The following is a 132,424-nucleotide window of genomic DNA, read 5'->3' on the forward strand; positions in this document are numbered from 1 at the left end:
GGGCAGTTCTACTTGGAGCCGAGTTTTGTCAGTGCGCTTGAGAGGCCGGGTGTGAAGTAAAGGCTTAAAGCAGCGATCGAGAGAGAATCCTCCCGTATTTCTTTTTGTTTGGTTGGGGTTTTTTTAATTCCTTGCTCAGAGAGTTAGGGAAAAAAACCCACTTCCATAAGGTGTTTGCGGATGTCAGGGAAGTGTCCGTATTTTCTCAAAGGGCCCACGAACCTTGCTGCTCGCGTGTCTTCCAGAGCAGGGGAGCAGACGGTGTTCTCTGGGCGAGTGGAGACCAGGGCGCACCGCAGCGCACAGCTTGTGGTGTCACCCCCCGTGTCACGGTGTCTCTCCCCACCTTTTCATCCCAATTTTAGAAAAGCGACTGCACTGTATTTTTCTTTAAGGCTTAGTTTATTGCAAGTTTTAGTTATTTATTACAGGGGGCTCTAATGCTAGTCAAATCAAAACTTACAGACCGCATCTAGATAAAAAACGTCAGGTAAGCTGTTCTAAGCAGAGATTCTCAAGAGTCTCATGCGTTTACAACTTTACCTCTTACATCCAGGTATGAGCTTTCAAACTGGGACAAAGTACAAACTCGCAGCTTGGCTAAGTTAAGTCTGTTTCCTGACAGAAATTATGATTTGTACTGGAAATTTTTCAAATAGCCTTGAAGTTAATAATAAAAAAAAGAGGGAGCCTTTCTCTTAAATTAGTATTTTAGTAGGCCAGAATGACTCAGAATAGCAATGTCCTTCCCTTAAAAGTACTCTCTTTTTTCGTTAAAAAAGGGAAAAGATTATGAATTTTAACAGGGACCATCTGAAATCAAGCATCCTCCATTTTCAAGACCCTTCTCAGTTTAGGGATTTCAGTGGTGTGTTTTCACTTAGGTGTTCAAGGTTAACACTGCTTCAAAACTACTTCACATTACAGAATTACCTTATAATCTAGTTTCATCTACAGCTTCTTTTCACGCAGTAATACAAAAAATATTTTTGTGCCCAGTTTATCTTATGAGGTAAGCTATGTCTTCTAAATTGAGTTCATGTTGTAACAAGTTTATTTTTCCGCTGCGATTAAGAATTCTGCAGGACTATGCTGTCTTATTCAGGGCAGCAACAATTACACCTCCCCACCTATCAGTAATGTGGAAATAGTTGTCTGGCAGAGCCAAGATACACAGTCTTTAGGAGGTGCAGTGCTCCTCCACAACATCTAGCACATAATATATATAGACACTAGTCTACAGTTCTGTTTGTGTTTTCAATAAAATGTTTTAAACATAGTTGTTATTAGCTTTTAAGTGTCAGAAAGCCTGGTTTTGTTGATTTTTATCAACAAAATTTTAGAAATTATTAATTTGTATCGCCATCAGCAAGATATATTAATGCATCTAACTCAACTATTTCTGGAATTATTCACATGCTTATGGCTAGGAATGTTCTTATACAGCTGCTAGATTTGGTTCCTCAGATTTCCTATGATAGGAGGTTATTACTTTTATGAAAGGTGTGTAAATTATTTACTACTTTTTCAATTTGCTTTCATACATGAGGAAAAAGAACTGTTATCTGCAAATTAAGAACTTAGTGATTATTGCTCCCAGAAGTACATGTTTCAGCTGCTAAGACATCCTTTACCCCAATTTATTTCAGAAACTCATTTTCTCATTATCCATAAGCAAAGGGGATGTATCATTACCTACATTTGCGGATGTATAGTAAGAACATCTCAGTAAAGGAAGAAACCTCATAATGACGTGATTCTCAAGAAAATAGATGCTCGGGCTTGCTCACCTTTGCAACATTTCAAACTGCAGACACTCCACAAAGACAAAATAGACACATGCATAGGTGATGACTCATTTTAACTATGTTGAAACAAAAAATGTCAGTATGTGTGAACTATGGAGAAGAAACTGCCCACTTTGAAGCTGTTGGTTCTGTGCAAACTCGTAGGAGAACTGACTGGTGGTATCTCCCATTCTGGCTGTGGGAGCCCTTACTAAATGAGCTCTGCTGAACTGAACATGAGTGGTCTCATACCCCTTTCAGGGATTCTGTCATGATGTTTCTCTTCTCTGATCTGCTGTTCAAAATACTCAGCGACCGTTCTTTCACGTGACCTACTTAAAGCCTGACACAATGATGAAGTGTGCTCAAAGAGAGCAGTATGTTATTCCTGTTGGTGCTAACATATGTCAAAAGAGCAGTCTTGAGGGCTTGTGTTTAAAGATGTGGTGTCCCTTTCTTGAAAACAGGGCAGAGACCAAACATCTTGGTAAGTTTCCTATTTTGTCGCAGTTACAGAATACTCCTTTGACAATTGGAAATGTATTTACTGTCTTATATATTGTTAGGTAATGTCTGTAGCATATGTTTTTTGTCATTTAGGATAAAAGACTCTGTTTAAAGTAATCTATTGTAATGAGAAAAAATGATATATCAGCTGTCATAAAAAGTGAATCTTCCTGTCTGGTGCTTAAGCCTAGTATGACCATATAAATCAAATACATTTTCTTTATCTGACAAATAAGTTTGGTAAAGTTTCTTAGTAAAGACCAATGTGTTTTATTAAAAGTATCTAACAAATTTGTGTTTGTTAGTTTACTAACCATGTTTCTTCCCATTTATGATCTGTGCAATAAACCTCTAGAAATTCTTTTATGATTTACAGCTCCTTCAGATCTCCAGTCTTTCCCAGCAATAAAAGTATGTTAAGCAAAGGGAACTGGCAAACCTGAGCCTTACAGTGAAGCTATATCTGGGTAATGGTGTAATTAACCATCAAAACGGTTCCAGCAGAGTAAAAGTGATCTTGATTTTGTCTTAAAAGAATATTACATATTTGAATAAATCTTTAAACCAGGTGTTTGTGGAGAAGCAAATTAAAGCTGCTTCCTCCTGCCCTTTAAAGAATTAAATTCAGAGATTCATCAGTTGATAGTACTTATTGACATTCAGTGTTCCTAATGCAAACACAAGTGCTCTTCTCATTTTAATTTGCAATGTGCTGGGAAAATATAGCACACGACTTCTGAGAATTTAAGGTGCATTCCAGGTCAAGTTTATTCCAAATTTGCAAGTCAATTTGTAGGACAAAAGAGTGATTAATCTGCCAGATATGGTGCACCTCAAAAAAATTTCTTTGTTGCTTGTAACACACTCTGTAAATAAAGGCTATTAAGATGATTTATGAAGTCTAGCATCATTGCCTGATACTAGAAAAGCATAATTAAAAGTGACAAAATTTTATGGTTCAGACAGCTTATTCAAATACATTTTAAAGACTCTTTACCAACAGACTGTGTCTGGTCAGCTCAGCTTGAGGAACTCAACTAAGTAAATTGTTGAGATTAGCAGTTTGGTGGATGGAGTTTAGTGGCCTAAAATACTGTTGGAGTCCAACTAGATTATCTGAAGCTCTCATTCAGTTATGAAATTCTAAAGCTTCTTTTCACTCCAGCAAACAGTATGATGTGGAATGTATCTCCTGTCCCAACCAAGTTTAGACTTTTATGTGAACTAGAAGGTTGAAACATACTTTGAGGATGCATCTGCTGATACACATTAACTTCTTGACAACAATATGAGTAATTCTAAAAATCAATTTTACTTTTACTTTTTAACTGGAAAGGCATAAAACCCAGAAAAACCTCTAGTTTGTTCCCAATCACCAAGATCATATTTAATTATTTTAATAGTGTTAGGCTAATTAAAAGCAAAAGCAAGCTCTGGGAATAATATCACATTTTAGATGTTTATTTTGGCTAATCTGTGCAAATTCATGCAAACATTTTGTCAGCTCGCAACCTAAAGCATTGGCTCTGAATTCTCTTTGAAGAAGGAGCACACTTCTGGGCCTTGTTTACATTTTAACCATTAAAAATATCCAGCATTATTGTTTGAAACATCCCATCATAAATCCCTATTCTCAGTTGCTTTTCATTGTTTATAAGCCTTGCTAAACTCACCACTGGGTTGTATCTTAGCTTGCTGGGTACCTGCCAGAAGAAGTTTTTTTATAGTTGTGGCACAAATGGTTTAGCTAGTTTGAAGAGTGAGATTAGACATGCATTGTTTGCCATTGCTGCTGAAGGAAAACTCCTATAACCATTTCATGTGGGAGTTATAGTTAAGAACCTAAGGATCAAAATTTGGTGAGGAAACCCATGTCAAGGCTCTGCTTTGGGTTATATAAAACCACTCAAGACTGATCTTGGGGAAAAAAGGCATATGAATGTATTGTTTAGAGTCCTGTGGAAGCTTTTACTGGAGGTAAAACCTCCATCCCATCTGGGAGTAATGTATATATATGAATCGCTGAACAAATGAACTGGCTCCCTGTCTAGGCAACAGGGGTTTAGCAGGCTTTCTTTTTGCATTTTATCTGTTTGATCTGGGAGTTGGAGCTGAATGTAAGGAGCATGACTTTCTTGAATTCAAGAAGAAGGAAGATGCTTTATTCACAGAAGGAATCGAGAAATACTTGGGATAGACGAAGCAAATCAGAAGACCCAAGTTGGGTGACATAAAAGAGCCAGGCAGAAAAGTCTGTGATTGCTGCAGGAGCTCCTTCAGCATCAAGAATGGGATCTCAGATCCTTCAGTTTCTACTGTCAGCAAACACATGTGAAACCCTCCAGCGAAGCAGGTGAAGCTTTGCACATGCAGAGGAACACCACCCTATAGCTACCATATGCTTTGTTAGTGAAAGGGGCAGGGGCAGTGGACCTGAAGTGCAATCATGAGAGTATCTGTGTGGTAGCTGAGGTACTCCAGAAAAGAGTTGGCTCAGGTGCTGCAGAACAAAATTGATGCCAATATGGTATAAAGAGAAATTTCCAGGCTTTTTAAAAGATAAAGAAATTATGCACTAGACAAGCTTTGCAGAAATTAGTATCCAAATATTTAAAGGGGACACAAAATTGTTCTTGGCTGATCCAACCATAGAGATATGGTATTGACAGGAGTGGTGGTCTCACAATAGCCTGATTTCAAACCACTGATGGCTATGAACATCACTACTTTGCATCTCAGATTGCATCCAGAAATGACAAGAAATCCCACTGAGACAATCATTCTGCCATATACTTAGCTGGTGGTGAAACTAGCATTTCATAGGGAAGCAGAGATTAGATCCTTACCCAAAGTGCAAAATGGAAGTCAGCCTTAACTATGTATCATCAGTGTATTCGGAATGCAATGTTTTTGTTTGTCCCCATTTTAGAGTTGCTTTTTTATTTTTCTGTTTAGTTCAATTTTGTTTCTTCATTGCAAAAAATTAGGGGATACAAGTTACATTGTGAACTTTACAATCAACAATAGATCCAAAGATTGTGCATCCTTCAAAGTGTCAGTCACAGCTCCTCATTGATGTGATGTGTAGATCACCTTGCTTTATTAATCTAAGTGCTTTTATGTGCCAAAAACCACCACTCTAAAATAATCCAGGTGAGATTATAGCTAATTTGTCTTCCTTCAGACTCAGAGAAGGGAGAGAACAGAAAGTAGGTTACAGAATCACAGAATCATCTAGGTTGGAAAAGACCTTGAAGATCATCCAGTCCAACCATTAACCTAACACTGACAGTTCCCAACTACACCATATCCCTCAGCGCTATGTCGACTCTACTCTTAAACACCTCCAGGGATGGGGACTCCACCACCTCCCTGGGCAGCCCATTCCAACACCTAACAACCCGTTCTGGAAAGAAATGCTTCCTAATATCTAGTCTAAACCTTCCCTGGCGCAACTTGAGGCCATTCCCTCTTGTCCTATCGCTTGTTACTTGCTTAAAGAGACTCATCCCCAGCTCTCTGCAACCTCCTTTCAGGTAGTTGTAGAGGGCGATGAGGTCTCCCCTCAGCCTCCTCTTCTCCAGACTAAACACCCCCAGTTCCCTCAGCCGCTCCTCGTACGACATGTGCTCCAGACCCTTCACCAGCTTCGTTGCCCTTCTCTGGACACGCTTGAGTAATTCAATGTCCTTTTTGTAGTGAGGGGCCCAAAACTGAACACAGTAATCAAGGTGCGGCCTCTCCAGTGCTGAGTACAGGGGTAAGATCACTTCCCTGTCCCTGCTGGCCACGCTATTTCTGATGCAAGCCAGGATGCCATTGGCCTTCTTGGCCACCTGGGCACACTGCTGGCTCATGTTCAGCCGGCTGTCAATCAACACCCCCAGGTCCCTCTCTGACTGGCAGCTCTCCAGCCACTCCTCCCCAAGCCTCTAGCGCTGCTGGGGGTTGTTGTGGCCAAAGTGCAGCACCGGGCATTTGGCCTTATTGAAACTCCTACAGTTGGCCTTAGCCCATCGCTCCAGCCTGTCCAGGTCTCTCTGCAGAGCCTCCCTACCCTTGAGCAGATCAACACTCCCACCCAACTTGGTGTCGTCTGCAAACTTACTGAGGGTGCACTCGATCCCCTTGTCTAGATCATCAATAAAGATGTTAAACAGGAGTGGCCCAAAAAACGAGCCCTGGGGGATGCCACCGTTTAACTCCGTTCACCACAACTCTCTGGGCCCGGCCATCCAGACAGTTTTTTACCCAGCAAAGCGTGTGCCCATCTAAGCCACGAGCAGCCAGTTTCGCCAGGAGAATGCTGTGGGAAATGGTGTCAAAGGCCTTACTGAAGTCAAGGTAGAAAACATCCACAGCCTTTCCCTCATCCAATAAGCGGGTCACCCTGTCGTAGAAGAAGATCAGGTTTGTCAGGCAGGACCTGCCTTTCATAAACCCATGCTGACTAGGCCTGATCCCCTGGTTGTCCATTATATGACTTTTAATGGCACCTGAGATGACCTGCTCCATGACCTTCCCTGGCAACGAGGTCAGACTGACAGGTCTATAGTTTCCTGGATCGTCCTTTCTGCCTTTCTTGTAGATGGGTGTCACATTTCCCACCCTCCAGTCCAATGGGACCTCCCCAGTTAGCCATGATTTCAGGTAAATCATGGAAAGCGGCTTGGCAAGCACATCTGCCAACTCTTTCAGCACCCTTGGGTGTAACCCATCCAGTCCCACAGACTTGTGTGCTTCCAAGTGGTGTAGCAGGTCTCTGACCACCTCATCTTCAACTGTGCTGACCTCAATCTGCTTCCCCTCCCCATCTCTCATCTCATGAGGCTGGGTGTCCAGGGAATCTGCCAGTTCTACTGCTAAAGACTGAGGCAAAGCAGGCGTTGAGCACCTCAGCCTTTTCCTCATCCTTAGTTACCATGTTTCCCTCTGCATCCAGTAAAGGAGGGAGATTTTCCCTAATCCTCCTTTTGCTGGTAACGAATTTACAGAAACATTTTTTGTTATCCTTAACAGCTGTAGCCAAGTTGAGCTCTAGCTGTGCTTTGGCTCTCCTAATGCTCTCACTGCATAACGTCACTATATCTTTATAGTCTTCATGAGAGATTTGGCCCCTCTTCCAAAGGCAATAGATTCTCCTTTTGTTCTTGAGATCCAGCCAAAGGTCCCTGTTTAGCCAGGCCGGTCTCCTTCCCCGCCTGTTTGTTTTTCAGCACACGGGAACAGCCTGCTCCTGTGCCTTTAAGACTTCTCTCTTGAAGTATGTCCAGCCTTCTTGGACTCCCATATCCTTCAAGGCAGCCTCCCAAGGGATTTTGTTAATCAGTCTTTTGAACAGGTCAAAGTTAGCCCTCCGGAAGTCTAAGGTGGCAGTTTTACTAACCCCTCTCTTTGTTTCTCCAAGGATCGAAAACTCAATCATCTCATGATCACTGCACCCTAGATGGCCTCCAACCTTTACTTCCCCCACAAGCTCTTCCCTGTTCACAAGAAGCAGGTCCAGGAGGGCATGATGGATGATAAGGAAATGTCAAGCTATGTACTATGATCATATATCTATATGAGATGTATTATCTATCAAAATACATTAGTGTCATATATCTTGTGTACTTTAAAGCACATCACAGTATCTCCAGTGGTCTCATATAGCTGGCTGTAAGGGTGTCAGAAATTGTATGCAATTTCCCATATTGAGTGTGGAGGAACAAATCCCTGGGTCTTTTTTTTTGAGAGTTTGCCTTGAGATTGTGCAGGTGATTCAGCAACATCTTATTTTCAGTAATTCAAAAAACTTCCAATGGAGCTTATGGAGTCTTCTCTGACACTTTTGTCTCCACTGTGATTAAGTAGTTCATCAGGCACTTTCAAAAGAAAAGTCTAAATTCATGTGTTTTTCTGAATTTGAATTTACAGTATCAAAGGACTAAAAAATTCCTAAATGTAGGAGTTCAAACCCCATCTTTTCATATGTTTCTTCAAATTCTAAAGCTCAAAAGATTAGTATTTGGGAAGGTCTAGTTGATTTCTTAGGGAAGGACCTAAAAAGCTTGCTTGAGCAGAGCTAGCATCTTGCCTTCCTTCTTGTTTATTAACTCTTGGGGCTAACTGGCCAAGCTTGCCATGCTTCTATCAGCCAATGAAAATTGAAGACAGAACCAGTTTAAGATATATGGGGTTTGCCTCCCACTGATATTGTTCCAAAAAATTATACCTGGCTAGATCTTTTTGTCCAGTTCATGCATCAGAAAACATTGGGGTCTATGACTGTTGAAGGAAATGGTGTTTTTCATGAGCCAGCATGTGTGCCCAGAGAAGTGATTGTAAAATCCACGTCTATTTTTTGTCATTCTGTTTAGAAAGATGACCATACACAGCTTTTTTACTCAGCAAATTTGAAACATGCTTATACTCAAAATCATGTTTGAAATCTATTGGCAAAAATACATTTTATGAATTTCTATATAAACTCTGCAGAAATAATGCTGGAGTAGAGGAATCCAAACATTTTTCTAGTTCTTTTATCAACAGAATTATCTCAATTCTGACATTTATGCTTGGTGACAGCGCATGAGATATGCAGCACAGAGCTGACTTTCAGAGTTGGTTTGAAATTGCTAGGTTGAAAGCGGTTTTTCAAGTTATATGCTGAAGAAATTTCCCTGGCAATGGTAAACAAACCATTCACAGGGGTTGAGAGGGTGGGACAACTGTGCTTCAAAATCAACCTTTTCTATTAAGTTCCTGCTGACCTCACACAGACTCACCATCCTGACTTCTAATCTTTCCATAAATGGATGTGTGCCTTGCATGCAGAGAAGTTAAAGTCTTCATTAGCTGGAGAGCTGCCCTAAGTGAAGGGAGTGGTGTGTGTGTGTGTATGTGTGTGCATGCATGCACATGCATTTGTCATAGTGCAATTCATACCGTTTTCTCCGTCTCCTTAGAGTCATATTTTCATCAAGCTCGTTTACTGTGCTGTCGTAGGATACAGTAGAGAGGTTTCATCAGCTTTTCAAAAAGTTTAGTAAAAGTGGTTTTTTTTTTTTCAAATCTGGATGTTTGCCACATCTTACAACATGAAGTTACTATGTGGGAAAGCAGCAGTTCTTAGTGGTTATTCAGAAGCTTTGGTGCTAAAGTGCTGATTTAGCACACTAAGGAGTGGCTGAGTAAAGAAAAGAAAATCAGGTAAGGGATGAGACAGGTACTAATCACTTTCTGGCAACATCTAAGGAGCTTTTGTCATCCCAAGTAAACTTCTATCCATCCATATTTCATTTTATGTAGGTGGTCCATTTTCAGCTTTTATATAGCCCTACCCTGTCTATCCAACCCCATGGCTTTTCCTGACATATTTGTTGCTTTCCCAATGTCCAGCAGGCATCTCAAGCAGTTCAAAAAAAGCATAGCTACTAATATAACCTTTCTTGCCCCTTGCTTTAATTATATTTAATTCTCTCTTCCTTAAATACCTTCACAGCATTAAAGATCATTGGTTTTTCATTCCATGATTTGTATGACTTTGTCACTGTTGGTTTATCTGTCCTTGCCTCTGCTTATGGTTTTCCTGTCCTCATTGCTCTGGTAGTGATAATAGGATAGAGTTTTTCTCCCAGAGTTGACACGATGCTTTCTACTGCATCACTCCAGCTATCAAATCATCTGGAAGAATCACTTCTGTCATGAGGCCTACTAAAATGGTCAATAATATGGGCACAGACAAAAGAACAGTGGGAACAATTTATGAAACTCTTTATTTCTGATATCAAGAAGAAATGGCTCATCTTCAAAGATTTTAATCCTTTTGACTGTGGTACTTCTAAGTTCTTCTTCTTCAGTAGACATCAGCAACCTTGTTTTCCTAATTGTTTGGAGAACATTATAAAGCACAGCCAGAAATAAAGAGAAAAAATGGAATAGTAGGACTGAAATTGCCTTTGTGATTCCTATGCCTCTTAAATAATTTTATTCTGATTTGTCCATATGCACCTCTTTCAGAAACAATAGTATCATCATTCCTGGCAAAGACTGCTTCCTTCCTTGGTTACAGCTGTGAAGACAGGGTTTGTACTTAGATGGAAAAATAAGGAAATGGATTCCTCAGTTGGTATAGTCTCCATTTTTGGAATCACAAAAAAGCATTAGACTTGCTAGCAACTAAAAGGGAAGGAAACATAATAAGGTTTCAATAAGGTTTATGTCCTTTAAAATGGGAAACAGTACCCCTTGCAGTAGCTGGAATTTACATACCATAATGTGAGGAAAATTAGAAATTTCTACATGCCCCTTGTGCTGGCCAAGCATTTAACAGGCAGCACACACAGGTGATAGATCATTACCCTGATGTGGGATTAAAGGTTTACCTTGAAGAATATGTGGGGGTTAGGATAGAAGAGGGTTGAGAGCAGAGAGAGAGTAAGCTGAAGCACATGCTTCATTGGCCATTGCAACTTGGCAATGGCCTGTAAAAGGTTATTAAAGCCACTGTAGATTTGAAGCCTTATGTGGCCTTTAGTTCCTCTTATCCACCAGACCTATACCCAGTAATGTCTCAGCAGGATAGTTAGTCTGCATGGCCCTTGTGCTGTCACACTGAGATCACTGGAGGCATCTAAGTTAGCTACTGTTCACATACTTGATGTATATATATATGCATTCTCAAAATATGAAGTGTAGCACAGATGAGCACTGGTTTTGTAGCCTTTTCAGAAATTAAATTCTTACAGTGACAATTTCATTTGCATAAGGAATATCATGGGTTTTTTGCTTCTAGTACTGGTATCTTGTGTTGATATTAGCTCCCAAAGGGATGGAGTAGTGTCTTGATAAGGGAAAATTTATAATGTTTGGAAAAAACTTAAATGAAACTTCGATGGGAAATACTTTTACTCAACATAATCAATTAAATACTTTTAGAATAACTTGTAAAATAGTTTTATAGATAGACTTTAAAGTTCTTCAGAATATTTTCTAAAGTGAAGATGTATTTGAAATTAATTGCATTAATGTCATACTTCTAGTATGAGACATCAACAGTCTTTCTATGCTGCAGGCCCAGTTTACATTGTTCTTAACACTGGTCAGAGTTAGCAGCCTTGTAACAAATATCTGTATGGATATCAGGGTCCTTTTTCAAGTGTTTTCCCTGGAACAGACCCTTCTATGTTTCTGTTATAAAATTCCATCTTTGTTTACCTGTTAATTCTAAGTCTCATCATCTTCTTTTCACTTCCAAGTCAATAATACTGGTGTTTTCATTTTCAATTGTTTAATTCCTCCTATTTTCAGAGGTAGCAGCAGCAGCATTAACAATATACTGAAGTAATTTTAGTACATAAAATTTCCACTTCTATCGTTATGTGCATTTGTCATTATTAAAAAGTAAATATTTTGTATTTATTTACGTTGTAAATATACTATCAGTATTTTATGTGTGATATTCAAATTATATATATATTTCTCACTGTTGATAAAATTAAGTACTGATGATTGAGTATCCAGAGCAATATAATTCCCCAAAATAATTGAAAAATGGGAGAGGAAAGAATACTTCTTAAATCCCTTAACAATTTCTGGAAATCTTCCCTCTCTAACATTATTAGCATCTCATGGTTCACAGTGGCATAGGTGAGTACCAGACGTAGTATGCTTTGAAAAGAATTATGCATATATGTTTTGCATTTAATCTAGGATTTGCAAGGTTAATTGTATCAGCCTTTTATGTATGAATTGACTATCTGGAGCAGCTGTCCTACAATGATTACAGATACATCAGTCCTGCTTCCATTGCTGGAAGGTACAGCCTGGTCTACAGGAAGCAGCACTGATTTATATTGTTTTAGACATATAATATTTAGCAGAATAATTTAAGGGTTAACACACAACTTCATGTTATTTTAACAGAAAAAATGCATTAGATTCCTGTTGTATTCCCCATGGCTAGGTTTCCCTGGGAAAAGATAGACAACAATGGTACATTGTTATAAGAATCTCAAGTGTTTTAAGATGGAGGTTGATAAGTTTATGAATGGGGATCACAAAACAAAATGAGAATGACTCTGAAGTTAGAATTAAAGCTTGAGATAACTATTCTTTTGTATCCATATTAACAGGGCTGGTACCCAAATGCATGTTGGAGAGGAGATTCTGTGTGTCTGCAATGTTTTAGCCTCCCATTACAGGACTTCTGTTCCTTAGCTATGGGAGTTGGGTAGGGGGTGGTGGGCTTTGTTCTTGGTGAGATGCACTGCTGTTGCTTCCGGTGTTAGAAGCTCTTGGAACATTTTAGGATCTTTTGGTCAATTTAATTCCAATTCTTACTACTGTAAGGATGTTGGGAAATGATCACTCCTGTTTTCTTCTTATGGTACACCAGAGGTACAGCTTTTGTCCTTTTTCTCTGTGTCTCAAGGTCTACAGGCAATCAGGAACAGTGTGCACTCTGAGGTATGGGATTGTTTATGGAGTAGTTTTATGACTCTTTTAAGACTAAGTCTGTTGCAGTGGTTCTTGGATTGCCTGGGACGTCATTCAGTGACCTAAGTAGTCTTTTTCAGTCCTCTGTTGCTATGTTCTAGACTGTGCTAAGATCTGTATCCAGAGAAAGAGAAGCAGTGCTAGTAAACTTGGAGCTCTGGCCATTTGTAACTCTGATTCTTTCTCTTAGAACTCTTCTTTCTTGACCAAATAAAAGATTTCTTGAGAAATCCCAACTGAGAGCTTTGTGGATGTTGAATGTGTAACAAGAGCTGGTTTTTGCTCCAAGTATGAAGTACATTTTTGTTTTCTCCTATTTGCATGTAGACGTGGGAAGTGGCGCAGCTCTTTCCTGGGAGGCAGGCATTTCCTTTCTTTCTTGTACTTCACAGCTCAACAGCATGACTTGGTCTTTAAAAAGACAAGTACTAGCGTGCTGGTTGCATCACTTCAGAATTAACTAAAAAATCCAATGCTGTATAAATTTTTATTAAGATCACTGAAGGCTTTATGAGATATACAAGACTGTAAAGGAAAGCCTTTCAGAAAAAGTGTGTTGTGATGCATAGAAGTTTTTTACTTTAAAGAGCATTTCTGTTCTGAGAAAAAAATTATATGAACATGACAGATTTTTACTTACCAAATCCATTTTTTTGTAAGGATTTTATTTGCACACACAAGTGACAGAAGTAATTTTCCTTTGTTTTTTATTCCTCTTGACGTGGTAATTATGTATTAGGTAATAAGCTGAATTCTGTTCCTTTCTATACATGGTCAACAGAATTTACTGCATTGTTAGCAAGTATATTTATGTAACTTAATGAGAGCACTGAAAAGGGGTTTGCTTCAGACAGGCTTCCCATGAGATTACCGGTGTTCATGGCTTTGATCTCTCCTCAAGGTTCAGCACTAAAATAAACAAAATCATATAAACAAGACTTTAAAGTTGTGTCAACTGGTTAATTGATTATTAATTTTTGCAGATTACTTTGCTTCAACAAAGAAAAAACCAGCCAAAATAGTATTCTTTTATCTGTGGGAACACTGTTCTTCTGCTATTAATTTTTTTATGGAGAAATATCAAGAGAAAACAGTTTGTCTAAGAAAACATCTTATACCATAGTATATAGGGACCTTGGTATTCATGGTCTGTCATCTGGCAGGTGTCCAGGAGAGTCTCTTCAGCATTTTGACTGGGGAGAGCTGAAGTTCGGTCTGCCAGAGAGGTGTTATGTTATTTTATGACCTTGCCTGGGGCAGGAGGCTTCTTAGAGTGTTAAACAACCAGAACAGTTAAAACCTAGAGCAGATTTCACCTAACCTATCATAAGCATCTAGGATCTAGTCTAGCATCTAATCTAGTCTTCCTAGTCTCTTATAGTCTGTGGACAAATCTGAATACCCCAGAATGTGATTTATGTCATTGTAAGATAGGTCAGATAAATCATACTTTGGAAAGGCCCATGTACCTTCTGTTGACTCTCCAAAAGTAAACTGACTTAGCTTTTGACAGACAAATTCTAGATGCCTAAAGCTTAGGTAGGATGAATACTGAATTCGACTCCTAAGTAGGGGAATTTTAGTCAGATACTTAAATTTATTCATGGAGCTCTTAAATGTAAATTTGAATCCACCTCAAGATTTCCAGAAAACTGCCAACAGCAGCCATGCATCAGTCTCAGAACATCCTTTTTAATTACATGATAGTCTCAGATGAGCTGCACATATTTAGTACACTTTTTAGAACAGTTTTTCCAAAGCAGAGGCTGTATTTGGCACTCATTTGAAGGGAAGTGTTCAAATAACATAGAATCAGATTGGTTCTCTGTATTTTGCAAACATCAAATAGAATCCATTAAAATGTTATGGATTCAAACTTTGTGCTGAAGTACTTTCTATAAGAGCTCTGTCATTAGCCCTCTGAAAGGGCTGATTAGACTCTGACATGAGTTATGAGCATATAGAAGTTACCAAATTGTATTTGTGCACATGGTGAAAGGTGTAGGACATTAGCAGGAGGGTAGGACTAGATGACCTCCAGAGCTTGCTTCCAGCCTCAGCTATTCTGTGATCCATGATAACTGCACTTCTGACACACACATACATACATCCCCTCCCCTCCTCCCTCTGTGCCGCCCCTTCTCAATCGTTCTGTCTACCCTATTATTGCACTTTCTCTATTAAAAAAAACACAAACTGAAACTGGCTTTTTAAATGTTTTAAAGAAACATTTTACTTTTATGCCAAAGAGACAAATTTGACAAATGCCTGTGGTATATTTGAAAGAAGAGTAAGAAACAATCAGCTTTAAAATGGAATCCTTTACAGATTAACTAAACAGTCTGCCAGTAATGAACTACTATGCACTTTTCCCACCAGGTGGGAATAGAAAGATCATTATCAGTGAATGAATGTCAAATTGAATGAAAACAAGCTCACAACAAAGTACAGAATTGTGTAGTGACGTTATCTACCCACACAGGGTTAAAAAATTTGATCTAGTGGCGTATTATATGTATTTAACTGACACTTTTCAATGATCGAAATCAGATATTCCACTGGCAGTGCACAGCATAAAATTTTCCTTTTAATTTATATATTGTTTTATGTGGGTATCAGAGTGATTATCTGTTTTGGAAGGGACAATAAAGACAATAACATGAAAAATAAATTACCATATGTTATCTTGGGGGATATTTTTGCTATTTTCTTTTTGTTTCTAAATACACAGTTTGTTTTCATAAGCTCCAGCTTATGAAAGCTTATGAAACGGTCCTTATTATCATTTAATGTATCTCAATAATTTAGAATCAAATCATAAAACTCTCAGCATGCGCAACCAAAATTAAATTTAAATAGAAGAGCAGTATCAATATTTTGAAAATTTCTGCAATCTTTTCAAGTTCATTTTTCCACGTAAGAGAATGTTTTCACTGTTGCAATTGAGTTACAAGTGAAAATAATGAATTCCACATCATTCAAGATGTAGGATTTGAAGACAGGAAATGGTTTAGTATTCTGATACCAGACTCCTGAAGCAAGTGCCTACAGTCGATTCATCTATATGCAATAGTCCTCATTCAAACAATCTCTATACATTTTTTATCCAGTTTTAACCCTGCAGAAATGCTTATTATTTCCTAAAGAATCAGAGAAAGCTGATGAATAAGGCTGTGCAAGTTCTATTTGATGAAAACAAAATATGAAAGGATTATTTTGATGGAATGAATTTCCTTTTGACTTTTTTCTGCTTTGCCATATTGTGTTTTTAGATGAGTCAAATTGATGACTGAAGAATAAGTATAATCTCTTGACATTATATGCATATGATGACACACTGCCAAAATTCAAACTCTTTAACTGCATTACACTTGCTTATATTTTCAAATACTGTGAATGGAGCTTCAGGGCTGTCACAGAGCTAATCAATCAGGTGACGGACGATTTGACTTTCAACTGTGCAAATTAATGCAATGGATGTCTATCATAAATGTTTTGATATTTCTGAGGTTGCCATAACAAGATACCCTTTTCAACAGAATGCTTTATTATTTTGTCAGCGGAACAAATATTTCATTGACAAAACCTGAAACATTTGCCCTAGCAAGCTATATAATTTTAAATCACAAACATTATATCTATACAACTGAGTGTATAATATTGTTTTCAAAATACGCTGATTGCCTGCTGTCTGACAATCTACCATGAGCAATTCTGCACTAACTACTGTGAGTGTGTGCAGAAACTTTTTCATTCATTTTGGAAAGTACAAACTGTTTTTCTTTGGGTATGTATTTTTGTTTCTTAATGTGAAATTACCATTGTCATCTATGATCTTACAATTCACATTGGGAATGTAACCTGGTAAAATTGCAGAAAGAATATGTAGACTCAGCCAAACTCATAAACGTAATGTTTGCTCTGCATCCACTGTATTTTGTACGAACAGAAGTATTGGCTTTTTACAGCTAGCAGTTAGCTTGGGATGCATGTAAAAAACCCTTTCAATTACAAAATGTTAATTAATACGGTAATTATAGCTGCAGATCAGTCTGAACTATTTTGCAGATGCATTTTAATCTTACCTTGTATGTCTGTATAAAGTTTGTAAAGCAATATAGGGTCCGTCAGTGTTGAGACTGCTTGGGTATTCACTGAATCTTTGTTAAAAAAGCATTGCCAGTGACCATACAAGGCAAGAACTGCTATTTACTTAGGCATTAATGAGCCTTTCCAGCACTTTTCTCTCTTGCATGCCATTTCTCTGCCTGGGTTACAAGTGCAAAGACAAAGCTCCAATGGCACAACTAGTGAAGAATCAAACACAGAGCCATACCCCTGATCTCCAGTTCAAGACGCAGATCATCTTATTTTAATCCATTTATTGAAGTCTTGTGTTTTTATAAATGAAATAGTTCTTAATTTTTCCATTTCTTGGTGATTTTCTGCTCATATCCAAACTCATAAGCTTTTCAGAAAACAGTCGCAAACAATTCTGTTTTATTTGATCTGCAAATACAAGCCATTAGGCATAGAGTTGGTTGGGGTTTTTTTACATTTTGTTTTACTTTGTCTTTTCCGCCTTTTACTTTGGCAAGCAAAACATCTGTATTAGCTAAACAAGTGATGAATCAAAAGAACATCACACTGTCTGTATGTATTTAGAGGGCGTAGCAGGTTGGCTGCATGTGAAATACGCATGGAAGTTCTTTATTCTGATTTATTTATTTTAATTTACATTATTTCAAGTTTTTTATCAGAGGAAAGGTGTTGAACAGGAACCAGCTTTTGTTTTTTCATTGTAAGGCCAAGATTAGGCTCCATTTTCAGTAACTGGAACAAAAATAGGCAGAGGTTTGAGCAGTTTCCTTCCACACTTAAACAGTAAAAAGAAACCCTTCTAAATTCCTAAAATGTCCAAGTGCTTTGTAGTGGGAGGCATAACCTTACGCCTGTAACAAACTGGGTCAACTCTCCCATCAGTAGCAGCAGATTACTGCCAGGTATTTGCTTGGTCTTCTGCAAGGAGAAATAGGCCAGTTCCCAGCACAGAAGTGTCCTCAGCACCCAAACTACCGTTTTTGTCACACATGTAAGCAATCTGGGCAGCAGCGAGTGATGGATGAACAGAAGAGTGACATGTCTTTCTCGTCCTATTAGTGGTCTTTTCAAGTTAGGACTGAGATGCATTAGCAGTGGGAGAAAACTGCTGCTGCTGCTGCTCCCTTCAGTCACACAGTTGCAGCTATAATCACAGTGAGTGCAGAAGGCCCACACAGAATATTGTTAAATTTCCCTTAAGTCTTAGTTTGGGCATAGTGGGACTGAAAAGAATGTAATGTAACTTTATGCCTCAGAGCACAGTACAGTGTCAGTTTAAGAAACATTGCTTTGCAATTGTTCTCTGAAAACAATGTTCCCTTCCTGACCACAACCCATGGTAAAGTGCATTACCATTTTGGATGGGATTTTTCAGCTGAGAAGCAGAATGGAACACTAGAAATTCTCATCATATTTCTTTTTTTCCTGTCTTGTCTTCATCAAAATTACATCCGGAGATTTCACTAGCATAGACAAAAAAAGTTACTATCCTGCTCTCTGAAAAGAATTCGACACTTCTATTCTGAACTAGACCAAAGTAATTTGGGGAACAAGTCAAAGCTAGAACTAATATTTAATTGAAAGAAGCAAACAATTACTGCTTCCTTGGTGATAGGATTATTCCTCCCTCATAATGATGAAATGGATTTCGAGGAAAATGCATCTTCAGATTGACTATGGAAGCTGTAAAGATGTTTGACTTTGCTGACAGCAGAGCCACAAGAAAAAAGAAGTATAAATATCCTGAGCAGACTGTGTGGTAATTATAAACACACACCAAGTAGGCTTCTCATCGCTATCAGTCCTCCTCTTGCCAACTGACCCGTCTGTTCACCATGAAGGTCCTCTCATGTGATTTCTGTATGAAGTGTTGAGGTGTTTTCTGAATATTGACAATGGTCTCTTTGTATGCTGAGCAGAGCAGGGTATACTCTCAGTCAGTCAGCTGATAGGGGTAACCAAGAGAAATTATTTTAAAGTTTTTTCTGGGCTGAAAGTTGGAGGAAAAGTTATTGTTAGAATTTTATAATTTTTTTCCCCATTCAATATAAAAAGGGAAAAAAAAAGGAAAATTAATCGTAAAATCAGTAAGTGACATTTGAAGTCAATTAGACATATTCTAACCCCTGCAAAATTTCCTGAAGTATCACTTCATTCATGAAAAGAAAGATAATTCTTCCAGCAGTATCATGTACTTTTCCTCTTTCTGGAAACAAAAACTTCATTTGCTTTCTCTAGTGAACCCAATCTAATTTTTGTCTAGGAGTGCACAGGGACTATGAATTCAAACAGAGCAAGGAGGCCGGTGTTTTGGTATCCCTCACCTCTCATAGAGGTGAAGAAATGAGTGACACCGCCAAAAAGAAAAGGGTATAAGGACTCTCACTGACCTGTACAAGTGTCTTTTCACAGTGTCCAAAAGATCTTTAGTAATGAAGTCTGGGTACTGCAATAATCCTTCATCCCCCATCGCCGAGGAGAGAGTGCAGTCAGCAGGGTGAGGGTAGGGATACATGCCAAGCCCTCCTGCTGGACCTGCGTCTATCCTAAGACTACTTAGCAAACAGCCAAAGTTAGCTGGGGACAAATGCTGCTCTTGCCCACAGCATGTCCCTTATCCCCACCTGCTGAAAGGAATCCTGTGCTTGGCACCAGATTGCCAGGAGCATGGGATCGCTGCCCTCTGCTTGTTCCTCAGCCCATTGTAGTGCCAGCCAGAGCAGAAGTCAGCCTATGGAATTCAGATTTTGGAAACTGAGCATCAGTAATTCAGCATTTTGCCTCCACCCTCCAGCAAAGAGATCTTTCTAAAGCATGGGATTTTTTATTTTAAATTTTGCCTGATTGTCTGGTTAGCAGAAGATTTAATCTGTTCAAGATCTCAGGAACTCTTTTTGACCTCAATTAATGCTTTGAGGAACTAAGCTAATAAGTGTTTGAGACATTACTTTACCATCACAGGAATATATATATATATATTAGAAACATGTGCTTTGCTAAAATGGTCTTGGAACAGTTTCTGCATGCCTCTGTGTCCCCTTGGATCATTACTACCATTCTTTCTGTGCTGGCATTCCAGAGCTGCTGATTCACAGCCTACATCTGGTTCTGTAGCATTCTTGCCAACTCAAAGCCTAATGCATTATTTGGACACTTAACTTACTCAAGTCATTCTCCCTCTATCATTGACTTGTTTGTTTTAGCATCCTGTGTGTTATAAATACATTTCTGCCTTTCCTCACTATATTTGATTAGGCTATTTGATTTATCCGAAATAAAGTGTTTTCTTTCCTTCTTTCTTCCTTTGGGCTCAGCTTCGCAACTGAGGCTAAGAAGACGGTTGCTGATACACATATGGAGGCCTGCTGACTTCAGAGAGCCATGGGGTAAGTGAGGAAATCTGCTTAGAAAGAGTGACCAGGCCCAGGGTCGGGATCCAGCTCTGTAAGCTGTCACTGGTGAGAGCAAAAACTGAGCTTTCCAGACATGTTACTGTGGACAGTCAGTTGGCATTTTTGAAACTTAACATTAAAATGTTTGTAGACTGACATGTACCCCAATTGTTGCATTGTATCTGTGTTAATTCAGTTAGAATTGTTAATGAGTTTGAATCCTTCAGTCATGTAATGCAACTTGGGCATCAAAGACAACATGTGAGATCAGATAGCAGCTGAGATTTCTACTTAATTTCTACGCTATAAAAAGGATGGGAACAGTACAACAGTGACTACATGTCACTACACATGCCAGGAAGCATGCCCTTCTTCAAATTCTTGCACTAAACCATATGAAAAGTTAAATGACTTGCCATCCTGTGGAGTTCATCTCCTCTCCATCAAAAGTGGTCAAGATCCCATCCTATTGAAATCAATGAAAATTTGCAAGTAATTTTAGTGGATCTAGGATTACTTCCAATAAACATATATCCCTTGCCTTAACCAAGGCTGTTTTTTCCTCTTCATCAATTTTGGTGAGAGTTCCTCACTGAAAAAGCTACTTAGGGCAGAATTGAGTTTTATAGAGTGAGGAGGTTTCTTCCACTGACATGTTTAATATGGGTAGCAGCTGTGCAGCCCTCTTCATCAATGCACTTCACAACTCTTATTTCCAGCTTCACTAGGCAGAAATAATTTGGTGTCCATAGCCTTTCAGCCTTTTTCTGTTGAAACTCAGTTAAACTGCCACTGTGGTTGTGCATTTGGTGATAAGGGCAATGTGCACTGAGAACAGGGTGGGCAACATCCCAAGCCATTTCACTAAGAAACTGTTTGTACAGTGCTTTCAGTGAGTGGTGGCTGTTGTCCAAAAGCCAAAACCAGCTGTCTTTCAAGAGACTTATCTATAAACTGACACAGAAACCCACCATTACTGCCTTATAACAGCAGTCATGTTCTATTTTGAATGGGTGGAGATGGGCTAGACATTGGCTGTAGTGGTTGTTGTCTGTAGCCTGAATAAGCAAAACAATCCAGGCTGGACAGGATGCTGGGTTCCTGCAATTTGAACGTTATCAGCTGCCCTCAGTTTACAGCAAGCTTTGCAACATCACCTTTTTTTCTCCAACCCAAGATTCTTGGAGTCTGACAGTTACATGGGAATTTTCACTTTCAGGGATTTTCTTTCATACAAGCATGCCTTAAGTCTTTGAAAAACTGTTGAGTGTACACTTTACTGGCTCAGAGCCAAAGGGAACAATCTGTGGGGTTTTTATTTGTTTTCAGCTTGTCATGGTTTTTTTGATTGCTTGAGTTCAACCTAAGGGCTGAACCAATAGAAGCATCCAGTAAGATCTATTATTCAAATGCAAGGTGTTAATTGCAAGTTAACTAAAGCAGGAAGCAGATTTAAAGATCCCTAGTCTGGCTCCTGTAAACTTTGCATCTCTATGCTGTCCTGCCTCCTTTCTCTGCTTTTCTTTCCCCTGAACACATGCTCTCAGTAGCTTGAAACCTCTTTGTGTCTCACATCACAGCAGCAGAACGGCTGCTGTGACAGGACAAGCCTACCTACTGAGACCCATGCACCAAAACTTGATTTCTAGCGGGGGCCTAGCCAGCTGACCTGAAGTTAGCTCAGAAGCCTGTACTGCATTGTAGACAGTAGCTGAGTTTCTCAAGAAGCCGTGCACAACCTTTTCTTACATGCAGGAGGGAGAGCTGAGCTCAGGTTTTCATCTTCCTTCTAGACATTGTCCCAGCGCAGAGTGCTACAGAAAACATTATGATTTCCGTTGCAGGCATCTCTTTGTGAAATTCATCCTGAAGGTTTTCAGCCTAAATTATTTAAAGTAATAGTGACATTACAGCCAAAAATAATGTCTCTATCGGAAGATGGAGCTGAGCTGAGGTCACAACGACCCCATTTGCCATATCCTGAATAAAAGTCTTCATGCTGAAAAGAAAAAGAGGAGAGATACTTCACCAGTGCTGAAAACATGCTAGTTTAGTGCTGGCTATTACTATTAAGACAGTTGTGTTTTCTGAGTTACAGTGTTCAGTGCTGCTACCCCATGCAATAGCTTCTCTATTGAAGTGTCCTGATATCCATTGTGTCTACACAGGGAATGACAATCCACGAAGGCATGCTACACATCCCTGATAATGAGTCATTTCTTTTCATGGAGTGATAGCTGCTATCAAACAGTGGAGCTCCATTGCCGACCAGTTTAAAGTCAATCTTCTGGCAAAAGGTCAGAGTTCTGTTCTGAATATTTTTTCTCATAGTCTGTACTTTTCTGAATGAAATTCACTTTCCCATACTTTCACTGAAGTTTTCTCAAGCCTGAGAGCTGGCCAAACAGCCACATTCACAGTGAATTGATAGAAATTTTACCAGGAAATGGAGTGGGAAGGACAAAAACCAGCAACATTAATCCAAAGTAAATAGCAGAGATGCACAGAAGCCAAACTAAGTCAGAGAGATGAGGCTTCTGGGTGGCAAACCTGAAGACACTGGAGGAGAACAGTAAATAAATGGAGTTAGATGCCAAGTCACTGTAGGAATATATAGTAAGAGCCATATGAGAAAGGCCACTAAGTCCAGTGGCATGGATGTAATTCACTCCCAGGCACTGTGCCAACTCAATGTCTGATCTCTGTCGTATTATTTCTGGGCCTGGTCTCTGGGATTGCTGATGAATCTGTCATTTTCCATCTTACTGTAACAGGGTGTTCAGCCCCAGCAGACATGAAACTGAACAAGCAATTTATTTCAGGGAATGGGCTTAATGTTCCTGACAAGAGAGAATGTTCCCAGCTGGGTTATCTTCTGCATCTAATCCAAATCAAATATTTTCATCCTAATGTCTATTAGACCAAGCATAACTGAAAGGTAAATTTTCACAGTATCCACAAAACTCTGTAGCAGTTGAGAAAGAGGCCATATATTGTGTCATATTTTATACTGAAACAGTCTGTTTCTAATAAGGCACAAAACCTTGTCAGGTTTCTATACACTAATGAGTGCAATTTGAATGTAGTTTTTACAGCAATAATCTCATCATTGAAGGTTGGTTGCTCAGCTGATCTGGCACAGCTGGATATATTACAGAAAGATAGATTATGGGATGTCTCCCTGAAACTTCCAGGTTAAATGTAGAAGGCTTGTTATAAAAGGCAGGATCTGAGGACATTCAGCACCTCCAACCAAATTGTTCTTGCTGCTGAGACATGACTCTTGACACAGACATCCAAGTTCTTCCAGGATGGTCTACATGGAGATCATCATTGGTGCAGTGTAAGGTGCCCAAGTGTTCACAAGATTTCTCCCATTCTTGTTACAAATTCAGCATGGAGTGTCATATGCAAAGTGAGTCCTAATCCAAATTAGATTATTTTGTTTCCTGGTACTTCAATATTAGGTAGAGTTTTTGTGCATGTTATTTTCCTTACTGCTTAGACTTGTTGCTTGCCTCTTTCGGTGGATCTCTGTTGAGACCACAACTTCGTCTCCATGGAGAATTCCATGGACTTCTCTTATCACTCTAATTTACAAGGAATGAAAGATGATAAATCATCTTTGTCATCACTTGACTTACTCTGTGTGAGGTTTTTTTGAGGCTGTCAGCAAGGAGGTAATTACATAGCTGGATTCAGTGCACCGACTAACCCATCTTTTTAGTGCCTTTACTTACGTGAAACAATTTTTTTTCCCTATACCTGCTTGATGCAAAGGTGCAGGATCACTTTAGGTCCACTAAATCTGAGGTGGGAAATGAAAATGCGAATTCCATTGAAAGGGAGCTGTTACAACCTGTGTTGTCTCTGTCAAAAACCTGATCTTCAGTGCAGAGTAATGAAGCACATTTTTGTTAGTTTTTTTCAGGGCTGAGATTGTGTCATTTACCAAACCTCACATGTCTGCTTACTGATATCAACATTAATTGCAGTTGTGGTAATTGGTTTCATGATAATGATGATCCATGTCTGTCAGGACCTGGCTTGAGACCAACTGTGCACTTTTATGCTACTAGACAGCTAAAAGATGTCCTTTGTTAAGTTCTGGCCTGTGCTGCAAGCAGACAGATGTCCTCAAGGCAAGTCTCTGTACCCTATTACAATGCTTATGAGCCTTCAGAAACCACCTTAACTATAACAGTTTTGTCTATTTCAAGAGAAACAACAGGGTAAAGCAGAAAGACTATAGCAACCTGGAACACTGGACCAATGTAGAGTAACTTCAGGAAACAAGAGTCAGTGACTGATAAGCAGCATCGGAGGACAGGAATATGAACTCTACACTGGGAGAGAAACAAGGATGAAAGTTTGATATACTAAACATAAAAATGCCTGAAAGTGGGTTTGGCTGATGGCAGCTGATTGCTGTCACCAGCCACAGTCAGGCATTGCTCCAGCGCACCAAGACAAGCAGTCTGACAAAGTACTTATCCCAGCAGCTTGCCAAAGGCTGTGCTCCAGCAGGAAGACCATCGGCGCCAAGGAAACTGCAGCAGAGGCTGTTAATTTTCATTCTCAAGGTTTGCTCAGTGTTTACCCACATCCATCTCCTAATCCTGGGGCAATCTGCTCCTCCTACCCACCCCCACCCCATCCCACATAGAGTGACACAAGCCTTCTGCAGAAGGGACTCCACATTTCCTTTGCCAGCCATGACCCTGAGGGTCAGTGGTTATCGTGGCCATCAAGGATATGATAGTGCTTACCCACACAAACATGCAGAAGTATTTGCTGGTGCATTAGTCCCCTCCTGCCAGCTCATACAAATAAGGAGGCTGTTCGTGGAATTAAAGAGTGGAATATATGATTTCTTGAAGGGCACAACATTAATGCCCTTCCTGAGCCTTAGCATATGCTTTACTTTCAAAGATACAAATGATACTGATTATCTCTACAGCACAAGCAAAATGTTAAGTCAGACAAAACTCAGGAAGTTTTTCTTCTGAAATTCTGCCTTTGGACCATATTGCCAACTAAATATTAAAACATACCGGTGTTTCCAACTCTATGTGACAATCATCTCCTACACTAAAGCAACAACTATACCTATAGTAAAGATCCAAAAGTTTTAAGCTTTAAATCGGGCATTTTTTGGAACTGAAAGTTATGCCAGCTCTACTCATGACATCAATGCACCACAAACTAAATACTTTGAAGAATAAAACAAGCTTTGAACTCACAAGAGATGCCAAACTTCAGATTTAGCTATGCTGTATTATCTCTATTCTGATTTTTGATGTGGCTGGTTTACTTTACCTGTGTATATGTATACTTTAAGAGAGAGGATTATCACACCAAAATGCTCAATTATAAACAGAATGAAAACTTTCAAGCCTTATGAAATACACATCTCTAAAACTAATATTGCTCCTAAGATGATGCCATCTTTATGCTTAGAAAATATTATTGAACATGGAAGTGCATTTGTTTAGGTGATTTGATGCCATTTTACCCATAGTCTTAATTATACAAACACATTAAACCAATTGTTTCTTTTTTCAACTTAAAGACTTTGATGATAAAAACTGAGTTTATCCCATAAGCTTAATAAAACAGAAGGTGAATTTAGAAAGCATGATTTCTAACACACTCTCAAGAAACTGGACCATGGTATCTGATGCTGCAATGCTGGGATATAGTTGGCAGTATGGTTGTTGGTGTCTGCAGAGTGGAAATCTAGTGCACCAATTCGCTCTATTGCCATGAAAAAGCCATGATCCTGGTCTATTTGCATATATGACATAATCTCAGATTTGTATGGTGACTAACCACTTTCTCAGGCACCGTGTTTTGTTCTGATCCCTGGACCTTGTGCTCATGTCCTGTAGAGCATTAATTTTACCTAAGAAGGGTTGTTCTCTTTGACTGCATCCGTCAGGGCCAGACGGTTAAGATTGTAGATAATACATTCAGTGAAACTTGCTTTAAAGTCTTACCAAGATTATTTACAACCAGCATTTTCAAAGGTCTGCTTCTCAGATAGACAGGCACTAGCATTTACATCTGAAGTTCCAGTAAAAACCATATTGCTGTAAACAGTACGGGTAATTAACTTCAGTGACAGTGGCCAGAGTGGTTTTGATCCAGTGATTGAGAAATCCTCTCTTTTGCCTCCAAGAAACTTTTGACTGTTTTGCACCCACTGCAGCCTGAACCACCACTGTGGGGCCTTCCATGCCCCTAAATTAATCCTTCCTTTTCTGGTGGTACTAAGTTGTTCCCTTCACAGCTGTACTTATCTACTGAGACCTAGTGAATGTGTTATTTCCTAAGACAGTATGTTTCTCTTGTGAGGACTTAAAAGGAGAAAAGAAGGGAACCTGGGTTTTTGAGTGTGCTTTATGGTCTCCCACTGAAGAGACCTACTCAGCTTCCCCTAAATGAAAGTGAACCCTGCAGTCAGGTCAGCATTTCCTTTGTATGTTACACAGTCAGATGCACGTTACAGAGATAGTCTTCATCCAAGCAAAGCATACTTCTTAAAATAGCTGAGAAATTATATTATCATTCATATAATATTGTTAATATACAATATATAATTAGAGATTTTTATTTAATATATTAAGCATATACTTATTATATACATATTATATCCTTTATAGAAACATATAATATATTATATTATATTGTATAAATATTATATATATTATATTATAAATATAATAAACTTTTATAAAAAATATTTAAACTTGTATGGAAACTTCTAGTTTCTGAGCTGATTCAGCTTCACCAAATTAATTTAATAATTTTATAGATCTGTGTGAGAGCAATATCTGCCCCACTAAGCTTAAATACTAATGATTAGCTTCCTAATTTGACAATTAAAATATATCTTGTTTTCTGAATGCTTTTTCAGTTACCTTTCACTTTTGCAGTCAAAGGAATCAGTTTTGGAAATAATTTGTTCAAAGCTACAGATTCAGCTGAGTAAAAAGCCGAATTTATGCCCTCTTCTTTAATGAACCTTTATGTTGATGGTTAAGGTTAGCTACAAGGACATGAGCTTCTAGTCCATAATTTCATCAGCAGACTGTACCTGCAATAGCGGATGCATTAATTTGCTTTCCCTAAGATTCTGTTTTTCATGTTTGGTACTGAGACCAATTATTCAACTGTGATTTGAGCACAACACAGTAAGGGATGAGGCCAAATTAAAAGCAGTGATGGCGCACTTTCAGGACTAAGAACATTTGTAATTACAGGGCACTAGAAGACTATGACAGCTAAATGGGTAAAGTAGGTTAAGAAAGTTTTTTTTTCCAAAGTGGGCAGCAAGTATTACTAAGTATTATAAGAAGATATTAACTTGTGAATATAGGAACAAAGAATAACTCAAATTTAAACATGTTTATATTACTATTATTATATTTAATCATTTATATGTGTGTAGCTCTGAAATGTCTAAGTCATGCCTATTTTTTCCAACTACCCCGATTTTATTGTACAATGCAGTTCCTTTGCTAGAGAGTCATGGTGAGCCCTGTCACATCAGTTGTTTTTCAGATATAGAAATACAATCCTGTCTGCATCAGAAAAGGCAAAGGCCATTGCATATTTGGCCATGGAGGTGCAGCAGAAGCCAGGAGAGCTGTGTCAGGAAGCACCATCCCTTGTGCCATGTTAATTGTGGGCTGCTCCAGAGCAGGGAGAAGCTCCTCAGCACAACCCTGCACATCTGTGTGAGCTGGTGGTCTCATGGTGGTCCCAGAAATCAATGCTTATCCCCTGTGCTCAGCAAGAGGGGGATATGGATGCTAACCCCCTTTTTTGCTTCCCCTTTCCTTGCTGCCGAGGCTGGACTGGTGGAAGTGAATGCCTGTGTAACTCTCCTCAGCCTCTTGGGCTTGAAGTTTATTTTGCTTTCAGACTTTGCTCCTGCTCCCTACCTTGCTTTTTGTTGTTTGTTTTTCTCATTCTGCTTTTCTTTGGATTTTTTTTTTTTGGAAATACTGTTTTAAGTTATTACTGGGTCTGTGCCTGGAATGGGCTGATCTGCAGCTCTAAATAAGCAGAGAGCACGATGCTTCATCCAGTTCCTCTGCAAGAGGGAGTCAGCAAAAATCACATTCAAGTGTTGTACACTGAGCTTTGTTGCTTGAGAAAACACAGGGAATATTTCATTTGCACTGCTACAAACCCTAAGAGATGGAGGATTTAGTAGGGCCTGTTGTGATAGGACAAGGGGTAACGGTTTTAAACTAGAAGAGTGTAGATTTAGATTAGATACAAGGAAGAAATTTTTTATGATTAGGGTGGTGGAATCACTGGAACAGGTTGCCTGGATATGTGGTAGATGCCCCATCCCTGGGAACATTCAAGGCCAGGTTGGACGGGGCTCTGAGCAACCTGATCTAGTGGAAGTTGTTTCTGCTTATGGCCGGGGGGGTTGGACTAGATGACCTTTAAAAGTCCCTTTCAACCTAAACTAACTATTCTATGATTTGATTCTATTCTATTTTATGAATATTATCTGGGGGCAGAAGAGATAAATTCATGAAGAGATAATGAAGTGTCTGCTAATTTGGAGGGCACAATCTGAAAATCCATCTTCTCAGAGTTCTTGGCATCAAATATTGTTTTCTATGTGTAATATATATTATTTGTATTTATTTTTAAGATCTTTAGATTTCATTTGAAGCGCTGATCTTCTTAATTTAGTTGTGAATATTTAAAATTCTGTAGATGCAATGTCCTAAGTCAGACACTCAAACAGTAAGGTGTATACCATTACAAGGACTCACAACAGTTAATTTTATCCCAAGAGATGAGCTCCTATAAATAATGTTTCTCACTTAAAAAAAAAAAAAAAATTGGAGGCTCCCCCATTAACTTTTCAGGAATATCTGTGTTATGTAGTATTGACACTGGCTGTCACTTTCAGTTAATAAAACTGAGGTCAAACTCTCAATGTCTCTCCCCATTACTTGTTTGTGTGCATTTGAGGATATTTGTGAATTTAAAATTTATTTAATTTATTTTTCAGACCACATTTAGATATTCACAGTCCACACTAAGAAATACTGGTGGGACCAGTGTCTAACTTGAGATTTCAGATCACCTCTGGAGGAGTCTGTCCTTCTCTATGACCAAAGAGGCTGCTGGAAGAAACTCCCTAGATTCGAGTTGGCCTTTGAAATATTGCCCTGTCCACACATCTGAAACATCTGTTTTAAATGACTTGAATTGCAGCAAAAGGACGTATGTGGCAAATGTGATGACAGGATTCAGTTCTCCAGAGAGGTGTTCAATTGCCTTGATCACAAAAACATCTCACCTCATCCCTCAGCTGCCTTGTGCCCTGCACATCTGCTGATTTGGGCTGATCTGAGACAGCAGTCTCCTGTGCTTTCCAGTCTGGGGTGAGGACCACAGCAGCCGCTCTTCAGGCCCTGGCTGAGATGAACATGCTGAGCTGTACTAACGTGTTTGGAAACTCTGCTCCATGATCATCATCATCATTCCAAATGGTTGGAGTTGCAGGGACCTGAACAAAGATCATGTATTTGGAAGTGCTGGGTAAGGTTGAAGTAGAATTGGTTAATATCAAGCTGCAATATCACATCTGCTACAACTACCCTAGATGTGTTTAAATGACCAAAACAAAGGGTGAAATTTTCAACCAGAAACAAATTCAGTCTCCCATATATCATCAGAATGGGAAAGGAAATGCATTTGAGGCCATGAATATGTACATATTTGATTACATACACAAATTAGATGCTTAGACATATAAAGGCCTAATTTGCTTTGGTAGATAACCACGTATAAACTGGATCTAGAATTTGAAAATCTGGCCCTAATTTGATATAATTATTAATTGATGCATATCAAATTGATCAGGTACTCTGCATCTGAGGGATGTTCCCTAAATCTTACAGCCACATTGTATCCAGTGAACATTTCTGTGGGAAAATAGTCAAAGGAAGAAATACTGACCAGAAGGGTTACAGAGCTAATTGATTAGTTTCAGAGTAGGTAGGGTAAATGTCTAAAGGAACTTGAAGTTATATCAGAAACTCATGCAGAACACACTGTGAATTCAGTAGAAGTTATATAGCAACAGATGCTGATGCTCTGATTTTTTTTTATTGTATACCAACTGTTCTTGTCCTTTATCATGTTACTTTGCCTCATTAAGGTATATGAGGGGGAGAATTTTCACAGAGGTGAAGTATGTCTCTTATTCTTTTCTCTAGCAAGACTTATGTCCTATGAGATTGTGTTTGACATGATCATACTAGACTAAATTAGCTTTTATCTAGAGGTCACTAATTTATTCCTTACTGTTTGACATTTTGCTTACAGTTCTTCTCTGTAACCCAATCACAATTCAAGACAGTAATATACAGAGAGAAATCAGTACCATGCATAATACCTGCACTCTAAACCCAGTGTACTTCTACTCTTTACCCACTGTAGTATTTGATACTAAAATGCTAAAGGTATTCAGCTGCCCTGTAGAGTTATATTGAAAGGCTTTTGCTAAATATGGATTAAAAGGTGAATTACCTCTGCTACATGTACCTGAAGATTAGGGTAATTCCTCATGGCATGCAACTGAAATCCACTAAAGCCATAGACAGAGAGTCCTGGGCACTGCTGTGTAGAACACAACTTGCCTGCTCGTTACAGGAACCCTTGGGGTACCAGAGGGTGGAGCTTGTCTTCCTTCCCTTTCGTCTTAAATCCCCATGTGGAGAGTAGCTATCTACCAGGGAGGAAAGGAAGGAGTATAAAATGTGGAAGAATGGAAGCCAGCTGTCATGGTAGAACCAAGTACAGATGAAAAGATGAACGCAGAAAAGTTTAACAGTTGGAAATTTGTATTCTTTTCTAATCTCTTCCGATTACTCTGCATATGCAGGCTGTATCCCTTAGCAGTTTTGAGAGAATAATAGTAATTTCTCTCCAGAAAATGCTTGGAAACAAGATAAAAAATAATGGAAATCCATGAAACAAGACAATGAGGGTAGCAATGACAGATACCTCTGAGGCTGAAAAAATGAATCATAATCACCCTCTATGTCATTCTGCCGTTAGATGTACCAAAGAAGTGTTGTTAAAGTCAGTGCCTGGTATTTATGGCTGGGGATTGATTTGAACTCAAGTTCTTTCATTTTGTTTTTCTGCCAGTAGTTAAAAGTACACATTGTACTACCAGAACAGTGGCTACCCATGCCTCACTTCAGGCACTTTTCTTGTTGGCCTGTCTTGCCTTGAACAGTGTGAATTAGCTTGTGGCCAGAAGCTCTTATCCCATTTAGTTTATGCCATTATCGCATTTGCTATACAGCTGGGAAAGCAAGGGATTGATAACTGAGACAGTAGAATTAGCATGAGTAAAGCACAGGAATATTTACCAAAAGGAATTCTGCATCAACAAGGGTTAGTTTATGGGTAATATTTGTCGTTTTGATAGGTAAATATATAATTTCTGATTTTATGTGAGGAAATAAATATATGTGTCTTGTCATCTGACATTGCCAGAAACTTTACAGATTAAAAGAAGTTGACTTGGAATGGTGACCAAACTCTAAAATAGGTAATAGTCCCAATAGTTACAGTGAGCAACTAATGATGTAGTTATCCTGACTGTGCTTCTTATTTTGTTAAAATATCTCTTAAATCTTGTAGACCACAGAAATCTTGCTTTTGGTTGGTATTTGTGTTTCTTATATTTATAAGCAGGGAATTTATTTCCTGGCACTAATAGACTTGGATCTTTGAATGTTTGCCTAGCTCCTAGCTGGGAGCTACGTGTAAACATTTCTATACCACTAACACCTCCTACTTCCTGAGACATCACTAAATACTGGAATACCAAATTAGCAATTATAAACCTCCATCTGTAGTTAATCACTACAGTAGTATTCACAAAGACCTTTTCTAGACCAGCCATGTTAATCTCCCTGTGCTGCCTGTACAGTCAGGAGGAAATTTCTATAGCACAAATTCAGAGCAGAAACCTAAAATTTAAGTGCTCTAAATGCTTCTGTAGAGTAGACCTGGCTATAGGGGGTCTCAAGAGACAGATTTCCTAGGCTGCAGGAATACCTGCATTATACCCCATAATTTTTTTTCCATTTAAGAAAATAAATTCTAATAAATAAAACCAGATAGCAGTCATGAAAAGGACAAAGATTAACAAAAGGAGAAAGCTGCTGATCTCATGCTTCCCTGCAGAGAAAATGAGGAAAGGGTGGAGAATCACCCAGACACTTTCTGATTATCCTGTGAGATAGGATGGGAACAATGAGGTGGTTGGGGTGAGCCTGAACAGAGCACTTTCATTTTGGCACTTTAACAAATGTTGGCAACATTTTCTTTTTTAATGTCAACATTATGTGCACAACTTCAAGGTAAGCTTTTCAAGTCACTCAAGTTAATTGATACATCAGGGATGCGGAACTGGAACATTATGTCCTTGATGCTACTTAAAAATATTGCAAAACTATATGTTGCCTTTGGAGGAGGGACTAGAAAAATCCAAATGCATTACAGAAGTGTTGCCCAGAAATGGGAGGATTCACTGCAGCCTTTAATGTGTGCCTCAGACTGATTGAAGAACTATGAGGTTGTCTTCTGCTCTAGCTATGATGACTACTGTCCAGCCTCCCAAGTTGGATCTACTTTCCTCTTATCTGGAATCGTCCTTTTGCTGACTGTATGTATATTTTCAAGAGAAAAGAAGTGTTTTTTTGCTCTGAACTTACAGCTGTGGGCTGCAGCGTAGCCTCAAGGCTTCAAAACTGAGGGTTTTGAATTTGGTGCAAGAGCTTGTTAGCACAGAGACAGACTCCTCTGATCAGTGGAGCAAAGAAACATTACTTACTTACCAGTAGCTGTCGCTCATGAAGTGTATCACCCATATGTATATTCAGGCTGTAGATGAACATCCATCTGTGATGCAGATATCACAGACTCTCCGGCTGCATCCTCTTCTACCTTACCTCACACTTGCAGGCACACTCAGGCTCTGTCCTGCTCACGGCCATACAGCGTGGAGTGATGCCCGAGCCATCCACTGCCTCAGCCAGCACCCACAGGAGTGAGGGGAGAAGGGTGGTTAGTGGGTGTTCAGACAGGCACCGCATAATGTGTCAGGAGAAATGTCTTAGGGCAGCCAGCCTGGCCTCCAGCTGCCACTCCAGAACAGCACAGGTCTCCTACAGATTGTGTGTCACATCTGTCAGCCTGGTGTGGATAATCTTGGGAATATCTGAGAGTGTCACATGGGACAAGATGTGCTGTTCAATCAGGCAAACCAAGCCCTGTGTCTCAAAGAATGACAATTACTAACCAATAAAATCTTTTTTTTCATCCTATAAGACATTGTCTATCAAAACTATCTGGTGTAAAAACAGATGTTGCTTGTGTTTCAGTGGAAAGTGCCCTGACTGAGAGGGGAATTGTCCTCTGAGACTTCAGGTCCTGAAGGATCTAAAGAGGCTCATCAGAGCTCCCAAGACCCTGACTCTGCCCCCAGAAGTGACAGCTCTAGTCTGCACAAACTTTAAAAAGGTATGGTCTGCTCTGCATCACTGCAGGGGCATTGCTGCAGTTGATCTAATCCAATGAAGGCAAGATGTATCCTGCTACAGTCAGGTAGGGAAGACTTGTAAGACTTGTCCTAACTGTATTTTTATAATCATGCTCTTCCTGTACACAATGGGCACTGGGTGTAACTGTAAATAAGGATTGCTTTCATCTTGAAGTTCAAAATGCAAGGTTTCTCCATTGCTTATGTAGTGATTGTGCACTGAGACACAGAGGGATATCAGCTGCCAAGGCCAGCCAAGGGTTTAGTGTTCTTGGGAAGGTGACTCCAGTTAAAGTATTTTCTATCTATCTCACTGCTATGCTAATTTTATAGTATAATTCACTCTTGCAAATCAAAACTGACTTCACAGAATCACAGAATCCAGAATCACCTAGGTTGGAAAGGACCTTGAAGATCATCGAGTCCAACCATTAACCTAACACCGACAGTTCCCAACTACACCATATCCCTCAGCGCTATGTCGACCCTACTCTTAAACACCTCCAGGGATGGGGACTCCACCACCTCCCTGGGCAGCCCATTCCAACACCTAACAACCCGTTCTGGAAAGAAATACTTCCTGACATCTAGTCTAAACCTTCCCTGGCGCAGCTTGAGGCCATTCCCTCTTGTCCTATCGCTTATTACTTCATTAAAGAGACTCATCCCCAGCTCTCTGCAACCTCCTTTCAGGTAGTTGTAGAGGGCGATGAGGTCTCCCCTCAGCCTCCTCTTCTCCAGACTAAACACCCCCAGTTCCCTCAGCCGCTCCTCGTACGACATGTGCTCCAGACCCTTCACCAGCTTCGTTGCCCTTCTCTGGACACGCTCGAGTAATTCAATGTCCTTTTTGTAGTGAGGGGCCCAAAACTGAACACAGTAATCGAGGTGCGGCCTCACCAGTGCCGAGTACAGGGGTAAGATCACTTCCCTGTCCCTGCTGGCCACTCTATTTCTGATACAAGCCAGGATGCCATTGGCCTTCTTGGCCACCTGGGCACACTGCTGGCTCATGTTCAGCCGGCTGTCAATCAACACCCCCAGGTCCCTCTCTGACTGGCAGCTCTCCAGCCACTCCTCCCCAAGCCTGTAGCACTGCTGGGGGTTGTTGTGGCCCAAGTGCAGCACCCGGCATTTGGCCTTATTGAAACTCCAACAGTTGGCCTTAGCCCATCGCTCCAGCCTGTCCAGGTCTCTCTGCAGAGCCTCCCTACCCTCGAGCAGATCAACACTCCCACCCAGCTTGGTGTCATCTGCAAACTTACTGAGGGTGCACTCGATCCCCTTGTCTAGATCATCAATAAAGATGTTAAACAGGAGTGGCCCCAAAACCAAGCCCTGGAGGACACCACTCGTGACCGGCCACCAAGTGGATTTAACTCCATTCACCACAACTCTTTGGGCCCGGCCATCCAGACAGTTTTTTACCCAGCAAAGCGTGTGCTCATCTAAGCCACGAGCAGCCAGTTTCGCCAGGAGAATGCTGTGGGAAACGGTGTCAAAGGCCTTACTGAAGTCAAGGTAGAAAACATCCACAGCCTTTCCCTCATCCAATAAGCGGGTCACCCTGTCGTAGAAGAAGATCAGGTTTGTCAAGCAGGACCTGCCTTTCATAAACCCACGCTGCCTGGGCCTGATCATCTGGTTGTCCCGCATGTGTTGTATGATGGTACTCAGGATGAGCTGCTCCATCAGCTTCCTGGGCACCCAAGTTAAGCTGACAGGCCTGTAATTTCCCGGATCATCCTTCCGACCCTTCTTATATATGGGCGTCACATTGGCCAATTTCCAATCTGTCGGGACCTCCCCAGTCAGCCAGGACTGCTGGTAAATGATGGAAAGCGGCTTGGTGAGCACCCCAGCCAGCTCCTTCAGCACCCTCGGGTGTATCCCATCCGGTCCCATAGACTTGTGTGTGTCTATGTGATGCAGCAGGTCACTGACTATCTCCTCCTGGATTGTGGGGGGGTCGTTCTCCCAGTCTCTGTCTTCTGGCTGAGGAAGCTGGATTCCCTCAATACAACTAGTCTTGTTATGAAAGACTGAGGCAAAGAAGGCATTAAGCACCTCAGCCTTTTCCTCATCACTTGTTACCATGTTTCCTCCTGCATCTAACGGGATGGAGACTCTCCCTGGTCTTTCTTTTGCTGTTGACATACTTATAGAAACATTTCTTGTTAACCTTGATTGCTGAAGCCAGAATAATTTCTAGCTGGGCTTTAGACCTCCTGATTTCCACCCTGCATAGCCTCACAGCATCTTTGTAATCATTGTGAGTTGCTAGCCCATTGTTCTAAAGGCCATAAACTCTCCCTTTCTCCCTGAGTTGCAGCCAAAGCTCCCTGTTCAGCCAGGGTGGTCTTCTCTGTCGCTGGCTTCTCTTATAGCACCTGGGGACCGCCTGCTCCTGAGCCATTAAGACTTTCTTCTTAAAGAGTGTCCAGCCTTCCTGGACCCCTATACCCTTCAGGACCATCTCCCAAGGGATCCTGTCAAGGAGGTGCCTAAACAAGACAAAGTCAGCCCTTTGGAAGTCCAGGATGTCAGTTCTTCTGCCCCCTCTCCTGGCCTCTCTAAGAATAGAGAACTCTATTATTTCATGATCACTGTGCCCTAGTTGGCCTCTAACTGCCACATCATCCACCAGACCTTCTCTGTTCACAAAGAGGAGGTCTAGCAGGGCACCTTCTCTGGTCGGTTCACTCACTAGCTGTGTCAGGAATTTGTCTCCCACACATTCCAGGAATCTCTGGGACTGGTCCCGCTCTGCTGCGTTGTATTTCCATTAAAGTCTCCCACAGAACAAGGGCAAGCAATCGTGAGATTTCTCCTAAGTACCCGTAGAATATTTCATTCACCTCTCTGTCCTGGTTGGGTGGCCTATAGTAGACTCCTACTACAACATCTGCCCTGTTGGCCTTCCCTCTGATTCTAATGCAAAGACACTCCACCCTGTCTTCACTACACTTGTACTCAAAGCAATCATAACAGTCCTTAACATACAGCGCCACCCCACCACCTCTCCTTCCTTGTCTTTCCCTCCTAAAGACCAGCAAGAGCTCCCAGGCCTTCCACAGATCGGCTCTTGCTTCTGAAAGCTGCTCCTGGCTTCAGTTCTTAGTGAATTCAAATGCAGTAAAATCCCTTCCCCAGGGATGTGGGTTTCTTCTTTTGACAAATAGCTGCTCCTGTCCCTCTGCCTTCACATGACTCTGCTCCTGTTGACCTTAGACCAGGACCACCTTCCTCCTTCAGTGTTAAGCAAAATGGCACTTTAAACATGGGAAATCCTTAAGCTGTAAAGAACTTAATGAAATGAGACAAAGTTAGGATTGATATCAGCAAATGTGTATTTATATTCTGTGCTGGTCTCAAACCATATTTAACTTTTAACCAGGTTCGTCATGAGAGGGTTTGTAGCTAAGATCAACCTTACAAACACACCAGGAATGCATAAAAAGAACTTAAGTTCTGAGTAAATAAGTGCTAAAGAAGCTAGTTTTGATAGTGTTGTTTTCAGAGTAATTAATTTTTAACCTTAATCTTTACTCAGTGTAAGAAAGTTTATTTTGCAGATGTATACATTAATTTTCAAATAAGTTGGTCATATGTGGCAAGCAAAATCCATGTATGTCAACATAGGCAACACGCTAGTACAATTTCCTTCTGCTTTTCTAGTATAGCTTACACATAATTTTTTTGTGGCACAAAATAGTTTTACACTATATTAACTACATAGGAATGTTTACAGAAAATGAAACCATAGTGTTGATTGCTAAAGCTCAGTACCAGGTATGTGTGGGATAATTGTAATTAGATAATATTAACTTGTCCACAAAGTGCCCTGGATTCATCCACACTTATTTAGAACGTGTTCAAGCCTTAATCAATAACAGCATGTGCTTGGAATAGTGATTTTTGGAAGGTAATCAGCAGCTGGACCGGAACCTATTCAGAATGAAATCCTGCTCTCTGTTACGCATGTTAGTATGCTGGGAATCAGTATCGCTGCTGATTTCACAAAAATAAGAAATTAAAGAAACTGAGTATTGAATGATAACCTACTCTGAGTTCCGTCTGTAGAACCTAAAGCCAGGAAAGATCATAGAATGATTGAGGTTGGAAGGGACCTCTGGAGGTCATCTGGTGCAACCCCTAGAGTAGGTTGCCTAGGAGCACATAGGTCTCCAAGGATGGAGACTCCACAACCTCCCTGGGCAACCTGAGCCAGTGCTCGCTCACCCTCACAGTGAAAAAGTGTTTTCTGATATTCAGAAGGAACCTCCCATGTTTCGGTCTGTGCCCATTGCCTCTGGTCCTGTCACTGGGCACCAGATCGCTGCACTGTGCATGCTGCTGGCCTGCCCTTGAATCTTCTTTAATCTAATCCATGGTTCCCTTTGAAGAACATCCCATCCTGATTTAAACATTACTAGGAACCACAATCCACCAGACTTCTAAGCATAAATGATCATACCTGGTAAATTATATATTTTTCTGGTAGCTTGATAGGCCTTCTATTGTCCTGCCACTGCTTTCTTGGAGATTGTGCTTAGGTCTCTGTAGCACGTTGAATGAAACAGGCTGAGCTTTGTGGCGCTCTCACCATCAGGTGAGTTTCAGTCTTTTGGATACTCTCACAGCTCTTCTCTGAATCCTTCAGAATGCAGCACTGTTCCCTGTGAATGGTGGCTGCAGATGAACAGATGAAAGTGCCAAATACTGTCGCAGAGCCCTTACAGCTACCTGTGAAAGAAGCACATTAAAGCTTTTAGTCACATGAATAAACTCATAGAAAATGAGTGCAGATCTTCATTACAGCGCGTGTCCCATGGCTGCAAACGCAAGCCAGGCTGGCCATTTTGCACTGTCAGATATGCTGCTGCTGCTCCTGACACGTGTATCTGCCGCCGTGGTTTGGCAAGACCCCTTGATGGTGTGCTTGGACTGTATAGAGTGAAATCTTTCTGGAAATTGGTTTGTTGTGAACTGTGAGCTCACAACTCTCTTTCCTGACACCCATACAGAGGAATGATTTTAGCTTTCCCATTAGATCTTCTGACTCTTCTTGCCTCATTTATTTCAGCTAGCCAAGCTGCAGAGCTGTACACAAGCTGCTCCTAATTACAAACTAAGCTGAAGTCAAGAGCATGATCTCTTTAAGAAATAACATGCATTGATCAGAAAAGCAATAGGCAGGAGGGAAAACACCAAGTCCCCCATTTTAGTTGGTGATGTCTCAGCACAAGGGCAGGTAGGCAAGAAGGGAGGTGGCCTAGACTGTCCAGAGTGGCTGCTCCAAGGGACAGCAGTAATCAGGCTTAGAAGTTGGGCTAGGAGAGGTGCAAATTTAGGAAGATTTCAGGCCCTATCTGTACTAAAGATGGTTTCTGTGGGGCTGGCTCATGATGCAAAGACATAAGCAGACCCTGAGAAGCTGTAAATAGACTTCTAACAATGCACGCTGTTGCTTTCTTTTGTTATACCTTTGTTGCATTTTTCAAGCCTACACTTCTAAGCAACTATTGCTTTATCTTAAAGCTTGATCAAAGCTGATCATGAGTAATCCGACACACATTATGCATGTTATTCCTGAGGGGAACAAATGGATTATGCAAGGGCACACTAGGAAACCTTTGGAGAATCTCAGTACTGCATGTGCTGTGGGCTTTTCAGGAACCTGAAGGCAGTCTGCCTGCTGGCGTGGCATGCAAACTGGGCAGAGGAGCAACTCGCTGAAGGAGGATTAGTTTGTATCTTTCCGGGAAGCAGTAAGAAAATGGGAATATTATCCAAGACTTAAGTCACTGGAAGTTTCTTTTGTATTATTTGTACCTGTTGTTATCTGCTGCCCCTCCACCATTTCTCTGATACTGAAGGTGACTATTGTCTCAAGGAAGCTTTTCCAGGATGGTGATGGTTTGCTGAGAGGGTACCCACAAGCAGAAAGTACTCATGGAAACAGTGGTTGAGCATCAAGTTAGTGACAGGTTACTGCTGGAAGGGACACCAAATTCTTGGTACATTATTGTTTTTCTGTACAATGGTACCTGACCTGCAAAGAACCTGCAAAGTCTGCATTTTTGTTGTGTTAGCTAAAGGCTTTTAATCTACTGTTTTCCTTCCTGTGAGTTGCTGTAGGTAAAATCTGCTTTTTTAGTCTTGGGTCTTGCACTTCCAAAAGGATTTATGGGGTTTTGATACTTTAAAACAATTTTGCATTAATATGGGTTTGCTTTTCACAAGCATCTTTACAACAATCACACTACATAGAAAATTAAACCTTATTAAATCAAGTATCTCAAGAATAAAAACTTTATTGGGACATCCCTGGAAGCACTATCTCCCAGTAGCAAGAGAAGTCAACAGCAGCTCTGTGCCAGAGCATTAGCAGATGGATGATGTTTGCTCCTATTAACTAGTTTGGCTGCCTCACTACAGTTTCTGCTTCATAAAATGATCTTTCAAGAATGTAAAGTATCATGAGAAAGTGTTACTGACAGCTACAGACTGATTTACACTGGCAATATACTGAAAAACCACAAATGAAAGGATAGGAAGTCTACAGACTTCAGTGAAAAGGATTTTATCTGTATCAGTGCCACTGGTTTATAACTCCTGAAGACCTGAGATAGTGTTGATGAAAAGAGGATTATTGTAAATGCCTCACATCTTTCATCAAACCTGTCTTCTATTGAATCCAAAAAATGCTGGTCATGGCACTGACAACTCTCCCATATAAAACCAGCCAACCATAGCTGCTTTTACAGGAGGGACCTAACAAAATGAGATGGGGATTTAAAATGAACTCTTAACACACTAAGCATCATCTCTGGCTGAATGGTACTGAAACACTTTATTCATGTTTATTGTCCAGTACTGTGATCAGTGGAGGCCTGTTAGCACTGAATAGGACTGAATACATAGGACTGAATTGCTTAAACACTTAAAATAGACACTAGGAAAATGGAAATCACAGTGAAACCTAGAGGGAAATAATGTCCTTTTATCACTGTTATATTATTGCATCCCATTAGTGGAAAATCAGGAAACAGCATGTAAGCTCTGCAGCATTAACAGTACTACTTAGCTATTGACAGCACAGGGTCAACCATGGAAAGGTAGGCAATTACAACCGGCAAACACCTATGCAATCACATCTCCAAAAAGGGAAGGTAAACATTTGCACTTATGCTAGATTTGAGAAGGACATGCCTTTTTAAAAAATTTGTATCGTCAACCTTCAGCAAGATTGGAGACTGCTTGCCTGTCACTACGAGCAGAAAGTCACAGGCTCAGTGGTAGACGGCCAGGATGGATGACTTCTGTATGCAAACATTTAAAAACGCTTTTACTATGAAACAGAAAAAAATTGTAAAACTAGTTTTAAACAAGCAGTATAGGGCTTTGACAGTTTCAACAAAGCCCCCACTTTTACAATTTTTAGCTTCTTCCCAACTTGCCTATTACTACCATTTCCTAAATGGCAGTTGTGGCCAATACCTAGATTCAGGTCAACACACAATTTATAAACTGGAATGGAAATTGTTCCCTGTATTCCTGACCACGGCAATAATTCCAGCTCTGACTGAGGAGCTCTCCACACTGGGAAAGCACATACCTCTTTCTTCCAGTGTCTTCAGGGTGTGATTCCTTCAGCAGATGTGTTAAAAGAGGAGAAAAGAGACTATAGCAGTTTTAAACGGAATTTAGAATGTGGGTGGGTTTGCTGTTGCATGTGTAAGCACGTGATGTACAAGAGGATGTGGCACATCCCACTAACCCAATGTGGGGAAGGAAGAACAGTTAACGCTAAAACAGATCCTTTAGTAATTTCAAAAGATAGCCCATTACACTGAAGAGTTGCAGCTAAGTTTCTAGCACTGCTCCAAAAATCTCAACCAGGAAATAGCATTTACCTTTTGTTGTTTTAGACAGCCACCTAACGGTGAGGAACAAGCTTGTAAGTCAGCCCGACTGCTGCCCTCCCTTTATAGCTGCTGCATACTCAGTAACTCAACAGTCACAGAGTTCGAATTACCCGGGACTAGCATCAGGTAACGCAGGTTTCTGCAAGAAGCAAACCTTCCCAGTGAGCCTTCTGAACAGCTCTTGTTCCAGCTCCACCGCACTAACAGGCTAACATGTTGAGCTGCTCTACTTTTGCATCTCTGGTGTACTTCTAGCATTGGGACTATTTAATTATTTTTTTACAGAATTGAACCGCATGACCTGGATCAGCACTAACAGGCCTAGCTCACCAACTGCTTAGGACATTTTTATCCTAGAGCCTCATTCTTGTAGATTACTGAAGCTTACTACTTACTTTAGAATAACTTCTCGCTTTATCTACCGCAGTTCATAGAGCAATCTAAACAGAACAAACAAATGCAGGTTTGTTGCTGATTCTTCCCTCTTCCTTCTGATACAGATCAACACAGTCAGTGCTCCTTCACTCAGTCCTGGCTTTCCCCCATTACCGGTTAAGAAACTATTTCCTGTAAATTACTTCCCTAATAGACATTCTAATTCTCTCTTTCTTCCCCCTGGGGATTTTTTAATTTACTTCTTGTGAACCTTTGAAAAAAACAAAAAGAATAAAAAGCAGTGCTCTTGATTTAACTATCTTCTCTCATAAAACAAGCAACAGATTTGTTAATCTTATTGAAATACCATTAAGCCTACCACACTCGCTCCCCAGGACACACTCATGGAAAACAAAGTTAAACTTCTGACCATCCTCCATAGTGAGCTATCATAGGCAAACAAGTAGAAAACGTTAATATAAAATGCTCAGTGAAAATGCAACCAGTAGTATCGCAAAGTACACAATTTTAATCTGCAAGATTTTCATCAGTTTGGACTCACTTGTCTCTTAAGCAGAGGACAAGGGTATTTGCAGTTTTAGTTATCCAAGTGCTTACACAGCCTGCTTCCAGAACTACTTTTCCTGGCAGCAATCTTTCATTGTCTGTTGATAGTGTTTTGTGGTTTTTCTGTATGAACTAATCTACCTGTATTAAGCCATACCCTGTGGACAACCTGTATTTCTGGAATCCACTTCTCCAGTTGTTCATTCTGCCATTTGTTTATCTGCATCTGGTGGTACCTCACAGATCATGTCTTCAGAAAACTCTCCCTGAATTTAGGATAGTCCATTTATGAGTCATTACATTTTCATGCAAATTCCACATTTCAGACAGCATTATTTATTAGCTCATTTTTTCATGGATGTAGAATTTTTCCTATGTAGCAATCCAATTTTCCTGTGTTTAGAAACTTGACATGTATGGTTTTTATTTTCTTCTCAGCAATGCAATAAAGAGCCCCCAGATGGCAGCCACATCCTTAACCTTAATTTTCCAAAGAAAATGGCAACTAGTCACTAGGTAAGACTGATGATCTGGAACTCAGTGGCACTGTCCTGCACCTTGTACTTCCTTCCAGAAAAGGTCCTCTCCAATGTAACTTTCCTTTCTTCAGCTGTGTGGTCACACTATGAACAGCAGCAACTGTTCCTTCTGTTTTCAAGGGAGAAGGTAAGAGGAAGAGATGCATCTCATTTTCCAGTGCAACAGAAGGGCTGTAAGGAAATGAAAGGAACTACAAGTCATCCATTTTTAAACAGATATCACAAGGCTTCAGTGTTAGCTCTTAATCTGGGCCTTTAACCACTGAGAAAGGCAAGTAGTAGTGATGGCCTAGAACCAATGACCTCTTCCCACACCTCTTTGATCAAGCATTAGCATGATCTACTTTATCAGCAAGGAACAGGTTTTTTGCCTGAAACCAAGATGACACAATTACCCATCACTCTCTTCTCCCGTATGTTCAAGTCTTCTGTAGAAGATGAGGCACTTATTTGGGCTGTTCCCTATCAATTAAAGAGGCAGTGGTCTAGCAGCCGTCTCTTACAAAAGGTCACAGCAAACGTGTACTCTTACCCTGACTGGATGCCGTGTGAAAAAAATACTTCAGTCTTTCTGGTCTAAGTTTTTTGAGATAAGGCAGGCCAATGATGTAAACAATTAAATATTGTCCCCTACCGCTTAACAGTCGATACCAAACTCATAAAACAGCTCTTATGAAATAATAGCTCTATGAAAGAGAAATCTCATTTTTATCAGGACATGCAAGCTGAATCAGAAGGATGCGATGCTCTTTATCAGAAAATTTCAACTTTTCTGTGGTAGGCAGGACACGCATATATAAGAAAATCACATTTCCATTTGTGATTCTGGACAGGGAACTTTGAACAAATCTTACCAGTAACTGTCTTCCTACTTGTGTATTAGCCTTCTAGCAAACTGGACAATTTCTACAAAAGTATCAAGAAAGATATGTATTTTTCTACTATTTTAGTGTCATTATGGGTGGAAGTCTTGGCAGCTGCCACCATATAACCATTACTTCCTCTCTAAATTTTAAGGATAGCTACCACCAAAAGATCAAATCCTTTCCATAAAAGCAAGAATGACTACAGAACTTTTAATTAAAAAAAACACCACCACACTTTTTTGTCAACATGTAATGCCCTGGGTTTATTTTGTGAGAGTTCTGTCACAATTTTTCCAGGTGGGATTAAAAACCTTAAGGATAATGTATGCCATTGGAGTGGGCATTCAGACTTCGGTACTGACAAAGCACTAATAGTAGTCTGTTAAGTACCATTCTCTTCACAGAAGAGAGGTCAATTATTTCCAAAGGAAGGCACCCGATAGTTGTGGTTCTGGCCTTGCAGCCTTCTGGAGAATCTTAAAAGGAAAAAAGCTGGCTGTTTTAGAAACTGGAATGATGATACACGTACAGCAATTACTGCATTCTTCTCCCTTATATCCTTTTTCTTAAGAACAAGTAAAGAATGAAGTCTTAAAAACACTTATACAATAAAAAAATACAATGTCTTCAAAAAGGGCAAGACAACATAAAAACTCCAGTTGTAAGGACTCCATTTGCATACTAACACTTTTTGGTGTGCAAGGAAATGGGACTAACGAGGGGAGCAGCAACATAACCTTAGTGCTTTAAGTACCAGAAACTGCCCACATGCCTGCGGACAAGCTAGGATGAGAGAATTCAGACTTCATTATTAGCTTGTTACTTGTCTTACAATACTCAAACAGGAAGATCCCCATTAAACAGTACATTCCCCATTTTTAAACTGATGCCTTTTTAAAAAATTCTGTATGTATGTCACCATTTTTCACATGATACACAGAAAACTCAGGGACCCAGAGGGGAACCAAGTTATGTTATACCATTTACAAAATACCAAGGAGTCCACAGCTACCTAACACATTTACTACAGCACAGGAACCAATGAAGGTACAGTGTACAAAAAACTGTAAACACGGCACAATAAATAGATAAAACAGCAGGTTCCGCACCATGCACAGGATGTGATGACACTTTTTCATCTCTATACAATCTCACATCTCACACTCTTACTTTGTTGCAGTTTGTTTCCCTCCCTCCCCCCACCCCAAGTGCAAAGCATCACAAATGAACAGTTCTGTATTCAAGTAACATATATACAAGGGTATTACAAATATGCAGTACTGTACAGATAATTGCTGTATTGTTAATTTACAGATGTTGATTCTCTCCTATTAACAGTAAGAAAAGAAAAACCAAAGCATGAGAGATGTGCATTGCTGTCAAGTCCCCACAGCTGCCATGGAAACGCAATGTGCGGCATTCCATCATCCCTTGCATTCAAAATGCTACTGATGCATAGCACCTAAACAAGTTCCCAAGGCTGCAGTTTCACTCCTACAGAAACTACGTCACCTCCATTGCTACTGTATTGTCCGCTATATTGTTCAGTGCTGGCTTCTCCGTTTCATGGTTTTCCCTGTTGAAATAATAATAAGAGAATTAACAAAACTGGAAAAGAGAGCAAAAACTATCCCACAGACAACTGTTCCTCAGTACTGGAGAGCTGTTAAAATGTAGCAAAGGCATTAAATTGAAAAGCAAAAAGACCTAGACGTGAAAGACACCCATCTTACACTTCCATATTTATTGTGTGCTTAACTCCCAGCAACGACTACTTTGAATGCTTGCCATGCTGCAAAACCTCCCCATAAACCACCATGTCATATATAGGAAGCAAAAAGAGGTGTTCTAAGCATCAAAATTTGTGATGATTTGTGAAAAATGTGCACTAAAAGAAGTTGGTGATTAACTCACTAGTTACAAAATCTGGAGTTACCTAAGGAAACACTGAACTGACTTCCTCTTTTAATTCATCTTCTAGCCAAGTATCTTAAATTCTGTTGTCTTTATTAGTTTAAGAATAGTAATTTAGAAATTAAAATGGTTATTCTAGCTAAAGAATGTGACAAATACTCTTCTCAGATTTTGAGATACACAAAATATAATCGATCCTCTGAAGTCTGCAGTGTTCAAATCCCAGAAACATCTCTGAACTCAGCTGGACCAGCTCTACCCTACGTTCATTCATTCCTGGCAGACTTACTTTTAAGGACAAACACACATTTACTTTTGGAATAGTCCAGCCTTCACATAGAATGTAAGAGCCAAAAAACGTACTCAACAGTGGAGAATTTTTATATGGCATAGTACTAAGAGATCATAAATTTCACTTTTGAGCTAACATTTACCTTTGATCTGGTGGCTAGTAGAACATCCTGGAAAACTATCAGTGTAAAAGTCTGTCTGTTATATTCCTTCCCAAGTATTCCTTTTTGACCACCATTACACACAATGTTAATTTAAGCCAGCCTGCTCTGATACAACTGTTCTTATTTGCCATAAATCTATTTATCAAGCAAAATAAAGACTGGAAAAGAAGAAGATACAAAAAAACCCACCTTGGTACTGCATCCACAGAGGATGAAGCTGGAACCTTGGGCACCTGACAATTGGTTGCTGCAGCCAGCTTTAAGGCAGATGATGGAACAGCACTTAAAGTCCTAGGTATATGTCGTGCATTGAGTGTGGTAATAGAGTTTACAGTGGCAACTGATGAGGGTACAGTTAATCGAATGTTGTTCCCAATCAGAACCTGAGTTGTTGCAGAATTGGCAGCAGTTACTTGGTGACTCAGTGCACTGTGGGAACTTGAAGTCTGCGTTATATTTGAAGGCTGTAACAAGGCTGAACCTGCTGTTGATGATGAACTTGTATGGACAAGTGCTGTAGGTGTAGTACTACTGAGGTGTAAGCCCTTGTACACTCCTGCAAAAGAAAAACAAAACAGTAAACTCATTTTCCAGAAAATACTCAACTCCAGACAGACATATCTCCACTGTAAAAATCAAGATGTGATCAAATTCTGTCAAACAGCTGCGTACCTGAGGCTTGAAGAATGCCATTCACCCCAATTCCAAGCACCACATCATCCTTCATTTTGAATCCCATCAGTTGTTCTGATGTAACCAAAGCTGAAGCAGCAAATTGAGCACTAACAGAATCCAGTGTCTTGGAAACAAAACCCTACAAAGAACAATGGTGGCAAATATATGTGATTGAAGCTTCCAGAAGTCAGTACTCTCCCCATTTTAAAGCTATACACAAACTAGTACAATGTAAATGTAAATCAGAACGTACATATAAATCAGAATGGTGGCCCAGTCATTCTCTCAGACCAAATTGTCAGCATTTGGTACAACTAGTTAAAATCTGAACTGTGGTGGTTTTTTTTTTTTCCATGCACTTTTAGCTTCATTATAACAATGGAGAAGAAAATCCCCACAGTTATTTAAAATACAAAGAAACTTATTTCCAAAGTTCTACGGAATAACGTTGTTTCACAGGTCAACTTGTTTTCATGAAAGTCCAAACCCAATTCAGAGACTCAGAGGTTCAGATTGCAAACAACTTTTGAGCCTTTTTTATATGTCCGTCACCACTGTAATCACTACATTTATGAATATTAGACACTTCCACAGCTGTATGGGAAGACATATTTAGGATTTAGTTTTAGTTATTAGCTAAAAATCCTGCTCTAAAAATCCCCCACTATCAAGAGGATAATGACATCGCTGGAGATTTCTGCAATTCGTATTTCTAAGGCTTTGAAAATTTCATTAATTGACTGACCCATCTTTTTTTGTTAAGAGGGAGCAGAGGCAATGCCTGCCACACTCACCTGCAGTGTCCCTTCTAAACACTTTACAGAATGGCTATGATGTAGATTCAGGCGAAAGCCACTTTCCTGTTGGTTAGTTTCAAGGTTCTATGGCAACAGTTGACAATTAGAGATGAACCCTGGTGGGAAACAATGAGGGATAAATCATAGCACAGACAAATCCCTCACCTGTGATGTGTTGGCAGAGGAATTACTATTTGCTTGCTGTTGATGAATTTGTGCAAGCTGCTGTTTCTGCATTAGTGCCAGTTGCTGTTGATGTTGCTGGTATTGTTCGGCTGTAAATGCTGAACAAAATATAAAACGAGAAAATACTATATCAAAATATGTAGGTGCTGTGTATATAAACACATCTATTTTATAATCCTACAAAAAAACCCCAAAAAAACAAAAACACCACAGCAAATTCCTAAGAGCCTTAGTGCACCTTTATGGCAAAAAGGCTATCATCCTCCTAGAAATTTTTGTTCAAATTAAGCCATCCCTTTTTAAGCTGTTTTTTAGTATATAGGTTCTATTGCTCTACTGCATTTAGCTCAAGATACCAAAAAGGGAGACAAAACCACCAAAAACTTTCTCAATAACAGATTAAAAAGAAATCGCAGGTAGAGATGGCATCACTGTTTCCACTTTGTGAAACTACAGTATCTGCATTATTAGTAAAGGAGGTTTATATGCAAAACTTGGTAATTGAATGCTGTCAGCCCTCACAGTGTTTTGAAGGTAGTGAGTACCTACAATTAAGGTTTGTTAATTTTAGTTGAAAACGTTAAATCTGGCATGCTTACAACTGTGCAGGCTATCCTAACACAGTATTCTTGCGGGCTTTAATCACACATGTACAAGCAACTACATCAATACAGAATTTGTTAGAACTACATCCTTCTCTAAAATCTTTGAAAGGTGACCCAGTAGTCAGTGCATCACAAGTCAACCAGAATTTTCTCCAGCTAGTCCACAAGTATAAAACTGATAAAAACCAGCATTATTAGTACAGATTCACAATGGGATGCCCCATGGTTCAGGGGTGGGGAGTCATCAGCTCACTGATTAATGTCATAAAACTTTTAAGATTTTTATATTTTTTTTTTAAATTTACATTTTGAAAATGAATGGAATGTGAATCCCCTTGAAAATTCAGTCTAGGATACACCTTTCAGACTTCTCCTTCACTTTTATCTTCAGATTGTACAGATGCTTCCAAACAAGTGCTGTAAACAGTATTCATACTTCTAGAATGCAGTGGAAGTCACACTTTTGGGGAAGTTCACTACTGTTTGGCAACAAATCACCACCACACTTGAATCCTGTTCACAAATTGCAATTCTTAATTTTTTTTTTTTTTTGTTAATCTACTCCTTCAGGCTTGCTTGCCTGGAGGAAATCTTTCTATCAAAACTGTAATCATCTCCTACTTCTGAATAAAACAGGATTCTGCCGAGCAATTGTACCTTATGTATAAATTTGAATAACAAGTCAATACAAATGGCTAACCAAAATAAGACTTAATATTTAGAAACAAACACAGCAAACACTGCTGAGCATGCATTTTTCCAGTGTATTTGTGGTATATGTATTTTTTTTAAAAAACATTGTTCCAAATCCTTCTATTACGTACTTGAAATAGCACTAAGTTATTAGCAGCACTTTGCTACCTGAGCAATTGAGGTTATAAATTTTTATTCAGCTGTTATATTCAGGTTACTTTTTTTTATTTAAGTAAGATTCTTCATCAAGTAGGGATGTAGCACTTGTTTATATTACCGTGACAAATTACTTCCCAATACTCTCACAGTTAAATCTCATTTCAACTTGCTTCATTTATTCAAGGTTTTAAACTTATTTCTAAGGAAACAGCTTAGCAATAACACCATTCACAAATGCCTTTACTAAAAAAAAACCCCAAACAACTAGAATTCATAGACCAAATATTCAGGACTTAGCTGTTTAAATTTAAATTCTACTTTATATAAAAGCCCTTTAGATTTTTTTTAAACTGTCACCAAACACAGAAGTTAGAGCAAGAAAGTTTTAACACACAAAGATTAGCATGTAGAAAGCTGAGCAGCAGTAGTAGAGGGAAGAAATGAGGTATTGTTCTGGTACTGATAGATATTTTGTTTATATTGATCAGTTAGTAATGACTTACTAATTAAATGTTTTTTAAAAGCCCTAGAATGTAGAATTGGTATGGTTTAGCCAACATAGCATCAATAATACTGAAAGTTCTGTGTATTAGTAAGGTATTTTATTCTACAATATGACACTAAATATATTACTTAGGAACAGGTTGCATAAGTGATGTAAATAAAGACAACTTGCAGACTGAGGAAAATGGACAAAAAAGGGTATGTTATACCACCCTCTGACTCAATTAAGGTTAAAACTTCCACCATCATAACCATCTCACTTTTGTCCATTTGAGTTAAGTAAATTAATAGTTAGTTTCAGTTTTCAAGTGTTAAGTATATTTTAGATTTTAACTATGAAATAGTTGTAGTAAGCACAGCCACCTACATTGGTTTAACCAACTCCAAAACATTGTTTTCTTCTGGAAAAATGGTAAATAAAGTTTACTGAAACAAGCTGTGTTTGTTTAGGATAGCTATTATTTAGGATAGTCTTTAAGTGCTCCCCCTTTCTGGAAGCAACATTTAGAAGAACTACATTTTTCAAACTGTGCATTTTTTCTAAGCAGGCTGTGACCCTTACAGCTGTAAGCTTTCCACCACTATGAAGTTACACAGCTGTCAAAGTAAACAAGTGACAGAAACCCCACTATGACCAGCACCCTCATCTATATTCAAACTGCTTCTCTTACTTCTGCTCAATTATCTAAACACACTTACAGACACCACCTCGAAAATGCAGTGGAAATGGCTATTTACCTACCATATCTGAAATACACTCAAGAACAATTTATTTCAGGTTTTTCAATTTAGGTTAAAACATTCAGCAACATTTTTGCTGTTTCCCTTAAAGGTAAAAGCCTACTAGACATTTCAAAATACTATTTACAACACTATCAAGAGATTTACCATGAGATTGTGAATTAGTGAGTTGCATCCAGTTTAGAAACACAACACTGCCCATAAAGGACTGCTGCAAGCCACAGCCTCCTAAAATAATCTTACTGATATTCCTTTTCCACTCCCAGCATATCCAGATAGGCTCATGTACCAGAAGAGGTTATAGATCGTAATTACATAATCTAGCTCTTCCCCCTCCACACTGAAGCAGCACTACATTGAAGGTTTTATTGAAAGCATTACTACTACTGCGATCTATCCAAATCAGAATTAATCGTTATTTCTTTTGAAGATCGGCAAACTAGAACAGCATACTTTATTCCTCTTCTGTTAAAAGCCACCAGGTATTTTGCTCGCTAACACTGTCACTAGGTTTCTTCCCCTCCTGCTCTCAAGAGTACAGTCTATCTTACACTTCAATTGAAAAAATAAGCCTATTGATTGTGAAAACTATCAACTGTCACTTCTGAAAACTATTATTCCCATGCACAAAAAAATGTTTAAAAGTACTTCCACCTATTTAACCTTACATGCTCATTTTCTGTGGCACACAGCTGTGACTGGAATCAGGGAAGGCTTTTGGGGGAAATCACACATATGCTCAGCACAGTGGAATCACAGCTGTGCTGCCTGTGCCTCTACATCTGCAGGCACACTCCTTCTCAAAGAGCTAGTCTAAGGTCAACCACCTTTTTTTAAAAAGCAATTCAACCACATGGCAGACTGTAAAAATGTAGCCACTATTAATGCGTTAATTATATGGCTTGCAGAGCATTTTTTTTTTTGCCTGCAGAGCTAGCATAATGGATGCAATTGCACAGGTGTCAAACTTAGTATCCTGTTAACATCACTTTCTCTATAAAAAGTTACACTGTCCCTAAGAAATATCTTCCAGAAACTTTATTACCTCCTCCCATTTTTATTCTGAAAGGGCACAGCTGAAAATCTTTCACCTGTGTCTGAGAAAAACAGTAAATGTAGAAGTTGCCTCATACGCTGGTCTTCATCTGTCTGGAAAAAAACAGCAGGCAAGAGGCAAGCCCAGATCTTTTCTGTACACTTAATTCAGCAACCATGTCTCTGGTAACTCAGAAGAGCATAGCTACACATATTCCTGATACTACCAGAAACCTTCAAGGCTTTAAATAAGTTAGTAAAGCATCAGAAAACTGAACAACAGCTTCAAGTTAAAAAAAGGGACAAAACATAACATTCAATGGTTAAAGACAACAGGTGAGATTTTAAACCAGATTCTTGCTTCAGCAGCCCTAGACCGGAGTGCAGTGTTTATAGACTCTTCTCAAACAGTGTGCTAGGGCCACACTGGTCATGGTTTCATCATACCATAATGACTATTTAATACTATAGAATTTACTGAATTGGACAGTGACAAAACATCCAGTTTCATTCACTACACAGAATCCAGTGAGGGGTGGAGGTGAGAATCTCTCAACCACTGCTACTGATACACTATAAATAAGAACATTATAATTTCAGAATATCTCAACTGTTTTTCATAGCTATCAACTCTACCTTTCTCCAAGACTTCCACATACTTTCCAAGACACTTTCAGTAATTTATGCAAGTCACCTGACTCCTTCAGTTAGCCTACCCTTAAATGTCAGGAACCTTTAAGGCACAACCCTACCTGGAGTTATCCACAGTTCAAGATGGTTGTCTGAAGATGGGTAGCTCAAGTTCTACTGAGAGACTAGGCTACATGAATGCGTCATGTTTGTTTGCAGCATACTACTTTGAATTGGAACAATTAAAACTCAGTATGCTTCCAAATCGTTTCTGGTAGATTTCCAAATCAAGTTACAACATTTCAGTTGAGACAACCTTCAGGATTTTAAGTCAGTATATTGTGTTATGCTGTTATCCTCTTCATTTAACAGCTTGGGACAATGCACACACCGATTCAGCAACTGTGTTAGAGCTATACTTTGGCAGCAAGTATATGTTTTCTGGCTTACAGACTACAGAAAGGAATGGAAGGTAGAAGAAAAAGCTTCAAGGAGTTTGTAGCTATGAATACAAGGAAAGAACACTGAACATTACTGAGACTGACAGGATGAATGCTTAGCATCTCCTTAGTGACAGCCACAAATCTTGTGCAATAACCCAACTTCTTAACACCAGACTACACTATGAATGTTTCCCTACAATCATTTACATGACTAAGATGATATGTAATTATTCCAAAGATTGCAAACAATTTTTTCTCAAATTCAGCCACTGAATAATATCTTTCAATTGGATGATTCTGTTTACATATCTACTAAATTCTGTGGGATGCTGATACTCAACAGTGGTGTTTTCTGGAGCATAGAGTAACAGTGATGCTGTCAATGGACTTCTCAATGATCCATACTTCCAGCAGTTTTATACTGCAATATAAAACTATTTTTACAGTTCTAACTAGTTTTACCACAGCACTTAACGTGTCATAGCCTTACAGTGCTGTAGCTTACATTTAGCTTCTCTGAAAATGCAAGTCCTTCCCAGAAGTGGCTGAACCAGTGAGGAGGGAGGGAGCTGTGGAATCTGTATGAACAGATTGGTCTTTGTACGGTAAACAGCCACAGCCTCCCCTCCTGACTACTGCTCTAAGTTTTACTGTGAGGTGACTCACTAGCTGTTACTCTGCTCCCCTGAAGTAGGAGAATACAGACTTACAAAAAAATTGACCACAAGAACCAGTTTCCTAAAAACCAGGAAGCATACCCTGGAAAGCAGAATATGCATGTGAAAACTCTTGGTCCCTCTACTAGCATTCCTTTTGATTTCCTGAATGGAAGATGCTCACTAGATTTGCCTGGGAAACTGAGCAAGCTTTGTAGAGTAAACACAATGACCTATCCAGGTAAGCATATTTTTGCTTAAATAAAGTTTAAAAAATTTAATACTGAGACACTCAAACAGCTTAATTAAGCCTTTCAGCAAATGCTTCAAGTCCTGTTAAACATAAAAGAATTAGATATTTAAATTAGAGCAACTTAAAAAACCAGTTGCTTCATAACATCAAGTTAAGTATCTGTTCTCATGAGCAGAAATGTTATTTCAGTAGGAAAACTGAAGCATTAGGATTACACTGGATTCAAAGAACCTCTCTAAAAATACATTGAAAGTACTGGATTCCCTGATCCTTCCAGTTGAGGTGATCGCCATTAAAAATGCAGTTTTGATCAGGTAGCGAAGGAAGATCACATAACTAAAGCTTCCAACTGAGAAACCCCATAAGCTACAGAATTCCTAAAGAGTGTGGAAAGATGATATGTTAGAATGTTTTCTTAAGGGAAATTACATGAGAGCATCACATCCCTGCTGTATAAGAGAATAATTACTGGTTACTAATGCCAAAGTGCATGCAAAAGCAAACATCATTCACAGTACTAAGAAATCCAGAACATCACATTTTTTATCTCTATTTTATGAGAGATGTTATCTGGCTTACATTGCCTGGTTAAAGATTTTCTACTGTATAGCAAGTTCTCACCAGTGAATTCAGAAGATTGGAGAGACTTAGAGCCATCAGTGTGATTTAGTATTTGATGCACCAGGCCCAAAGATGTTTCACTTTCTGAAAAGAAGTTCAAGATTGATTTTACTTAAACATGTCATTATTAGACACTATGAGAACATGAATCATTATGCCCTTGATTATTATTACAACAGCCTTATATTTCAGCCCAACAGAACTTAAGTGTGAAATTCCTAACACCAGATTTCTAGACTTAGATATTATAAACTAGATATAAGATCTATATATGCACTCCCTACTTGGTAGCAGAAGAAAAACAGAAAATAATTAATAAGGATTTTTACTAGCCATTGAATGAAAGCTAGAAATGCTTGCTACGCATTCATATTTTTCTGCCCATCATTTTTAATATGAGTTTCCAGTGAAATGTCACAGGCCAGTTGGGGTACACACAGTTTACTCTGCAGTTATAAACATGACCATCCTTGCAGGGGATGCAAAATGTAACAGTTCACACAAGCCCAAAGATTCAGCACTTTGAAGCAAAGTATTACTCTAACTGGGTTGAAGCTGAATGAGAAAATCCAGTGTAACTTCAAAGCTCCAGAAGTGCTCAGAAGTTTTAGTGTTGACTCCTTCCCCCATCCCAAGTCACATTTCCCAGACTAAAGAGACTTTTCCTTTTAAGATTTCCTCTTTCAACTAAGCCTAGGGTGGGCTATAAACATCTGGTACTCCCAAGTCCATTGCTTCTTTGACTAGGATCTCAACATCTCAGCTGCAGACAGGCCAAGACTGTTAAGTTCCAATGACAACTGAAAATGGCCATTACAAATGTCAGTATTTTTCATGACCAAGTTTATCCTGCAATGTGAAAATAAGCATTTGGAAAAGGGAAAACGGTAAAACAGACAGCAGTATTCAGACTATTACAGATACAAGGGTTAAATAAAAAGATCTAAACACAGCCAGTGAGGGCATGAAAGCAACGAAAAAGTAGGACAAGTCCTTCCACTCTGATGCAAGGAACTGCCACAAGGATAGAGGAGCTTCCTCCTGCTTCTTTCCAGGAAAGGGATGCTTGTAGATGTGTGTCAGGTATCCTTAACAAGAACATGAAAAAATAGTATAGATCCATCAACCAACATTACAAACTTGGAGATGGAAACACACATCTGGGAAATGGAAGCTTAGTTCACCATGCTGCTAGACCCCCAAGTGTGCAAACCTGCTTTTAAAAAGCAGATTAAGAGATGCAAAAAAATTGCATCTAAGTTTACTGGGGAAAAAGTTATTTCTACAGAATTCCCACAGAAAAGGTTACTGAATAGCAAAGTGCAACTTGCAGCACATCATCTTAATCTCCAGTTTACAAGAAAATGCAAGGTGAGCTACTCTGGAAACTTTAACTATATTCTGGATGCCTGCAGTCTTCCATATACAGTAAGGCCTACAATCAAAAACATCGTAACTCTCTAAGAATTTTCAGTAAGGCTTCTGCTAGAATACTTAAGCCTCTTCTCAAAGAAAGAATTACAAATTTAGTGAGTAGACTCTAGTTAACTGCTAGCCTCTTTAGTCTTGATAGCCTGCAGAGAATTTCTTTTCAAAGTGACCCAGCTCCTGGATGAAGGCAGAAAAGACCAGAATACAAGACGGTTGCCTGGTCTTATTGTGAAGCCTGGGAACCAGCGTTCAAATCTTTCATTAGTGACTGGTATTCTCTGGTCTGCCTCCTAAACACGAGGCTGCAACAGAATTACATGTTGTGCAGTTTTAAATGTCTCAAACTTTTGATTGCTAGATGCAAGCATCCAAAAATACGAATGTGACATTTAACAGCAAGTCTCCAGCAGAAACCACAGTCTCTCTATAATGTGATGCAGTTCAAAGACTACCATTTGCCTGGCAGAACTAGATCAATCAATTAGTCTAACAAGGAAGACTAAATTCCTGGGACACAAATACTTCAGATGAATATTCATGCCTACACTCCAGACTTAAGACACAAGCTCCATCTCAGAAGATTATGATTCAGAAACTTGATGAGATTGTCAGCAATAAAGGGTCCTTTTCTGAAGTAATTTTACTGTATTTTGTCCAGTCAATAGCTTCCCCACTGAAGAAGTTATTCCTCTGTAAGAATCATGATTTTACACTCCTGCCTGCTTTTTAGTGATGTCTTGCATAACATATGCCTGAAGATCCTTGAATCAGTTCTTTTTGCAAGAGGGCGAAGGATGCTTTTCATAATTCTTCAGTGAGATGAAAAGGAATCATCCTATTCAAAAAGTGATGCTACTTTTCTTGGCCACTTGATCCTGCTGCCGAAGTCCATCCTTCAGCACGTGACAAGTCCACTACAAGCCTCATTTTCAAGTAACTTTTAAGGGATTTTTTTTTTCCAAGACATCCTTTCTTAGTTTACACACAAAATCTCAATGTGATAACTTAATCTTCCACAGATCTTTTATGCTGAACACTCTGAAAGGCAGACCAGAAAAACCTGCATTTCTTCAGGGTCAAAGGCACTTCAAAATCACCACCTCTGCTGGCCACAACAGAATTTCATGATGAACTTCATCTTAAAGGTAAGCAATATGGTTTGACCACAACTCATAGTGGCAGCAAAAGGATAAAAGGATTTTTAAAAGTAGAGAGGCACTGAGAAATGTTTTCTGGTAAAAAGACCTACTGCCACTTCAAAAACCTAAAAGACAAAGAGAAACAAACCTAAAAAATCCACACCCACAACAAACTCCCAGCTTTAAAGACAGCTAAGAAAAATGAACATGAACACTCTACAGGGTTGTGATCTGCAGCAGTAACAGAAAAACTTTAGTACAGATGTTAGATACCTGGTTTTTTACAGTATTTGCTACAGAAAGTAAGAGGACATCACTCAGCAGCTGCAGTCCCAACTGACAAGCACCTTTGAAGAAGTTATACGTAGGAGACATACAAACACACCTGTAATCTGTGTAGACAATGTATCTAAAGAATCCTTTAGGAAATTGAAAAAAGAACACTAGAAAACAGAATGGTACCAAAGTGAACTAGACCACATGCTCCTTTAAACACCTACCCCTAAACAGATGACCATCGTTACACCACATATACACAAACTCATATATGCCTCCAATGCTACAAGAATCCCAATTAAGATTATAAATAATTATATGGGTACAGTCTACCTGGTTATATTAGTAACAAGTAACTACCCAAAGATTGTGCTAACCAATTTAAAGTATATTTTTTTATTTCATTCCTGTATCAAACCCTAACAAAAATATGAATCTAAACTCTACAACATTTAAACTTGGAAAAGCTCAGAATACTAACTTAAATATTTTACAGAGATGAGATAAACTATCTGCCTAGAATTCCAAGCACAAATGAATGTCATATGCTAGGCACTTATACATATGTATTACTCACAGGCTTCAAAATACAACCACACAATTAAAACCTTGTACAGAACTCATCGCTATAAGTAATAATTGCATTTCATTCCCAAATGGATGTAGATAAATATCTTAATCTATTTAAGGAAAAAAGATTCTACAGGATTGTTTTTGTGTATTTATATACACACATATCAAGAGATATGCTATAAACTCAATTTAAACAACCAATTTGTCAAGTCTGTGATTTTCAGATACACTGTATTGCCCATTACTACTTTAAAGTATATTTATATTCTATTCATCACACATTAGTTTTGTTTTCACACTAGCAAGCTGACTACTATTTTATCACACTTCAGACTCTGGCCGCTAGACAGATCATGCTCTCCTCTGAACCTGGTTTACTGATTTGAAACACTGGAGGGGCAGAATTTAAACTCCAAAAGCTGTACTTAGATCACAAACCAGAAGAACCATCAGTTTTGTCCCTAATACATTTCCAGCAAGAACAGTCATAAAAGAGAAAAGAATGGAGGATGGGGAGAAGGACCTACTCTAGGACATCATGGAGAGGAAGCATGAAATAAAGCAGGAGAACAAAGCTGCCCACAAAGTCTAAAAATGCAAGGAATATTTTTCAGAAAAAACAAATCAGAACAAACAAAACAGGTGGTGCAGGGAAAAGTACAAAATATATTGGAAAATAGGAGGATTAAAGTAATTTGATACCAGGATAACATTCTTTGAGGAAATCTCCAAAACATCCCAGAGTCTGGGGAATTTATTAGGTATATGCATCTCTCCCTAGCCGACTCCTACATTAGCCAGGTTTTATAATTTATTTCCAAAGCCATAATTCAAAATGGCAAGGAAAACATGGTTCTAGAGACTCCTTACAAAATGGTGAACTTTTGAAGTTTTTTATAAAGAAATAACTACATCACTTTACTTTCTATAAAAAGATGACATTTAATGTACTGACTGATCAAAATTCAAGAGTTATTTAAATTACATTGTAACTACATAAATACCAGTCTTCCAGTGTGAAGAACCCAATATAAAGAGAGATGTTATCCAAGAGTATTCCAATTAAAAAAAACAATTAACACCACATTAAGTTTTCTTACGAGTCAGGTCCTCAATTCTGTAACTCAGGTTCTATGAGATATGATTTGCTGACAAGATGTAGAGGTGATTAGTCCGAGAGTTTTACCAAGCATAAGCAGATGCATCAGTGGGGGTGGGCTGGGTATTTTTTGGATAGCAAATGGCATTTAATTTCATGTGAATTCAAATAAGAATTCATAACATGCTGGGATTTTAAATGCAAACATTTAAACTAACCATTCCCCATCAACACACCTTGTGGCAGAAAAAAATCTGGAATGTAATACTTATGTCAACATCTTTAATTTTAAAAATCCAGATCTTCTGAGTCAACTTAAAACCTACACAATACCTGCTTCTAAACCTTCATATTTCTAAAATCATACCAAGGTAGTATTTGCATAAGTTTGAGATGCAGTATATTACCACTAGCAATAAATACAAATAAACATTCTATGTAGCAAATAAAGAGATAAAAGTGAAGATGGGCTGTTGCCATCAAAACAGACCATGATGTAAAGTATGGATGACCTGAAGATATTCTGGATTTTCTGAGACAAGTTTAAGATGTCTAGAAGCAAGTTTGTCAAAATAAACGTACCAAAATGTGCTGAACCACTGCTACTTTTACTTTGTATAGAGGTACTGCATGTCTGGGTCCCGGGTTGTGCTGTGCCTGTTCGATTTATACCCCTGTATAATTTCCTACAGGAGAGTTCGTCATTGTCACTGTCATGTAGGGATGGTGTCCGAGGCCTAAAATGCCGCCATCTACATGATTTGATATTGACTAGTATCTGACTGAGGTCTTTCGAGAACGATTTGTCCGAGGTATTTGTTTCTGAGGTATTGGCAAATTGACTGATTGAAGAGTGTTGTGATGAGGAAAACATTTCCAAATCCAGCTGATGAAATGTGTTATCGTAGTCCGAATGTGCTCTGTCTAGTAGCACCCTAAAACCAGGAAAAAAATGCAGAATTATACAGTGGCAAGAAAATACCAAAAAAGTCATCAGTTTGCCATGTGTGCTTGGGGACAACAAAGGGATATAAGTAAAAGAAACTACACAAGACCATTCTAGAACAAGTAACCTCCTCCCCTCTCAGAACAGACAGAGAATGCATGACTATATTATTCTAAGTAGTACGTTTAGGTTTCTCTTCAACTGTTTGAACAGCTGATGTACATCATCATGTATATATATCAAGGCACTGTAACAACATATATAACTTATTATTTTTTTTAATCAGGCTGGAACAACGCTGCTCCACAACGCAAAGAAGAAAAGCTTGAGAATAAAATTGCTTCAGTAACTAAGAAGTTATTCAAACGCCCTCCTAAAGTAACTTCAGTTCAAAAGCCTTACTTCCATATATACGGAATATACCCACAACCATCCCAATGCACTGGCGATGTCACACTAACTTCCAAATCCCCTTGCAAAATCCCAGTAAGAGCCTTCAGCTCCCATTCTGATTTTGCTGATAAGCCAATCTGATTTGCTAATATGTGAAGAGGTTGTAAGCATTAATCTGAAAGCCAAATCATGTTCTTACATTTTTTTCAATTAAAATTTAATACCAATGAACCATTTTCTTAAAGACATCACACAATATTTAAGAAATAGCACTTACACACTACAATTTATAAATTGTTTTTGATAAAGATATACCTCAGGCATTTTTTTTCTAAGCAAGTCCTTAATTCTTTGATATTTCTGACAATGTTTGAAGCTTTACAGTTATTGTCACTTGTAAGTATTCCTCCCAAAATTCTCCTCTACAACTGGCAAATCACCAAGTACAGTCCAAACTCAGAAAAGCTTTTTCTCAAAAATGTGATTTTTTGCTATTTTTAAATAGTACTATTTGAAGACAACTATGCAAGTCATTTAAATAACAAACCATCAATCACAACTAAAAACATACATGTATTTTCACTTCAGAACTTATGAGTACCACCAATAAAAAAAAAAAAAAATCTAGAAACATTTAAGAAAACAGTATTAAAAGTGGCTTCCACTACTGCAAAATAAAAATGGAGACATTAATCAGCTAAGGAAATTTCTATCAAATTGAAGTATTTAAAAACTCAACCCCCCGATGTCTCAATTTTTGAGGGTGGGTTTTGTTTTTTTTTTTTTGTTTTGTTTTGGGTTTTTTTAACTTTGCTCTTTAAAAAGATGTCTTACTGATTGTTGTTTGGTTGGTTTTAATTTTGTTTTTAAAACCAACAATTATGTAACACTTACCTTCCACCACGGCCGACCCGTCTTCGTGCAAGCCCAATACACCTCTGGGGTACAGTGAGGGTGGTTAAGCAGTATCTGTAACGCACATCTCCTAATCTTCCCTCTTTAGGGCTACTCCATGGCCAGTTGCCAGGTTGGTCTAAATGAGGCTTAAAATAATTTTAAAAAATTAAACACAAGATGTTTTCCCACAACAATGCTCTGTTTTATGATACTTAAGGAAATCTACTTACAGCATAGTACTGACAGCCTGCTTTCCTACGGAAGGCAAAAGGACCATCAGGATCATTTTCTTCCTCAGCCTCCGAAGAACCAGACAAAACCTTTAAAGAGAGGATGGGGGGTATATGAGGAGAGATATTAGTAAATTCATGAGTTTTACTTCTATTCTTTCCCCAAGAGCAGCATAGAACTCTAGAGGTCCTACCTGGGAGAGAGGTTCTTCATCTGAGCTAGGAAAATCATACTGATTCAAATCTTTAGCATTAAAGACTGGCAGTGCAGCAGGACTTGTCTGTTGAGGAGTAGCAGCAGCAGACGAAGGTAAGACTTTTGGCTTCTTCTCATACTTTCTTTTGGGTCTAATAACATCAGGTTTATCTTGCTGCAAGAAAAGGCAGCATAGAATTACACACATAAGGAAATTAGATTAAAACAGGAGTCTTACAGAACTCCTGTGTAAGCAAGCTAAAAAGTGAACTCATCTCTCCACCATCTTGACAGCAATACAAGTAGTCATTTAATGAATATCTGTATTTCATTTCCAGTAATTGAAACACTTAACAGGCAAGGTGGAATCAAGCACTGTTTGCTCAATCTGTGCTAGATAAAACACTAGTAGTTAAGATACAGTACCACTTTGGAGAAGCAGACTAAAATATATACAGTGATCTCCATGAGGTACTCTTTTTATTTTCTAATGTTTTAAATGAATAGGCGTTTATGTAGTGTTAGGGGATTACTAAGTACCAAACAATGCTTTAAAGGCAAAAATAGAAGTGAGACTTCTCAAAGATACCTAGACTCTCAAAATCTTCTAAAATTTAAACATATTTCCCCATACTATGCAAATTCAAGTTTAAGCGCATTGCCCAGGTTTCCAAGAAACAGATTTCTTTCATGCTGTGAGACACTGCATTGGCCCAGCATCACTAATAGCTAAGTACACTCCAGCAGTCTCAGCAACAATGCTCTACTATCAGTGCAAATATTCAGTGATTCAAGCCACCTTGTCAGATTCAGAACAGCCTTTGGACATTCTTCAGTTAAGAAGTCTTTGTTTAAAACTCAAATTATACCTCAGCATTTCTCCTGTGTTACCTGACCTATTTATTATGCTCAGTTGTTGGCACTGTGGCTAAGATTTTATGACACAAAATTAAAGCCTGCAGGAAAAAAAAGTGCTGGTCAGCTTTCAAAATTAAGTAAGATTATTTGATACTTTACTTAAATACAAAACCAAAGATATACATTATGCTGGGAATATCAGTGGATCATATTTAAAAAACAAAACAAAAAACAACCTTCCAGATTAAAACAATTACTTGAGTTTAGAACAAGATATGGGTTTTACCTCATTAATCCTGTCTTTGTCCAATATCTGGGTAATAAATACAGGTTTTTTCAGGATATCCTCCTTTAAGGACAGTATTAGAGAAAATTGCTCATATCCCCCAGAATAAGAATATAATTGCTTGTGTCCTTTTACCTGTACTTCATCTAGACTTCCTTTATTTCTGCCTTGAGGAAAGCCAGTAGTCTATATGTTATCATAACTCCTAACAAAGCATTTTAGTTTAATTGTAGCTTTGTTAGTCTATTTCCAGTTTCAAAAAGCTTTCCCCCTCCTCGCCTAAAATGCTGTATCTTGCATACATAACAGCATGAACTAGTAACTTGGTTACCAACGTTACTCACTTTAACTTTAAATTCTTTCAGTTCCATAGCTTCTTGGTGTTTAAAAGGACTGCTGTTAGTCACAGGAATGATGGGAATAGCATAGGTAGGTTTAATTGGCTGCCGTTGTGCCATGACCTCAGACATGATCTCTCCACTGTAGTCACCCAAATTATACCTGAAATCAGAATTTTTTTTTTTAATTTGTTGGAACGTTTACAATGTATGTCTGGTAAAAAACCGTGCAACACAGAGAAACACAGTCTAATACTTGCAACTTGGGGTAAAGAGACGTCCAGGATGACAGCAAGAAGTACAGAAAGTATTGCTCCAGAAAAGGGGACTAATAACATGGAAACTTCATTGTGATGACTAATTCTGACAAATAAAAGGATAACTACCCTGTAAAGCACCTCCAAAAGATAGTAATTTAAAGGAAAGAAGCAGAACTAGAAGAAAAGGCTTCCTTACCCCCTTACTTGGGGGAAAGGTACCATTTAAAAATATACATCTATCACCCAAATGGTTTTAAACAGTGCAGCAGAGTGCCTTATTCAACAATCCTGCCTCTTTTGTGTTATGGAATAGTTTCACAACAAGCAGATCCATGAAACACCTTGCATTTCAAGTCTTGTGAAAAGTGCTGAGTTGAAGTGCAGTTTTTCATCCCGAGGGGGGCATTAGAGTCTTTCCTCTATTTAGCACCTTATTTTCTTGAGAAAACTACTGGACAATCTTTGAGATTTTTCCCTTCTCTATTTTTACTGAAAACGGTCAGTGCTTGAAACAAATGCCCCCGGCAGAGACACTCAACTTGTCTCCCTAAGAAGACAAGACTAAAAAGTCAGTTTGAGAGCTTTAAAATACTGACTCAGGACATTTGTTTTCAAACATGGATGCTTAAGCTACAGAAGTCTATTCAGATGGATGTCAAAAGAAGCATTAGTTGGAACTGATTCACAGAACAATATTTTATACTGTACAAAATGCTTATTTTCCTCAAGAGAGTATTAGATCAAGCTTTACTAAAAAAGAACTGCGATAATGAAGAAAAAGAAAAATGGTAATGACTGGCCTTAAAGTTAGCTGTGATTTCCTTAGGCTACATATTTAACACAAATTTCCAAATGAATTTACCCAAAACTACAATCTCTCTTCATATATAATATGTAGGATATATACATACATTTGAATACATATACAGACGTAATAAAACAATGTAGATTAGCATGATAGGTCGCTTTCCCATAATAAGCAAGTTCCTAATGTTTTATTTTGCTCTCCATAGCCACATATGAAAATATGCTAGCCTGTAAATGTGAGAGTCTAAATACTTATTTTAAAAACTTCTCACTGTTTTAACTATCTGTGGGAATCAGAATACAAAGTAGTTTCCAAAGCTTTCTGCAGTGGACTTTTAATAAACATTACCTCTTTTCCATAATTTCCAGTGTTAAATGCAGCAACTCTCTCTTGCTTTTTTCCCTCCTCTTTATCATCTCCAGGATGGTTACTGCACGACTCAGATCTCGACGCAGCTTAAGCATCTTCTCATATGATGCTTCATCATTCTTTCGATTCTGTAGATACACAGTGTATATGTCTCCCCACATCATTTAAATTAAACAATCTGAATTAAAGTTCTAAGTATTTATGTGTATATATATATATATATATAAAAAATAATCACATACTAAAACAAAGAGAAGCATGTGCATGTTATCAAAGAGCTACAGCTTACCAACACCCTAGGAGGTTTGACAGTAGATTTAGTGAAAAATTAATACATTCATTCAATAGCTGTCCTAAAGTAGTTTCTTTTATGTTTTTACCCTTGCAAATTAGAACAACAGAAGACCCCAACTTTTACTGTTTTATACTACATAGCAGAATTGTTTCTTTGTATAAGATACTTTTTGAGAGAGGGAGAAGGAAACAAAAGAAAGCAGAGGGAGATATTGATCTACTTACTTTTCTTGTCTGCATCTTTTCTGTTCGTCTTCTAAAAGCAACATAAGGGTCATTTGTGCTGGAACCATCTCGCTTCTCTTGTTTCACTGCTGGGATAAGAGAGGGACCTCGACAGTTTTTCCTCTTTTTAATCCAGTACTCATACACTTCTCTGATCAATTCATCATCTTCCTTCAGCAACAGCTTGGCCTCTTGCAGGCTGACTGGCTAAATGTAAAACCCAGCACGTCACTTTCACATAGCAAATACAGAGTGTGTAATTCAAATTCTTTATTCAAAGTACCATTGTACCTGCTGACCGCTGCCCTTTTCTAGTCTGTCTATCATCTCCTCAAATTGCAAAGGAGAGATGTCCATTCTTTTCTTCAACTTATTCACAAAGATCTCATCTTCCGAATCCAAGTCATAATCCGGCTGCTCAGCATCCAAACTAAAGGCTAAATCATACAGTGAAAGTTAAAGTTAGTTTTACTACAGAAATGTTTTGTTCTAATAGCAGTGTCTGGAGTACACATCAGATTCTTCTACAGAGAAAACCAAAATTATTTCTTAGAATGTTGTGGTAACACCACTTCGAAGTTATATCTAGTATTTTAATAAAAAAAAAGTTACACCATTAAAAATAAATCAGGATTAAAAGTTGATTATCTATTTGACTATGCTTTTGTTAACCAATGAAAGCTTACTAGTGGTCAAACCAGCTAGCAGCTTTCTACCTCACTGCTTTCAGTAAGAAATTTTTAGACTAGTCAGAATTTTCAACACTGTCTAGTATTCTGCAGTTTTATGTATTGTATTATCAACAGTTAAGACTTCAGCCCAAACACATTTCAAAGCACTTCTACAAAAGTACGTGCAGACCGTATTACAATGAACTTACACATATTCTAATCAATGATCTCTGTGATGTTGACAAGTTAGACTAAACTGGCCCAGCATGGTTTACCCTATGTAGCAAGGCATCTTCACATACAAGTTATGTTTTGCAGAACACAAACAACTGTTCTGTTTTCCACAACATCCTATGAAAACGAAGCATTCTGCATTCAAAACAAAATGTCCCTAGTTCTCATGCCTCATTCAAGTTGGTTTAGTTCATAAGAGACACAAATTTCTTCCCATGTACCCATCTGGAAACACATTGTGAAAAGTGTCACTTGCTTTTAGTAAATAAATAGGTAGAATACAATGCAGCTGAAAAATCACCATTTCAGCTGTTAGACCACTAGATAAGGGAAAGAAGAATGAAAAAGTATAACCTTAGTATCATCATGGAAGGCTGCCAGTATTAGTCTTTTCATTTGCTCAGGAGCAGAGCAACATTTTCTGATCTACCTCATCTTCCACTGGCTCACTGCAGGGGAGTTGAACTAGATAACCTTTAAAGGTCCCTTCCAACCCAAACTATTCTATGATTCTAATACTTTAAGCCATTACTGAAGCTCGGACTGATATAGAAGTCTAACATTTAACTGAATTAGGCATGAGATCCATTTACATAGCACCAATACTATTTTTTAAATTCTATTAATTACACCATACAACAGAATTCTGCAACAGATTATATTTTTTATGTTTTCAAAAGTTATCTGAAGTAATGTGGTACTCTCATCAAGGGTCATGTCCATACAGAATAGCTGCTATCTTCCGAAAAAAACAAAATCCCAACACATTTGCAAGTCATCAAAAAATACCTACTTTTAGATATAGAATACTTCCAGCTGGCATAGGCAAATACTACTGCTACTACTACTACTACTGCCATTTCTGTTTGGCTTCCCAATCCATTTTACTGTCCTATTATCCTGGTCAAGCTTCAGGGGACAGGTTTCTTAACTATGTATTATATATGCTCCTCTGAGTAGATTTGTCTGGCCTTGCTAACAAACCTAAATTTCCCTGCAAGCTCTAACTACTGAGTGTTAAAGAGGACAGAAACAGGCCTTTGAGACTACTAAATTTAAAGTATTAACACACAGACATAGACTCAAGAAGGACATCTATTTACTTCTCGATCAAGAACTAAATAATACCTCTTCAGTAAGAAATATGTACTCCTTTACATGATGGAAAAAATTAATTCGCAGAAGTCAGTCTTGATGCAAGCTCAACAGACATTTAAGAGTAATCTCTTGAAATCATAGCAAAATAAAAGTTCTCTATGTAGATTTCAATGAATGAGTTACTTTACTTACGCTGTATATGAATCAGCTGCTTTGGCATTTTAAATTCTCCAGGATATATAGATTCATAGTATGCAATGTTACTTTCTGCTTCTGGAACCGGTATAACCATGTTATCCCTCTTCTCTCCATATACTTGTTGTGCTGAGATAGCCCGCTGGAGATGATGTTCCTAGGGAAAAAAAAAAAAAAAAAAAAAAAAGAGTAAAGATGAAAATCTGAGAAAATATTTTCACAGCTGATTTTTTGAGCTGATTTTTTAAAGTTGAAGGAAGTCTATTTCTTTGCCAATGCTCTCATTCCAAATCCCTGAGACCAGACATAAGAAATCAATATCACACCCTTGACTCAAAATGCACTCCACAAACCATGCGGCTTTTCCAGTAGGTGGAGCTCTCCCTCTTACACAAACACACACCACTTCACATACTAAACTTAGTCAAGTTGTATGTTCTTGGCACATCAAACTACATAAATCCATCTTTACGTATTTCTGGACAGACACTTAAGATTGATTAGACATACAGATTACAGCAAGGAGCTGCAGACAGCTATTCACTCTGGTATTATTCCATATTTGCTACGGCCATTTATTGCCAGTGATGTCAGAAAACCAGAAAGAAGGCCTGCCATCATCTCCTATTAAGAAGAGAAGCAACTATTTTTACCCAGACAGAAAATGATTCCTAAAGACATTCTCATTTATTGCAATGCCTTCCATTATCCTCCTTTTTCACCTCCTATTCCGTCAAGTAAAGTTTATTATTAAACTATAAACCGTGAGGGTGAGAATAATAACTTTTAGAAATCTGCAACTGTTTTTCAAGCTTAAAAGTAAATTACACATCTTGCTACAGCCCAGCAAATTAGTAACATTAGAAATTCTAGTAATTTTCTAACACTGCTATTCAAATGCATTCCATTCTTGCTGTGATGCTGTCGAGACAGTAAGTAGTATCAGCAGAGTTCATATAGAGTTATCAACAAAACCCCACACAGTAAGATATGTACATGTATATAAATGGGTATTTTTACCCTAGTACCAAAGCTGGTTTCTCAAATTTTAAACTGTTCCTTCCTAGGTGCTCAGTAAACCAGTGCTGCATCCGTTGTGCTGATACAGCTGTCAGTGAAGTGCTATAAACCAATAAACCAGATTACTGAAATACTCCAAACAGGAACTGCAGCAAAAGGGTGGCAGGGATAATCAGTTTTAATATTGAAGTACAAACATTTCAGTGTTCTTGCGTATGATCTTATTAAATCTTTGTCTGACTTGAATTTACCCCCTCTTCGGCACAATAAAAGCAATTAACACCTAACTTTTAAAAAAATCAAGAAAATTATAAAATAGGCTTTATTGTAAACTGCAGTTAGCGCAGCCTCAAACTAAAACCTGTTTCAAACTATAATTCTGCTACAAGGAGTGACAGGATTTTAGCCTATCTTTACCTTCAAACAAGCTTCATACATTTTTTTTCACATCTGTCCCATTAAAAAGTTTCTTCATGAAAAGAGACTAATCTTGAGAACAGGACATATCATACAGTTGTGAGTAAAACTCACTGGACCAATTCTGATCCTCTAGCATTTGCTAAGTGCAGACATGTATGTCACCTAGGAGGTGTGGCACCTAAATTTGTTCTTGGTATGGTACAAAATAATTTCTTTTCTACCTTTTAGTGAAGACACCTCAAATTTATGTAAACAGTAATAATTCTTCAGGATTTTGTCCCAACAGCTACAACTTTTGCAAACCAGGGAATTAAGCTTTATTTCCATATAGCACAGTAGGATTCTATATCAAACACATAACAACAGCCAATGTTTTTTGAATAACAGCAAAGGCTTACTGTTTTTATAATCATACAAAGAATTCCTGGTGCATTTATTGCAACTAGTGTTTTCAAACACAAAAAAAATTGCTTTATTTCAGGGAAAAAAAAGGGGGCTAGAAACTAAATTAAGATTTCAATTTCTCTGATCCATATCTGATATGGAAATGGTCACTGCTTGTTAGTACCAGTAGTCCATACTTACTTCCCAATAGGCTTCAGTAACAAGTACTTGAAGAAATCTTAATACTCTTGAATCAGAAGCACAAATCATAGTTTTGTCCAACTTTCATCCCAATTACAAAAATACTCAGTACTTAAGCAAGGGTGTTAGTAGACCCACATATTACAAAAGCAACTGGATAAAAGTTCCTCCACTGAAACAGGTAAACTGATCAGCTCTTCGTATCTGTTTCATCACAAAAGACACTCCACTAAATAAAAGAAAATAAGCAGACAAGGCAACTTCCCCTTTATGGGAGGTTACATGCACCAAGTTCTCACTTATTTGGACAGAAATCTGCAACAGCAACTTTGCCCCAACTTCAACATCCCAGCTGGCAGCTCAGCACATCTCTCTCTCTCCTGACTACATATAATCATGTGTAATTGGTAACTCTGGAAGCACTCATTTTTAACATGAAAGCACATTAAATATCTACAGTTAACTAACCTACTACAGCTTGCAGTTTCTATTCTGCAGTCATTCTCCAATGCGATTGCACAGCTGATTACTCCCACCCAAATGCAACACCTCATTCATCAGAAACCATTAGCTTTCCATCTAAAAGTGCAGTGGTTTTCTCAGCTCTTCAGATGATTTTGAATTCCAAATCCTAATCAAAAATGCTGGCTGCCCTTCTTGATTTAGTATGTAAATGCTGTAGTAAGTCACTCCCAAAGACACCAACAGACATTTAAAGACAGATGTCTTCAGAAATTTAACAAATTGACTGTTCATCCATTCCCAGATACAGTTTTCCAATCATATATTTTCACTATACAACAGTTTCTATAGTAGTTTATGCTCACTGCATTACAGAGCAGTATCAAAAAGCCTTTTTTAAAAGCCAAGATGCAACTATCTACTAGGTCCCTTGCCCTGTCACAGAAAGAAATTAGACTGGATTAACTGGGGTTTGTTCTTGAAAAACTCATATTAGTTGTTCACAGAGAGAGTAGTATCTTCCGGGTGATTACTGGGGACAAGTAACTTACATTATCCATATTCCTCCAGGAACTGCAGTTAAGCTTGCTTATTTGTAACCTTCTAGCTCCCACCTTTTACAGGGTTTTGGTTTGGGATTTTTTGTTTGAGGTTTTTTTTGTGGATTTTATGTTGGTGAGGGTTTTTTTGTTTGTTTGGGTTTTTTTAAAGAAGCACTGTTGCAGTCCCTTTTTCCCTTCTCCTCTGGGTCACCATCTGTCCCTCAGAAGTTCTCAAATAGCTGTGAAATTATTTCGGACTGTTTCTTTAAATTCCTATCATGAATTTTAAGTGAGTTAGTCAAGCTCAAAGGCTGTAATTTGTCATGTTAGAAGGAAACTCATTTAACAGTTAGCTCCCACCACAAGGTGCAGTCTTGTGCCCCGTGCTGTCATCCTCTATATCACCACTGCCTTATGCCAGACTGAACCTATGACGACAGTTTAGGGAACCAAATCCACAGAAAGCCATCTCCCTCCCGTTACTTCCCCTGAGAACACTTAGAAACAATTATTCTTCTGACAAATTAGCTCCTTGAACTTCCAGGGCAGGTGGAGGAGGCAGTGGGGAAAGGGAGGAAGAGAGAAACATGATTTCCTTTGGTAGCAGCTAGCCATTAACCTGGCTTAGCTGCATCACTAAACTAAAAACCACCTTTTAAAAATGAATACCAAGGGCAAAAGAAGATTAAGACTCATGAAAAGCTATGGCAGATAAAACATTTCAACCATCTCAGTATCAAATACCATCAAGGTTTCATCTTACTACAAATATTTACAAACTATTCTTTTCGTATTCTTGCACATTGGTTGCTACATGGGTCTCACCTCGTTCCTCTTTTCAGACCAACCTTTCATGTAAATATTAATTGTTCACATATTATTTGTTCCCATTCATCAGTTTCCACTTCCAGTGCATTCAGACCGCTGTGTTAAGTTATCCTTCTTATTGAAACTACATTGGAATAGCCGTAGTTCTCTTACAAAAAAACCTCAGTTCGAACTACTGAATGACACAGGAGACTTTGCAGTTTCTTCCCTCTCTCTCTCAACCAGATTCCCTTAGATCTTTCATACCTACCCTGTTTCACAACACATACTTATTGCAGGTAGTTTATTATCACTGAAACTGCCTTCCACTTTTACATTTAACTACTTTCAACCTATTAGTCAGGCTTATATCCAGAAAAGCTTCCCTCTTCAGTTGATTTCTCTGCCTGGACATAAAAAAACTATCAGAAATTCAACTTTGGGAGTTGGTTGTGCTATGATACTAATTTGATCCAGTACTTCTAGTATGATGGTACTGTTCATACCCTCTACCTTGTACTACTAATGCTCATCCAAATTTGTGTTTAAAGCTATTCAAAGAAAGAGTTAATCTAAAACCTAAAAATCTGCTTGCGTGTGCCGACCGTCCGTGTTGTGTCGTGTTCCCCCACCCCCCCCATTTTCCATCAGTTTAGCTTCCTACACTGGCTCATCGAGTGGTCAGACAATCCCAGAGTCAAAGGGATGCAGCTGGAGAACTCAGCCCAGAGACAGAGGGGGCCTGAGGAAAAGAGCAGCTTCATCACTTTTTGCAACACCCAACCAGTAACACGAAACTGCAACCTTATTCATCCCACTATATTCCTGTCCAGGAAAGTATGTGGACAGTTAAAATTCCAACACATCTCAGACTACGCTGCTAGTTGTTTAAACAAACAAAACCACTTTCCTCCTTTAGAATTTTTCCTCCAATTAGTCTACAGGACAAGCCCACCAAAAACATCAACCCTTCTTCTGACTACTCAGGAATGTAGCAAGGCCTGATGTACTTAAGAAACTTCCTAAGAAAATTATATATCAACACCATTCTTTGTTCTGTAGTCTTTCTTTCTATTAATTTTAAGATATCAAGTTTGTCCCTTGTATCCACTCTTACTGTATCAGTATGGCCATGCATGTTCCAAAACATCCAAGAGTCAGAAGATAATCTAAAGCAAGTTGGCAGCAACAGAAGCACTAGGGAAAACAGGAACACAGCTGCGCAGCTCTCACTGCAGCCTGAAGGGACTGGAACTTTTGTTCAGTTCTACTTTGGGGGGTAACAGGACCTCTCTCAAATGATAATGCAAGGACACTGGTGTAATTCTTCAAAACAAGTTTAGTACTTGCATACTTCTTGCATTTTTAGCACACTACATTAAAAAAAGCTGTATTACACAATAATTAAAACATAAAAGAAAGGATGCTGTAATTGTGGTTGAACCTGACTACAAGTAGGCACTCATGCCTGCAAGCAAAACCAAGCAGAAGTGCAGCAACTGAAAGCAAGCAGTATTTGCCTTCTTCCACATTTTGGTAATACTTGGTAAGTTTTTGGCAACATGACTGTCGGATTCCAGTTAGTTTCTCAAAGAAAACTGGCACTGGAGGAGCACAAAGATTTCTTTGACAAGATACTTACTCTGCAGCACACCTTGGAGTCTACATTCAAAGTAAGATAACCACAACATAAGACATTACAAGACTAAGTGACATAATCCTGTCATTAACAGTTGAACAAACCAAAAGGGTCAGAATGCACATTATCGTTTTAGAAAGTCAATCGAAAAAAATGTTACTACAGTGGCAGTAAGTGTAGCTTCTTAAGAATGAAAGAAACAATCCACTGTTTTGTAATTTGATGGTATACTTCTTCAAATAATTTCTCCAAATTATTCCAGATCTCTTAAAATAGATTATCATTTAAGGCACATCTGCTTACGGAAATGACCAGAACTGCCAACTCTTAAGTCCAGTGTGTACAGCGGAGCAGAAAGTCTCCAAATTCTCAAAGCCTACCCTAAGGAAGGGAGTGCTCTCTGTTGGAGGAAGCAAAAGATGGGGTGGCAGAAGCAGCCACACCGAGAAAGTGAAAAGAGTTTTTTAAAATATTGGTACATATAAAAAGGGCACAGGAGTGAGTTCAAGTCTGTGCACATCATAATCACATCTCTGCCTCTGAAACAAAAAATACAGAAAAGGACACTACAACTGATTCTGTTGTTACTGGGAATCACGTCAAACCACTGTCCATCTACTGGTCTTCATGGACCTGCTGATTTACATCAGTATGACTGGGGAGAATACTCTCATTCATCCCCTGTCCAACAGACATGCTTTCCAAAGTTACCATCTCACAGCTCATACTATAATGTTCAAGGTATCAGAACTAAAAAGGATACCATTTTCAACAGGTAGTTGTCAAGAAGCATTAGGTTCACAACAGTTACACTAAAATAGATCACAGTTAAGACAGAATCAAGGACATACAAGTATACAAACTCAGAGACCTGTCTTTTTTATATACATTTTTACCTTCTACCAACTTGTGATTCAAAACTTTTACAAAAAACCTAAACACACAAGAATAATCCAACAAAATTGCAGCTTATCTTAAACACAAACACATTACTGTGATATTAAGATGAAATAAGAAAACATTAGGAACTAGAAAAATCAGTAGCTGTTAATTACGTCACCCAGAGGTGATGAACTGGTGCAAGAGCAACCTGATTCTATGCTATAAGGTAAAGCTTTTTGGCTGCTAAATTCACAGGGACAGTATTGTTCCTACACCTAGGTTATCTCACATCAGCAACATTTATTGGTGGAAGGATAGTGAAGGACAACACAGCAAAGTTGCTAGGAGAGCCAGCTGCACGCCAAGACCATTCAGACTAACTCATGCCATAACATATGGTAGGGACTACTGAAGCACTTCAGTGACCTACTGCATGCAAATGACTCCCCAACCTCCCCCTTTCCCTGACTCAGTGAGCTATGGGACACGTATCCTGTCTCTCAGCCATATGAGGATCTCAGTAATCTGCATGATCAGGGAAGGTGGCCTCTTCAAAAAGTGATGGCCAATCTACTCTAAAGGAAATTTCTCCACAGATCCAATCCAATAAATTTGTGCACAAAGACAACAAAGGAAAAACAACCAAACTGGTTCATTCTCTTCACCTTCTCCTCCTGTTACCAGATCTTAGTTGTCCTGCAACTTACTAATCAGACATAATTTATATCCAAGATAAGGAAGGTCATGGAGAGTGGTCTCAGACAATTATTTTTTTTATGCCACCCCTTATTCCTCACTCACACTATTTCTTCCTCTTTCCTAGAACCAGTTCAGGCATCAGAAATAGTTTCTGTGGGACTCGGGGGGAAGGGATAGTTACCTGCCACTGCAACAGAAAGGGCTCACCCAGGGACAGGCAAGCACCAGTAATGCTGCAAGCAAAGGTATAGAATGCACAACCAAAACACAGTAGCCATCTTAGATCAACATAAACTGTTCAGATGCTCCAGATTTCCTTTGCATTTTTCTTATCTTTAGGGCAGCAAGCGGCTCTAGTGGCTTCTAGTATGACTGAAAGCAAAAATGCTCAGTTCTTCCTGAACAACAGGCTTCACAGCTTATTACAGAAGCACACCATGCACTTTTTCTTTTCCTCACATGCATATCCAGTCAAACCGACTGCATGCAAAACAGCAAAGACATTGACAGGCTTGTTACAGCATCTGTTTCCAAACAACCACTAGTGAAGGGCTCCAAACCTGACTGAAGTCATACTGATGAGGACAATCTGATCCTGCCTTGCAGAGCACAGAAGTCTTCAACAGGTATTCTGGCACAAGATCAGTGCCATACACTGACCCTTGACTCTGAGGCAGCACAGCCAAACTCCTGAATACCAGCATATAGATTTGACCTTTGATAACAGCAAAGCAACGGTTATGTTGGTAAGCATAAATGCAGCTTCTACCCTTTTGACCTCAAGTACATGAATATCCTATGTGTTAGCAATAGTTTAAGTTTGGTCACAACAAGCACACACGATCAAAACAAAAGTGGTGGGTCAAAGCAGCGTTATGTCATTCCTTGCTCTCCCCCTGTGATGGGTCCGGAGGAAGATAGTAGATCACTTCACCCCACCACCCCCCTCCCCAGTCTGGCCCACAAGCAATTGTAAGGCATCTTTCTATCATGACTACTAGTATATATGGACACAGGGTAAACATCTTCTCACATCAATTTAAGCTACCTGAAGATTCACCCAAACCATGTGGCTGTAGATCTTCCCTTCTGAGCTCAAAGATACCTCAATGCCCCGAATCATTCTGTGTAGTAAACTGTTTTCTTGTTATTACAGCAGAGCTTAAAACTGTCCCTTCATATTCCAAACATGGAGAAAAACTATGGAGATCACTTCTGTTAATCAACTGATGTCAGTCTCACGAGTAGTCAATTAAGAAGGATTCCACTGTAATTAGTATAATAATTAGGTCTCTGCTACAAATGCCAACTTAAAATAGCTGCATAAGATTAAACAACAATTGCTTGGTGAAAATGTGATCTAATTTACTTTTAAAAATACGTGGGTTTGTAATTAACAGACTATCAAGAAACCTTGCTAATTATTAGACTTTTTATCTGGAACACTGGTTAGAAATGAGGTCAGCCACACCATCCTAAGCATTGTAGTCGACTGCTTTCCCCATGTTCAAATCAGACACTTCTAAGAGTATGTAAGGAATCTGTCCTTTTCTTGGAAAAGTCTTGCTTCTATATTCATGGACTTCCAGCACCAAATTACTTGCAATTCCTGGAAAATTTTCACCTGCTATGCTTGTTCAGTGAACAGTGGTAGGGAGGTGGAGGACACATAGGGCATTTGACCCAGAAGTCTAACACTATTAGTACTAGAGATCACGACAACACTAGAGGAAATGGAGAATGATTTACTGTCCTATTACCAGAAGACTGAAAAGAAATTAGGTTTGTATTTTAAATCACTGTGGAAAACAGACAGACAGAGATGAAGAAGTTAATGAGACTGGCTCAAGACATGCTGGGGAGAGTAACGTACACAACCTAGGAACCCCGGGAATCAGGGAAACTCTAGTATTTAACACAAACTACATAGTATAGTTCACAAACAGAATTAACACCTCAATCTTCCCAGGCACAAGCCCTGTTTGGACTGTCATGCTTTAACCCCAGCCAGCAACTAAGCACCACACAGCCACTTGGTCACTCCCCCCACCTCCCAGTGGGCTGCGGAGGAGAATCAGGAAAAAAACCCCCACAACTTGTGGGTTGAGATAAGAACAGTTTAATAACTAAAACATAGTAATAACAATAATAAAATAGAATAATTGTAATAAAAGGAATGCAATAAAAATAGCAAGAGAAATAAAACCCAAGAAAGGACAAGTGATGCACAATGGAACTGCTCACCACCTGCTGACCCATGCTGAGCAGTGATCCAGCCCCCCCAGCCAACTCCCCCCCCCGTTTATATACTGGGCATTCATGTTCTATGGTATGGAATACCCCCTTGGGCTAGTTTGGGTCAGCTGTCCTGGCCATGCTCCCTCCCAGCTTCTTGTGCACCTGGCAGAGCATGGGAAACTGAAAAAATCCTTAATTAGATAAGCACTACCTAGCAACGGCTAAACATCAGTGCATTATCAACATTATTCTCACACTAAATCCAAAACACAGCACTGTACCAGCTACTAGGATGAAAATTAACTCTATCCCAGCCAAACCCAGGACACTACCTAAAAAACACTGAAGTGACTTTGCTGCTTTCCAAATCGCCACTACACTCATCCATTCAGAACAGGACTCAGTATCGGTTTGAAATATTTTGTTTAGGAATTGCTAACAGCTCAGTACTAGCAGAAGGAGCTATTCCACCTCCTCAGTATTGGTAACAGCCATAAAAATTTCCCATCTTTTCCTCTGTAATCACTTCGGCTCTCATGGAACTCCTCAGCCTATGCAGCCCTGTAACCAGAGGGGAGTTACTCTTAGGCAAGTCTTCTGCAGTGAGCTACATCAGCTCACAGACATGTAAAGACCATAGCAAGTTCTAGGAAAACAGTGGAACTGCCTCTTTTCAATACTACCACAGTTAAACCAGCTCAGCCCATCTCATGTGACTGCCACACAGCCACATTTCACAAGATTCCAGACTTAACTGCAAACCTGCCAAAGTCCCCCTTCCTTACCACAGCCCACTGTTCCAGCTGCATCATTATAATTTGTGAGACTGCAATGCATCAAAACGATTTCAGTGATCTGTAGTAGACAGAACATAGTTTAATAACTAAATAAATTCCCCCTAAAAAAAGGATTCTAATGAACACATTAAGATGCTTTTAATGTATTACTTAAGCAGTCCAGGGCATGACCTCCACCCTGAAATCAGACTGCTAACACAAAATGAACTAAGATTTGATACAGTTTACAAGAATACAGCTTTCAGGATACAGTCTCAGAGGAAAGAGAAGAACCTTTAGAATAGCCTTTCATTATCAGAGGTTTCAGCTATAAAGCCATTTAGGAGAGCCCAAATAAATCTTTATAGAAAAATTATTTTCCCCTTGTATGGGGAAAATGGAAGTGAAACTTCAAGATCATTTCATCAGTTGACTAGTAATAAAATTGTATCAAGTTCCCATGTTAAAAAAACAGACGCAGTAGCTTGCTTAAACATTACTGTGCACCAGCAATACTGCATAACAACTCAAATAATTTTGGTTGGCAGAAGCTGTACAACTGGATTCCAGCATTTTTTATTAGTTACAGGGACTTGATACTACTGTTAACAGTACTGAGCACTGATTAAAAAAAGCAGCATCATTTGAATAACAAGTAACATGGTAGTCCCACTTCACAGCAACCGAATTTCTATTCTGTTTCACTACTCTTCTGAACAATAGTAATACGCAGATGCACAAAGGGTTGCGTGTTCCAACACAGACAGGTTGCCTCAACTATTCCAGTTATATACAGTAGAATATCATAAACAGCACTGGGTGAAGTTAACAGGTAAGTTATATTTAGATAGAAAATTCTGAGAGAAATGTAGTTATGTCAACTTCGGAAAAAAATTTAATCTACCACTTCTTCCATAGGAGTTGTTCCTCAGACCAGGTTTTCAAATGATCCTCATTAAACCATTCCTTTTCCTTTACAGTTAAAGCATATCTCAATTTGGATCCATTAATCAACTCAGCAGTAGTACAGAATCAAGACAGGTAAGGCAGAGAAAAACACCAGGCAAGGGAATAAAGCTGTAACAAAGTCTGAGAAGCATCTCTCTCTCTCTCTCTCCAGTATTAAGTCTACTGAAGGCTTCAAAACATCCCCTTCCACAGGCCAGACTGCACAAACTGCAGAGATCAACAGCCTCCCAGATCTACATATGCTCAAAGATTCTGAAGAAGAAACAAGTCTAAGAACAGGATTTGGCTTCTTTTGTTAAAAAGCATTAGGAACAGATCTCGAAAACAGTATCTAGAGCTACTATTTCTCCTCTCAGAACTTGCAGTAAGACCCTAAAACTTAACATTACCTGGAGCTTGAAGGTCAGATCTCTAAACACCAAATTGTGCAACTACTCAAGTCCAAACTGGTTGACTGGACTAATCCAAATGCTAGACATTACTAGTAACCAAACTCTTCACAGAATACAGAAACATTTTTGGAAACTAACTGCAAGACAAGTGTGGATTTTATCACAGTGTCACTTTGTCTAACACCATCTCAAGAGGAAGCCCACGAGCATCCCTACTGAAGACAGTAAGAACAGCACAAAAACCACAGCCATACTTCCACAGCTGTTCTCTCCCTGAGTCACAGGATAGCAGAGACTGGGAGTGCAAGCCACCTTTTTAGTCTTTGTGTTTGTTTAGTAGTCTGGTAATTTTTTCTATGAACTTTTTAGTCCAGTGTGCACTATGCAACTCAATGTTAATAAAGAAGTTTGAGAGATAGCCAACACATACGCAACTTTATTTTTGGTTGGGGAAAAATGAAAGTTAACAAAAATTAATAATAGTAAAAAAGATAAATCAGTGAGTGAATGATAGGGTTTACATGGGGTCTGTAACACACAAAACTACAACTGTACCTTCCCAGAAGATTACTTCATTTACAGCATTGTCAGGTTTAACTACCTCTTCTGTACAGTTTCATTATCTCAAGCATTCACATTTAAATAGTAATAGAACTTGATTGATATTTATACTGAACATTATACAGTATTCAAGTTATGTGGGGACAGCAAAACATCAAAACCATTACTAAGAAAACCAAGTATCAACATTTGCAAATGTGTTCATTCATGAGTTAAGGCTCAGCAGATCATGTCAGACAACAAAAAAGAAGTTTGCCATAACAACCTAAACAATCTAAGCACCTTTAAGTCACATGTGCATTCCATATGAAAAGCTCATGTATGACAATTAAGTTTAAAAATTCAAACTAAAGGAGCTTCCAGAGCATCACCTTAAACTATCAAGCTTATTTCTGATTTCAAAAAATAAACAAACAAAAAAACCCCTTTGAGCATTATCCACTTCAGTGCTACAGGGAAGAGTCTGTAGAAAAAGCACAGAGTGAATCATAGTAACAACTAAAAGCTAGTCTGCTGAACAAGCACACTTTTGTAGACACCACAATATCTGCATTTTAAGTACTTTATTCCTCTGTATAACACACAATGGAAATAAACTGTATAGTGATGAGCAGAAACGTGCACTGCACAAAGATGTACAGGCTGGCAAAGAGTATACCCAACCTTGCCTCTGAATAACTGTCACATTGTCAATGGTAGCAAAGTTCCCATCTCATATTCCTCCAAATTACAACTCCTGTCATAAGAAAAAAAACAACCAACAAATTGCTCTTTGTAACTCTTAGTAAGAGAAGAGGCTTTGCCATGTACCAAGACAGCAAGGTATCAAGAGAGTTGCTAAGACATTTCAGAAAACTAAAGTACCCCCCCTCAAAAGTACAAACGCTTGAAAAGACACTCAAGAATTATCCTGCATAAGGCATCTAGTAAAGAAGAAATCTACTTAGCAATTAGTATAGAACTAAGTTTTGTCAAAATATGTTCATGAGAACACAAGTAAAACCTACCAATACATTTCAACTAAACTGGCTTAGCTTCTGTATTCACAACACACAACAGATCAGAATTTCAGGTCTGATGTTACAAAGGTGGAAAAGTGCTGCTTCAGCAGTGACAGGTGCAATACTGAATAACTTAAAATAGATTTTCCAAAGATTACACCACTGCGATGAGCTTATGTATGTATTTCCTGCTGCAGGTGTCAGTCTTCAGTTTGTAAATCTACAGATTTAGACATTTTTCTTGGCTTAGAATAAACATTGCTACATTTGAATGCACAAGGATGCTACCCTAGAGCAGAGACCTATATTAGGCTGAAAGGCTCAGACTAAATACCAACTTAAAAGTTTCCTGATCAGTAAAAACGTGTTTTGAATGACAAAGTGCTATATACACTATGAGTCAGGCGCCAAAACATTATTCTTTATAGGTCAGCTATTCTTGGTGTCTTGTAATCTCAGTGCTTATTTAGCTTGCCTTTAAAAACACAAGACTGACTAGCATTTCAAATTTACGACCTTTTATGTGCAATTAAGGCTGGTATAAACACTGAACAACTAAGGTAAAAGACAATAAAGCCATATGGAGGAGAGAAGGAAAGGAGTAACAGAGGTGAATGGGAAAGGTTTACTATAAGGACAAGCATTTCCTTAATGCTTCCAAGGTCAATGCATTTTAAGTGTCATTCTTACTCCCTCTGTTCACACAGTGAGAGTTAAGTGTCTGACTGAGACAAAACCAGGACTACTGGCTACTGAATGTGATTTACAAGGAGACAGCGTCAGTTAGTTCAGGCCACACAGTCAATTTTAGCCCAGCCAAGTTTTTTTGTTTTGGTCCACACCTCCCCCCGCCATGAAGCGGTATTTTAATACCTTTCACTCACACAGCATTCAGGTCAGTTTATGATTTTTTTTTTTTTTAAAAAAAACACAACCAAACAAAACCAAAACCCAACCCCAACACAAAACCCTCTCACATTTCCATCATTCCTTAGGATTCTACTCTTCATGTCTACTGCATCAGTAAAAGCCTCTACCTGCAACATAAATTAAGTACACCTGATCTCTCAAGGAACAGATACATGTTAGTTCCTCCACCTGTCATAAGCAGAACAGTTGAACCCCATCATGACAGTCAAAACAGAGCTGCCTGCTTCTCCATTACATGCGCAACTGCAGACTGTTACTGATTATTAATGGGCAATTTCTGGCTGCATAGGAATAAAGTTACAGCAGTATTAATATCCATGATTTAATTGCCTATATATCTATTAATATATTGAAGTGCAACAGACATTTTAGAGACTGCTTTGTGCCCTTCCCAAACACTGAGTCCAAGAATATAGCCCACATATCAGCAGAGAAACCCATTTATAGGACTTCAGAAAATACCCTATTATGCTAGACATCCTACCTCTTCCTCTCAACCACCTAGTGCCATGTAAAATACCAGAGGTTGCAAGTGAGATTTTGTACTTTGCATGAATTCATCATGTCCCTTCTGTGCAAGGACTGTTTTAGCTATAGAGCCATTATAAAAGACATCATATCTTGAAAAACATCAACTTGACAATGCATACATTCTTAGAACAAAATTCAGAGTTGTTAATCTTTTAAATCACCAATCAGTGTCTCAGTTTCATACCACTTACCACATTAAATGGTTTGATCATTCTATACAACTTCTGAGTTTTTCCCCTATGCTGAAAACAAAGGACCAAACAGTAACCGATGAACAGAAAGCAAAATCAACATTATAATGCAAAGTGAGAAAAACCAGGGATAAACATAAAATGTGTTGTTAACAAGAAATTCTAGCAGAGATTACAAAGTACTTGCCACAGTTTGCTATCACAAAGGTCTCTATGGTACTTAGGATCACACTTAAGCCCCAATGTTGAGGGGGTAGGCTGCTTCTCTTAGGTTTATCAACACATCGCTGAAATATGGCAAGAAAGGTCTTCAAGACTAACACTTCAGAGCTTTTTCTAGTAATAGGTTGAAGACACCTAAAAGGTTTTTCAAATCTTTCTCTTTTACATCTTTGGGTATTTCTGACAGCACACTTTTTCTGATAACTACTTGAAGTTCTCAAATACACGGTATTGTATGGCTTTTTCCTTAACTAGGTTTTATTCCTTTCCCAACTGCTAAGTTAAGGGGAACTACCCAATGAAGCACTGTTAGCTATCCACAAGACAATATATTCCTACTTCCTCCACCTATTCAGTATTATGACAAAGATTTGATCAGGTAGAGTCAGTTCAGGAACTGTAAGCCAAAGATGATGTTCTCTTCCTCCCTGGAAATGATACCGCTGCCAAAAGCTAGCTTAGGACCTCAAATTCCAATTCCACCTGTGCATACAGTGCGCCATCTGCTCAAGTGGTGGTCTGATTTCCTTCAAATCCTCAGCAATACATACTGTCTACCGTTCTCAGCTAATGTAATTCATATTTAACACACGTGAAAGAATGAAGTAAACAATTCAGAGTACACATCTTAGCTACAATTTAGCTCTACAACCATCTGAAGAGAAATGACACCGCAGCCTAACACATACATGCATACTCACTCTCCCTGTTAATGGTGAGAATAAATCACAAAAACAAGACAAACATCCAGTATAAACATAGAAGTGAACTGTACATACACTCCTCACCAGAGTGCAAGACAGTCTGGGATAAGAGAATCTCTCCAGCAAATTCATTGCTAGGTCTTCCCCTTTCCTACTAACTAAAAAAAAGTGCTTCTTATCCAGCGTCCTCTTGAGGTCAAGTCAAGTAAGAGGTCAAACTTACATTGCTGGGAGACAGGACAATGATATTCATATGAAAAGACTAATATTGGAAAACATTCAAATTATTTTTTTCTAGAAAATTTTATCAGGGAAATTACAATTTAATACAATCCAAAGATGTCAAGTAACTCTGTAATTTGAAAAATTAAAAGAAGTGAGGTCAGTCAACCACTGGATACAACATTCAAAAATAATCAGGTTACTAAATCATGAACCTTCTTTACCTGCTGAAATGAATCTATAATGAACAAATCTAGGGTTTTGTTTTACAGGTTTGATTTTTTGATAGGCTCTCATTTAGCAACAGGAATATCCATTAATGTTTTTCCTATCGCTTCCAGATGGCTTTGGAACTTCATACTATCCTGCCATACAACAACAAAACTGTTCTCCTCTTACTGGACTGGTCATGCAACATACCCGTGACATTAACACAAAATTATAGCTAACAGACAGTTTGCGGTACACCTTCCTCAGTTACATAAACTTCTTAGGAATATCTCAGAGCTTCTCTTCATTCACCAGCTTCTCCCAGATTTTATTCACCCTAAGGTTTTGTCTTTAGGACATTCTGTAGCCCACACTCCAACTACCTAAAAGCCAGCTAAAGTTTCCAAAGACAACATTTAACATCTACCAGCTCAAGGTCTTTCTACAGTAAAAATATAAATGCTATGGAAAACGAGGCAAGACCTAAGGGTTAATGCATTACTTGCAACAACTTCCTCCAATAAAGCTCTGACGATCATCAAAAAAAACTCACCACTTTCTGTTCCAGCCCAAGACATGCCTACTTTGTTTTCAATATTTAGCTACCATTAAGCAAATTTCTAAACATGTTCTCAAGACAAGACACCTCAGAGGAAATACCTCTCCTTCAGAGGAAGGCTGAGAGAATGAACATGCAACAGAAAGTTCTGTTAGTCATCCTACAGCTCTGGTGAAGATTCTTTTCAGACAGAGGTACTTTGTAAACACACGTGTTTCACTGATTTCCCACACATACTTTTTTCACACTGAACAAACCTTACATTACTGACAAAATAAGGGAAGCTGGCTTACTTCAATTTTGGTAGCTCAAGTTCTTTCCCCCCATACAAACTTCAAGAAAATAAAGTCCTGCCTATTGACTTGAAGTTTGTGGAAATTCTAACTCAATGAAATACATCAGTTGCCCAAGATGGACTATGAATATTAAACTACCTTTATTTCTAACATTTAAACAGTCTCATATAGTACTTGGCCTACTTTAAGACACAGCATCTTCATCAGAAAGCAGAGCTAGTGCACTAATATTAATCATAACTTTCTTCTAATAAAACAGAAGATAAATAGCAAGAGAAGGGCAAACAAGGTCATCATGTTTGACAAAGAATACAAGAGTAAAAAAAAAAAAGAATTGTTGAGAAACAGAAGAGAGTACATAAATTTATCCATAAGCATCTGAAGGATGCAACAGCTTTGCAGAAGTAACCCACTTAAAGGATTCCAGTAACTATACAAAACACAAAAAATGTGCAGCGCTCAAACTCAAGCTGTCTCTCACCTGTAGCCTTGGTCCTGAACTTTGCATTAAAGGCACTCTGGTTTAATATCAGCTCTTTTCTGAGATATATCTAGGTTATTGAATTGTAAATACTATAAATCAGATCACAATACTGTAAAAATATTCTTCCTGAAGTCAGTTCCTATTTTCTGCCACCCTTTTCAGAGTTCTTTTTCCTGTACTTTAAGTAGTGAAACAAATCAAGTATCAAAAAACCACACAGGACATATCCTGCTGAAATACTAATACGGGATTGGAGGCGAGGTGTAAATTTACCACAGTTAAAAGCGACATTTCTCAAACAAAAACATAAAGGCACAGGGGAAAACAGGAATACCATTTTAGCACCACTGCTTGAAAGAAACTTAAGAAGGAATGTAAAGTCTTTCCATACCTATGTCGAGAAAGGCATTTTGGGTGAGACTCATTACAGATCAACAGAGTCTGGCAAAGCAACCTGCATCCTTCTGCCCTTTCTAAAACAAGTTCTGCATCTTTAACCCACAATCATTACACTATCATAGGAACACAGCCTTGCACAAAATCCTCAAGTTTTGAAAAGGAAAATCTGGAAACTGAAGACTATGCAGAATTCAACTTTCCATGCTAATACCTTCCTAGCAGCCATGCTTCAAGTTGGACATCTGATCAATGAAGAATCTGAAGACTCACCTTTCTTTACTGAGAGGGTGGTCAAACACTGGAATTGGCTCCCTAGAGAGGTGGTCAATGCCCCAAACCTGTCAGTGTTTAGGAGGCATTTGGACAATGCCCTTAACATGCTTTAATTTGGTCAGCCCTGAACTGGTCGGGCAGTTGGACCAGACGATCATTGTAGGTCCCTTCCAACTGAAATAGTCTATTCTGTTCTATTCTACTATAGCCCTCCAAATTATAACAGAAAAGGGACAGTAAAATGAAATTTATATATAGGGGAGCCTTTGCTACAAATCTCTCTCCTCAAATGTAAGCTTGTTAAGTCTTCCAGGCAGGCTACAAGATCTGTAATTAATTTCTTTTTACAAGTAGGAAGGAACAACCTTGAAGTCAAGAAATTGGTACAACAGTATGAATGTGAACGGATGTTGGAAAGCAATCCTTTCCAACAACACCCTCTTGAAAGCTTCCAATTCAAAAAGCATAAAAAATTCTTAACTCCTGATTAAATATAAAGGAAACAAATCTTTAAGAGTGGTACTTAAACCTTAAGAGGATAGTTTCCTCTCTCTCTCAAACTACCTGTGCTTGAAGAGATTGACAGACCAGTAAGTTTTCAAACTTTGATTCCATTCTCAATTCATGAAATTTACCTTCATCTATTTGTTTAACCAGAAAGATCCCCCCAGAACAGGGTCAGTCCTTGAATGTACTTACAGCTGAATACACAGAAATACACATATGCTGGTGAAGAGCGAGCAGAGTGTATGTAAAGGCTCATTAAACCGAAAGAGGATATATACGGATACAAAAGCAGCAGCCTGCATTTTTATTCTGATGCATTAGTCATTTGATGCATTCCTTGATATTAAAGCCAGTTTTTCCTCTTACAAGTAGGAAGTGGAAACGAAGTGGAAAAAGACCAAGCAATTTATTACATATACCTAAAGCCAGTGAATTACACTATTCTGTTCTAGGAGAGCAGACTCCCACACAAATACACACACACATTCCTTTAAAACAAAGACTTGAAAAAGTAATGTATTAACTTACATGTATTCAAAACTCACATTGAATACTCTTTACGAATCTATATTGAAATAATTGCATATACATTTCTGAGGAATATGATCATATAATTATGGTACAATTATTGAGACAGTGACAAGCAAAGTGGTCTACTCAAAGAAAACATTAGCAGATTTAAGGGCTTGCCACACTGCACTTTTTTTTCTACCTGAAACCAATTACTATTAGGCAGGTTCCTGTGAACAACTTAAGTTTTACTGGAATAAAATACAGGATGTTAGCTATTAAAACGAGAAAGAAAAAAGCCACATCACCCTGATCCTCAAAACATTAAGGTTACTGAATTATTGCCCCTTCCCATTACTAATGTTATTAATGTTTTACTGCATACAATTAATCCTTTGCTGAAATCCATTATATGATAGATCAAATCTGAAAAACAGTCAGGAAGATAACCTTATGGGGCTCCTCAAGACAAGCTGTGAAAACTCCCAGCAGGTAAAGTCTTTCCATACAAGCCTGGCCTTAAAATGACTTACAGTTTACCCTGACATAAGCTCCTCTCCTTTAACTCCAAAACCTTGCCAGTTGTATTCCTTCTTGTGCTATTATACTGCTAACAAAGTTATCTTTGTGGGTTTTTTCCCCCCAGTCTTAATGTAAACAATAAGAAAGATTTTTAATCTCTTCCAATGGTTAACCATCCTCATTGTAAGTAAGTGAGCGCTAAGGAAGTCTAACCTTTTTAATTGGTCTCACTGTAGTTAACTCTGCTATGCATAAAGCCACCAAGGTTACACGCCTTCTCTTTGTGCAATTACTGGGAAGTCAAGAAAGGGTTAAAAATAATTTGACTATGCATACAAACTAATTCCTTAAGACTGGTCTAAACTTAGCTTTTCTGGAACAACTTTTTTAGGAGGAATTAAATTGCTTTTATATACAACTCATATAGATGATAAACAGAAAAATAACATCCTCCACCACCTGAACACAGATGTCTTGACTTGAAATTCGTCCAAAATGAGTTTGCTAATTCATACCCTCCATCATTTCAAAACAGAATTTAGACCTCCTGGAGAAGCCTCTGACCTGCACAAGGTACTGAGGGTCAACCAACTCTTCTCACTATTTTCCAGAACCTTAAACATTTTCAACATTAAGAGTATGACACGTACACCTTCACCATTGTTACATGTTTAACTGACACCATATACAGAACTAACATCACATTATCAAACCACTTCCATGGTAGTCCCATGCTCACAACTTCAAGTTAGTACCCAACTTCTCCATGGTGAAAAAACAGGCCATCTACCATGATTCCTAAATTTTCACACACAACTGCTAGCCTCCAGGAAGTTGACAAATCTCACAGGTGTAATCTATACTTCTATTTTCTAAATTAACGTGGTTAGTTTTGCCTCTTCTGATTTCAAATTGGGATGGGCAATCTCATTCCAGCCTCAAACAAATTCCACCGATCTGTAATATAAGTCTACGCCACCACTATCCCTCTGACTTCAAAAGGAAAACAGTGTTGGTGCAGGTGGGTTTCATACCACTGAATTAACCAGTTTCTTTAGGTAGTTGGAGGCAGCACATAAATTGCTCACTATAGAAGCTACTTCTCACCATCAGCCAGACGTCCTAACTTGCATGCACATTTAGGTGCACAGAGTAACTTCCAACATTAAACACAACAGAACTCAAAGCTTTGGTGTAACTGAAGGTAAAATATCCAGTAAGCTGCTGCTATTACTAAATAGTTGGGAGCTGGGCATAAAGGGGGGACAGGAAAAGAAATCAAATACCTTTCATCACCTGAATATTTTGATATGGTATGGGAGTGTTCTTATACTTGGAAGTTGGCCATTTGTGGTGAACTGTCACTTTTTTTTTCTTTCAAAATTCTCTACGATCTCGGATCATTTTCACACAGGTGTATCTGAAGTAAGTTACTAAGCTCAATACCAAACTAAAAGGTAAAATTAAGGCCATTATACAAACTCACAGAAAAATTTCTTCCAGCTCTGAGGTGTTTGATGCTTTAGACAAAATTACAACAAACCCTGGTTTCTCTCCTATCATATTACCAAACACATATGCTCTTAGGAATCTAATCTAAGAGTTAAATGTCTTTAAAACTAAGCACAAAAAAGGTTAGACTGGTATATAGAATTAATGTCTCCTACTATAAGCGAGCACAAAAGCTTGACAGAGGGGAACATGACAAACAGGAAGCAACACTTCTAGTTTGCAGGTCTTCTGAATCAAAGAGCATATATAAAAAGCCCTGTTTCTACTCTCTCCATTTACTTCAAGATCCTTTAACGTTTCAGCTCTCCTGCACTAAGACACCACTAAACGAGTTCAGCTCATCTGTTTTAAGACTATATTTGACTTCTACAACTGTGGGGGGAGGGGGCAGCACATAACACACACACAGATTCTCTTGTTAGTAAGCTAAAAACTTTATAGGGACTTCCCCAACTCTACATAAAAAAAAAAAATCCTGACTTGAAACTGGTGATTCAGCTACAGTATCTGCTGTAACTTTAACATTCACATAATTCCGATTATTCTGATTGTCCCTACAAGATCCTAAAACACATAGTATCAGTGAATCGTGCATCAGCAAGGTAGTGGTTATTTTATGAGTACTTAGACACCATGTACACAGTTGTTTAATTAGCAGAAAATACATACTTTTATGGAAGCACATACAGAATGCAGTTTCTTAAGCTGGCAAGAAGGTAATGAACAAAAAGACTACAGGACCTTTAGTGAAATTTACATAGGTAATTCAAGACCATTCATACACTGACTCAGTGCACCTCAGCTATACATTTACTTCACACATTTTCAAATTCATCATGGCTTAGACTGTGACATATGGGTCCCTTCTTACATATTCCTTACCAGCTTTTTCCCTCGATACAGTAAAAACAGCTGTTTCAGCAGCAAGAGAATCTGGATACGGTAGCTTCCCAATGCCTCCAACAGGGATTTGGGAAGAGAAAAGCATATTTTCTGTGCAGGTACTTCTTGGAAGAGATCTACGGTAGCTGTGCTCAAGGCAGTTTTATAGAGAGGATGTGATCCATGAGCGTACCCAAACTGGGTAACTGAGAAATTAACCAAGTAATGCTTTGCTAAATTAAGACACATCCTATTAGAGAATATGTTTAAAGTGTTCCAAAGCATGTCAATGAACATTAGGTTATCTTCAGCAGGTCTTCCATAGCATTTAGCAAATACTGACAGGTCATGCTAATATTAGGAGAAAAAAACCCTATGTTTAATAATGAAATTTTACCAAACAAGCTTTTCTTAAACATCCCCAAAACCAGGGCAGGAAAGATTAACTACAACCAGGGATTTAAAGAGATCAAAAGCACAATTTAAACTATTCCAGCAGTTTGCTTAAACACCAGGTAACAGAGCATGACAGTATCTTCAGATGACAACTGTACATACAGACTTGATTCCACCTTCTGTGCAACCTGTGAGTTACATCGTAACAGGTGCACAAAGGAAAAGGTAAGAACCGAATGAACAGCACATCTTATAATTTCAGACTCTGGGTGTTTAATTCTTCTATCTGCTATTAGCAACACTAACTAAAATTAGAAAGCAAGCTCGAATTTTAAACTCTGAACTTTAAGAACAGAACTTCACATAGCGCACCAGTCTGGCAGAAATCTAGTAGGACAAGAAAATTCCAGAGTCAAGATGAAGGCAAAGATTAACCATGGGACCATGATCTCAGTCAGAAGAAGGAGTTAAGAGTAACACAATAAAGCAACAGGACTTCTCACTACTTGATACTCTCTCTCCCATCTCAACACCAAGGACAGAGACACCGGGATTTAGAAAAGTTTACCTGATGGAAAATGTGCATCTAACCTATACAAACTTGAACATGCACAAGATTAAATGGAAATATAACATCCACAACCTTACTATGTCCATAGTAATATTGGTATTTACATCAGGATAACAAACTCAAGAAAAAAGCTGAACAAAAAACCCTCAAACCCATGATAATTCCCATACCCATAAGACTGTTACTAACTCTGGAACTGTCATCAACATAGTCATACTTTCTTATTTAGAGAATTAATTTCTCTGTTGTATACTAGGGCACTTAACTATAAGTATGTCTGCTCACACACTAATCTTTGTTGAGGCACTACTTCAGCTAAGAAGTTCACACTTCCTGATATTTTTAATATTTCTTATAGATGTTGATATGAGGTGCTTCAAACATATCGTTTTGTTCTTTTTTTGACCCTGTTGTGAGTTTTTTAACAAAAAGAATTTTCCACTAGGATTATAAATAATTTTTTAAAAGTATCAAGAAACACTAAGTTTCTATTTTTTAATCTAAGAGAATTTAGAGGCTGAGGATGTGGCCTGTGTCCTATCTCCTTTCCTTTCAGAGAAATGCAGGGAACACAAGTGTAGTTTTCCTTAGTTTGGTTGAAGGCCAGCAAATATAGGATGCCTGTAAAGCTATGCATGCTTTTTCTCTGAAACATAAATTACTGAACATGTTCAAAAAGCTTCATTCTGTCTTATCTGTCTTATTTTTTCAGTAAAGCATTTTATCTCAAATAACTGAAGTTAACTCTGCTCTGCTTTTCCAGCTGTCTCCTTTCAGTCTAGAATCTGAATTTCCAGTTAAAGAAAAGCAATACCCCCCCCAACCCACAAAACAGGCCACACGAAGTAACACCTTTGAAAGAAATCCTTCATAAAGGAGAAACAAATCCAATCCATCTACTTTATTCAGGCAGTTATGAATTAAAATGGACCTGTTAGCCAAATCTGCATCACTATATTATTTAAACAGTGGTCTGCTGCCTGGTTCTTAAAATTACAGCACTGAGGATGCATTTTGCTAAAAACCAGGATTTTGAGATAATACAGGGGTTGTTTAGTATTGCGTAAGAAGTGTCATTACATTTTGAAGGTTTTTTTTTTCTTTTTTAGAGATGCGTATGTCTCCTGACAGTTTTTAGTTTCTTAGATTTAGCAACAGACTTGGCAACAGCCACAATGTGTTTACCCTAGAAACTTGGGAGCTAAACCAACTGTCAGAACACAGTATCAGTTGATAACTTCAAGTACCTCTGTTTGTGTGCCAAAGAGCTTTTCACTATAGTCTTCTAGCTCCAAACAAAACCACTAACTGAAGTTATGACTAAACTAAGCAGAAAATTAATGTTGTTAACAGAATTAACATTACTTTAAGGCCCTTAGTTACCACTTCTTTTTAAAAGAGTTACTATATCCCTCTTATCAACTGCGTATTTTAGAACTCAGACCAACTTAGCAAGTTTGTTTCTCCTTCAGAAGGCTCTTACAGTACATCACTGCTCAACTGAAGTTTCCAGTTGTAATAATGAAGATGTACTATTTTCCATATTTATTCTTTGTAGAAACAGGATGGGAGAAAGATAAGATGAAAGGGAAGCAAAATAGATTCCTTTTTGTGCATCAAAACACTAATTAGCCATTTAAATATCTTGTGACTTGATGCTTGAATATTAAATCTCTTTGATTGCATTTTTCCCTAGGGAAAGTTATTTAGTCAAGAGGAGAGCTCTTAACACCAAATATGTGTTCATTTAAAATTACATTTATGCAAAACTCAAGGCAATGTTAAAATTCTATTTATAAAATAGTTACAAATGCCTGTTCACAGCAGTTGAAGCCGCCCCCTCCCCTCAGATTCCTATGGACACTTTACCATCTGTTTGTAAAGAAATATATAATCCAAAAAATATATTATTTTCATAAGTATTAGGAAAATATCCTCTAACTCAAATCTTAAACTGCTACATAACACAAACAGCTCCTAACTGTCCCAAACCGTTCGTGGAAACAGAATGTAGTAGGGTATTAAACCCGTCAGGTTTGCCATAACTTTAGTCAACTACCATGTTTCTTTCTTGTCAACACCAATAAAAAACTGAAGAGAAGGCTTTTTGGGGCAACAAGAGGGAAGGAAGGAAATTTAGCAAGTCTGCAGAAACAAAAAGGGGTAAGAGTTTAACATCAACTATTTTATGTAAGAAGCTCCGAAAAGGATTTAGGAAGACACCTGTGTTTACTGATGGCAAACAAATTTCTCTTGGGCGTGTGTGTTTGTACACATACATTTAAAACAAAGGCATGAGCAAACTTTAACTGTGGAAAGCGTCTACTTGCAACTACAGCTCTGAATTTTAACCCTCAAAGCTAGATTTAGTAAAAAAAGCATCACATTAACCACAGAAACAAGTCTTATAATTAACGTCTAAAAATCTTCCCTTGCCCACGACTATGTTTCCTTAGCTAGGACATGTATCTCTGGGTTTATGGAGACTATATAGTTACCCCATGTCATTTCCTAGACTGAAAATGTGTAACTGCCAGGCAAACAGTAAAAGCACAAGACAGCAACCTCACATTTCTACATAAATGCATGCATGCACACTTGCTCACTTTAACTGAGAAATAAACTCAGCAAGCAAGCATCGTAACAAACATAAAATTTAAAATTCTGGTACAAGTGGAAATTAAGGATGATCTCTCATATTCAGAATCTACAGGTATCAATTCAGAATACATCTCTTGTGTTAGAAGAAACACAAGTATCTAAGCATAGCTATCTACTGCTTAAATACTACTACTAAACGAATACCGTGCCAAAGTTTTGAGCATCTTCACAAAAATAACCTCCAACAAAAACAAAACCATAAAAAACAAACAAAACAAAAACCCAAAACCCCGCCACCACTTCACAGTATCAATTTTAGTGGATGTTTAAAGCAACTTATGACTTGCACAGGACTTGGAAACACTGAATTATGTTAAGATGGTAAGCAGTTACACTAGAAAAGCCTCAGAGACAAGTTACTGAATGGAGACAAGAACATGCAAAGAGTACTACTCTTTAGAAATCATACAGCCTGAAGACATTTCATAAAAATTCAGAGTCGGTTAACTTAAAGCAATAGTGCCACAAAGAGAAGACTACATTTAAAGAAAACACATGTATTTTAAGTTCTAGAGAAGTAACTCGAACTACATCTAGAAATAAAAACAGGAACTTTACAGCCTGTCACCTTCGAAGGACAATGGAAGCCTGACAGCTAGCAAAACTAGAGACTAAGAAACTGTCATGCTTGTTCTTATCACGAAATTTCATGTTTACATTACTGTATTTCTACAGTTCTCTCGTATTTGCTGGGCTTAACGCACAAATGGGGAAAACTGATTATACTGAGGAAATAATTAAAGATCTGCAAACAGTGAAAATGACACCCCACTTCAGCAGGGGTCTTCAGCAATAACAGGTATTCAATGTCATACCTATCTTGAAACGTGCTGAGTGAATGATTAAGTGATACTGAAGTTCGAAAAGGTTTGAGTTTCATTCTCCACCGAGACAGCAAAACTGAGATAAGACTTTCGGCCTCCAAACTCGGATTTTCTTGCTCTGAGTAGTATTTCAGTACTGGCTTTTATATTTCCACGTAGCGAACATTACAATTTTACTTACACGCCTGTCTCTGTAGGCACTTCTAGGATTTTCAAATAAACCTAAATAGAAACCCCTCCCCTTACTATCGCTGGCAACAAAAAAGCCCCAGACGACACTGGCGACATAGAGCCAAGTTCATGCCGGAGCGAGCGGCTCCGCGGCAGCCCCGCGCTCCCACCGGGCTGGGGCGCGCAAGGTGCAGGCCAAGACCACGACGCTTCAGCCCCGCTCAGCGCCCCGGTTCCCACTTCCCGCCGAACCCGCGGCCCGCCCCGCCGTTGCTCCCCACTCCCCCACGAGGGTGGCCCGGGCCGGCGCGCGCTCCCGCGGCAGCAGCCACAACTTCCGAGCGCCCCCCGCGACGGCGGCCGGCTCGGCAGCGCCACCCGGTGGGGCAGGGCGGGCACGGCGCCGCCGAGGCCCGTCTCCCCGCCGCTGCCGCACAAGGCCCGGCCCAAGAACCAAGAGACAAAATGGCGGCCGCCCGCGGTATCACGTGACCCCCTTTGTGCCTTTCGGGGCCTGGCGAAAGGGCCGCCAGCTGCCACGGGCAGCGGGCTGGGAGGAGAGGGGGCCGTAGGAAGGCGCCAGGGAAAGGTGCGGTAAGGGGCCGCCGGGATCGGCACCTGCTCTCTCAGGTTCCCCCCCCCCCCCCCCCGGCGGGCGGGGAGAGCGGGGAGAAGATGGCGGCCATTTTGTGCTTGCGCAGAGGCGAAGGTGGGGGCCCCGGGTGCGGGGGGGATGGAGGGACCCGGCCGAGGGGGGGGGGGGGGGGGGGTCTCACGTACCGACTCCTCTTCCTTCTCCATGCCCGTGGGCATCTGCGGCACGGCCCGGTTAATGGAGGCATATTCGGCCAAGTCGGGCAGGTCCTCGCAGCGGAAGACGGGCAGCGGCTTGGACGCGTCCAGCGCCCGGGCCCGGAACGACAGTTTGCTCATGTTAGGCGGCGATGGCGGCTCCGGCTGGGGAGGGGGGGGCGACAGCAAGAGCGCTCCGAGCTGAGAGCCGGACCCCGCCGAGCGCTCTCATGGAGGGACCGGGGCTCCCCCGGCAGGGCGGGGCGCACTCCGACACGGGGCCCGGCGGCGCCGGCTGGCGCGGCTGGGCTGGGCGCTGGCTTCTCTCCTCCGCCGCTCCGGCTCCGCTCAATACGCCACGGCCAACATGGCGGACATTAAACCTCGACTGGCCGCCTCTTTCAGCCAACCCCAGCGCCACAGCCATTCCCACACTGCATCGCGCAGGGGCGCGGGCACAGCGCCGCCCGGGGGAGAGCGCGCGCAGCGCGGGCACGGGAGCGCGGGCTCGGGAGCGCGGGAGAGCTCGGAGCGGCCGGGCAGCGGGCACGGGGCACTGCCGGGGGGGGGGGCGCAGCTGCTCCCCGCGGGCCCCCGTCTCGCGTGGAGGAGGGGAAGAACCTTTTCCTCAGCGTGCGGGCGGGACCGCTCCGCTCGCCTGCCTCTGAGCTGCGCCGAGGAAGGAGCGCTCCACTCCCGTGGGGGTAAGGAGGTTCAGCCGGCCCCGAGCCCCCCCACCCCCGGAGGGGACGCGGTCCCGAGGTAGAGGGAGGAGCGCCCTTCCTTGACAGCCTCCCGGCTACGGGAAACCTGGGGAAGAGAAGCGGGGAAGTGCCGCCCCGACCTTCCCGGTCACTCGGGGGCCGGCCGGGCGCCGGACCGGAGGGGCAGCCTGCCCCGAGCGCTGAACTCACCCCGACCCGGACGGGCGGGTGGCGGCGCGGCCGCCCGGTTCCCTTCCAGCGCGGCCCCACCCCGAGCAACGGCCGGTGCGGCGCCCGGCGGGGGGCCCCGACCGCGGGGCGGCTGAGGGGCCGCGCGGGGCGAGGGGAGCTCTCCGCGCCTCAGGGCCCGGCCCGAGCCCCGGCAGCGGGCCCCGTCCCGGGCGTCCCGCGGCGCCTTCGGGGGCGAGGCAGCACCCCCTGCCCCCTCCGCAGCACCGGCCTGCCGGCTGCCTGCCTGCCTGCCTCCCTCCCTGCCGGCGCCGCGGAACCAAGTTCGCATTCGCGCTAAATGACGGAGAAACGCAGGCACCTCCCTGAAAAGGTGAAGAACCGTAAGAACCGGTCACTCCCCACAACAGCATTTCCAGACTGTTTCTCGGAGGCTTTCAGAAACTTGGTCCAGAAGTGCAGACACGTGAATTAGTTTAACCCTTGCTTGGATTTAAGTTATCGGTTACCGGTTCAAGGGAGTTCACTACAGGCAAAGGTCAGAACTAATTTGAGCATGTCTCATTAGGTGAGCTCGTTTACATCTCCATGATTTGATTAAATTGATGCAGTATTATGCTATAAGCAAGGGATAGGGAATTTAGAGTCTCGCTTGGCTCAGTAATGTCTCCACATGCCGTCCCAGGTCATCACAGCACAGCCATAAAAGTGTCAAAAAACTGCTTCTCCCAGGCCCTCGCTAGAGCTGTCTAGTTAAGGAACGTTTCATGTGCTTATGTATGTTACATTCTTGCATTGGTCATAATGTAATTTTAGTTCTATAGTTAAACCATAAATCACCTTCTTGAAGTTATGTTTACTTTCATTAAAAACTGAGAAAATTGTGTTTTGTTTGAATTTAAGTATCCCTCCACTTTTAAAGCAAAATATTGTCATTTTTTGCTGTTATATGTGAATCAGTAGACAGAACTTGTTCTTTATCACATATTACTCCTGGGAAATAGAACTTTCAGAAACAGGACATAAATGTAACAAAACCATTAGAAAAACCTTGGTTTGCTCAGTAATTTTAAAAATCTGATACCTCTAATAGTAGAAAGCAAAAGCCATTTCTTTAATTGCATCACCTCTTTAATAGTAATAGTACCATCCTTGACCTTAAACGACTCCTAGCCACTGGATGGAATATTGCTAGATGCAGTTGTTAACAGCAGTTTCAAGCCAACTATTTGCATGTCTGACTTCCCCATAGGTCTCCCAAACTGTTTCACCTGCAAGTCATTTAGCTTCACAACCTCTCTGGGACTGGAAATTCTATCAGTATGGCAAACTGGCAATGCAGTGGAAGAGAGCTGCTAGGGAGAATGAGACTTTTTTTTTTTTTTAGGTGAGCGTGTTTGGTTTTGGTTTTTGTTTCTTTAAAGGAGAGTGGCATGAACTAAGGAATATTATTGTATTAATTTGTATTTCAGTAGTTACATCAGAACCAAATGCTAAAAAATGCATATTGCTTTTTACACTAATTTTAAAGCTTAAAGCACACACTGGCTAGAAATAGTAATCCTAAAATAAATTGCACATAAAACATCTACAGAGTTTCCCACAAATACTGAATAATTTAGTTTGTCCAACTAGCAGACAGATAAGGTGATGACAAAAAAAGCACGATACGCTATCATAGATTGGCTTTGACCTAAAACACTAAATACCTGGCAGCTAAGCAAAAATTATGGCCGTTAAATATAACTCTTCACTTCCACTGATGAAAGAAAAACAATACATAATGAAAAGCAAAGTACAGAAAATATCCTGAACTATGAAAGAAAGGATATTCAAGTTTAAACTTATCCTTAATTGACCTTTGCATTTCTAACCCTACCACAGGCTTGAGAAAAGTGCAAAACAAGCAGAAAGAACAATAATATTTGGATACAAACAGGACGGTATGCATTAAGAGTTTTGGCTTGAACCTCTTGGACTCATCAGCTTTTAATGTTTTGCCAATAAAATAGATGGCATTTAACTATTTTGTAGCAGAAGTTGATTAGTCCTCCAAATTACCTAAATTAATTTGTAGTAAGATGAAAAGTGTGGTATTTGAGAACAATGTGACATCAGCCCTAATTTCCATTCTGTAAAGGTGATAACAGGAAGTATAGAGCATAGACTGATGTTTCTATTTTACCTTCATTCAAGTTAGGATATGCAGATATATTTTAAGTTTTGCCATTTTGTAGCATTTACCAAAATACTCACATTACATTTGTAGACATCAGTGCTGCGCTGTGACAGTAGTTAATGTAAAATTGGTATGTTTTGCGTAATGACCAAAATACTCTTTGCCAGCTCTCAGTAAGAGATCACTAAGTGTAAAATAATTTGCTGTACCAAAGTGCTGTGTGTCCATTTTTAAAAACTGAAATTGAATGAACTGTAAGGTAACTGAAATATAATGAATATGGCATTTTGAACTGCTGTTCTTTTTTTGGACAAACTGCTGAAATTAGATCTTTAATATCAGAGGCATTTCTTTAAGGCTCCACCTTTTTACGATCTCAAAATCCTGAATTAAAGAACAAGTCTTACTAAAATGAATTAACTGTACATCAACCATGTAGGTGGTAAATATAACCATTCCAATATACATTCAGAAGTACTAAATTCAGATTGAGCATTAAGGGCAAAGATCCAACAACTTGATCTATACACTACAGAAAGGGGTCCCTTGTGATACCTAACTCAGGTTTGTGAAGTCCAAAAACTTAAATTGCTGGTTTGGTTTGAAAGTTCTATGTACTGTTTGACAAGTTTTTACTAATTTTAGTATTTATTTAGTTTTGTGGCTTAAAACCTCTCTGAGTTAAAGACTTTCAGAAGTTTCTTTAAGCATGAGTTGTACTCTTCTGGACATGGGCTTAATATTTTCTCCCATGCTAACAACAATCATTGGTTCTAGTCACAAAATAGTTGTGCATAAAGGGCATATAGGTTAAACTGTTTGTCATTTTTGGTGCTTTCTGGAATCACGCAACTCCATATTTTAAGGATATAAAATTCTAGGAGACAGTTGTTCAACTTCTAAAAAACCTTTTTTTAAAATATTCTTGTTCTCATTTTTTATGTTAGTTATCTCCAGTGAAGTACATTATATAAAGCCAAGTATAAAATAAAGGCCCAAATAAAGTACAATATAAAGGTTGGTATTGCATATATGGGTTTTCTACTGTTCTACTTTTAAGGAAAGCCTGTTTATTTGAGAAAATAAATATCCAAAGCAATACACAGTATTAACAGTGAACATTTGATGTCATTCTACTCTCCAGCCTCATCAGAAGAGGGGGTTTTGTTTGGTTTTGGTTTTTTTGAGCTTGCTTCTTCCTTTCCTTCCCCTCCAAAATAATGATCCAGTGAAATCCAGACTCAAACTGGGATTAGAAACCAAGTACATCTGACTCCTCACATATGTTCATTTTCTCTAGCCATACTTTCCTTGTACCTACTTAAAACTGTAGCAGACAACAATTAAAAGTAGAACATGTTAAAGGTAAAACATGTTTCTCATTTCCCAACCATTTAAAAATAGTTCTTACATACAGAAGATAACACAGTATTTTCATAAACTGAGGCATATGCTGAGTACACTAACTATACACTAACTTACATATCTATAAATATTTGCACTCAGGGACTACTTTACACCCTGCTTCTACTATTATAGAGCTCACTAACTCATCATTTATTTATATAGCAATATTGTTGACCTGGTTTTTTGCCTTTTATCTCCATAAATGCTGACTACTCTGAACTGATAAAAAGTATCACCAGACTTCCCCCCCCCGCCCCCTTCAATAATCAGGTATTAAAAAATGACACATTATGAAGTTACCATATTTGGGTTTCCTTCCAGAATGACTTACTCTTAGGGGTACCTGGAAAGACATAGGAGGCTCTTTTGTTCTGTAGTAAGCTATTATGGATTCCGTATGTATATTCCTGTTCTACATTTGCTAATGATGCTTCTGTGCAAATTCTCAGCTATTTTTTTTTTTGTTTATCTTTTATAACATTACAGATAGCTATATTCTTTTAGATCATCTCAGTGAGCTACCTGGAGTTTGGATTAAAATGAGATAAATGTAGACAAATATGACACTAGAGGTTCTTCATTATTTTATAAAATGTCACATTACAGTAGTAAGTAGATGCAGATAGAAATTAACAGCATGATGATTTCAACCATAAACGAACTGATGTAATTCGTAGTGAATTTCACCTTATTTACTGATGTCAACTGTCTGTTTTAAAAGAGGTAATGGACCTGTCAAACATATTTAAGACAGTTCAGACACCATACTACAAAACCAGTGTAGAACGCCTTTGTGATAACTTCTGCCATTTTTTTGAAAGATAATTTAGTGTTTCACAGCTTTGTCATCTCAAAGAATGGTATGACATATTCACTTCGTTATTTTAGGTGTTCATGGTTGAGATGCCATAGGTACAAAGCTTGTTCGAAATTCTTTCTGAATCATAATTTGAGGTAGTGACCAAGCAAATCTCTTCCTCAATTCTTGTCTCAATGAAAGTGATTTGTCTTTTTTTTATATATATATTTATATTCATATATGTGAATTTTTGTTTCTGTAGTGAACAGGTAGGTACATGTACTCCATGGCCAAATCTTTTAGTTACCTTTTATTTTTTATAAGCACTTCCAATTTACACTGCAGAATACCAAATAGAGATGAAAAGGAATAATACTGCATTTAATCTCCAATTCCTGTTACCACTCACCAGAATGTAAGTAAACATAATCCTTTAGATTCCAAAACTGCCTAAAAAAAATTTTAAATTTGGAGATATAACAACAAGATATAACAAGACGAGAAGCTCAGAAGTGTTAAACAGGAGCATGTGATTCTTCAACTATAAAACTAATGATTGCTATTCTCATGAGCAATGTCTTACTAGAAATGACCAGTAAAGCAGCATTACAAAACTAGTTTTGTCCTTAACATTCAGAACAGAAACACAGAAGTTGGCTTTCTTGCAACAAAATCTGAAGTTTTAACACTTTGTTGCAAGTGGCCATACTTAAAACTGGATAAGGAATTACCATGTGATCAATGGGTTTCACTTTTTAAAACTACCTGCAGGAAATCACAAGACAATGTTATTTTGCATTAGGTAATACTCACAAAAACAACATAGGCTGAAATGAACAACAGTTCTGTCATTTCTTAGGCTCTCCACATGAGACTATCACTGTGTAAGGTGTTGCCTTTGTTAACAATATTGGTTTAAGAAACTGCAGTCCCATTTTCTGCTCTGCCATTCATTCTTTCTCCTCTGTAGCTGCACTGCCCCTTCAATTGTATCAGCACCATTTCTTATGAAGTCTTACTGAGTACCAAGTGGGAATCTGATCAGATACTTTAACAACTCTGCAAAAAAACCCAACTACATAGATCAGAAGAAAAGCCACTTGAAAAGATCCATGTTAGAAGTTATACAGCTACAGTTTGCTGCCACTGCCCTCTTCCTTTCCATGATCCAGTTTGTGAAGGCTACAGAATACGGTAGTCTGGAATGATAAAACCTGTGCAAAAAGGATTCGCAAATGATAGAACTGTATATAGAATTTAATATGCACTCAAAACAGTAATGCACATACGCTGTATTTGAAAACCTTTGCCTACAAGACCAGTGTTGGAACTAGTCTATAAATGAAGGATTTCTTATTTTCTTTCAGACTGATTACATATCACTGTGTACGGGTGGGGTTTTATAGTTTCAAGTACATATATAACAGGCAACATTTTTCCACGAGTGAAAAGAGTTAGATGCCAATTTAATGGTGTAATCTTATTTGCAGAATGTGTTGTCAGCCATACGTTTTTAAAAGAGTCCAGCGTCCTCAGGGAAACTAAACCGAACCTGGAAGGTGTTATGCCCCTGAGCAATATCCAAAAGACGAGGAAGCACCACTAGCCAGCAGTTCTCTTACTGATAAGAAACAAAGCTAAGAAAGGAGCAGCAAAAGCTATCACCACATTTCTACTTTTGCAACTAGCAACACAGCTAAGTTCTTGAAGATGGTAGAGGCAGTTGCCTCCATAGGAGGAACAGAAAGACTGCAAGAAGAACTAATGATTTAGGATTATTACTTTACAGACTCAACATTTGTCCCAGCATCACCAATACAGATAGAGCCCATTATACCATTCTCTTGTTTAAAATGTATCTGAATACACAAAGGGTTTGTGGGAGATTTTTAGTACTATCAGAAAGGAATTAGCTTCCTTTATATGGCTTGTTCAGGAGACTTAAATTTTTATGTGTGTAGCGAAAACACGTAATAGTGGAAGCAGTTATTATGTTACATATAGCAGTGGTAAAAGACAAAAATTATGCTGAGACTCTTCATATTGAAAGATATCTTTCTCTGTTTAAGTTTTAGTGAATTCAGAATAGTTATCCTAAGAATTGTAAGGAATGTAAAAGATAAGTGATTTATGAGTTTCTCCTTTACTGTTTAGTTCCCTAATAGGTATGCCCTTCAAAATATTATGCTAGATGCACCTTGAATTCTTGCTTTAGTCATCTTCTCCAGCAACTCAATCCTAAAAGATTATTTTGTGAAACAAGTAGTAAGATAGACAAACTTTTAAAATGTAACCCTCTTGCAAAGTTTAAAAAAAAAAAGAAAAAGGGGGACAAAAAAATCCCAAAGTGTCTGACTTCATGCTCCAGGTTTTTTAAAAAACTTTTATCTAAACAACTTTGTATTCTGAAATACAAAACAATTATAATATTAAAAGCAAATTTTATTCTTTTTTCATGTTAATTACTCTAAACCGTTATGGTAAATAAAACCTGAGCTGGGCAGACAGGCTAGCCACCTCTTACTTAGACATGGACTTCTGCAAACATTGGTTTATATACATGAATAATTTCTGAGTCAAGTGAAGTTAATCACATGATTATATATTGCCAGTAGAAGAGCCAGCAGAAGGGCAAAAATCTTATCCTTTTTTTGCTGGAAATGCAAAGGATTGGGCTTGCAGAAAAAAAACCCCAAACCACAAAAAAACCCCAAAGAAAACAAAAAAGCAAACAAAAACCCAACCAACCAACAAACCCCAAACCAAATAAAAAAGCCCCACATTTCTCTTGCCAACACAATTGCTAATTCATTAATTGAAGAGCTAAGTATAGATTACTTTGATATTCTGCATAGAATAATGTGAAAGGCTAAAAATCTAAGTAGATAAATTATGGTTGTACATAGGTTTGATGGTAGGCACAGTGGTGCACACTGTCCCGAATCCTTCAATTAACCATTAAGTTAAAAACAAGCAAACAAAAACACCCATCACAAACACACACACCGCTACATAAACCTTACGCTGCCAGTGTTCATACACTAACCCGGGATAAAGAAGTATACAGGGGACAAGCTACATTCCTTTGCATAACTTTAGAAAGTTTACTACTACACTGTTAATTGCACGGCTCTATGTATCTGCACATATATAGCAAATTCAATCCAGGTAAACCCATATGCTCTAATGTTTAAAATTTTGTTTATAAAATAAATCATTTACTTTAATAGCTTACACTCCCCAGGATAGGATTTCTACCTTGCAAGTCAATATACGAAAACTGTTTCAAGTGCTTCAGAGCTTCTGGATAGTATGGTCAAGTATTCGTACAACTTCAGAATTACAGTGCTGATGTTAAATAACGTGGAGTTGTAGTCTGACATCTGCTCCATGATGTCAAATGCTTTAAACTGCAGTTCCTGAATCAGAATGAAAGTAGTGTATCTGCTTGCCTCAGACAATTTGGGAAAACACTGATTTATACCTAGATAGGAATTAGCCAGGCTTCAGAAGTCTTTTGGTGCAGCAAAGTATACTTGCATCTTGGAATGAAGAGGCATTTCCTAATGTATATGTTTAGACTGGAGTGGAGGTGAGGGGTGGTCAAGCTTTTTAATTTTTTTTTTTTAAATGTTAGTGGGATCTACCTACATATCTACAGTATGACTAAACCCTCACAAGTTCCAGATCAAATTAACAGGATTGTGTTATTAAGTACTTAGTACAGGCTATACCATCTTTACTTAAAATAAATAAATTTCTCTAAAGAAACAAAAAAAAATCACAGATAACAGCTTCTGGATTTCAAAAGTCTGATGTTATTAATTTGCAAGAACACAAAAATTCTTTCAACCTCAGATGTGGATTCCTTTATACTACACACTGTAGTTTGGTTTATACTTCTAAATTAAGCATGAGAGAATGTTATAAAGATACTGTTTGTCTTCTGGGGTACAAACTAATCATGATCATATTTATAGACAAACATTTACATACACGCTTCAGAAAGCTCAAATTAATAACACTGTATTAGCAAAAAAAGCTAATGAACTAAGCCTGAATACATATATCCAGCAGAGGAGGCTAGATCTGAATACAAAACTGATCTGATAAGACTATTTTGATATATATATTTTTTTAAATGATAGCATCAGAGACATAAAAAAGGAAAACTCAGATAGGGTTAACCAGAAGAAAATACATTTTCAGAGGTTTTTCAACATTTAGAGAATGAAAAAACACTCGTGGGAGTTGGGCAGATGTTGAGAGGGAAAGTGCTTTGGTTTAGATGAAAATACGAAGTTGCCCTGAGAAGAAAGGCTAAGAAATCATATTAGATTATTTTCTCTATGTCACTAATGTGGGTGGGCTCAGAAAACCCCAGCTGATGTGATATCATTGGCATTTTCTTCTCACCCAGCCCCCTTGGTGAAATCCCCAAATCTGCTGTAAGGGCAACCTGAGAAACACAACCAAGTGGAAAGTAGTTTTCTCAAATAATTTAAAGTACAAGCAGTTACGGCTCTCACCCCCTCACCCCTCTACAATACTGACACTCCATTCTCATTCTCTTATTAAATAACATGTTAGTTATACAGTTGTTTGACACCGTTGATCTGTCCAAGAGAAGATGACAGACCACTGTCATAACACAGGAGCCTGTCTAAAGGTATTCAGATATTTTGTCCTGTATGGATACCTTTAAGACCATCAGAAATAACATGACTGCTCTGCATTATAACATTTGAAATTAAACTTTTAATTTTCCTAAAAAAAACCTCTCTGAACCAATTCATTCAGGCAACATGCCCTGTCTCTGCCTGGCATTACAGGTGAAAAGCGGTCAGGTGAAAGGACCCTTTGAAGAAATTATCCTTTTAGTCATCAGATTTATGGCAAACTCACTCTTATTGGTGTTAATCAATATTCAAGATCCACATATCTGTGAGGCCAGGGAGGTCTTGCTTCCATTTAGCAAGCTTCTTAAAGCTCTGAAAAGGAGAGGGGATTAAGAGCTAACTTTTCATTACCTAAATCATCCACAAGGCAGTATAAGCAAACACTGTGGCATGGGATTTATCTGATTGAGTGAGGACATTCACATCTGAGCTAGTCATACTAGGCAGACGAAGATCTGATCGGGACACTCAGTGAAGTTTAAAATATGGTTCATATAGCAGCAGAAATCCAAAATTTGTGCTTTTTTTTTTTTTGTTGGGGTCTTTTTGACGTCTATTTTTTAAAGATGTGATTTACTTGACCTGTTTCTTTTTAATGGTTAGGATTACGGATTTAAAAACGCACATCTGAAGTCAGGTGAAGCAAGTTCTACATTAAGTGTTTATGATACAGTGATTCTAATTTATTCAGAAGCATATCTTACTGTTAATCCATTGAAGCATGAGTTAATACCACCTTACAGGCTTGTTGCCTAGGTATCTAACCATACACCTGTAAACACAGGTCCCAGAGAAAAAACAAAATGGAAGCTGACAAAAAGAGGACTGTTCTGGGAGGAACAAGTCCTTGGTTCTGCTCATTGTTCCTGGGGCTTCCTACATTCTACATTAAGACATTATTGAGCAATATTGATGAAGCAGCCCTGGGAGCAGGGATGAGACAGCCCACCTTTTTCCCTCTTCCTCTGGGAATTCCAGTGCTCAACACATTGTGAAATCTAACTCCTTTTCCCATTCCCTAGCAAAAGTGATCCAGATGGTCTTCAGCAACAAAAGATGAAGAGTCAGCATCCCACCATTTCAAACCATTTGCTCCAGGTTTGAATTCCCACAGGCTGCAGAAGTCCTAGCATTTAGAGCTCTTGCTATTTTTACTGGTGCTCAAACCAATAGACATTGGCATTCATAACTACTGTATTCCTTTATATGATATTGTGTGCCTCTGAGCAACTTTCCATTTCCCATCCAGGACCTCCATAAGAGCATCTTAACTCCCTGCACAACTAGTGAAGACTGGTACTCCCATGTTATTTGACAGTTTCCATCTGTCTCTGCTGTTCATTCAGGGAGATAAGCAAGGCAATATCTACTTTAAGGTCCAAATTCTGACCACCAATTTTAGGCTCTAGCTATTATCAGTAGGGAATTTATGAACAAAACTTCCTATTCAGGAAATTTGTAGTATTGGTATTATCTTGCTCCTGGGGCCAAAGGACCGTCCAGTGGTAACACAATATACTGGAAACATGACTTAGGTAAGAGTCTAAATAGGAGCTGAAGCCACTGGTATGTGGTCATATGTGTACAAGGCATACTTTGTTGCTCACAACACCAAGCCAGTGAATTCTGTTTCAAAGGACTGATATTTCCCTCCCCACCCAGTGTACTTACTAAAGCATTTAAAATCTAGGATTGTCTCAAGGATTTGGACCTCTTTACCACAACATGAATTAACTTCCCGAGCTCTCTGATAAAAGAAAATATGAAGAATGCTAAAAGATGGAAGGATGCTATAGCCATAGCAGTTTCCTCTGGCATATAGAAGGTAGAGCAGATTATTTCATAACACTGAAAAGCCACGCAAATACCAGTCTGGAAGAGGTGCGGAGAGACCTAATTTTCTAGAAGATGAGAATCTGAAGCAAGCAAGAAATATATCATCTTTTTTTCACAGCTGGGAAACAGGGGATCCTCAAAGAAAATTTTTTAAAAAATTATTCATTGCTATAACTTGATGCGGACATGTATGATGTGGAGTACTACAGATAGCAAAATCATGAAATAAGAAAGGTGAGAAATAAGACTATGTCACAAGGTTTAGAACATAAAGATACTTTTACCCCCCTCCTGAAACATTGCTGAATGTTGAATCAAGGAAACAAAGAATAGTTGAGAACCCTCAAAAAGAAACAGCCAAGAGTCCCAGCTGTCGAGGTATGTCATCATCATAGGAAAACAGAGAACACAGTGATATACATGAGTGAACAAAGCAGGAGTTATGGGTTTTATATGAACTGAGTCCCAAACAATGTTCTTTTATACCACTACTACACATATGGGGAACTGTCTTCACATTATTATTGGCTAACTTTGGAAGCTGTTTAAATCTGCCTGGGATCTACACACCTGTACTTCTACGACGATTTTAGACAGACAGCCATCTTTACCTTGTGCCTCTTACTTGAGTATATAACACTAGTAATATTGGTAGGAGGAATGTCATGAAGGCACACAGAACATTTGGGTCAGTCAGAACGAGTTAAGATCTTGGAAAAGATTATCTGGTTTACAGTAGGATGCTGTACTTCAAATAGTTTTAAGCCAGGAGAGCCAAATATATTTGAAAGGTGCATGGAGTTTATATAGAGTTTCTAGGTAAGAGGGAAACTGTATTAGGACAAAAATGTATTAGTTTTGCTATCTCAGAAAGGGAGGGATATATAGGGGACAAAATTAAGAAATCCACCAAGAAAGAAAAAAAAAAAAAAAAAGAAAAAATAATCTGGTTTAGGTCCTGGTATTCCACAGACAGGCATTTCAGAAGGAACGGGGTGGGGAAAACACACAATCAAGACAGAGCCACCCCTCAGTAATGAATCTTCCAGGCATTTCTGCAGAAGATGCAGGAGGTAAATTAGTTGCTATTTAGCTTTGAGAGGATGCTAAATCTTAATCAATTCTTATTCCTTATTGGCAACACATCTGCTGGGAACTATTTCTTATTCAACAATGCCTCAAAAAGGAAGCAGGAGAGAAGTGAGGAAACTGCTGAATTGCAAAACATCAGCACTTCATTCCTCTCACCTTATGACTTCTTTGTAGGAGTAAGAACAGACGCCTCATCTGATGCAGCATCAAAGTTGCAAAACCATAACCAATGTTAAAGAGTAGCCCCAACTGAATGGGAGAAAGAAGAGGAAGCATGAAGCTAGTTTCTATTCAACATTCATGTTTTTGCTGACTTCACTGTGCTAAAAGCTGCCTCTGAGCAGCACGATCACTAGCAATCAGCTCATTCATGGCCTGCGTGCACAGGTTGCAGTCACATGAAATCACCACTTTCACAGTCCAGGATGACAAGAGGAGCAGAAGCATGAAATTACTACTTCAGTAGTTTATCATTTGCTCAGTACTGTTGTCCATGAATAAGCAAACTGAACATTTGTCTGCACAATGTAAAGAAGAAAATGAAAGTTGTATCATAATTACTCAGATGTAACTCAGTGATTCTCTAAGATTTATAATTATTATACTAGATTGAACAACAATTGGCTCTACTTCCATTGGCATAACCCAAAATGCCCACCTTGTTAACTAGTGATCAGGTCTCAGACATGGAAGATATCCAAAATCCACACTTTCTAAGAGGATCCATATCTTGATACTTGTTCTCAAGACCTAAGAGTTGTACCAGGACCCTGAAGATGCAATGGTCATATCGCACTGTCATAGGCCAACAGGACTCTATGCTCCAGCCAAGACTTCATAAAAGCAGACCTTGTCTGACAGAGAAGAGATGATGAAAGCTGACTGCTTTCTTGGATATAGATATCTCCTACTGGAAGAAGGTTACTAGATATACTTACCCAAGATATAAATAAATTTTACCTTCCTTAAAAAAAAAAAAAAAAAAAGACCATTACTGATATCTACTTGAAGTTGTGTATCAGTTTTCATAAAACTAAATAATTTAATGAGCAAACTTTCTTTAAAACCAAAATCTAAATGCATTTTTGAAGATTCAAATGCTCATGAGAAGTTTAGAGACTGTTTCAAACTGTCTAATATTTGTCAAATTTATTCTTTGAAAATAATGAAGACATTGAAATGTAAAAGAGATGCAAAGGTCTCTAAAATTGTCAGCTTCATATCACTCCAAAATAATAGGTACATTGATTCCTTAAAAAAATGTTAAATTTAATGTTAAATTTTTTCCTGAACCTGTTGAGTTTTCTAATATATGCTCTGATCATAGGCTTGACTATGTCTTCCCACCCATCTTCTTAGAACATTAATAACTTCTGTTTTCTTAAACACCTAATATGGATGTTAGCAGAAAACCTTCTAAAACATTTGCACTTAGAACAGTGGTGATCTGTAGGTTGTAACAAAAGAAAGAAACAGACATTAATATGTATCTATTTATAAATACATGTAAAACGCATGCTCCACTTAGCAACAGGAAAGCAAAAACCCACCCACCTCAGGTGAATCCTGTTACAATCTGAAGGACTACGTTAGGTTTTCCCTTCTCAACAATCCCACCTTCATACACAATCCAAACTCCTACAAACCTCAACAAGAAATTTGCATATGCAAGCACACAAGCAAGAGGGACCTTACGGTTTAATACCCAGCGGTGAATATAACCTTTAACTTCACAACAAGCAAACAATGGACTAGTTGCACAATAAATGTGTACCAAAGCCTTCCATATTGTATGCAAAAATCATTTAAAAAACCTTTCATCTGCAGCCACTGTAAAATAATTTTGGGGGTGGGGCCAAAAATCTCATTGCGGAAGAAAACCGGTCTTTAAGTACAGGATCCAAAAAAATTTAAAAATCAGCTTCATTACACAAACCAGCGAAAGGGTGAGGTCATGCCTGTTCCGGGCCATAGTTCATGCACCACTACAATTTTTCAGAGATACAATTTAATCGTCTTTCTAAGCAATCTGAGCTTACTTTTGACACAGAGAAAAGGAAAAGATACAATAGATCAAACCGTGCCCCACCTTTCTCCCCCCCCAACCCGCCCCCCCCCCCCTTGGCCCCCTCCCCCTTTAAAGCCGGGGACACAAATCGTTTCGGAGCGCCACAGCGCCACCAACACACATCAACGCAAAACAAAAAAGATCTCCCACCGTGTGAAAAAAAAAATGCGCCTAGAAAAATGCCAAAAATTACAAAATGTCTCCCAAATGTACCTTCTTGGAGGAAAAAGAACAAACAAACAAACAAACCACCCCTCTCCCCCCTCAGAAAACCCCCGAGACGTCTAAATGAAGTGTGGTGAAACAAGAACCTTTATATAACTAATGCTTTAAGCTAATTGCCACAAGAGCGCTAATTTGCAAATAAAAAGGTCACACTTTAGTAAGAGACATAACTTAATATAAACCCTATTCTGCCAATCTCCCCCTTCACCACACCAAGGGCAGTTTCCCCCCGTACTTTAGACCAAAGTAATCCATCAAGAGACATCACAAATGGCATTGTAAACTCTTTTTGCCACGACCAGAACATATAGCAGCAACATAATATGCTTCTTTATATATTAGGGATGCATTATATTTATAAAGACAGTCACATATTTGGTCCTGGATCCGTTTATTACTCGATAAAGAAACCCCCCGAACAAAAAGCTAGAACCAAAAAATAAGTCCATCTGGAAAATATCTGAGTTCTTATACTCTGAAATTGAACTTAAATTGCTGTTAAGCTTCGCGTGTATAAAATTTTAAAGAGGAAACAAAACTGACTTCAGTAATTGACGATATTAAGGAGACATCGTTGGGTGGGATACACATGAGATCAAGGCTAGGAAAAATACACGGCTACGTTTTGTTCATCAACATAACGAAAACCCTCCACGGCACTAACGCCAGAAACCGCAGCAACGAATATTTTTGGTTAAAACCGCAAACTTACCTTCGGAGAAGGCAGTCCTTGCAAAACGCCTGTAACAATATGGGCTGCACGCTCGCTCTCCTACAACCAGCCACCTCCATGCTGCAAAGGGCTCCCCGAACATCCTTAAAATATTTCGCGAATGCAAAAAAGTGAGACTTTTTTTTTTTTTTTCCCTCCCCCCCCTCCCGGTTCCCCGCCCCCCGTCACCCCGCCGGGATGGCCGGGTGAGGAAGGAGGCGGCTTCCCCGCAGCTCTGCGGGCGATGCCGGCGGGCGGGCGGCAGCCGGGGCGGGGGAGCCCGGCGCCGCCGGGGTCACAACTTTGCCAGGGCCGGCGGCGGCTGGATGGGCTCCGCGGGCAGCCGCCCCCCCCCCCCGCCCCCAGCCCCAGCCGCCGCTACCGCCGCCTGGAAAAATGCAGTGTGCCATTTTACACCCGCCTTTGAAACACACAGGACCAAAGTCTAGCGCTGGTTTTCGGTGACACTGCAAAACTACGGCTCGCTCCACGCAACACACACACACACACACACACACACCCCACCCCCGCCGCCTCATCCCTCCCTTCGGTGAGAGCAGCCGCCTCTTGAGAATTAATAAAGACAGACAGCTGGAGAAAATAATTCCGAGACTTTGCCGTTTTCCCTCCCTCCTTCCCTCCCTCCCTTCCTCCGCCCCAGCCCCCACTCCTAACCCCGAAGCAAGTTTCTGCCGGTCAGCGCATCCCCGGGCCCCCCCCGGCCCCGGGCGCCCCGCGGGCAGCACCCCGGCCCTGCCAGGGGTTAGCCACCTCGCAGCATCTAAAAAAGCCAGTCATGCCTGGAACAAAATCCATGATTGCTGGAAAGTGGGGAGGCTTGAATCCCAACAAATACTCAATTTACTTACAAATATAAATACCTACCTTATGAAAGAACTAAATTAACACTAAATTCAACAGATACATCCGTTACGGCAGGAATAGTTTTTCCATAAATACTGTTTTAAAAACCCCTCCTTATACTGACTGACAGAATTCTACCATGCTGCCCACAAACAAAATGGCTGTGGCACCGAGTTTTTTGGTTCCTCCCACTGTGCCTCCCCCTGGCCTCCAGGAAGTGGTAGAAATCCAAAATAAAATCCTCACGAAAAGTACAATGCATCGTCTAAACTCCGTACGGCACCACCAGACATCACGGGTAGTAAAGCAGATTTACCAACGTTGTACTTTCTCGAGGATTTTTATTGTTTTTAAAAGGGCATCAATCACTGGGAATTTACATCACTGTGTAATTTGAACTTCCTGCTTTACATATTTATAAGGTCTTTCACCTATCTTGGCAGGCTTTCAAATTAAGTGGGTTGGGAAATTTGATGCTGTGGCTCTAGTTTGTGAGCTGAGTCAGGTAGTCCCTGCTGTAGCTGTGCTGTGAAAAGACGGGCAAATTCTAACACTTTCAGTGTTCCGTGCAAAATAACATTACCCCCCTTACACATTACAGGCTCGTAAGGGAGCACGTAGGCGCAGAGAGGACACTGGAATGAGGATCCTCAGCGGTGACTGAAATTTAGGCCTCTTGCACATAAATACACGTTTTGCAATATTTATATTTTCGCATTTGTGGTTCACAGTTGTCTGCCTGAATTACGGTTTCTGTGGAAGTAATTTTGCATTTTCTCTCATTATGACCCTCTGTAGTGTTGCAGACCTTTAACTTTTTCTGACGTTCACCTTAAACAGAAAATAAATAGGAAAACATGGCACATTTAAATTAGAGATGATAATAAAACCGTCAATATGTGGTCCTCCATCTAAGCCACCGGTCTTACCCGACAATAGCACAGCTCCTCTTGCACGCTGCCTCACAGGCTCCGTAGGGCCTGATTCATTTCCCATGAGAGTCCTTTTACTGCCTTTAGTAGGAGTTACAATGGAGACAGGCTGTCAGACCTGCTGAGCCTGATCCAGCGCTATATTAAAAGACTTGAATTAATATTCCCATCCACTGCTATTCTAAACCTTTTTCAGAGGCACTGAAAAAAACCCAGTGAAATTGGTGATTTTTTTCCTGAACCACCTCATATTTCTAAGTCTTAGATTTCAAAAAAAATCTGCAAAGAACTTGGAGCAAATTTTGGCATTATTATTCTTTGTTTGTATTAGCATGCTATCTAGCAGCCTTAATCCTGGACTATGATTACGATATAGCATATAGAAATATAGGGCAAAAAGATAATTCCTGCCCTGAAGAGCTCAAAAGTATAAGACAAAAGACAGCAGATGGCTACAGACAGATGAGGGAAACAATGAGATGGTATTGATCAGCCAGGAAGGCAGTTTGCAACACACCATCAGCCTAACTCTTGTTTCTGTATATACATCATGGCGAAGAAGACATAAGGTGGGATTTGATGAAGAAAATTAATTGGTTTTGTGGCTGTTGAAACAAAACTTATCCAACAAGAAGGACAGCATGGAAGAAAGCCCAAAGATGTTTGTTTGAAAAAGCAGCAGGTGAACTACAGAAGTCTAATCGATTTTGCATTAATTTTTTTATAATGTCAGAAAATAGATAAGGGGGGAAGTAAGCTATGAGAGCATTGAAAATACAGATGCAAAGCTTATGTTTGATACAGGAGAGACACTGAAAGGAGCCAAAAGGCATGGTGACATGGAAAAATCATAAACCAGGCCTGCTAGCAGTTAACAAGTCCTAGGAAAAAGCATATACAATAGTTTGAATGATACGGGCCCGAAGGGGTGTAGCATGCTTTTTGTAGGAATAAAAGTGTTGTTCTTAACCATTAGTTTGAGGACTATGTGTCAATTATCTGAACCTTCCTTCTAACTTGTGTTTAGTGAATTCATAAGTACTACTCCTGGTGGTAGTGTTTATTATATGAGCACCTTCTTACTAATGGGTCACCTCAAACTTGTTAATACAAGTAGGTAAGCACGTAGGAGAGTTGGGACCAAAATGACCACACACACTGGGAAGGTTCCTTCTCCTATCACCTGTTTTTTGGGAAGCTTTCATCTCTCTGCAGTGTCCCATAGATTAAATATACATCACTACCTGCCTTAAACTAGCACAGGTCTGACGCAGCCCTCATCTGAATGGTGGAGGGGGCAGAAATGGTCACCCAGATCTCTGTTTTAGGGCATAACTACATCCAGGAGAGCAGAATGTGCTTTGGAGGAAGGGTATGGGCCTCTCGGTACATTCTTTGTCATGTTATGTTGCTGTAGGTTTTAAAACTTCTTTTCCTTCTTTCCCACATTTAGTAGCGGCATTGCAGTAGTAGCAGGTGCATATTTGCAAATTCTTTGTAATTCTTTTGCATTAAATACCTTAGATAAGATTGTATTTATTACAGCAACAATGTGACAAACTCTTAAGTATGTTGGCTAGCCATGATATAACTTGGGGCTAAACACTGCAAAGCAAATAAATAACCTCAGATGAGCTAGGTCTTGGTGAATGCCTGCGGAGATGTTATGGTGTGGCAAATGTGAAAGAATTTGACTGGATTCTTTTGCTACAGGCTAAACTAAACTGAACTATGCCAAATTTCCTTCTGGTTTAAAGCTTACTAGTTCTGCAGATGAGCTGATGTGTGGTGACTGTTTAAGCCAGGGTCACTTTCTTTCACATTTGACCTCATCATTGGTTTTAACTGAAAATAGTGTATAACAAGTGCTAAATGTTGAGAATTGAGATAGCGATTGAAATGCATATTGTGGGTTTTTTTATGTGAATAAGAGTTCCAAGAAAAGCTGAACAGTATGTCCTCATGCTTTAAAAACAACCCTCACTTGACTTGATGTCAAATATCCCCAAATTTCTCATTGTTCAGAGTAACTCCAAAGAGCACCACCATCCATTCTGCATTCTTTTATCTTTTTTTTTTTTTTTTTTTTTAAAGCTTTGTCCAGTGCTTGGTGTGAATGTTCATCTTGAGATTTTACTCAAAAACAGGGAAACAGACTATCTATATGGGAGCAAAGAAACAAACTAGCTATATTTTAGAATTTAGACTAACAAAAAAGAGTGGCTAAAAACTGATAGCATTCAAATGTCTTCTTACATTAGTGAAATCACTTTTTACATTCTGCTTGCAGTATAATTGCTTTTATTATTCTTTATCTTTCATTTTCATTAATCTTTATCTTGCCCATAAAGATTTAACTCTACTGCTGTATTTTCCAAGTAGGTCTCTGTCTCTACAATTGCAATAAACAAATCACACTGATCTTCTTTTGACAATCTTTTCTTTAGGAAGTGAATTATCAGTCCTGTTTAGTCAGTAGACAGCAATAGCTGAAGGATATCAAAGTGCTTTTGCAACTGATATGTAAATGATCGTTTGTTTTGTTGTTTTTTTTTTTTTCCTAAAAATGGCATTGAATGTTTTTAAGTTGAAAGATCACCAAATGTATAAATAATTTTGCATTTTTATTCAACAGATAGTGTTCACATAGCTGCATAATTGCTCCTGAAGAAGCTTGTCTCTTGACTCCTCATTAACCTCTCCCTCTTGTACCCTGATGAGGCAGGTATCCCTCAGAAGCAAGTGCAAGAGTGCATGGTGTCTGACTGTATTATAAAGGAGGACATAGATTTCCCCAGCTTAATTCTTGTTTGATCCAGGTCAGATATTTTTAAAAAGCATCCAGTCTTGACTGAAAATGTATAGTCGTAAAAAAATCCACCGCAGTCTTCATGAAGTTGCTGCAGTGATTACTTGACTTGCTTGAAATTTAGCTTTAAATCACAGACTTCGTAAGTTATTAAGCCTCTTCTTTCCATCCTTCTGTCCAAGTTTTGGTTTTGTTTGAGTATGTAAGACTCACAAAATGTTACGCTTTGTTACGGATGTTATGTGACTGTAGTGCTTCTCTAGTTTATAAGCAATCTTCATGTTTCACAAATCACAGACATCAGAAACAGGTGCAATACGCCAACAACAGTCACACTACTTGTCACATACTAAAGTAAGGTAACTCCTGATTTTTTTTCTGTATATCCCAAAATTTCATTTGCTTTCTTGTTGCATTACCATTGCAGGTACCCCTGTTCAGCATATCATCCCATTAATTTCTGTATCCTTTGCAGTAACCTCTTTTCACTTGTACCTTTTCACTTCTTCTGTCAATAGGACTTAGCATTGCTCTCAGAGTTTTGCTTTTCCCTGTACACAGATATATGTACTGCTGTACTTGTGCCCACCTTAATAAGCTGATCCAAGTTGCCTTTTACCAATAACCCATTCACCACTATTTTCCTCTCATTCAAACTCTGCAGTACCGTGAGTGTCAGTAAGGATTTATTTTCTTGTTAATCTTACTTCAAGCAGTGTTTTTCTTTGTTTCAGATGCTGAATTTCTTTCCTTGTGCTGGGATTTCATCTTCAAATACTTTATGACTAGACCAAGTAGATTTAAATTACAGTATCATCACAAGTTGATATGCCAGTCATCCTTTTCACATCAGAAGTCCTGCCAGTGACAGTTCAGGTGGTTTTAGGATGATGTTTAGTAGCAAACGCTGTGGAAAAAGAGCCAAGTCAATATAGGTGGGAAAGCAACTTGTTACAAAAATGCATGGGAGTCTTCTGAAAATAAAAACCAGAAATAAACCTCAAAAACATCTGTTGCTGTTGGTTGCCAAGGTATGCCACACATCTCTGAGGATAGCTTTTTTCCTCCCGTTACTTCTGTGGTATCCTTGTATGATGGCCTGAAAGTATCTACTCAGATCCACTGTACAGATCAACTCATAACCTACATCTTCTTATGCATTAACAATCTTCATGAGTTTTGGAAAGTATCTTCTGTTTCATTGTTGTAGGAATCAAAATATGCCATCCTTTCAGAATTAAATCTACGTCCATATGAAAAGTCTTATATGGTAGCATACTTATTAAAATAATACTTTAGCCACACCATGTTGGCACAGATGTATTTTTAAAAATTCTGGTCTTTTAGTTGTCTATATTTAATTGGTTGAAACTGGTGGGGAAATACTAGGTGTGATTTCAGAACAAAATCAGAAAAAAAAATCTGAAAAAGAAAAAGCTCACTGTGAAACCTTTCTTTTAACTTTGGCAACTGCTTGATTGGGATTGTTCTGCATACTTTCCCTGTTATATGCTGATATTTGAAAGAAAATCACATCAGCTTTGGTCCCCGTCTTGGAATTTCAGGTGGAAGGTTATTCAGTGCTTCTGAATCCAAGCACTGGATCCTCATCCTTGTATTAAAATTGATGCCGAGTAAATATTCACTGAGATGTCTGCAAGCAGAAGTAACTGTTAAAGCATGTTTTTCACTTGCCTGCATTCCTCTTTTATGTCCACAATGGTTCTTGTGAGAGCATTGTTCCCAGACTGTAAGATACAGCTGTTGCTACTGGTGTTGAATTGTTTGCAGTGTGTTGTGCCAAAACAAAGGAACATGCAACTGATGCTTCTGCTTTATTAAATACTTTCTGTTGTTTTCTTATATTTTCATCTTCTGACAATTAAGGGGGTCCCTTACAGATTTTATTAGACGAGCTACTGTTGGAGAGCATTTTCCCATATGATTTATTATACCTAGGAAATTTCAGCCAAAATGCCATGGATTCAGATAAGGTGAATAATGGCTGCAGTCCATCTGTGTTCCGCTGACTTGCCTGTTGACTGGTTTATGTGTTCAGCAGATTTTATCTGTTCTTTTCTGAATTCACATTTGTCATTCAGAATAAAGGGCCACTGTTGAAAACATCTCAGAACTGCTCAGAGTCACTCATGGTGTTCACTTTTACTGCTTCTGCAAACAAATGCACCATCTGTATGGCAAAGGCAATGCTGTCACAACTCAGTTTTCTTTTTTGAAATGTTCTGATGCTTGTGACATACTGAATGGAAGCCAGTTTAGTCAGCAAAAGCTTGATGAGCGTAGGAAAAGTATATCAAGGGAAATTTAAGAAAAGCCTACAGTTGCATACAACTTTGAGGATATGTAGGTCTGAGATGACCGAATCAAAGTCCTTTACGATGCCAGGTTCAGCAAGGCTATGAACAGCAGTCATAAAAGTTTTCATTTCTTCTTCTTGTTTCTTATTAACTTTAGCCTTTTTATATATAATACCATTTCAACCTGAATACCTTTCACTGAGTAACTAGAATCAGGCAACATAAACTCTGGACAGCAAACTCAACACATTAATTGGCCAGCTCATCTGAAATTCCAGGATGCAAGTGGTAAGGCATTAATTATTTTAAGATATCAAAATACAGTGGCTGCTTTTTCATATCATTATTAATTGCTGTTGGAAAACAAAGTAGTTCATATACACCCTCTGGTATTAGTATACCGTCCATCATATTCTCAAATATTAAATTGCCTATTTGACAATCTGCTCTTCATCATTATTATTATCAGCTGTAATATTTCAAACCACTCAGGGACAAATACAGTGCTTATGACCTATTTTTTACCTAATTTTTCTTAAATTCCTTCTTGTATCCCTGATTTTGCTGATCAAATATTCTTTGCTTTTTCACATCCTTGTCGATTTTCTAGAGATTCTGACTTACAGTATATACTTATTGGCAGTTTCCCTATATTTAATTTTAAACAATGTGTTTTCTATTAGTCTTTTTATTAATGTTAGAAAAAGCTCTGAAGACTAAGCTGAACAAACTTAATTTGCTTGTTGATTATAAATGTAATCAATCAGCAAGAGAAAGTCTATATTAGTAGGCATACCATGTTGCAGGGATGCAGCCTTTTCATCTAATGTCTTGTCTATCTTATGTTACACTGGTCCCAGTTTTGCCCTCCCTATGTGTGTTGCAGAGACAATAGTAACATTCATTCCTGTGCTGCTCATGTACAGCAAGAAACGTGCTCCTTGCCCTGCTGCTTCCACTCATATGGACTTTATGGTAGCAGCATCTCTTAGCGAGGAGCAAGAAGAGGTTTTCTCTTCTGTCAAAAAAATGCTCTGTAGTTTCCTCAAAGAAAAAATATCAGACCGAAAGGAAATATTCTACAGACTAGATCTAGTACACGTATTGCCAGTTGGATCACAGTACCTTATTTACACAGTAAATTTCCAAGAAACATTGCCAGAGCCCTTTTGGTCTGAGCAAAGATGGAGAATATGCACAGCATCTGAGGCTAAGGCTGTTACACAAAAATCTTAATAAAAATGTTTTTCAGTGGTTTGTAAATGGTACACCTGCAAGTGATGAGATACACTTGTAACACTGATCATTAAACTTTATAGAAACGTGTTTCACAGTCTGGTATAAGGCAGAAAAAAGCCTTTAGTTTTGCCTTACCCACAGAGGCCAACTTAAAATAGGTATGTTATCAGTCCACAAATGGAAGAAAGGGAAACTTAACAGTTTATGAATAAATTCTTTGTTTTCATAGCTGCTTATTTCATCTCAGGTTCCTCTTAATTTTAAAACTAGCATGGAATTTCTTTTGTGATGATAGAACTTCAGCTTTTACGTTATAAATAGCCATTAACATTACTCCTGATGCAACTTTCCCTAAAATTATTTAGCTTATAATTGATTAATTTTTGAGAATCAAAATGTGTATTTTTAAAAATATATATTTTCTGAAAACAGAGGCTAATTAGTTGTGATTGAATACTATTGAAACCTTGGAAGAGCTAGTAGTTTGGTTTGAAAAATTCTGTATCAGTCTCAATTGTTTATAGTTTAAAAGTTATTTGCAGCTGTATTTGCTGCTTTATGCCTAGATTTTTTAAGGGGAGCAAATGACAAGATATTAACTGTCAGCAAAGGTCTCTAGTACCATGTTCATTAGGAATGGAAGCTCCTTGTTTTGAAAACATCCCTATTTCTGTCATTCAACTCTAAAATATTGAAATGTAAAATCTAAGTAGGTCCTCACTGCAACTAAATCTTTTATAGATGAGACCTGAGCATACACTGAAATATATACCATGAGAAGGCCATGCAACTGACTTATTTTGTTTTGGCCAGGCAAAACCTGTAAGAGGGTATCTGCAGTCTGTCCCTTCAGTGACTGAGGGCCTAGTAAGCCTATCAACAAGGAACTGGCCAGTGATGTAACATTTTCCCCAAGTTAGCATCAGGCAATAGCTGTCCTTTGCTGTTCAATGTACTTCTCGGCTATCATATACTTCTAAATTTTTATTTCTGCTTCTTGACAGGTCTGTCTACTCCAGCCTGACATGAATCAGCAGTGTGCCACTGCAGCAAGAAAGGCAAATCAGATCCTGGGCTGCATCTGCAGGGACATTACTGGCAGAGACAGAGATGTGATCATCCCACTATACTCAGTGTTTGTCAGGCCACACCTGGAGTATTGTGTCCAGTTCTGGTGGCCACAATTCAAGAAACATGTGGACAGACTGGGGAGGGTCCAAAGGAGGGCCACAAAGATGATCAAAGGGCAGGAGAACCTGTCCTGTGAGGAAAGAGGAGTTCAATATTTTCTCCCTGGAGAAGAAAAGGCTCGGGGGGACCTCATCACCATATTCCAGTATTTAAAGGGTGGCTACAAAGCTCTCACTTCACAAGGAGCCACATGGAGAAGACAAGGGGAAATGGATACAAGTTGCAACAGGAAAGGATTCATCTTGATAGAAGAAAGATTTTTTTACAGTGAGAACAGTTATTCACTGGAACAATCTCTTCAGGGACATGGTAGAGTCCCTATCACTGGAGGTTTTCAAGATGTGATTGGACAGGGTACTAGATAATCTCATCTAGGCTCCCTTTCTCATGAAAGGTTGGACCAGATGATCTTTTCACATCCCTTACAACCTGGGCTATTCTATGATTTTATGACACGCTCCACTGCTGTGCTTTATACCAGGGACTCCTTTCCTTCCTGACTTCTGGTCTTGCCATAGACCACACTCTTATCTTGCTCTTCAGACTAGTTCATCCACTGGTTTTTAACCTTTACTGTGATCCTGTCTCTACTCTCAACTCTGACCTGGCAAAGTTACTTTAAGCTGTCCTGCCTCAGTGTACTCAGTGCACATGCAGAGGACTGATTACATCCCTCCACCCCTCACTCAGCCAAGTTCCATATTTATTTACCTCAGGAACCTTCCAGACCTTTTCCCATGCCAAAGGTACCCAGGTTCTTTGGTACTTATTCCTCATTTGTTATCCATCAGATGATGCAGATGTCCCTTATCTCTCCAACAGTGCCTAACATCCTTCTGTTGCCAGCCAGATTCTCTTTGTGTTCTTAGTCCTTCTCAGGGCTGCTGTGTGCTCTGCGTGCTCTTGTACGAAGCTTTGCCATACTTTTCATCTTTTGCATGACTCTTTATATTACTTTTTCTGTCATGACCTTCATTGCTGTTTTTCCTCTCCATTTCACAGGCACTGCATGTCTTCTGTTCTTTCCCCATTAGAGTTTTCTGTTTCTTACCATTTGCAACACTATACCTGTACCTTTTTGTCTTTCTTCTGTTGAAAAGATAAGACTTACAGCCTACTAGAATTTTAAAACTGTATTTGTCAGATCAGCAGACCTAAAGTGTAGGATAATGTTATGTTCAGAGCTTCAAGTTATGGAGGGGAAAATAAACAGTAGTGTCCTATTTCAGTCTAACTCTGAAGGATTCTCATTTGTTCTTGAGCTTGGAGTTTATAGCTCCCAGACAGTAACTAATGATGTTCCCTAAATCGACAACATATTTTTGGGCCAGTCTTGGTCCCTTCTTCTTTGTGTAATGTAAAAGTAGGAGGAAGAAAAGCAGATGTGACTGCTGTGTAGAGTTATCCTTGAAATAATAGTAGTTGAGGCTCATACAAAATAGAACCATGACTTTCCAGGCCTTGAATTTGGTGGTGCACGTCCCTGGGTATTGCACTCTCGTGATCCCTAGATGGCACAACAGCAGAACAGCAACCTTCATCAAACAGCTAGAGCAGCCCTGAAGCTACTTTACTCCTTTGTCTGAATTGGACCTTAGCAGTCATATCCCCCCTTCAGCTTGAGTCTTGCTCTGAATTTTAATGACTTTAGTTTGGAACTTCTGTCTATTATTTTACATGTTGTAGGTTTCCTCCAAGTTCATTGTTTAAAAGGCCAAGTCTTGTAATTTCTTTAAGTGCTGTTTTTTCATAGCTGCACCAAAACTTGAAGGAAAATTAGTTTATCTAAGGGACAAAATTTTCTTTGTGACTACTAGGTTTAATGGAAAGAAAAAACAAACACCAAAATAAGCTTTATAAAGCTTTTTGTGCAACTCAAATCAAAGAGGTGAGGAATAGTGCTGGCAATCTAAGGAAGGGCCCAAAACCAGCAGCTTCTAAATTATCAAGCCAAAAAAAACCCCCTAGTCTTGGTCATCTGATCACAGGAGACTGAAAAATAACCCTGAAAATGGATACCACATTATTATTTCTGTTCATTCTGCTACAGATTCTTTAAATTATTACCCCTGGGAAAAATAACCAAAAAATTCTTCCATTTCTGTAGGCATGCATAAATGTACAAAACAATCTCAAGAATCTACCTGGACAAATTTTTCCAAAGCACTTCTCAGTAACTTTTGCATTTAACCCAATGATTCTTTTTAAAGAATAAGTAAGGCATTACATATGTTTTAGGCTATTTTGTTGCCTAATAGCTTTGAAGTCATTATTCAGTTCTACATGTGGTTTCACGTTGTCTAGCACTGGCTCTAGATAGTAGCGTGGTATCTAATACAAAGTCCTTTTAATACCTGTCTTCTAAAAAATTATGAAAAGAATATCTACTTTACTGTAATTATATCATGTCTCATTAACCCAAAACAATGAAACCTGTGATTGCTGAGTATGTCTTCTAACCTATAATATAGTATTTTCTGGCCCCAATGCATACTTGGTGTAATTAATAGATTTCACACAGTAAAACTCCTGTGATGAAATTATTAAAAATACCCTAATTTTCCAGTCTTTCTGGCAGCTAGCCATAACAAAAGGACCCTGTGGCTCAAGAATAAGAACTCTGGCTTTTGTGTTATGTACCACCTTTTGTTTGTCACATTTGTTTTTTCCTGTTCTAGGTTCTTGTCCATCCATGCAGTACTGGCTTCTCACCAATACTAACTACAGTTGCTGAAGAACAGTTTACTGTCTAGGACGGTTAGTGACTGAGAGAATGGTGGGAGCATTGGAACGTGGTCTTATTTCATAAGGAATTGGTATGCCTTCGGTCCCAAAAAGCAGATTTTTGACTCGGATTGTAATGAAATCATATACCAGACCTTTAAATTCCAGCATTGACTAGTGAAGTACTTTCCTCTGAGTTAATTTCTGTACTCTTTTGACATACATCATAGTAACTGTAGATTTATTTACTAAAGATGCTAGGAGTGCTGCAGCCCATCTCCTGTGCCAATATTGCCTGGTGCGATATGTGTGAACCACACATACTGATCATGGGTAACAGCTTTGAAACTTCCATTCCCCATCCCTGTTTCCACAGTGGTTGCTTTAATCCCTGCGCCAAAGCATATTGACCACTGAGTTGTAACTGGACTGGAGCTTTCCCATCCTCTCAGATTCTGATGTGAACCCTGATATCCACTCTCCTGTATTTAGCAGCACATAGTAGCAATATTTCAAATGTGAATCATAAAGAAAACTTTCATATGAGAGCCTTGCAGCTGTGTGGAAGTGGATGATGGTGCCCAAGTGCAAGATGCTTTGAAAACAAAAGGTTAAAAACCAGTGAATACCTTCTGTGTATTTGCCACATGGGATATCTACGACTAATGTCAGAACACTTATGTACAGAGTGATAACTTCTGTGTGGTTAGGAGAAGTACTGTGAGAATCAGCAGTAAGGCTTTAGCATTTGCTGTTAGCCAACAAGCTACATGAATTGATGTAAGTAGAGATGCAGCAGGTTTTGTTTAGACATGAAATAATGATGATGAAGCTGTGCACAAAAATATGAGGTAGCTTCACCATCACTTATATCTCTTCGTACTTGTTGTAAAGTATTAAACGAACTATGATCTAAGATAGTTCATATTGCTTGGAAGTACTTTGTAAGACTGGTAATACTTTTATGCAAAGTACTTCTCAAGCACTATGAACTCGCACCTCAGTTGAACTCAATTATTTTACACAAGATAGAGATGAGCTCCCACATGCTCTTCTTGGTTGCTTTTTATAAAGCTTTAGCATAGACCTTTATTTCAGGTAGAGACATTTGTCAGAGAGGATAGTTATAAATGTTGCTGTCACAATGAACAAAAACAGCTTAGCTGGGATTACTTGGTTTTAGTCTCATTTACTTTTCTGAGCCAAAAGTCCTTCTCTCCATTGTTAACACATTTTTCTCATTACTTACTGGATATCATTTGATCAATCACTAGTTAACCTACTCACACTTCACTGAAGTTTCTCATTTATCAAACAACACACCAAATAGACTTGGGAGACTATTGAGCCAACATAAAATCAAATGGACTTTATTACTCCAGTATTAATAGCTTAACATCTTGAAAAGAAAGGAAGAAAGGAATGAACATATGTAAATTCCATAGCAAGAATTCTCCTGGGGTTAAATAAAAAATGGATGAAGAATCAGATGCTTTAAAAAGTCTGTGAGTAAAGAGTTTGCTTTCTTAAGTGAAGTATTACTAGTCAAAGGGATGGAAATATCAGGAATATTCTTTTTTATGGGCCTTCAAACCAATACTAAAACTGTCAATGCTTCCTTGAAGGTATTAGATAAGATTAAATATTCTAAAAAAATGGTAACTTTTTATATAGTTTTACTATTGGGGCCCTATTGACTTGTGAATTTGCCTATAAACTAATTTGTTCCCCTTTCCTAACACTTCAGATTAATAATGCTCAACGGTTCATTAACAATTTTATTCTGTATACCTGCTTTAGAAGATTTTAGGTAGAGTGCTTTGCGTAAGTATAACATTAGATCCTAGTAATACATAAATTATATACTTATGTAATTCATGAAAGGTTAATTATATTTAAACTAAAAGTACTTCATGAATTTTATATAGCATGCTAATTGTTTACAATTTATATACCTCAAGTCAACACTTTTTTTCAGCTCATGTTCTTTGCAGCAACAAGTTCAGTGAATAATTAGGAAAATCTAGGGCCTGCAGATCAAATTGGCACAACCCTACATTCAAATACACCATTTATGCCTATTTTCTCATTGATGTACTGACTTTATTGATACACTTGGATGTAAAATTGCTAAGAATATGCTTTTTTCCTCTAATGATACAAATTAAAGGAAAAATTGTTTAATAAAATTCAGAAATAAAGAGCAATTTGTCAGCTCCTTTGCAGTCATCCAGAACAGTACACACATGAAGGACTTCATTATTTACAGATAAACCTGTCAAGAAGATCAAAGTCAAACTTAACAGTTTTAATGCAGTGTATAAATGTGTTGAAGTATCATTACTAAATAGCTATAGGTAAATGTAAGATTACTCTTTTCTAAGCTTTCTTCTATGTTTGTGTTTACAGAGGCCTTCTGTCTGGAAGTTGACTGGTATTTGGACAGCATCTGACATATACTTCAAACCACTGATTCATCATTATACATGTTGCTTGCTAAATGAGCGACAGTATTTGATACTTCTCCTGAATTTCAGAAATGTCTTATTTCAGCAAAACTTCCTTTCCATTCAGAGTAATGCCACTTTGAGATATCCCTTGGAGTAAATAGTTTCTTTAAATACTTCTGTGGGCTTTCTCTTTACTCAACTAATACTGTCTTTTTATTCCCTTTACTTCAGCTCAGCTCCATTATAGTAGGGTCCAGAATTCCTTTCCTTCTCTACAGCTCTTCCCTTAAAGTTCTCACAGGACTTCGTAGCAGGTTTCATGGGGAAATTTAAGTTTTTACAGTCATGTATTGCAGTCTGCCTCTAAACAATTTTGAACCTGCTGGCCAGTTTCAATCATATTTGACAGAGGAAGAAACTGTGGTTACATTAGTCTGCTTTTGTATGCATAAGTCAAATGTCTAACCACAATCAGAGTTTTGTGAGCTCCTGGGGTGTTATGCATGTGTGTAAATACATTCAACTCTCACTGCTTCCATTAAAATAGAGAGACATCATATTAATACAACCACTGAAGAAAATCTTAAAAAAAAAAAAAGCATAAGGAAGTTCTGGAGTGGAGACTTTTCTGTCATTTCACTACCAGAATTTTAAGGTTTTTTTACTTACATTGTTTTTTTAACAAAGTGCCATCAATTTTGGGGGATATCTTTTTTTCTGGCTCCATCACCACATTAACATTTCATTTGCTTGTCTAGGATCATATCCTGAGCTACCAAAGGGTTTGCATAAAATGGATGCTTTCTCATATGCACTTCACCCCATTTGTGGAATTGGAAAAATCCGTGAGAAGCCTAGTTGCATTACTTTAAGAAGTAAAATGTATTTTCTGACAAAGCTAATATTATATTTTCAACTAATTATAATTTTAAATAACAGAATAATAAATTAGAATTTAAACACATGTTGGAGAATAAAGGGCCTTCATAAATCAGTAGTTCTGGGTGGTTGGGAAAAGGAGAGTTTTCATGTTATCAGTGAAATATTTTCTTCGGGGTGAAAACATAGCAAATATACAATTAGTGGAAACTGAAAAAAGCGCAGGAATCTAGGCCACATGCAGGTTGGCGAATGTTTTTGCTTGTTTATCTGGCATAGGCTTGCTGTGCTAATATTGCTTAGTAATGTAAGAACAGCCAGAGAGTGAAATGAAATGTCAGGCTGCAGCTGCTAATGACAGCAGATACCTGGGGAGGAATATAGGAAACAGGTCAAGTCTAGAGTGATCCTCACATTGGTATACATGCTTAGCTTCTGACAGGTGGTGAGTCAGGGAGTTCCGAACCTTGTTTTTACATCTGATTCACAATGCTCATTAGCTACCAATGGACATATGCTCCATGAATTTGTGCAGTATTTTTAAAAGCCATGTACATTTTTAGTTTCTGTAATAGAAATTATTTCCAGTTTGACTTAATTTGTAAATGGCTGGTTGATTTTCCAACATAGTGCCCTGTTTCTTTCATTTTAGAAATGATGAATAATAATTTCCAACTCACATTCTCCAATCACTCCTAATTCTATATGTTTATTGTATCTGTTGGATTAGAATGATTCTGTTGTATTTTGGGGGAAACTACAAACAAGTTCTTGACTTGAAGTGAAGCAGTTCAATGCCTCTTGTTATCTTTGTCACCTTTCTGTGAACCATTTCTACTTTTTTATTCATTCTAAGGTAGGATTGCCAGAGGTAGATGTAGTGGAAAAGATGTGGGCATACCATCCATGCATACAGTAGGACAATGATGTTTTCTTCTGAATTTTATTTTTCTTTGCTTATTATCCTCTGCTTCTTTTTATTTTCATATTCTAATAGTTTTTAACATTATTTACTTAGTACTAAGAGGTAGTTCTCTTTGGAGAACTAATCACAATAACCTAATTTTTTTCAGGAGAAGGAGGAGGAGTCAATAGCAATTTAGAATCCATTTTCTTTATATATGCAATTGCACTTTATTTTCCCAATGTGCATTATTTTACACTTACAGAAGCAATGGTGACTCCTCCCCAGGTATACCATATTTCTCCATCTGTCCTTCAACATTGTATCTGTAATAGTTTCTACCACTAGTTTTCCCAATATGGAAGTCACTCTTAGTGGCTCAGAGTTTCCAGGATCATCCTGGAAGCCCTTATGAAAGGATCATGTTTCTCACATTTAATTTCCTTAGTACTGAGATTTCAAAACTATCAGGTGTAGTATTGCCACATTTTGGCGCAGGGACTTGGAATTTGGCAGCAGAATCTCTCTGATATTAGTGATGTGGATTTGCTATTTTTATGACTGCCATCAAATTTTGGCCAGATAAGCTCGGGAAAAACAATTCCCATCTGTTCAGTAAATAGTAATAGATTTCTCTTATCTATAAACTATCCATTTTTATTGTTTTTACTTCTACATGCAAATCGTGTATGGTTTATAATTTTTAGAAAGATTGTATCTATATGTAGCGTTCTTCATTGCCACATAGCTCCTATATATTCATTAGACACCTATTCTGTTGCATCCTGTAGGTAGTGCAGTCATCGTATCCTCACAGCTGTTGCCTCCCTGCTGGCCCACAGAGGTAGCTTAGTCTGAGGGCTCCAGAGCTCAGCAGAACATCTAACATTCTGTTGTGGTAATGAAAGTTATAGCAGTGCTAAAACTAAGACCTGGGTAACGTCTGAGGTTTTCCTTGTTCAATGTGGAGAACTTGCAGGCACAGTCTGACTGGAATACAAGTCTGTTGAGCAGCTGCATATTAAAGAAGACAAAGAGACTTGATTAGGAGGAGAAAACAAAAGTAGAATGGCTAAGGAAGAAGGAGAAACTCCTCTGAGAGCCTGGAATTAATCCATAATTCTTGGAGTCAATGTGTGCATCTGTCATCATCAAATAGCTTTGGAAACAATAAAAAGGTATGTGACCTCTCTTCTGATTTCTCTGTGTAGAAGACAGCAACAAGTTATTGGGCAGTTGTCTGTGCTGCCAATCCAAATGGTCCAGTATTTTTCAGACTCTGTGTGGGGTGAATGTATTTCCACATGATGAAATTTCTGGAGAGTCAGGGCAGAGAGAGTACATGTGTATCTTCCTTCTTTTTTAAAAAAAATGTTTGAGAAGTTATATTCTTACTAAAGAAAAAAAAAAGGCAAGACACAAGGCCCAATTTTAAAGGCATACTAAAGTTGCAAGTTTCTTATTCTGGAGAGTTTTGTGTATGCAACCTTGATTTGGAAAACTTTTGCAAGCATGAGGGAGTATGGGCCTTAAATAGGTGGTCACTTAGTACTTTTTCTATAAGATCCCTGCTTCCTCCAGTGCATGAAGCATGATCCTCAGGCAATTAAATTGTCTCTGATATTCCCAGATCATTTGTTTTCAGAATATATAAACTGAACGTGCAGTGAATGTCTCAGAAAAAGTAAGGATTAAAGCAGCTGCATAATCCCCCTATAGGACTGAATTTCTTTCCTGTATGATTGTGGCCCAGTTACTCCAATAAAATTTGGAAAAGTGATGGAAGGTACAATTTGGAAGTGTCACAATTTGTAGCAGGACTTGCCACTTGTATGTGTAGGTGAAGTCAGTGGGAACCCTGATCAGAAAGCACAAAGTGCTAACACTGAAAAAATCAAAGCTCACCTTGGACTTTCAAAATAGGTTGACACTACTGACTTTGCTCTCTTTATACTCATGTATAAAATCACACCATTGCCTCATCCATCATACAAAGTGTCTCTGAAAATGCATGAATTAATGTTTGTAAAGGACTCTCAGTGGTGACCTGCATTGTAAAGAAAGAGGAAAAAACCATAATGAAATAATAACCCCTTTCCAAAGCATGATTTGAAAGTTGTGTAATGTCTATCAACACTTCGAATGAAATTATCAATAGCTACTGGTTTAGGGATTCCCACCACGTAAAGTGAAGATGTTTCAGGTACATGATGACGTATTAATTTTTCCATGAGGCCTTAAGACACGTAAAGCACAAAGCTGTTCAGCAACTACCTTTTTTAAAGTGAGTCATCACATTCATCTGTTTGGCTAGTTGCATGATTTGTGTCTTAGCAAAGACAAGGTATAAGGAAGAGAGAATGGATAAAATAAACATGCAGATGCAGAGTTTACATATTTTTGTATTTTAAAATCATTAGCTACTTTTATTTACTCTTGCTTTACCCAATTTATTGTGTAAATGTTGCTCTGTTTTATTATGGACATTATGACAGGGGTGGGGTTTCTGTTTATTCAGGGATGATTTCTCTCTCACTGGAGCTGGGCATTCTTAAAGAAAATGACACGTGCATGTCAAGGAGTGCTATTTAAATATTCAGTTAATAAATTTATTGCACTATATTGTTGCGTCTTAAGTTTTGCCTCGAATTTGTATCTGATCTAAGTAGGTTGGTTGTAATTGGATAATTTTCTATTAAAAAAGTTCCGTTGTGCACTTGGCACCCTCCCTCTCCTCCACATTTTAAAACAGAATTCTCTTTGGGGCTTTATATATTTATTAAGTCCAATGTATTGAAAGAAACCCTTTTTCTCACAGGGTGAGGAGATTCCCCTTTCCCCTGCCTCAGAGGACTGCTTCTGGTTCTATACACCATCTGTTGCCTGTGTGAAAACTGGTAGTATTGGCGTTAGAAGCAACTTGAGTTGCGCTTTGATCGTGGATTGTCTTAAAGCCTGAAGCTTCAGTAACAATAAGAATTTAAATTACTTAGTAACTTTTTGACATCCTACATTGCTCATTTCCTAATTGCGTGGCCCCAGCTGGGACTGTCAGAAGCACCCACAGTCCTGCTGTGGTGTGACTGTACGCGTGCACAACCTACAGTGTAACCCGCATCCAACACCCTTATTTTCGCTTTGCTTTGTTAAAAGCTGTTTCGCTGTACTACGTAAATAGGCACACCCTCCGGAAAGCAGCCCCCTCTTTCGCGTTCACTTGCCGTTCTCAACAGCACTGCAGTTATTTTTCCAGTGACACTTTCTTTGTCGCGGTCGCAGGGGACGAGCGGGGCCGGGCTGAGGCGGACGCTCTCGAGGGCAGGCGGCGGCGCGCGCCAGCTCGGCCCGCCGGCGGGCGGCCGTGAAGGGCGGCCGTGAGGGGGGCCCGCCTTCCTCCCCCTCCCGCCTTCGTCCGCAGCCGGGCGCAGCGGCGGGGCCGGCGGGGGGCGGGGGCCGCGGCCCCCCGGCTCAGCAGCCGGCAGCTCCGCTCCGACACTTCCCCTTAGGGCCGCCGCGGCGCGCGGCAGTCTCGGGGCGCTGTCTGCGGCTGCTGGTGGCGTGCCTCAGCCGCCTCCCTTCCTCTGCCCCCCCTTCCTCTCCCCGCCTTCTTCTGGCAGTTCCGCAGGGCCAGAGTTGGCCTGCTGGCCTACCTGGCGGTATCTTCAGACCTGGAAGAGCTTTCTCAACAGTAATAATTAACTGTTACGCAGATAATACAATAATTAGACTCCCTCACACCCATCATAGAGGGCTTGGTGCTGTATAGACATTGGGACAATATGGTCCCTGCCAGCAGATTACAAAAACAGATGTGAGATTATTTGACCAGGAGACTTGGGAAGGAAACTGCTGAAAGGTTGGTGACTGCTCCTATGGCCGTCATATCATCCATGCCCACAACCTGTCCCCTGTCAGCTGTCCCAAACCAAAAGAATTATGCAGATCCGTGCTTCCTGGCTTTTCAGGTCTTGATCAGATACCACCTGAGAAGCCACTGAAAGGCTCCAGAAATTTCCCTCATGCAGGTGCTGCTGTGAGAGGGAGCAGGAACCTCTCTCAGTCCTGACGCGTTCCTTGAAATGGGTAAACCAGAGCAGTGAGGAGGCATATTGTTAACTACCCAGGGAATGTAATTCCCTGAATAACTAGGTGTTGGGTCTCAGGTCTGGAATCTGCTTAGAGAAAGACAAAATAGCTGCTTTTTTGTCTTGTCCACCCCTACAAATAGCAAAGGATGCCTTTTTAAGTGAGGGGAGCATTAATATTGTTTTTACTGACTTCTGGTTGTATTACTAATACCTATTAAAAAAATTGAAGTTGTCACAGTTTAACCCCAGTCAGCAACTAAGCCCCAGACAGCCGCTCGCTCACTCCCCTTCACAGTGGGATGGGGGAGCGAATCCACAGCGTAAAAGTGAGAAAACTCCTGGGTTGAAATAAAGACAGTTTAATAGGTAAAGCAAAAGCTGCACACACAAGCAGAGCAAAACAAGGAATTCATTCACTGCTTCCCATCGGCAGGCAGGTGTTCAGCATCTCCAGGAAAGCAGGGCTCCATCACGTGTAACGGTGACTTGGGAAGACAAACGCCATCACTTCAAACATCCTCCCTTCCTTCTTCCCCCAGCTGTATATGCTGAGCATGACATCATTCGGTCTGGGATATCCCTTTGGTCAGCTGGGGTCAGCTGTCCCAGCTGTGTCCCCTCCCAACTCCTTGTGCACCCCCAGCCTACTTGAGGCAGAAAAGGCCTTGACTCTGTATAAAGTACTGCTCAGCAGTAACTAAAACATCCCTGTATTATCAACACTTTTCAGCACAAATCCAGAACACAGCATCATACAAGCTGTTATGGAGAAAATTATCCCAGTCAAAACCGGCACAGAAATGGAGTGGGATAATTTTTATAGTGGTGTGGTTGTCATAAAAATACATTTAAATTAGATAAGGGAGTTTAGACAGGCTGCAAATAGTCAGATACTGATTTACTTAAGTAGACCATTATGTTTATTTACTTAAAACTCAAATGTACTTATTACTTGGATATTTCACTTTTTTTAAGATAGGAAATAGTTTCCATCTGCTGAGAAACAGGAAACTCTTAGAATATTTGTTGGGGTTTTTTTTAAGTAGGTATTTGTTGTATTGTAATGTCAAGGTATCTCTAACTTTCCTTCAATAGAACCATATTTTAAAATTCATAAATGCTTGCAGCTATAGGGAGTTTTTCTGCAAGTACAGAAACGGTGCAATGCAATAGTGGCAATTATAGTCACACTAAAGACATTGATTCATGTTGGTTCAGTATAGAAGCATTATGACCAACCCCTTCTTTCCTATCATTTTGCTCTGGATCTTTAGCTAAATTGGGATTTTTAATTTAAAAATCAATATACACATAAAATTAGAAAATAAAATATGAATTAAAGTAGGAAATTTTTTTTTAAATCTGATCTACTTAAAAAAAAAAATAGGAATAGAAAACTTAAATGCTCTCTGATTTGTATGCTGAACACAAGAGGCGGAAGCCC

At 39.0% G+C, this 132,424-nt stretch overlaps 1 protein-coding gene and 1 long non-coding RNA gene across 8 annotated transcripts; both read right to left on the bottom strand.

Moving 5' to 3' along the window:
• Nucleotides 1-10,085: 10,085 nt before the first annotated feature.
• LOC141953671 (uncharacterized) lies at nucleotides 10,086-19,426 on the bottom strand. The gene is made up of 3 exons (XR_012631960.1): nucleotides 19,265-19,426; nucleotides 13,414-13,682; nucleotides 10,086-10,454 (listed from the first exon to the last, which is right to left on the bottom strand). It is a non-coding gene; the product is annotated as an uncharacterized LOC141953671 (long non-coding RNA).
• A 24,956-nt stretch (nucleotides 19,427-44,382) lies between these two features.
• EPC1 (enhancer of polycomb homolog 1) lies at nucleotides 44,383-111,605 on the bottom strand. Of its 7 annotated transcripts, XM_074867485.1 has the most exons (17): nucleotides 111,468-111,605; nucleotides 110,583-110,686; nucleotides 67,328-67,487; nucleotides 65,424-65,569; nucleotides 65,133-65,339; nucleotides 64,593-64,741; nucleotides 63,183-63,339; nucleotides 61,693-61,869; nucleotides 61,499-61,588; nucleotides 61,266-61,414; nucleotides 59,615-59,967; nucleotides 54,515-54,598; nucleotides 48,154-48,272; nucleotides 47,986-48,072; nucleotides 47,189-47,330; nucleotides 46,706-47,072; nucleotides 44,383-45,723 (listed from the first exon to the last, which is right to left on the bottom strand). In XM_074867485.1, the coding sequence occupies exons 3-17, from the start codon at nucleotides 67,425-67,427 to the stop codon at nucleotides 45,651-45,653; spliced, it is 2,400 nt and encodes a 799-aa protein (XP_074723586.1). In that variant the 5' UTR covers nucleotides 67,428-67,487; nucleotides 110,583-110,686; nucleotides 111,468-111,605; the 3' UTR covers nucleotides 44,383-45,650. The 7 variants fall into 7 exon arrangements, 5 of the variants coding, with proteins under 5 accessions (XP_074723586.1, XP_074723551.1, XP_074723561.1 ...); XM_074867450.1 differs by lacking the exons at nucleotides 110,583-110,686; nucleotides 111,468-111,605 and adding an exon at nucleotides 94,681-96,562; XM_074867460.1 differs by lacking the exons at nucleotides 54,515-54,598; nucleotides 110,583-110,686; nucleotides 111,468-111,605 and adding an exon at nucleotides 94,681-96,562.
• Nucleotides 111,606-132,424: the final 20,819 nt, after the last annotated feature.

This window comes from Strix uralensis, chromosome 1 (genome assembly GCF_047716275.1).
Source record: "Strix uralensis isolate ZFMK-TIS-50842 chromosome 1, bStrUra1, whole genome shotgun sequence".
Classification (NCBI taxonomy): Eukaryota; Metazoa; Chordata; class Aves; order Strigiformes; family Strigidae; genus Strix; species Strix uralensis.

What these genes read in the sequence shown, in the direction of transcription:
- EPC1 (XM_074867450.1), bottom strand. Translation starts at nt 94,833, where the DNA reads ATGAGCAAACTGTCGTTCCGGGCCCGGGCGCTGGACGCGTCCAAGCCG. An exon ending in CAGGCTGTCAGTACTATGCT is followed by an intron (nt 61,415 to 61,498) that starts GTAAGTAGATTT and finishes AATTATTTTAAG; the next exon opens with CCTCATTTAGACCAACCTGG. An exon ending in CAGTGGTTCAGCACATTTTG is followed by an intron (nt 54,599 to 59,614) that starts GTACGTTTATTT and finishes ACTTCTTTTCAG; the next exon opens with AAAGTGAAACATCTTTGGGC.